This window comes from Lynx rufus, unplaced genomic scaffold, assembly GCF_022079265.1.
Source record: "Lynx rufus isolate CCGP_SWC_20201006 ecotype Redwood Valley unplaced genomic scaffold, mLynRuf1.p SCAF_22, whole genome shotgun sequence".
Classification (NCBI taxonomy): Eukaryota; Metazoa; Chordata; class Mammalia; order Carnivora; family Felidae; genus Lynx; species Lynx rufus.
In genome coordinates, this window is record NW_025814837.1 from 21,355,529 (window position 1) to 21,499,707 (window position 144,179).

Below are 144,179 nucleotides of genomic sequence, written 5' to 3' on the forward strand. Positions count from 1 at the left end.
GGCAAAGAGACTTGTGTTCCTGAAGAGCAAGGTTGGCCCAGTTGTGCAGGGCTTATTGTAATGACTCCATTCTCCACTAGATGGCTCTGCTTAGTTTACTGGTTTGGATTGTTGTGGCACTTGTAGGTGTGTATGCACATGTGCAGGAGTAGGGAAAATGGCATCACCCAGGTACCCAGTCTCTAGTATCGGAACTCTATTCTCTCCCATCAGCAATTGCACACCTGTCCTTTGTCTTCAACTTCTGTCTACTCCCCGCTTTTACACGGTCTGTGACCAAGCCCCAGTCAGTACCTCCCTCCTGAACTTTGTCCCAGATGCGGCTGTTTTTCCTGACCCCTTACTTCTGAGGGACTGCTGCTTTGACCTGTTCTGCCCCTCTGCAGGAGTGTCTCACTGAGCAATGGCCAGGTGCCAGCCACACCCAGGAATGTTTACAGGACCATGCTTCTGCCAGTGCCCAGAGATTGCAGCCGGGTGCCAGCCCACCCCAGGAAAAGTACGTGAGATCGTATAGCCGCAGTGTTTCAGGGATTATGGAAAATCACAAACACATCTGGTACCAGGTTCACCCTTAATGACCTTGTTCCAGCACCAGCAAATGTGGTTGTTCTCCCAGGTCCACTGTAGCCTTGCCTTTGGGAGGGAGTCACACAACCTCTACCAGGTGCCCTCCCAGCAGGGGTATCACCTCTCCTGTGTGGTCTGAAGAATCCTGGACCCCACTCCGCTCCTGAGGATTCACCCCTCTCACCAGAGCACCGCCAGGTCAGACTCTGCGCTCCCCCTGTTTATAGTCTTAATGGAATTTAAACCCTCTCCTTTCTCCTTTCTCCCTTTTTAGTTCCGTTCATGTGGCTGTTTCCACTTTTTCACTTTCTCTCCAGCTGCTTTTGGGGGGGTGCGTTTCCTGTGTTCACCCTCCCCCAGCGTCTCCATCCTTTCTCTGCAAGCAAAAGCGGCTTTCTCCTCTCCACGGCATCTTTCTCCCCAAGTTCACCTTTCTGTGCCATGTACCTGCTGGATTCTATGGTTTAGGTTGTGAAGATTGTTGTGTTAATCCTCAGATCAGTTTTCTAGGTGTGCAGGATGGTTTAGTGTTGGTCTGGCTGTATTTCCTGGATGCGAGACACACAAAAAACTCATGCTGTTCTGCCATCTTGGCTCCCTCTCACGTTGTCTATTTCAACTGTTATTTAATATCATGGCTTCATTTCTGTTGCTAGAATATAGTTTTAGGTAATGCAAAAAAAATCAACCATTCAATCAACGTGTTCAGACATCTTTCATTTATCAGCCAAAGTGTTGTTTATACCAAGTTGGTAGCTTATTCAACTCCAGGTCATCATCGCAGGGGCAGCAGTTTCTTCATTGTCTATTATACATTTTAGTAATGTGATTAGATTATTTAAGACAACATCAAGGTGACAGTGACTTTCATGAAACTATTTGGTTCTCCTCTTTTCTTACAACAATACACCAGTCCTGAATTAGCCTCTAAAATGTTTAATAATTTGGAATTCTTGTTTTGGAGGTGCACAGAAAATTTAGTGGCTTAGCAACAGGATTAGTATACTTTTGCAAGTTTGTTAACCTTACAGAATGGCGTAAAGCAAATTGTAACTGAGTTTTTTTATATATATATCCCTTGTTCTTAAAAAATAGTGGTTCATGCTTTCTGTGTTATCCCTATTTCATGTTTCTGATAATGGTACAGATTTAGATATTAATGCCTAGTTATAATGAGTCTATTATTTTTGACATAAATGTATTCTCTTTTCAATATTAGTAGTAAGAATGAAACACTTCCTGAAATTCTCAAATAGTCAAATACTATTCACAGACTTATTTTTTGTTAGAGAAGCTCTATCATTTTTATTTATGAAAAGTCAGTTATTTTAATATCAATATTTAAATATCCGGATAAATTGATACATTAATTTATAGTATCCATATTTTAAAGATACAGCTTTACTTGGGTCTGAATCAGTCATACTTTAAAATTTTATATTCTTGATCTTTCTTTCACTTAAGTGTGTATGATTCAGAAGTGCCTGGAATGTACTGGATTACAGCTAGGGTTAGTGTGTTTTGTGGAATTTATTCATGGAGGTTTTCCATCATTCAAGGGCAGTGGAAAGCGCCATTTTGTTGACACCTGCACACATGTGTCTAGATCCCTTTTTTTTGGAGCTGGGCACATCAGTACCACATTGTTTTCTTGGGTTTTTTTCTTTTCCTCTGCTAGGGATTCATGGTCTCTGGTTTTTACCTTTTTTGTAAGAACTGCTTCTTTGTACTGTATCAAAGGCTTTAGTAAATTTATATGATTTTCTAGACACTCTCTCTGCTACTACTGACTCTGCATTTATAGATGATGTAAAATGCCTATGGACACTGAATTCTTCTTTGTTAGCTGGGCCTGGAGTTCCTGGGTCCTGGGAAGTATTTTACGGGCACTGTGTATTCAGTAGTTGAGTTTTTAAAAAGCTGCAATTTTACTCAACTCACCTACTCCCTTTTTGCAGCCCTGGATTGACCTGTTGATGCGTCAGTGCAGTTGTCGTTCACCCTAAATATATGTGAAACTGACTTTGCAATGTTGATTTAACCCCACTTCCCAGTCTAGGGAAAATATTTCTTACTACTTGTACTGTTTTTCGTTTGCAACAAGTCAATACAAACAGGCTATGGATCTTAAGAAAAATGTATATTCACTTTTCATTCTCCATACAAACTTCTTGAGTACCTATTAAATTCAAAGCATAATGCTAGGTTCCATGACTATTGCCAAGAAATCTGAAATATAATAGAAAGTGTTAGATACTTTATTGTCCATATTATAGCAGTTAGCCATGGAGATTGATCACCTCCCTTTTGCTGCTCCTCTCCCACTGAATTCTGGAGTATATTCATATAGAGTCATTGTCATTTTAATTATAGGGCCATTCACTCTTGGGTCTGGAATTCCTCTGATAGAGCAAAAGTTATAGAAAAAGCACAAAGATAAGTATCACATTTGGATATAAAAGTGTTTAATCTGTGCCTTAAAAAAATAAGAACATAGTGATGTTGGTATTTTTTAAAATGCAAATTAAATCTGTATCAGGGTAGTAGTTCTTAAAATAAATTATACTACCAGTTTTATTTAATGGCACCAAATACTAAACAGGAATTGGTGTGCTTTTATAGCTGAGTAATAACACAAGAATTTTCCATCTCTATTGCCTTTTTAAAAATTGGCAACAAGTTTTTGTGAAGAGATTGTAATGCTTTATAATATATATAGCCACAGTTATTAGAACAAGAATTTACACTCTACTGAAATGTAACACTGTTGAGACTGAACCAGTGAGGCAATAATTTAGATCATGTGTACAGTGTTTGAGAGCATGGACCCTGTACTCATCCACTCCACCACTTACTAGCTGGATTACTTTGGCATATTTACTTAGCCATTCTAAACATCAGTTTCCCTATTTGTAAAAAGGGATCTGAATTGTACTTGTTTCATATGGTTTTTATTAAGTTTAAATGAAACAATATACAAAAAGCATCTGGGCCTTAGTAAGAATTCAATAATAAACAATCATTATTTTTACTATCTCTTAGAGATTTCTGTCCAATAGGGACCATACCCTGAATAGGTGTGAATTGAATGAATATTATTCTTCATCAGAAAGTTTATGTCTAGTAAGGAAAGAAACAGCAGTATGAAATAGTTGTAGAGGAACGGAATTGCAATAGCATAGCAGTCACTAGACCAGGAAGAATGTCAGTAGAGTTACTGCTATCATTACTGTAGTTACTGGGACACAGAATGAGAGCCCCATTCTCTAGGTGGCCTGAGTGTATTACCAGTGAATCAATATTCTCTGTTACTGTGCTCCCAATAAATACTCATAACTGAAAGCATTTTTGTGTGACGCTATGATATTTTTGGTATAGGCTCCCAACATATTTTGTTAGATTTATTCCTGTGTCTTATATTTTTTGCCTTTTTGAATGATGTCATTTTCATTGAAGTTTTTAATTTCTGTCTGGCATACAAGAACATACTGGGTTTTTTTTAAGTGTATTTATTTATTTTTCTTGTTTAATGTTTATTTATTTTTGAGAGGGCATAAGCAGGGGAGGGGCAGAGAGAGGGGGACAAAGGATCTGAAGTGGGCTCTGAGCTGACAAGCTGACAGTAGTGAGTCTGATGTGGGGCTCGATCTCATCAACCATGAAATCATGACCTGAGCTGAAGTGAGGCTTTCAATCAACTGAGCCACCCAGGTGCCTCTTATATATTTATTTTTAAGAGAGATTGTGCAAGTGAGGGAGGGGCATAGAGAGAAAGGGAGAGAGAGAATACCAAGCCGGCTCCACTCTGTCAGCAGAGCCCAGCACAGGGCTGGAACTCACAAACCCTGATCATGACCTGAGGTGAAATTAAGAATCAGTAGCTCAACCAACTGAGCCACCAGGCACCCCTCTAGTAACTTTTTTTTTTTGGATATTTTGTTTGATATGAATATAATCACTCAAGATTTCTTGTGGTTTTTATTTGCATTGTCTATCTCTTCTATCCCATTATATTAAATCTATTGTATCTTTTAATCTTCCTATAAAGAACATACAGTTGTGTCTTGTTTTATAATCTAGTCTGGTAATTTTTGCCTTTTGATTAGACTGTTTCATCTATTTACATTAAAAGTACTTACTGGTGGGGCACCTGGGTGGCTCAGTCAGTTGAGCATCTCACTTCGGCTCAGGTCACATTCTCACAGTTCATGCGTTTGAACCCTGCATGGGGCTCTATGCTGACTGCTCAGAGCTTGGAGCTTTCTTCACATTCTGTGTCTCCCTCTCACTCTGCCCCTCCCCTGCTCGCATTCTGTCTCTCTCTCCCTCAAAAATAAGTAAACATTAAAAAAAAAAGAAGTACTTTCTGGTAATGTGGCATTTGCATCTGTTGTTTTAGTTGTTTTACATATATATATATATATATATATATATATATATATATATATCTTATGTGGTTTCTGGTTCTATATCCCCCCTTTTTCAAAAGATATTTTTAGATTTTTTTTCTTTAGTGGTTGCTCTGGGTATTAAAATAAATTTTTAGTTTAAAATAATCTAGATTGGATTAATACCAGTTTCATTTCAATAGCATACAAAAGTTTTCTTCTAATATAGTTCTGTTTCCTTCTCCTCCTTTGTAATATTATGGTCATATAAATTACAGACTTGTACTTTATAAACCCATCAGCACAGTTTTTATAATTACTTCATTTCACTGTGTTTCAAAAGAAGAAAGTGTTACAAAAATGATTATGTTGTTATTTACATTTACCTATGTAGGTTCTATTAGCACTGTTCTTCATTTCTTTATGTGGATTTGAACCACTCTCTACTATGCTTTCATAACAGACTAAAGGACTCTTTTTTATTTCTTATAGGGAAAGTATGCTAGTGAAAAGTTCTCTGCTTTTTTTGTTGTTGTTGTTTGTTTGGAATGTCATGTCTTCCGAATTTTTGAAGGATAGTTTTTTCTGGGCATAGAATTCTTGGTTAATAGCTTTGTCTTTCAATGTCTTGAAGATGCCACCCCACTCGGTTCTATGCAGAGTCAGTTGTTCATTTTATTGAGCATCCCTTATATGAGTCTTTTTTCATCTTTCTGCTTTCAAGTATCTCTCTCGATTTTTGAGAATTAGACTCTAACATATCTAATTCAGTATCTCTTTGAGTTTATCCTGTTTGGAATTTGTTGAGCTTCTTGAATGTGTAAATTGATTTTTTATTAAATATAGGAAGTTTAGACCATTATTTCTTCAAATATACTTTCTGTCTTTCTGTCGTCTCCTCTGCGACTCCCTTTATGCATTTATTATTGTCTTGATGGTGTCCCACAGGCTTCTGAAACTATTCATTTTTCTTTTTTCCTTTTTCTTTAATCTCAGAGTTGATGACTTCTACTGATGTATTGTCAAATGTTCTGATTCTTTGTTTTGCCAGCTCAAATCATGGCTAAGTCCCTCTGGTGAATTTTTCATTATTATTATTTTCCTTTTAACTTGGGATTTTCTGTTTTTTAAAAAAGAATATTTATTTATTCTTGAAAGAGAGAGAGAGAGAGAGAGAGGGAGAGGGAGAGAGAGGGAATGAACCCCAAACAGTCTCCATGCTGCCTGAGCAGAGCCTGACATGGGGCTTGAAATCACAAACCATGAGATTATGACCTTAGCCAAAACCAAAAGTCAGACACTTAACCAATTGAGCCATCCAGGTGCCCCATTTGGTTCTTTTTAATAACTTCCCTCTATTGATATTCGTATTTGGTTGGCAATTGTTCTTATGCTTCTCTTTAATATGTTAGATATAATTTTTCATTAGTTAAACATATTTATAATCACTGCTTTAAAATGTTTTTCTAATGAGTACAACTTAGGGGATTCCTTGGGTACTGTTTCTAATGACTGCCTTTTAACCTTTGTGTATAGGCCATGCTTATGTGTTTCTTTCATGTCTCATAATACTTTGAAAACTAGAATTTTCGGGGCGCCTGGGTGGCGCAGTCGGTTAAGCGTCCGACTTCAGCCAGGTCACGATCTCGCGGTCCGTGAGTTCGAGCCCCGCGTCAGGCTCTGGGCTGATGGCTCAGAGCCTGGAGCCTGTTTCCGATTCTGTGTCTCCCTCTCTCTCTGCCCCTCCCCTGTTCATGCTCTGTCTCTCTCTGTCCCAAAAATAAATAAACGTTGAAAAAAAAATTTTAAAAAAAGAAAACTAGAATTTTCTAGTTGAAAACTAGAATTAAAAAAAAATTTTAAGGGGAACCTGGGTGGCTCAGTTGGTTAATCCTCTGACTTCAGCTCGGGTCATGATCTCATGGTCAGTGCGTTCAAGCCTGGCATCGGGCTCTGTGCTGACAGCTCAGAGCCTGGAGCCTGCTTCGGATTCTGTGTCTGCCTCTCTCTCTGCAACCCCCCCCCCCCCCACACACACTTGTTCTCAGTCTCTCAAAAATGAATAAACATTAAAAGTTTTTTTAAAAATATCTATTTATTTTTGGGGTTCCTGGATAGTTCAGTCAGTTAAGTGTCTGACTTCTGCTCAGGTGATGATCTCACCATTCGTGGGTTCAAGCCCCATGTTGGGCTCTGTGCTGACAGCTCAGAGCCTGAAGCTTCCTTCAGATTCTGTCTCCCTCTCTCTCTTCCCCTCTCCTGCTTGTGCTCTGTCTCTCTCTCAAAACTAAACATCAAAAAAAAAAAGAAAGTATGACTTAAAACATAATAAATATTTATTTTTGAGAGAGAAAGCAAGCAAGCAGGAGAGCGGCAGGAAGAGAGAGAGGGAGACAGAGAATCCAAAGCAGATGCCACACTGTCAGGGAAGAGCCTAATGTGGGGCTTGAACTCATGAACCCTGATATCATGACCTGAACCAAAACCAAGAGTCAGACACTTAACCGACTCAGCCACCTAGGCACCCTGAAAACTAGAAGTTTTAAATAATATTATGTAGCAGGTTTTGTTGTTGCTGCTGTTTATGTTGTTGTTGTTTCTATTGCTGTGGTTTGTTTGGTAACTTTCCTGAAGTAATTCTGCAGTCTGTATTCTTTAATCTGTGCAGTTACTGAAGTCATGACTTGATTATCCTTGTGGTCAGCCAATGATTGAGCAGATATTTCACTAAATACTTTGTACCGATGTCTCCCACCCTTTCTGAGGGACTCTGTGTTTATGTTTGGGTGTGCCATTAACATTCTGGTAGTTTAAAGCTTTTTCTGAGGCTTCACTTCATTCTTGTGTAGAGCCTCAGTGTTTCAGTTGAGAGATTAGGGTGTAGGGTTTTTTTGTCTTTTGTTTTTTTGTTTTTTGTTTTTCCTGAACATGGAAACAACTTTGTGTTTGTATGTGAAATTGTAAATGCTCAGGAATATGTTGGAGCTTTTCAAAGTCCTATATGGGCATCTCATTTCCAGATTTTCCTTTTAAGTTTCTTGGCCAGTCTCAGGTTTGCCAAAACTAGTATCACCACTGCAGGAAGCTATCATGTTAAGTAATTGTTGCTGATACTGTTTGATAAATAACCTGGGGATGAGGATTTTCCTAATGAGGAAAATCTGAGTTCAAATAAATATAAGCCCTGGGAATGGAGATTTTTCCAGACAACTGTCAGGCAGGTCTCCATTCTCTGGAATGAGGCTTTTGTGGAGGTCCAATCCTGTTATGGACCCACTAGTGCCTTCAGGCTGCTGATCTTACAGCTACCATGCTTGCAAACCTGATGTTTTTTTAAGGCTACTGTGGAGTGGGGAGAAGAGGAAGGGAACAGAACAAGTTGAAATGCTGCAAAGCTGTGTTGTTATTAAGTGATTTTTCTTGTATGAACACACCTCAGATTGTTGCAAGCCTTTGCTTAATTTCCGGAAATAGAAAAAAGTTTATTTTGACAATTGTTCATTGCTTTCATAAAGGAATGGATTTTGGGGGTATCCTTTATCTACCATTCTCCTGGTGGGAAGCATTAATATATTTTTTTAACAAGTGTGTTTCTCTGAAAAAGTTCTGTATCAGAACACAATTTGGCAGGTGTTCCAGAGAACATATTCTTGTAGGAGTATTTTCTATATTATTTTCTTGGCACACATTCAGTCCAAATAAGTAATTTAAATGTGAAGTCCAAATTCAAGTGATGTATCTTATATTTACAAATTTTTAATGGAAATAGTTTCCATTTAGAGCCTAGTCTAAGGCAAATTTGAATCTTTGTTGTTTTCACATGCTAGTTTTTTACGAAATCACCCTTTCAGTGAGTATGGCCACAGACTCAAATGGCCTCCATTATAGAAAACTGGGTTGCATCACACACTATTCTCTTTCCTCTCCAAATATCACATGATCACAGTTCTTAAGACAATCTGTACTTTCAAGGATTTGTTTTTTTTATATGAAATTTATTGTCAAATTGGGTTCCATACAACACCCAGTGCTCATCCCAACAGGTGCCCTCCTCAATACCCATCACCCACCCACCCCTCCCTCCCACCCCCCCCCCCCCCAGTAAACCCTCAGTTTGTTCTCAATTTTTAGGAGTCTCTTATGTTTTGGCTCCCTCCCTCTCTAACCATTGTTTTTTCCTTCCCCTCCCCCGTGTTCTTCGGTTAAATTTCTTAGGATCCACATAGGAGTGAAAACATATGGAATCTGTCCTTCTCTGTATGACTTATTTCACTTAGCATAACACTCTCCAGTTCCATCCACATTGCTACAAAGGGCCATATTTCATTCTTTCTCATTGCCACATAGTATTCCATTGTGTACATAAACCATAATTTCTTCATCCATTCGTCAGTTGATGGCCATTTAGACTCTTTCCATAATTTAACTATTGTTGAGAGTGCTGCTATAAACATTGGAGTACAAGTGCCCCTATGCATCAGTACTCCTGTATCCCTTGGGTAAATTCCTAGCAGTGCTACTGCTGGGTCATAGGGTAAGTCTATTTTTAATTTTTTGAGGCACCTCCACACTGTTTTCCGGAGCGGCTGCACCAGTTTGCATTCCCTCCAACCGTGCAAGAGGGTTCCCATTTCTCCACATCCTCGCCAGCATCTATAGTCTCCTGATTTGTTCATTTTGGCCACTCTGACTGGCGTGAGGTGATATCTGAGTGTGGTTTTGATTTGTATTTCCCTGATGAGGAGCGACGTTGAGCATCTTTTCATGTGCCTGTTGGCCATCCGGATGTCTTCTTTAGAGAAGTGTCTATTCATGTTTTCTGCCCATTTCTTCACTGGATTATTTGTTTTTTGGGTGTGGAGTTTGGTGAGCTCTTTGTAGATTTTGGATACTAGCCCTTTGTCCGATATGTCATTTGCAAATATCTTTTCCCATTCCGTTCATTGCCTTTTAGTTTTGTTGGTTGTTTCCTTTGCTGTGCAGAAGCTTTTTATCTTCATGAGGTCCCAATAGTTCATTTTTGCTTTTAATTCCCTTGCCTTTGGGGATGTGTCAAGTAAAAAATTGCTGTGGCTGAAGTCAGAGAGTTTTTTTTCCTTGCATTCTCTTCTAGGGTTTCGATGGTTTCCTGTCTCACATTCAAGTCCTTTATCCATTTTGAGTTTGTTTTTGTGAATGATGTAAGAAACTGGTCTAGTTTCATCCTTCTGCATGTTGCTGTCCAGTTCTCCCAGCACCATTTGTTAAAGAGACTGTCTTTTTTCCATTGGATGTTCTTTCCTGCTTTGTCAAAGATTAGTTGGCCATACTTTAGTGGGTCTAGTTCTGGGGTTTCTATTCTATTCCATTGGTCTATGTGTCTGTTTTTGTGCCAATACCATGCTGTCTTGATGATGACAGCTTTGTAGTAGAGGCTAAAGTCTGGGATTGTGATGCCTCCTGCTTTGGTCTTCTTCTTCAAAATTACTTTGGCTATTGGGGGCCTTTTGTAGTTTCATACAAATTTTAGGATTGCTTGTTCTAGCTTTGAGAAGAATGCTGGTGTAATTTTGATTGGGATTGAATTGAATGTGTAGATAGCTTTGGGTAGTATTAACATTTTAACAATATTTATTCTTCCAATCCATGAGCACGGAATGTCTTTCCATTTCTTTATATCTTCTTCAATTTCCTTCATAAGCTTTCCGTAGTTTTCAGCATACAGATCTTTTACATCTTTGGTTAGGTTTATTCCTAGGTATTTTATGATTCTTGGTGCAGTTGTGAATAGGATCAGTTTCTTTATTTGTCTTTCTGTTGCTTCATTATTAGTATATAAGAATGCAACTGATTTCTGTAATTGATTTTGTATCCTGCAACTTTGCTGAATTCATGTATCAGTTCTAGCACACTTTTGGTGGAGTCTGTCGGATTTTCCATGTATAATATCATGTCATCTGCAAAAAGTGAAAGCTTGACTTCATCTTTGCCAATTTTGATGCCTTTGATTTCCTTTTGTTGTCTGATTGCCTATGCTAGGACTTCCAACACTATGTTAAACAGCATCAGTGAGAGTGGACATCTCTGTCGTGTTCCTGATCTCAGGGAAAAAGCTCTCAGTTTTTCCCCATTCAGTATGATATTAGCTGTGGGCTTTCATGATGTTTAAGTATGTTCCTTCTATCCCGACTTTCTCGAGGGTTTTTATTAAGAAAGTGTGCCGAATTTTGTCAAATGCTTTTTCTGCATCAATTGACAGGATCATATGGTTCTTTTTTTTTTCTTTTATTAATGTGATGTATCGCGTTGATTGATTTGCGAATGTTGAACCAGCCCTGCATCCCAGGAATGAATCCCACTTGATCATGGTGAATAATTCTTTTTATAAGCTGTTGAATTCGATTTGCTAGTATCTTATTGAGAAATTTTGGATCCGTATTCATTAGGGATATTGGCCTGTAGTTCTCTTTTTTTACTTGGTCTCTGGTTTAGGAATCAAAGTAATGCTGGCTTCATAGAATGAGTCTGGAAGTTTTCCTTCCCTTTATATTTTTTGGAATAGATTGAGAAGGATAGGTATCATCTCTGCTTTAAATGTCTTGTAGAATTCCCCTGGCAAGCCATGTGGTCCTGGACTCGTATTTGTTGGGAGATTTTTGATAAGTGATTCAATTTCTTCACTGGTTATGGGTCTGTTCAAGCTTTCTATTTCTTCCTGTTTGAGTTTTGGAAGCGTGTGGGTGTTTGGGAATTTGTCCATTTCTTCCAGGTTGTCCAGTTTGTTGTCATATAATTTTTCATAGTATTCCCTGATAATTGCTTGTATTTCTGAGGGATTGTTTGTAATAATTCCATTTTCATTCATGATTTTATCTATTTGGGTCATCCCACTTTTCTTTGTGAGAAGCCTGGCAAGAGGTTCATCAATTTCATTTATTTTTTCAAAAAAGCAACTCTTGGTTTTATTGATCTGCTCTATAGTTTTTTTTAGATTCTATATTGTTAATTTCTGCTCTGATCTTTATTATTTCTCTTCTTCTGCTGGGTTTCGGGTGTCTTTGCTGCTCTGATTCTATTTCCTTTAGGTGTGCTGTATTGGGGATTTTTCTTGGTTCTTGAGATAGGCCTGGATTGCAATGTATTTCCCTCTCAGAACTGCCTTCGCTGCATCCCAAAGCGTTTGGATTGTTGTATTTACATTTTCATTTGTTTCCATATATTTCTTAATTTCTTCTCTAATTGCCTGGTTGACCCATTCATTCTTTTGTAGGGTGTTCTTTAACCTTCATGCTTTTGGAGGTTTTCCAGACTTTTTCTTGTGGTCGATTTCAAGCTTTATCACATTGTGGTCTGAAAGTATGCATGGTATCATCTCAATTCTTGTATACTTATGAAGGGCTGTTTTGTGACCCAGTATGTGGTCTATCTTGGAGAAGGTTCCATGTGCACTTGAGAAGAAAGTATATTCTGTTGCTTTGGGATGCAGAGTTCTAAATATATCTGTCAAGTCCATCTGATCCAATGTATCATCCAGGGCCCTTGTTTCTTTATTGACTGTGTGTCTAGATGATCTATCCAATGTTGTAAGTGGGGTATTAAAGTCCCCTACAGTTACCACATTCTTATCAAGAAGGTTGCTTATGTTTGTGCATAATTGTTTTATATATTTGGGGGCTCCCGTATTCGGCGCATAGACGTTTATAATTGTTAGCTCTTCCTGATGGATAGACCCTGTAATTATTATATAATGCCCTTCTTCATCTCTTGTTACAGCCTTTAATTTAAAGTCTAGTTTGTCTGATATAAGTATGGCTACTCCAGTTTTCTTTTGATGTCCAGTAGCATGATAGATAGTTCTCCATCCCCTCACTTTCAATCTGAAGGTGTCCTCAGGTCTAAAGTGAGTCTCTTGTAGACAGCAAAAAGATGGGTCTGGTTTTTGTATCCATTCTGATACCCTATGTCTTTCGGTTGGAGCATTTAATCAATTTACATTCAGTGTTATGATGGAAAGATATGGGTTTAGAGTCATTGTGATGTCTGTAGTTCATGCTTGTAGTGATGTCTCTGGTACTTTGTCTCACAAGGTCCCCCTTAGGTTCTCTTGTAGGGCTGGTTTGGTGGTGATGAATTCCTTTAGTTTTTGTTTGTTTGGGAAGACCTTTATCTCTCCTTCTATTCCAAATGACAGACTTGCTGGATAAAGGATTCTCGGCTGCATATTTTTTTTCTGTTCATCACATTGATGATTTCCTGCCATTCCTTTCTGGCCTGCCAAGTTTCAGTAGACAGATCTGTCACGAGTCTTATCGGTCTCCCTTTATATGTTAGAGCATGTTTATCCCTAGCTGCTTTCAGAATTTTCTCTTTTTCCTTGTATTTTGCCAGTTTCACTATGCTATGTCATGCAGAAGATCGATTCAAGTTACGTCTGAAGGAGGTTCTCTGTGCCTCTTGGATTTCAATGCCTTTTTCCTTCCCCAGTTCAGGGAAGTTCTCAACTATGATTTCTTCAAGTATACCTTCAGCACCTTTCCCTCTTTCTTCCTCCTCTGGAATCCCAATTATGCATATGTTAGTTCATTTAATTATGTCACTTAGTTCTCTAAGTCTCCCCTCATACTCCTGGATTTTTTTTATCTCTCTTTTTCTCAGCTTCTTTTTTCATAATTTTATCTTCTAATTCACCTATTCTCTCCTCTGCCTCTTCAATCCGAGGTGTGGTCGCCTCCATTTTATTTTGCAGCTCAGTTATAGCATTTTTTAGCTCCTCCTGTTTCTTAGTCCCTTGATCTCTGTAGTAATAGAATCTCTGCTGTCCTCTATACTTTTTCAAGCCCAGCGATTAATTTTATGACTATTATTTTAAATTCATTTTCTGCTATATTGCTTAAATCGTTTTTAGCTGTTGCTACTTCCTGGAGTTTCTTTTGAGGAGAATTCTTCCGTTTTGTCATTTTGGATAGTCCCTGGAATGGCGGGGAATTACAGGGCTCTTCCCCTGTGTTGTCTGGAGTAACTTGCGTTGGTGGGCGGGGCCACAGTCAGACCTGATGTGTGCCCCCAGCCCACCACTGGAGCCACAGTCAGACCGGTGTGTAGCTTATCTTCCCCTCTCCCAGGGACAGGACTCACTATGGAGTGATGTGGCCTCTTTCTGGGCTACTTGCACACTGCCAGGCTTGTGGTGCTGCTTCGATGGGGTCTGGCATATTAGCTGGGGTGGATCTGCAAGGTGCACAGGGGCAGGAGGGGCAGGCTCAGCTCGCTTTGCCTTCGGTGGTCTGTTTCGGGAGGGGCCCTGCGGCACCGGGAGGGAGGCAGACCCATCGGAGGGATGGAACCGCAGAAGCACAGCGTTGGGTGTTTGTGCAGGGCAAGCAAGTTCGTGAAGGGAACTGGTTCCCTTTGGGATTTAGGCTGGGGGATGGGGTGAGGGAGATGGCGCTTCCTGTGCCTTTGTTCCCTGCCAAGCTGAGCTCTGTCCTTGGGCTCAATAATTCTCCTTCCCATTGTCCTTTAGCTCTCCTGCTCTCGGAGCAGAGCTGTTGACTTATAACATTGCAGATAATAAGTCCCGCTGGCTGTCAGAACACACTCCATCTGGCCCCTCTGCTTTTGCAAGCCAGACTTGGGGGCTCTGCCCTGCCAGGTGGGCTGGCTGCCCGTCCACCGCACTGGCTCCCTCCCGCCAGTCCATGTAGCACGCACCGCCTCTCCGCCCTTCCTACCCTCTTCCGTGGGCCTCTCATCTACGCTTGGCTCCAGAGAGTCCATTCTGCTAGTCTTCTGGTAGTTTTCTGGGTAAATTAGGCAGATGTGGGTGGAATCTAAGTGATTTGCGGGACGTGGTGAGCCCAGTGTCCTCCTACGCCACCATCTTTCAACCTTAGGTCAAGGATTTGTTCTTTTTAAGGGTAGCCACTATCTGCTTCAATAATGCTGCTTGTTGGTTCCTCACTCCATTCATACTCACATGATCACTGTTATCATAATCAATGCCTCTGCTGACACTCTTGATTCTTACTACACAATCATGTATAAATCCAGAGGTCAGGTTTTTGGGTGGTTTGGTATATGCTTACTCAGTTTTGTTTTTGTTTGTTTGCTTATTTTTCTTTATGCTCTTTATTGGAATTCTCAGAATACTGAATTCTATATAAACTAGAGTAGTCTGTGATTGTTATGCAACACATATGTCCATCTATGACATGGCATAATTGTCTTAAAAACATCATACATCTTGGGCTCACCCAGGAAAAAATGAGGAGAATAAAGTTAATAAATACAACTTTCTATCCTAATCTATATCCTTCTGGCCCTTAAGTGTTCAAGGCTTTGAATTCTCTTTGTATAAAGACTGAACTAATTTTTGGTTCTATTTATCTCCTTAATTGTGTATCTTTTTTTTTTCTTCAATATTGGGACTCCTGCCTCATTCATGATCATATTTCCTGAAGATAATAATAACTAACTTTGGCATTACCTTCAACTTTCATTTGTTTTTTCCAACAACTTTTTGAGAGAGGAACTATTATGAAACCCATTTCATAACTGAAGAAATGCATTTAGTACATTTAAATAACTTGGCTAGGTATATGAACAGCAAACTGTAGAGTCAGCATTCAGAATCTTGTATTTTACTTTAAAATCTCACATGACATTATTTTTCTCTCAGAATACAAAAATAATGGAGGATAAAGCAAATCAAACCAAAAGAGACAATATGTTTATTTAGAGTGGAAAGAAAGTGGTAACACTGTCTTTATTCACAGATGACATGATTATGTAGAAAACCCAAGGAAATTGGGGCGCCTGGGTGGCTCACTCAGTTGGGCGGCTGACTTCAGCTCAGGTCATGATTTTGAGGTCCATGAGTTCAAGCCCTGTGTCAGGCTCTGTGCTGACAGCTCAGAGCCTGGAGCCTGTTTCAGATTCTGTATCTCCCTCTCTCTGACCCTCCCCTATCCATGCTCTGTCTCTCCCTGTCTCAAAAAAAAAAAAAAAAAAAACGAAAACCCAAGGAAATATACCCCCAAAGTCTGGGGTATTAGTGTCTAATAATAATAGGTTTAAATTTTTTTTTTCAACGTTTATTTATTTTTTTGGGACAGAGAGAGACAGAGCATGAACGGGGGAGGGTCAGAGAAAGAGGGAGACACAGAATCGGAAACAGGCTCCAGGCTCTGAGCCATCAGCCCAGAGCCTGACGCGGGGCTCGAACTCACAGACCGCGAGATCGTGACCTGGCTGAAGTCGGACGCTTAACCGACTGCGCCACCCAGGCGCCCCATAATAGGTTTAGCAAGGGGGCAACATACAAACTCAAAATACATTAGTCACTTATATTTTTATACCAGATCATATATAAAAACTTTTAAAGTCCTATTCATAATAGCATCAGACATATGAAATATGTATGACTAAGTCTGACAAAAGGTATTAAAGACCTGCATACGGAAAAATATAAACCACTATTTAAAGAAAGTAAATATCTAAGTAAATGGAGAGGTGTACCATTTACAGATTGGAAGACTCAATATTGTTGAGATGTAAATTCTCCCCAAATTGATGTAAAGATTTAACACAATTCCAATCAAATCCCAACAGGAATCTTTGTGAGACTAGACAAACTAAAATTAATAATTAATAATTAATTTTCAGGCAAACTTAAAATTAATGGGGTAATGCAAATTACCTAAATTAGACAAAATAAATGTGTAAAAAAGAAGGATAAAGTTGAAGAACAAATACTATCTAATGTCAAGACACTATAAAGCTATTTTAACCATACAGTTTTGGTACTGACAAAGATAGATAAATAGGTAAAAGGAACAGGATAGAAAGTCCAGAAACAGATACATGCATATATGAACAAATAGTTTTTGAAAAGGTACAAAGTCAATTTAGTGGAGAAAGAACAGTGTTCATCAAGTGATGCTCAGTTGACTAACCATATGCAAAATAACTCAAATCAAACCGAAACAAACATTGATCCATAATCTACATCATATGTTATAATGAACTCAAAATGAATCATTGGCCTAAATACAAAGTGAAAACTATAAAACTCATAGAAAAAAAAGATAGGAAAACTTTTGTGACTTTGGGTTAGCAAAGAATTCTCATATATGGCAAGACAAACATACACATAAGAGAAAAAAGATATGTTGGATTTCATTAAAAATTAAAAGTTTCTACTTTTCAAAAGATTCTCTTAAGAGAATGAAAAGATAAGCCACAGACTCATAGAAAATATTTGTAAAGCATATATATGATAAAGGACTTGTATTCAGAATCTGTAAAGAACTCTTAAAACTTAATAAGAAATCATACAAGCTTATAAAAAACTGGGTAAAAAAATTGAATAGACACTTTAGTAACCATCAATGGTTGCCTAGGCATGGTGTGGAAATTATACATAGTCAAGAAGAAACTTTTGGGGGTGATAAATATGTTTATTAGCAATTATAATAATGATTTCAAAAGATTTGCATTTATAAAAATTTATTAAATTGCACATTTTAATATATGCAGTTTATTGTATACAAATTAAATCTAAATAAAGCTGTTAAAAAAGAAAATATTTAAATCTATATTGAGGACTTGACCAAAAGAAAAAAATCTTAAATAATTCTAGAATTATTCTAAGAAAATATTCGAATACTTTCTTCATGTAATATTACTTATTTTTTGTGTCTTGGGATGAGTGGGATTTAGTTCCTGACTTGAAAGGTCTATAAAGAGAATTATTATAGCTCTTTTCAGGGAAAGATTACTATATTTTTAGTTCAAAATTACCTCCAGGAAACCAGGAGCCAACCTATCCCAATGACGCCTTATACATTGATAAAGAAGCTGATCTGATAGACGTCAAAAACAGGAGGTAACTTGTTGGATGAAGATTGCTACTAGCATGATATACTTGGGGGAAAAAACAACCCTTCAGCTTCAGTAGTTGCTCGTGTAATTGAGCTCACCTGTGGGAAGAATATAAGTAGTTCGGATAGTTAACATTGATTTATAGATCTCTTCTCTTCCTTTCTCCATGCAGGAAGACAGGTTTCTCTCTACTATAAAAAAATTATAATAATAAAAGAAAAAGAAAAATTATAGCAAACTCAGAGGGTATTTCAGAAGCTAGAATGAATTAAGCAGAATATACTTTCCATTGGTTCCTTATAAGAGGTAAAGACAAAATATTTGCAGCATATATTGGACAGCAACTTTTAGTATCAATACTGCATGAAACAAATGAAAGTCAATTAAAAAAAGAGAACAACCAAACAAGAAACTGATAAAAAAGTATATACATTATATGATTTAGGTGAAAGAAGAAATACAAGTAGCCAGTAAATATGTGACAAAGTTCTACAAGCTCAGGAGTATACTAGTAAACAATTACGTGTTCTTTTCTCCTATCAGTCTGGCAAAAGTTGAACACACACACACACACACACACACACACACACACACACACGAATGTGCATGCACACTGCATTACTAACTTCAATGATGTTTATACTGCTACACAATACACCCATGTGTTTTAGTTCTGTTGCAGAGGTGTTAGCCACTATCATGGGTTGTAGCCACTGTATCCTGAATCATTTTTCATTAGGATTTGGGGAGGCTTCAATCATAAAGAAACCATGTATCAAGGCTGAATTTCTAGCCTCAAAGTCTCCCTCATTCGGAAAGAATCCTTTGTTCCTAAACTGAGGAATATGATCATTCAGAGTTTTCTATTTTTTAGCAGAGGATAGCTGCCAGAAAATAAATGCCAATTATATATAACTATAGTGAAGGCTTAGTCTTTATTGCAAGTATTGCCAGATTTTGGAAAAAGTTGTAAGTGCTTACTGTCTGACCTCTGTGAAATAAGATGAAGAACAGAATAGGATTTTGACATGATCCAAAAATAGCATCAAATATCTTGATTGGTATTATATCTTACTTAACATTGCTGACATGCTGAATTTTAAACATTAATTTTGGCTCATGTGGTAATAAAACATATATTTTACAAGTCAAAATACAATGTCTTTTGTTAAAAAGATGGAAGTTAAGAGTCAGAAAAAAAGAATAAGATCAAATGCTGTTTCTCATTAATCTTGAGGGTAAATTTATAAAGGAGGAAGCAAATAATTTTTTAAATAGCTCAGAAAACCTTTCCATCACCTTGTATATCTGATAATTTCTAAGAGTGCACTTGAGATTCAATGCAAGTGTTATGTTCAGTTAAAAATTAGTCTCTATTATATACTAGTTCTTTCTCATTAACTTTCCATACTGTAGACAATCAGTCCCAGTTATTTTTGTGCTGTTCATTGTACACTAGACCTCAGCTTATAACTCACATTTGATTGTTTATTGCGCACTTTAGACTTACTTGAGTTTTTACCAGTTTCAAACTATTTTTGTAAGTGAAAATTAAGATGAAAACTCCAAACAGTTCTGAAATAAAAACTTAAGTTCCACATTTTTTGAAAAACTAGCTAAAGTAGTATAAAATCTATTTTTGTGAATCTGCTAAGAAAGTTATAATAATTTATTGCCACATGCAAAGATCACTAACATTGAAGTCCATAGTGATTAACCCGTTTCCCATTAATACACGAAGCATGTTAATGTTCTGAAAATCATGGACACATACCAACATTAAGTTGGGGGACGTTGGGCTTGGGAGAGAAGAAAAAAGTAGAAGGGTGGGAGCATTCCAGAGTTAAAATCTGAAATAGCTACTTCCCTATTTGCATCATGTTTATAAATATTCCAAATAGTTACAGACTTTTCTTAAGAATGCAATGAATGTTATCAGAAAAGATTGTGGATAATTGTTAGTTGATTAATAGAGTGGTAAAGGAATGCTTTCAGATGATCAATAAAAGGGTGTTGAAGAGTTTTGAAGAATAGAGACCTTCAAATATTGGCTTTGGAATCCAGATCAGGATGGTGACATCATGGATACTTAGGGGAGTTACAAAAAATAAAGATTTTTCAGACTTACTACAAAATATTCTCATTAAGGAATATTGGAAGGAAGTTGGGCCCCATGGATCTGTAATTTTAAAATGTATCCAGGTTACTATGATCTTTAGAATACTAACCTTGAGAGATGTTAAAACTTTTTCTAAACCATATGGTTGTGCAGACACTTTGCATAATTTTTTCTTACTTGAGTATAAACTTTCTTCTTTAAGCATCTCAAAGAAGTGTTATTTTATGGCACACATTTTGAGAAATGCTTTTCACAGGTTTAAAACTATTTGCTGTGGCTATGAGATTTGGTGAAAATTGGGCAGTTATAAACAGGTTTAAATATAATAGAGATAGGGGAGTGCATATATAAATACTATTCTCTACAGAGTCTAAAGAAAAGAGACCCAGGTGGAACATGAGCAATTAGAATGTAAAATCAAATAAAGGCCAGAATGTGATTTTGTCTGTGAGGATGACAAAATTACAATACGGGCTTAAAATCAGAACTGGTCATTCCTTCTAGAAGCAGTCTCAGGAGGCAACCAATTTAAAGATCCCTCAGCTGTGTAATAGGTTCTGTAGGGATGAGTGGGAATCTGTCCCTGTCTCCTGTGAGTTTGCAGTGGAATCCTAGTGCAAAGGACAGTATTGGCAAATACTGTTGGAATCAAAGGAAGACGAGTCAGCCACTGCCACTTTGCTTGGTTACAAAGTGCTTCAACTAAGACCCAATATCCAATCACGTAAAAACTCCTAAAACTTTTGTGAATATAACATTACCATGAAGAACTAGGAAGGAGAGGGGTTGTAGAGCTACATGTTAGAAATAAGAGTAGTGGCGAGTTGTTTCAGGAGCTTTCCAAGCAAGATGGTCCTTGCCATTTCCCTTCCTTCCCCATTCCTTTGCTTTCTTCCTCCTCTCTTCTTCTCTCCTACCCCTTCTTTTATTTCCTTTTTTACCCCTTTTCTTGTCATGCTTATGTGCCAGGAATATCTCCAGAGTGGCCAGGAGAAAATCCATAGGTTGTTGCCTAGAGGAAAGGATTCCTTGACAATGTTTAACTCCATTTGCTGTGATTGTGCATTCTCTAAACAATTCTGGCCTGACATGTGTTCTCCCAGCTGAGCCTTCCACTATACATACTTCCCCTGTATTCTCACAATACCTTCTGAAACCTCTGTATTTGTATTTACAAATTTGAATTATGATTACAGTATACATGTGTCCCTCAAATAGATTTTTAGTTCCTTTAAAACAGGGGTTGCATTCCTTCACATTTTATTCCCAGTAGTGCTCGGTACATTATATGTACTCAGAAATTATAGTCTCAACTTGGATAAATAAAATAACTAAAAGAGAGAAGTTTGTGAAAACAGTTCATCCAGATTCTTAGACCAGTAATATTTGCCCATAATCAGTTGTCAATCGCTTAGCACATACTTGATAATGATTTACCAGGCAGATACACCAATGTTCTTAGAGTCTCAGGTTATTGAACAAAGGAATGACCTCCTAAAGTATTAGCGACCTTAAAAGTAACCTAATTCAGGTCAAAAGTAAATTCCACAGAACAGGACTGGTAGAAAAGCTGGGTGGCAATGAAAGGAGGGTGTGTGTGTGTGTGCGTGTGTGTGAGAGAGAGAGAGAGAGTGTGTATGTGCGCACATGCACGCACAGTGTGTACAGGTGTATGGATATATATATATATATATATATAACCACAAATTGTTCTACTCAGGGTTATTTATATTATCCTTTGAGTGTAGCTGCCTCTATGTTAGGACTTCATAACTGAAATAAGATGTGGTCTAATCAGAAATCTAGAGGAAATCAGCTGAGTCAATTTGATGTAATAAGTATTTATCAATTTTCTATCATGTGCAAGGAGTATAAGTGAGTGATTAAAAGATTGAGAATAAAGGAAAAGCTAAAGAAACCTGGTTCACTTGACATGAAGCCAAATTGAATTCAGGGTTGGGGAACTGAGTTAACAGATTTCAGGTCTCTGAAGAGATGTCATTTGTAAGCAAACATGTATATTTCCATAAATACAAGTAGAAAGGAGATAAATGCAATGAGAATTTTAGCAGGAAGGGTTTTAGGTTAGAATAACCTTCCAGGAGTCCCTTACTAAATAGGGCTAGGATGGTATTTCTTGAGAGATGCTTGTAAGGTTAAGGTAACTCCTTAGTTTCAATCCTTTTAATAAATGAAAGGCTAGACCCCTGGAGCTCCCTTCTGGCTACGTGGTTCTAGTATATTTTAGTTCCTTTTTTGTCTCTCCTCTAGTGACCTTAATTCCTTTAATAAATTTAAAGTTTAAAGCATTTATAGGAAAATGTATCTGTTTTCAAGGATGAGAAACTGCAAACTTTTCCAGGCAAATCTATTTTAGTGAAAACCCCCTCTTTTAAGAGACTTTGTGAGTTTCTTCAGGATAAACACAATTAAAAGATGCAGTTAACACAGGGTTTAACTTTGAAGGAGATAATATGAAACACAGAAACAGACGTCTCTTTATAGTGTATACAAGCATTGTCTTTCTTTAAAAATAAAAAAAAAAAACATTGGCGATGACATACATGCTTCAGAAGCAAAAATAGTTCAAACTTCTCAAGTGTTACCACTGAACTCAGATTAAAACCTCTCATCACCTTTATACTTAGACACAATAAGATCATCTTAAACAATAAGACACAATAAGATCACCTTAAACATCTTAAACACTGAGAATGACTGTCAGTAGCATGGCCTTGATTCTTTCTCCTTTCTATTGAGGGTTTCTATAGCATTTCATACTCTCATATGCAACCAATGTCCAGCTTCTTTTGGAAAATTTGCACATACCGTACCTGCTAAATTTACATTCACATACTCTCTCCTGCCTCTGCCACACACGTTTCCGATGATGGCCCAAAACACACCAGGCAGTAAGCATATTGCACTCATGCTGTGCCTTGTGATAATGTGTACTTACCAACAGCATATTTGTGGATGGTGGCTACCCAGGCTATGGAGTGTACGTAGTGGCTCCCAGAGTGGTAGAAAGAGGAACACTTGAGGAATCTTTGCTATTTTCCATTAAGCATGTTCAATAAACACAAAACAAGGCCATTCAATTGAATTTGGCAACTTTCCATAGTAATTTATTAGGTCCAAATTGTTAATTCTATTATATTTCTATAATTTACACAGATTTTTCAAATATATAATCCAATAATTCTCAAACAATTCAATAAGTAAAATAGAGCAGGATATCATTGCTTTAAAAACTCCCGGTCTTCATCCCGTGCCAAGATTTTGTAGATAGTGGGTTGTGGTTTATGCCTTTCTTCTTTGATCTTTTGTTCATAAACATAGCTGTGCAACCAAATCTTACACAAAAACTCACTTATGTGCACCCACACCCACATTCACATACACCCAGAAATTGTCAACATCCATATTCAGAAACTGTGATGTACTATGTCTGGGACAGGGCATCTCTTGGGTGGTTCTGACATTTTGCCAACTTTAGAATATACTGTTCTTGGTCAGTGCTTCTGAACTCTATTTGTGCATTAGAATTACCTGTGGAGCTTTAAATATATATTTTTTAGCTTTTTATTTATTTGTTTTGAGAGAGAGAGAGAGAGAGAGAGACAGACAGAGGAAGTGAGGGAGGGAGGGGCAAGAGAGAGGGAGAGAGAATCCCAAGCAGGCTCTGTCAGTGCAAAGCCTGATGGGGGGCTCAAAATCACAAACCGTGAGGTCATGACCTGAACCAAAAACAAGAGTCGGACACGTAACCAACTGAGCCACCCAGGCACCCCACCTGTGGAACTTTAAACGTATGAATATGTTCTGACCCCAGGAAAAAAGTAAACAAATCAGAGTCCGTGGGGTGGGGAGAGCATGAGTGGGTTTTTTTGGAGTGCTACAGATGATTCCAGGGTATAGCCAAGGTTTAGGATCACTGGCTTAAAGGAGTACCATTCAAACTTGAATGTGAGGGAAGCACCTGGGAATCTTTTGTTAACATGTAAATTCTGACTCAGTAGGTCTGGGGTAGGGCCTGAGATTGTGTAATTCTGTGTTTCTACATTTCTAACCAGTTTTCCAATAATGCTGGAAGACCACACTCTGAGTAGCTTTACATACAGAAGACATGACCACCAGTTTCTGTTGGTTAGAAGGATTAATTGTATACTTTACCACTAAAAGGGCATTGACATTTAAGGCTCCGGCTCCAGTAATATGTCCTGCCACTGAACCACAGGGAGTCTGTGTTATCCTTACTAGAACTGTCACACTTCAAGACAGCAAATCCTTCTTTGTCTAATAGTCTTCTCTTTCACCCCATTGGAAAGTTGCTTATTGTTTTTGAACCTGTTCTCAGGTAAGCTGAGTTACCTGCTCTGTTCCCAGGGCTCCTTGGGCCTTCTACTTCCTTGTGAGCTACTTGAACACAGGGGTTGTACCTGGATCACCTTTGTCTTCCTAACGTCTTTTATATTGCCTAGTGTATAATAATTCTTTAATAAATGTATGTATGTTGAATGAATAAACACGGTTCTTAGAACATGTAGTCAGTTTTCTGTCTATTCCAAATATCTGTGAGTTCTTTGAAAGCAAGACCTAAGTCTTATATGACATATATAATGAAAGAATTAATGTCTTAGTACTTACAAAGACTATCACTGTGCTATAGATGATGCAATGATTAATGTTAAGCAAGACCCTTACATTGTTAAGAGAATATTAACTTGTATTTATCTTACTCTGGGGGAAAAACACTGGTGTATGTGTACATATATATGTACATGTAATCAGAGTCTAATTACTATCTTGAGATATTTTTTCATTAAAAAGAATTTGCATCATTTTGTAATTAAAAGAATCAATTCCCCTTATCCCTGCCCACCCACTCCCACTCATGTATTTGGATCAAAATCCATCCCTGCCCACCCCAGATATGCGTATGTATGAGGTGTCACCTTCATCACTGTATCTGATGTAGGCACCATGACAGTGCTTTGGAGTAACTATGAAATTATTCATTTTGATTCTTTTCCAAGCAGTCTGTGTAATCATTTGTGCAGACTGCGTTGACACTGTTAGCAGTGCCAGTCTAATGTCAGCACAGGAAATCAGGGCACAAACGAATCTCCTCAAGAGCCCTATTTACAGCTCTTGCAGATTATTATGCAGTTTTTACTTTAAGCACATAGACTTTTCCATTTTCAAAGCTTCAGTGAATTACATAATTGGGTCTGCATTGTTTCCCGACACAGATAACAGTAGATTATCGGTCTCTTCTCTTCTTAACTCGTTTGCAGGAGATTTTATTAGGCGGAAGACTCCATGGTGAGCTGCTTCAGGAGAAATTGCACCAGAGTAGTGGGCAGAGTAGTTGAGAGTATAGGTGATGGAGTTAAAAATAGGTGTTTTCAAATCTGCTTTTGCCACGTACTAATAGACATTGGACAAGTCACAGTCTTCATCTGTGCTTTTCTCTCTTCATCTGCAAAATGGACATAAAAATGATATTCACTTCATGGCATTCTGAGGTTTAGAATTAACTCATGCTTAATAAAGTGACTGGCATATAAAAAGTACAAAACAAATGTTTATTATTGTTTTAATTATTTCTATTCTTCTGAAAATTTCAAGGTTTACATGGTAGATATTTTTATCAGTAGAGAAATAGAATAATTAGTATACTTAGCTAGCTCACATGATATCAAACAATTAATTAACCAGTGTATTAACGTTGATCATATGTTTTGGTTGATTTCAGAAAAAAGAAAATCACATTCAGGAAAAATGACCTAATCTGTGATTCAATTGATGCCAAATGACTGGATTGACTCCTTTTTTTTCTTTTTTATACAGCAAGTTATTAAGACTTTGGGTACTATAGGTTAGTCATATGAGACAAAGTCAGGATGTAATGTGGCTATAACAGGAGAAATCAGGAATTAAGGGAGAGAAGTTGGAGTATTGGATGATAGACCATGCAGGGTTTGTTCTAGCACAATTGGAAAGTTAACCATATATTTGCGTCTTGCAGATTGTCTTTCCTATTGACATGTCTTCCCGATGCTGGGGGTACACTTGAAAATTCATCTTAAAGCTTAGGACTACAACTTTTTCCATCTTATAGTAACACTTAATGGATATTTTCTCTAGTCTTTTTTTTCTTAACTACAAACACCTAGTCCACATATAAGTTCATTCGTGAGAGTTTTTGTTTATTTGTTAGCTTGGACTAACCTTTGGAAAAATCTCTTTGTTCCTGAAAATAACAAACATGAGTAATCTTCCTGTCAGTTTCTATAATGGATTCCAAGGTCTTAAAAATAAAAATTAAAATGTTTTTCCTTGAGCCTCTATTTTGGAAAGTGAATTGTTTGATGAGAGTGTATTTCTTAAAGCAAATAAATGATGTAAGAATGCTAATTATCTCTCTATTTTTTCCTTAGTGCATGTACATCAATTTGCCCACTGCATATATAAAATATAGAGTAAATTCTGTTTTGTTTTTACAAAATTTGATTTTAATGGCTTTTTTGGGTTTACAATATTCCCTTATGCCAAATTTTAATCAATAGTATCAATCTGGATCCCACTAAACTGCTTTAAACAAAATTTGAATAAAATTCAAAAATCCATAATTGAGCATGTGGTATCTCCTGGTTTCTAAATTTAATCAAAACTGATAGTTTGAGAAAGAAAAATACCATATGATTTCATTTATATGTGGAATTTATAAAACAAAACAAATGGATAAACAAATCAGAATCAGACCTATGAATAGAGAATAAACTGATGGTTGCAAGAGGGCAGAGGTGGGCAAAATGGGTGAAGGGGAGTGGGAGGCATAGGCTCCAGTTATGGAGTGAATAAATAATAGGAATAAAAGGCACAGCATAGGGATTATAGTCAATGATGTAATAGCACTGTATGGCGACAGATGGTAGCTACACTTGTGGTGAGTTTGAGCCCTGCATCCAGCTCTGTGCTGACAGCTCGGAGCCTGGAGCCTGCTTCAGATTCTGTATCTTCCTCTCTCTGCCCCTCCCCTGCTCATGTTCTGTCTGTCTCTCTTTCTCAAAAATAAATAAACGTTAAAAGAAATAAATGGGATACTGTCATGTCCATTTTCTATTACAGTTCCATGTATTGTCCATTAAAAATTCCTGAAGCCAAAGTTAGTTCCAGCTAATTCATCCCCATTTGATTACATTGATTTTTTCAAATTATATATTAAAGTGAAACAAGCACTTCCTGGAACTACACAAAACCTAAATTTTTATTCAGTTAATTGTGTATAAAACCATGGAATCTTCAACATTTGGACTGAAATGCCCACTATCATTTCATAAAATAGTTCTAATCAAATAATCTCCTTTGGGGGAAGATTTCCTTCTATCTCAGTTTTGCTTTGTATTTAATTAAGAAGTTTGTCAGTATTCTCCAAATATTTTCTCCTATGAAAGGGTGAAAATAAAAGAATTACTCTTTCGATCTTTAATATATATAAGTGGCAAAATATCTGATATAAAGCCAACATGAGACAATAAATAATTCATGCACTCTGTTGGTAATTGGCAATGGGATATGGCAACCACATAAATGAAATGTATCTCTTTGCTATCATTTGCCCAATGTAATATATTTTATAGACACTAATGATACACAAACGGTAAAGTTTAATGATGTTTTGAATGCTGATTATACCTAAAAGATGCTTCAAGTCGTACAAATATTCCAGAAGTGATCATGCAGTGAGCTATTTGTTGAAATAAACATTACAGGATGCTTAAGGTCAATTCAATTAAATATATATGGAGAACTTTTTGTAGTTGCATGAATCTCACTATTGCTCAGTCATTTAAATCTGTTTACTTCTCAAATGAGTCAGTTCTAGAAAAACAGTAAAATAGAGTGTGTCACCAATTAGTGCAACTGTCCCTCAAACTTGATTAACCTTTGGTTCAATGGAAGGACACACCTGCAAGTTTCCATTTATTTTTTTTATGGGGGAATGGTGCTCCTATTTCCCAATGACTCTCTTAGGATGCACGATCTTCTAAGGAGGTGCTTAGACCAAGTACAACATCTCTTAAGTCAGAGAGATGGCAATTCATTAGACTAAAGGTAGATAAAATGGATTAATTAACGAAGCTCCCCTGGAAAAAGTGTCACTTTTTCTTTAAAAACCCAATTGTATTTTAGAGCACTTTCACACTGTATTAAGCATTTAGGAAGAGTTTTTGTTACCACCCAAATTGTCACTATTATTAAGTGGAAGGGTAAATGGTGAATAACTAAGATAGACTAAGTTTTAGAAAGGGCAAGTTGATTATGCCTTGTCCATACCCAGACTGTTTTTATTTATCCAGCTTCTCTATGATCCATCATAACTTTGTGAAATAAGGATTGTTAGATTTCCATTAGCGTAGAAGAAAATATCATTTTTAATCAGCAAAACTGAATGAGGTGGCTTCCCTCAACTGATCGGGGCGGGTTGCTTGTAATACTCAGGGTATTGTCATCCAGCTGCAGTTACAGTGACAATCTGAATAAGAAGTGGGATTCTCAAAAGCCTTTCACCAGATGGGAGATTTTATTTATTCCTAGCAACCAGATGCCACCGACTTCTCTTTCTGACGAGACTGTTTACTTATTTTACATGGAGAGGCAGTGGTTGCTCTTGGGCATGTTTATTGAGAATTTCCACTCCCAATTGAACAAAATAATCCTCACTTAATAACAGCTAATTAACACAAAACCAACATTCTTTTGTGATTTAAGAGAACTGTTCAACTGACTCTTTTCTCTGTATCATTAACAAACTTCTCTATCTATGGCTCTTCACTGCTGATGGCAAATGTGCAGAAATGAAGGAGGCAACCTCACCTGGTCTCACCTGCTTAACCTGGAGTCAACGTAGCGGCAGCCCAGAATGTCTCTCGGCATAGTGTAGAGCTGGAAGGGGACCTGTTAGCCCACAGCAGCCCCAATCTAGAATCCCTGAGCCATGGTATAGAGTCCTTACCAGAAGTCCTGAAATACAGTTAAATTGTAGAATTGACAACATGATTAGTTTGAAAGTAGACTCCCCTAGGGCTGGCTCTGGAATCTCAGGTTTCCTATATTTTCTCAGAACTCTACATGAGCCATCCCAAAACTTGTACTTTCCTCCTTCCTCCACCTACCAAAGAAATCCTATGCAAAACCCCATGTAAAACTGATCAGAGAAGTGTAGCTCAGAAGGTTCTTGAAGCTTCAGCTCTTTAGTATTCCCCCTCATATCCTTGGGCCTATTGCTCCAGATGTTCCAGCACTAAGCCAAAACTGCTTCAGAAATTTGTTAGCTGTGTTCTGTCCTAACACACCTTACAATGAAACATCAGGACACCATGTGTATCATCAAACCACATAATCTGTGTTCCTTGACCCAAGCGAAGACGAAGGCCATCTAACCTCTCTACACCTTGGTGTCCACCTATGAGATCAATTCCTTTTTTTTTTTTAATTTTTTTAACGTTTATTTATTTTTGAGACACAGAGAGACAGAGCATGAACAGGGGAGGAGCAGAGAGAGACAGGGAGACACAGAAGCTGAAACAGGCTTCAGGCTCTGAGCTGTCAGCACAGAGCCTGACACGGGGCTCGAACTCACGGACCGTGAGCTCATGACCTGAGCCGAAGTCGGATGCTTAACCGACCAAGCCACCCAGGCGCCCCAAGATCAATTCCTTTTTAAAATGTATCCTGTTATCACACAGATCCACATGTTTTATATATAATCATGGAAAATAAGAGCCTGTTTCAATAAGTTAGGACACAGAGCATGTGCTGGATTCTTAACATTGTTTTTCTCACTGCATATGTGCATTCAAATTCTATGAATGATCCCACAGGGAACGTAGAGCTTAATTACCTGTAACAAAGTTACCACATTTATATGAAAATGACTCTAAAAAGCCATATAGAAGAATGGCATCATAGCCTTGCCACATTTAGGGTAGCAACAGTGGCTCTTGCAGTCACTACCACAAGAAGGCTGTGGAGTCAAGCAGATCTCAATTTGTTTTGGGGTTCTGTTACTCATTGGGAAGTTACTAAATCTCTTTAAGCTTTGGCTCCTCATGTATGGAGTGGAATATGTGAATAGTGCCTACACGGAGGGCTGTTATGAGGATTGCATGTAAAGCCCTCAGCATAGTTTCTAACACATAGAACATATTTATAAATGTCTGCTATTTTAATTATTAATAAAATTATTTTTATTGACAATCCAATTCTACTTTATTAGTTTATAGACTAGATTACTGTGTTAATTTCCTAGTACTACTATAACAAATTACCTCAAATCACCTTATAACAACACAGATTGTCTTCTTTTACTGTTCTGGAGCTCAAAAGTCCAAATTCAGTCTGACTGGTCTCAAGTCAAGGTGTCATCAGGGCTGGTTTCTTCTTTAGGCTCTAGGGGAGAAACAGTTTCCTTGCCTTTTCTACCTTCTGGAGGGCAATTGCATTTCTTGATTGGCGGTCTCTTCCTCCATCTTCAAAGTCAGAAGTGTAGCATCTTTCAATCTTAATCTTTGTCTTTGTCTCTGTTTCTGTCTCTCTCTCTGTCTTTGATCTTCCTGCTTCCTCTTGTAAATATTGTGATTATATCCAGCCTACAGAATAATATTCCCATCTCAAGATCTGCAAAATCCCTTTTGAACACAAGGGAACATATTTACATGTTCCCAGGATGAGAGCCTTGACCTGTTTAGGTGGCCATTATTCAGCTTACCACAATAACTGAGACCCATGAGTTTATCTGGCCAGTTATGTGAACCATGTCTCAAGACTCCTAGGTAAGATTTTACTCTAATTTAATACTCTATCTCTTGTTGCATACCTAGTCTTATTTTAATTTGAAAACAGGTTCATAGATTTTTATTTGTTAATATTTTTAAATTAACACAAGTAATACATGTGTATAATTTTATTATAGAGAAAAATGTGAAAGTTCCTTTTCTCCATTCTTTCCCCAGTTGTAACCACACCAGTGGATTCATGGCCAACCTTCTTGTGTTGTTCTGTGTATTTACATAATTATTATGTTTTATACAAATGTACATAAATGCCTACTTATCTTTTTTGGTCTTTATTTTTTACATAAATTGGATATTACTATAAGGATTATTCTGTGCCTGTTTTTCCCCACTTATCAATCATGTCATTTTTAATTCAGAATATAGGATTCCACTGAGTATGTATCATATTTTCAACTATTGTTTTTCAGATAGACATTTCTATTCTAGCTTTGTGCTATCACCTCAGCACTGTGATGAATAGATGTCTTTGTGCACATGTGAATGAATTTATAATGATGGATATTTAGAAGTGGCAATGTTTGTGTTTGTGTGTGTGTGTGTGTATTTACATGTGTGTTTTAATTCTGAAGTCTGAAGTTTTGAAGGCTTAATGAATATACAATCCAACTTAGTGTGTATAAGACTGTATGAGTATAGGAGAGTGATCATATCACTATGTCTTCAATTTCAATTGTTATTCTCAATTTTTGTCCCAATGTGATAGGAGTAAAGTCACACTTTATTATAACTTTAATATGTGTTTCTTGAATTAGTAACATTGAAGTTTTTCTAATGCTTCTTTAGAAGGATGATTCAAATATGGATGAGCAAGGGATTCAATGATACCCTTTTTAACTTACCAATAATAAGCCACTGGCCAATAAGTCTTCACATATATTTCACAGCATTTTCCTATGGCCTGACTCCACATTATATAGCTTATATAGAGTTCTTCTGCAATTAATACCTCAGTCAATGAAACATTTATTATTATATTGTGTCTAACTACTGTTCTTTATGTATTGTTATTTTGTTTGCCATCCTCCCTTAAACCACTCTTGTTTGTTGAACAGGCTTAGGATAGCCAAATTCACTGTTACTTCACTGTTACATAATTGCTATCATTGTAGTTCTTATTTTCCCAATATTCTCATATTAGTTTGGGTTTCTCACTGATCAGTTAAAAGTAATTAAGCTAGTCTACTACACCATGCTCAATCTATGATGCCTAAGGTTTTACACATTAGTCTGTTTATATGTAAAATAACTTCAGGCTGAAACTAATTTACCAATCTACCATGGCTCTTCAGGTGATCAATGATCACTCTTAACACAACTGGAACCAAGCTGCTCAAAAGAATGACAAAAAAAGACATCTAATTTGCACTTGCTTAATGTTGGCAGAAGTGCAGTGGAACCTGGTGTACTTTTCCGTCAATATCTCTTCAATGAGATCGTCTGGAAGCTCAGCCACATCGATTAGGTGAACTTGCGTATATTCTTTGATTACAATCATGTCAAGATTCAATTATGCTTCACTGGTAAAACAAAAAATGGCAATTATAACCTGAACTATTTTAGAACTGGAATTTTCAACTATTTGAGCAAGTTTCTGTTTCTATTATGTTGTGGATGAAAGTTTATACTATAAGCCAGTAACTGAACTTCAAATTATGTATGTAAAAAGCAAATGATGACCCTGATGTTGTACTGATAAACTCAGGATTCCATACTGAAGAAATTGAGGTGGTCAGGGAATAGTCTCCAAGGAAGTTGATATTTGAATTGTTATCTGAATGGTGAGAACAAAGCAGTCATGTTAGAGTTTGGGTCAGAGTATTCCTAGCAGAGAGATAGCAAGGGCAAACATTCTAAGGCTGGAATGAGCATAATTGTTAAAAAACAGAAAGAAGTTAAGATGTGGCCAGAGCACAGTGAGCACAGAATAAGGTCAACTAAGATGAGGGTGGTGAGCTTGGGTGAACAAAGTTGTAAGCACAACAGAATGCCATTAGAGGGCTTTTTAAAGGAGGTGCCATATCAATCTATCTGCATTTTGGAAGGGTCACTTTGACTATCATGCAGAGAAGGGACCACAAGAAGCTGTGGGGAGTTGTATGTGAAAAAGATGATTATAATTGGATTAGAGTGAATGCAGTGGAGACCAGCTAACATCGAAAACCTAGATAAATGTTAAAGGCAAAGTAGACAGCACTTGATTATTTGTAGAGAGTAAGGAATGAAATCAATTGAAAAATGATTCCTGGAGTTTTGGCTTAAACAAAAATTTGGGAAGACAGTGTGGTCATTTACAGAAATAAGGAGGATTCATGAAGACACAGATTCATCTTTTGTTTTGAACATGTTAATTTTGAGAAACCTGTCAGTTGCAGATATCAACTAAGTAGTAGTTAAAACCAACACTTCATGGGGAGGTCTAGGCTGGAGTTACAGAGTTTTAATTGTCAGCATACAGATAACATTGAAAGTCACAGTGAAAAGTGAAATTAAAATTCTAAAGGTAAATTGAAGGAGACATTGGAAAGAAATGGAGGCACAGTGTAATTCCTGAAAGAGTCTGACCCTTACAGTTCTAGTAATAAGGGAGAAGCAGAATTAAAAAAATAGGTAGAAAAAGTGAAATGTAGCAGGTGAAAAATGAGAAAAGAAAGTCTCACAGAATACAAGAGTTAGGGGGAAGTATGAGAGACCAAACAAGAGTTTTTAAGACGATGACTACTGGAAAGCACTCATTTGAATTAGTAATAGAGTGGTAGATGTGATATTGACCAGAGGAACTTTAATTGCTTGGTGAGGACTAACTTTTCATTGGTGTGTATGGGAGAGTAACTGGGCTGTAAGGCAGTAGAAAAATCATTTGTAGAAAGTTATTCCAAAACTTCAGGAAGAAAAGTAGAGAAATGGTGAAGTAGGTGGAAAATGATACGGAGGCAAGGAAGCTGTATTTAAACATGGGCAATTCTAGAGTAGGTTTCTACACTTATTGCAATTGTCCAATAGAGACAGAGTGGTAATGCAGGAGAGGAGATAACCAGGAGGGTAAAGCCCTCAAAAAGGTGAGCTAGAGTATGATAGAGGGAACATGTGAAGGCATCAACCTTTGCCAGGGCATTTCTCCTTTGAAAGAAGAGGAGGTAGAAGATGGGAGCAAATTTAGGTTGTGTTTATAGATTTGGCCATGAGAATATATAGCGTATTTCTTTATGAGGCCTTTAATATTTCAGTTGAATATGATGCAACTAAAAATGGAAAAAGGACTATAAACGGCAGGAGATTAGGAAGGAAGGAAGAGGTGGAACTATATTTTTGCTGACAGTAGGATAATACCCTTACTTGAAGAAACAGCATAGGTTTTCCAGTATTGAGAACCAACTTGCAATTCAAGATCATGAATTTGTAGAAAACCCAATCTGGCCAGTTTCAAGATTTTTCTTGCAAAACTTTACTGCAGGAGTCTATACACAAGGAAGATAAATGTTTAAATTGCAGCTCGTGGAATTTCTGGATGAGTGTAATAGAAGAATAAAAGGTTTGCAAGTAGATGCAATGGGTGCTTACATTGATTGATCTTTAAATTAAAGCTGGAGTAAGAAGATGTGAGGTCTAGAGTAACTGGTAGAGCCACTGGTTTGAGGGTTTAAAAGAGGTTGAAGCATTGTTTCCATGAGACTATTAGACAAAACAAGCAGTAACAATAGGACATTTGTGTTTTGAGTTAAGATGGTTTCTGGAGGGAGTGAAACCAAGGATGTAACTATGGCTGATGTGCAGTGAAGGAAATGGATACTTTAATATTACAATGAAAGTCCTGTTATTCATTCATTCAAAAAATATGTTTTCAGTGCTTCCTGTGTGTCATGTACTGTTTTATGCTACAGGTTTATAGCAGTAAACAAGACAGACAAAAACTCCCTGCACCAGTAGAGTTTACATTCTAGTGGATAAAAGAGATGACAAACCAAAACATATATATAATGAAGTGCAAGTGTGACAAATGACAGGGATTGAAGAAGGAGAGAAGTCTAGAGGCCTGTTCAGATAGAAGACCTCATCAGTCATAATGAAAGGTTTGATTTTTTTCCTTAGTGTGGTGGGTTATCACTGGCAGATTTTGAGAGGCTTGTGTATGTGTTGTGTCAGGGTCGGGAAGACATGATCAGATTTACATTTGTAAATAGATCACTAGGGCTACTATCTGGAAAGTAGACCTTTTGTGGTCAAAGGAAGAGACCTGCTCAGAAGCTTCTGTACTACACAGGCAAGAGTTAAAGGTTCTACCCTATGTGAGAGTATAGCTATGGCAGAGGTAAGCAAAAGAGGTTGTATTCAGGGAATATTTAGGAAGTAGAATGTCAAATTGTTAGGTTCTTGAGCAATAATGTTTGAGTGGTGGTTTTTTGTGATCTCAGCTCATTCAAACCCAAGAGACCACTTCTGTACCAGTAGCCTTACATGGTCAAAATTTGAATTTGTCAACTCTCTTCAAATTTATAATTACATTTAATTATGATAACAGTTCTATGAGGTAGGTTTCATTACCAATCTTGCAAGTTACTATGCATCATAGACCATGCAGGTTGCTTGAGAAAAGGCATTAATTTTATAGATACAAAGAGAATACTGTGCTTATTTTCTATTATATATCTTTATTTGATTTAAAAGCAGCCTTGAATTGAATTCTGTTTTGAGAAATGCACAAGAGAGTGTACACATTTTTGGTTAAAAGCCATAACATTCTGTATAGTTGTATTCCATGAGAATATCAAGAGACAAATATGACTCTATTTAAAACTTCACAAAATGTTTTCTACCCACAGAAAGATACTGCTTCTGTTTCACAGGTCAGAGTTTTTGTGCATTCAGTTCTTGAACTTGCTTCTAGATTGCAAGGTCTATGAAAAACAGAATAGTTGTAGTTCAGCAAAGTAATCTTGATTTGAAGTTACTTTTTTTCTTATGCATTTAACACATGAAATTTTGTCACAAAGCAGTAACTGTCATTGGCTTCCAACCTTGTTTTCCCAAGCTCTAGTCTTTTTACTGGCTGAGGCACAAGAACAATTAAAAGTCTCCTGAGAGATTAATCAAAATGAGGTTGGAGTAAGACCAAGTGCTCAAGGAGCTGAGAAGTCAGGGTTTTAGAGAGCTGCTCTTATAAATATTACAATTAAAATCCTGTCAGGAAAGGTGTGTTGAGAAGATTGTCATCCAGGTCCTCAAAAGACATCAATAAGGAAAGAGAATTGGAAAAGAGGTCAGTGGAAGCCAGTGATGATGGTAGCAAAGTCTCAAATGCTAAGTGCGTCATTAGACCTCAAAGTAGTAAGAGCTTCTGTGAGAGTAAGGAAAGGAAGTAAGGATATGTTAGTGTGTCTGAAAAGGAAGAAACTGCTTACTCCAATATGCAGGTGTGAGTTTAAAGAGTATGTGAAGTATGGTTGCCTGGGTGGCTCAGTTTGTTGAGGGTCTGACTCTTATTTCAGCTCAGGTCGTGATCTCGTGGCTCATGGGATCGAGCCCCACATCCAGCTCTGCACTGACAGAATGGAGCCTGCTTGGGGTTCTCTCTCTCTTCTTCTTTGTGTTCCTCCCCTGTTCCTACTCTCGATTTCTCAAAAAATAAAATAAACATAAAAAAAGAATATGTGAAATAAACACATTCTACTTGATAGCAAGCATTCTCAGGGGATCGCCAGCATTCGGTTGGAGCAAGGTGGCAGAAGGAACTTTCAGAAAAAAAGACTGGGGATATAAAGGAATGTGCTAGTCATGGAGAAGAATTTTAGAGGACACAGGGCAAATTGTTACTATCCTCATTTACCATGTTGAGGTAAGCTGAAGCCCAGAAATGTTCCTTTATTCAGAATCACAGGGCTTTTAGGTGGCAATAGAATTTGGTTACTTATACAGTTTTATGCCTCCAAAACCTATGTTCTTTATAGGCGATATGAAGCTAATGTAGTGTATTGTCAAAGACATGCTGTTATATACCATGCTTGGCCTGCAAAGCATTGCAACACAGACACGTAGCAATGATTTTGATGGTAATATAAAGATGAATTCACTATCCCACTTATAAGAGGTCTCAATGTCTTGATAGATTTGTTGACTGCCTCTTAAGAAATTTATTTACATGTTGGTCAGGACAAACTCTGGGCTTTGATAGTCTTTAGTGCCTGCTTTAGAGTAGGTCTGGAAAAAAGCAAAGAAAAAATAGATTTTCTTGTTGAATAATGTTTGACCAATTCACAGCATAGTTAAGGGCCAGCTGTGCACCCAGCTATGAAAAGACACTGTGCAGAACCATGAAAAATAGAATTTCATATCATTTATATCTTTCCTGTATCAATCTTCATTCTTCAGATTTCTCTTCTTTAACCATAAAATTATGGGAATGCTAATTCTTGCCAGAGTGTAAAATCTAAATTTAACTTAAAAAAAAAGTTTACCTGGTCAAAAGGTGATCAATAGAGTGGGTGGGGTTGCCTTAGCAACTAGCACATACAACAATCAGTAGAAATCCCTATGAACCTTGGGGCAAAGTTTAAATAGCAAAGCAGAGAAAGCTAAATAAGATGTAAGTGCTTCAGAAAGAGATAATATTAAAACCCTGATTTACTCTAGAGGGATTCAGACATGTGATGGGGTTTGAGTCTTGAATCTGAAACTAAAATGAGGGTTGATTATTTACAGTAGAGATGAAACCTTAGATCTCCTCCTCAGCCAAGCAGCCAGTTGACTCTCCTTCCCTGCCCATCCCCAGCAGGTAAGAGATATCTATTTTCTGTAGAAACTGAACTCAAGATGCTTGGGATGTTGGGGTCAGACTTACTGAAGATATAGGGATTAAGTGAAAATCTGCATAGGAATCATGAGACTCACACAATCATTCTTCATTCCTTCCTGCTCCAAGAACTGAGGCCAAAAGGAATATGCCCTTCCTGTCATCAAAGCAAAAAAAATAAAAGATTAGTTTCTGGAGAGACTGCTCTAGAAAAAGAGATGACTCACTTTTGAGATCTTCTGACATTTGGGGTCACCTAAGGAAGAGGTCTCTCTGCTAGATCACTTTACAATGCTCTTTATCCATTAAAAAGTCCTGCCCGCCTTGCACTTGGACCTCCCATAGGACCTTTACTGCCTCACTGGAATGAGAATTTAAAGGCAAGGGTTACAAATACTTCAAAAAAAAACCGTGAAACTTCTAAAATCAAGGTCAAAGCCTAAAATAATCAAGAAAAACTGACTTGGAGCAAGAAGATAACTCAAGATAGACAAAAGCAAACTTTATAAAACTATTATTAATATGCTTACTTTGATAAAAATGAATAGTTGCATCTATGAAATGAGAATAAATGAGAATAGTGGAAATAAAATGTGGAAATCAAAAAAGCACTCATGGAAATTAAAATTATAATAGACAAGGAGTGCTTGGGTGGCTCAGTTAGATAAGTGACCTGACTTCAGCTCAGGTCATGATCTCACAGCTTGCGAATTTGAACCCTGCACTCTGTGCTGACAGCTCAGAGCCTGGAGCCTGTTTCAGATTCTGTGTCTCCCTCCCTCTCTGCTCCTCCCCCGCTTGTGCTCTGTCTCTGTCTCTCAAAAATGAATAAACATTAAAAAAACTTTTTAAAAATTGTGATTGTCAAAATTTAAGTTTTTTTAAAGTTTATTTAATTTGAGACAGAGAGAGAGTGAGTGGGGGGGGGAAGAGAGAGAGAGAGAGAGAGAGAGAGAGAGAGAGAATACCAAGCAGGCTGTGCACTAACAGTGCAGATCATGACCTGAACCCAAATCAAGAGTCAGACACCTAACCAACTGAGCCATGCAGGCAGCCCTGATAGTCTAAATTATCAAAAGATTTTCAAAATAAGTCTCCTGAAATTAGCACAAAAACAAAGAAAGGGATAACAGGAAGAAAAAGATTTTTTTTAAATAAATATTTCTCCAGAATGTCCAGCAGCCTCAAAATAGGAGTTCCATAAGGAGAGAATACAAAAATTGAAGATCATGCAATTTTAAATGAACTGTTTATTTAATAACTAATAAACTGTTCCATAATTGAGGGAGGGAATTATTCAGATTTAAAGGGTTGTTTGCTATAATCAGTGAATGAAAGACATCCATCAAACCACATCATCTTGAGATCTTAGAATAGAGAAGAAAATGAGTAGAATAAATAAAAAATGAGCAGGTCAAAAAAATATTCCAGAAAGAAAAGGTGGCATACAGTTAAACAGATGGAAATATGAACAGCCAATAACAACATTCTGTAGTTAAATCTGGGGAAAAACTGCAAGGATTCAAAACCAACCTCAGTATCTGATCCTGAGCCAAATTCTAAATTCTCTGTGCTCATTTTTACTATCTGTAATATGCAGATAATAATACTACCTTGTTGAGAGAATTAAGTGATATAATGCACAGAGGATGTTCTCAATTAATATTAGCTATTTTCATATTGATAACATTAGTATACTTTTCAACAAACACTTCCGACTAGAAAGAATTGTCTGGGAAACCATAGGTGTGAAAACATCATTTAAATTATTATAAAATGAATAAGGACTTACTAAACATAGGATAATAATAGAGAAATTTTGAAATATTTAACTTAGATATTTGAATATATAAAAATAAAAGCCACACAAAATAGTTGTAAATGTGATAATCAAAAAATATAAATTGGCAAGCTAAATTGTAACAATCATGTCATTAATTTATAAAGAACATTTTTTAGTCAATAAAAATTCTGTTAATAGAAAATGGTCAAAAGATCTGAACAAAAAATCATAGGACAGATTAAAAAAATAAATATGTGAAACTTAATATTAGCTGTAAAAGTAATCAAAGATAAACCACATGAAAAACTAATATTGTTTTGACATTTTGGTCTAGGAATTTGGCAAATGACACTAATAACAACTCATTAACTTCCTAAGTATATCTTCATTATAATTTATTCTTTGTTTAATATGTACCTTTATTTAATAAGTACTTTCACAGGTAGACCTTAGGCTTTGTTAAGGTAGAGGCCTTGAGTGTGTTGTTCAATGTGGCTTTCTCAGCCCCAGCCTCAGCTCTCTCTGGCCTATGTCCTAGGTAGGGAGGTCTATCAACAGGAATTCTCTGGGCCCCTAACCAAGAGAGACTGAGCTGCAGGGAAGGGTAGTGGGAGGCTCCAGTCCAAGGCAGAGGTTCCAGGCAACAAGAGTGATGGTGGCTGAAGGCTATTTGGGGGGTTCCAGGCCACTCCAGATGGTGAACCAACACACAGACAGACATCAAAGCTAGGTGAGTAGGGGCACCTGGGTGGCAGTTTGTCGGGTGTCCAACTCTTGATCCCAGCTCAAGTCATGATCTCTCAGTTCACAAGTTCAAGCCCCACATTGGGTTCTGTGCTGATGGCGTGGATCCTTCCTGGAATTCTGTGTCTCTCTCTGCACTTTCCCTATTTGCGCTTTCTCTCTCCCCTCTCTCTCTCTCTCTCTCTCTCAAATAAACTTAAAATGTTTTTAAACACGCTAGGCAAGTATTTGATGACTGAGCAAATGCTATTTAGGGTGCAGAGCAGTTATACAAGTAATGTGTATTTGTGTGTGTGTGTGTGTGTGTGTGTGTATTATTTTTAAATCATTTTGGAAATCTGTAAATTTATATATCAAGAGCCAGTCATAATCTTTGACACACAATTTTTTTTCTTTGCTGGAATGTATCCTAAGAAAATCATACAACTATTTATTTGTAAGTATGTTCACTTCAAGTTTTAATAATAATGAAAACATGGAAATTACTTATGTGACTAATAACAGGGGAGATGTTTTGCTAGGATGGAATATTATGTAGCCATTAAAACCAACAATTTCAAAAACTACTGAATGATCTGGGAAAGTGCTAATGATATGTTAAATGAAATTTGCAAAGTGTGAAATTATACAGTGTAAGGCAAATGTTTAAAAGAACTTACATTTAATAAGGAACTGCACTAAATTTGTTGGTAGTAATTGTCCCTGGGTGTGGAATTATGGTACATTTAATTTCTATATTTTCTAAAACATTTTTTTAAAAAAATCTTGAGCTGTATAATAAGCATTATTAAATCAGTAGGAGGCAGATAAAGACAGTAAGTTGTAAACATGTTTTGCCGAGTATATGATTATTCCCTATGGGGATCATTGCCTTAGGTTTTAATTTGTTTTTGCCAGAAATAAGAAACAAAAGTTTCCATAAAGAGATGGTAACTTGCCTGTCAGCAGCCCTTTGCTTGGGTACCTCCAGTTGAATATCTTTAGCAGAGAGAAGAAAGTGGCTAATTTTCCACTCAGATAAGCCAGCTCCTGGGACTGCTTACTGCCAGAGCAAAACCATCCTCTTTTATGGCACACAGGTACCTCTGGAGCCAAGAAGGACATCTGCCCACCATTCCAAAGCACAACAGGTTTGTGCACAGCATAGATGAAGTAGTACAAGGTAGTTCAAAGACAAACTTATATTCCAACAACTAAATAATTCCTTGAACCACCAGAGCCAGTTCTGTGGTTAATTTGTTGTATAGGCTGTTGAGTCTTCAAATGTTATTAAATAGTTATAAAAAAAATGTGATGTTTGGATAAGTTTGGTAAACAGTGTATTTCATTACTCCAGCACTTCTAGGAGCCTTTCGTATACTAAAGGGCCTTGTAAATCTCAGTATAGATTATGATTTGCAGATTTTCTAAACCTTAATGGACTCTTGGGCCCATATTTTACAATATACTTCTTCTCTTGCACCAAAGCTATTTAGGAAATGATGGCCTTGGTATTCCCTGTAGAACTCTAACCCTAGATCTCCATCAGGAAAAGAGTTTATGCTAAAATTTTTCTATCAGCCTTTTTTTGCTTTTAATTTTTTTAATGTTTATTTTTGAGAGAGAGACAGAACATGAGTGGGGGGGGCAGAGAGAGAGATGGAGACACAGAGTCTGAAGCAGGCTTCAGCTCTGTCTGAGCTATCAGCACAGAGCCCCACGCGGGGCTCGAACTCACAAACCATGAGGTCATGACCTGAGCTGAAGTTGGACACTCAACCGACTATCAGGTGCCCCACTATCAGCCTTTTTTTGAAGACAGGTGTGAATTCGTGTAGCTGAAGTAGTACCAGGGTTTTGTAGGGTAAAACTTGGAGAGTAGGAGAAGACTGAGGTTTGTGGGCTTAGTGTCAAAAAGGTAGCAGTGCTATTAGAAAGTGGATTTGGATTAGTTGTAAATGTATATTACAAAGTCTATGGCAACAACTAAAAGAAGTAAAATAAGGAGTATAACTGACAGGCTAAGAAACAAGAGAAAATGCAATTGTGTAAAATGCTCAGTAAAACCACTTAAAAGGCAGAAAAGGAGTGGAAGACAAAAATAGGGACAAAACAATAGCAGCAAATAGAAAATAGCAATATACATGGTAAACATTAATCCAACCATATATCAGTCAACACTTTGAATGTCAGTGGTCTAAATGTAACAACCAAAAGGTAGCAGTGGCTGGCTTTCAAGAAGTCTGTAGACTTTAGTAAGGAAGCCAAAGAGGAGAAACTCAGAAGATGCAAGACTAGCATGACGTAAATTGCCAAGTATACATTTCTATGAATTGCCATGAACAAGCCTTTGAAAGATTTAGATACATGATTAACTTTTATTTCCTATGGCATCTAACATTTACAGTCAGATTATGAATTCACCAGTCCTATATCATGTGCCTCTACATTAGTTATTAGGAAAAATAGTTAAATGTTTCAATAAATAATGCTTCCAATTATACTTTTATTTTATGCTGAAAGAATAGTGAGAATACAATCTGGTCTTTGATAACAGCAAATGTTATATTCCTTTCATAATCGGCCTTTGGTTTCTGTCTTGTAACCTGTAATTCCCGTCAATCTGATTTATCTGTGAAGAGTTTTGAGTTTTAACAAAGACATGGCTTCCCATCAAAAATAAAAACTTTGCTTTGACATCTAGTTTCAGGTATTATGTTGTTAAACATTATATTTTCATGCTCTTTCTCTGTAATATACTTCGGCAGGAAAAGAGGGCATTTGCTTCACAGAAGTGCTCCCTCTCTCTAATTAAAACTAAATTGGTTTAGAAACATTGTTTCATAAAGAATACAATATTTTTAAAAATTTTTAATGTTTATTTATTTTTGAGACAGAGAGAGACAGAGCACAAGCAGGGGAAGGGCAGAGAGAGAGGGAGACACAGAATTGAAGCAGGCTCCAGTCTCCGAGCTGTCAGCACAGAGCCTGATGCGGGGCTTGAACCCGCAAACTATGAGATCATGACCTGAGCTGAAGTCAGACGCTTAACTGACTGAGCCACCCAGGCGCCCCAAAGAATACAATATTAATAAATGAATTTGTGTGAGCAGTGAAGAGACAAGGTCTTATTTTGAGATTAGTTATATTTAGTAAGACAGTCAATTATCTTATTCATATGGCCCTACCAAGGAGTTAATTGCGACAGATGTACTTTACCCCTCAAAGAGAGTCAATGACTATACCTAACGATATCATGTTATCAGAAGAGTGCACATAGGCCACATTACTATGCCAATATTTTCCTTCACAATCTACCCAAGCTCTGGCGTATCCATTAAAAAATGTCACTCAGGCAAACAGTAGGGGGGAGGAGGTGATGGAGACTTGGAGCTGAATATAAATAGTAGCTGATGGTAAGTATGGTTTAGAATCCAACATTTCAGACAATTGTATATTGGGGGGCATTTTAAAGAAAAATGGTACTCATATCCAGAAAAGGAGCATATCAATTTATCCAATGGAGATTAGCTCATGCTTTTCCTAGATCTGTAGACTCAGTGCCACCTAGTGGTTAATCACAAGTACAAGGCTGCATGAGAATCTTATTCTGGCCACATTCCCAGCTCCATCAGAAAGAACTACTTCATAACATAGTGCAGTCCATAAAGAACATTTATATCAATTCTTACTTTGAAAGATACTGTTTTGATTCATATAATACATTGCTTCAATCTCTCCTGAATCTACAGCTAGTAATCCCAAACCATATTGCTTATAATATCAGAATCAGCCTTGGCACACCTGTTTCCATCATGCTAGCGGGCATGTTTCATCACAAATTTGTCTTATCTAGTGCCAATATATCCTTAAAATAGACTCTTAGACTCCTAGTTACAGCATAGACTCTTAACATTGCTTAGAAAAGCAAACTTTTCAATTCCTTCACATTCTAATTCCAGCTTTAAAACTGACTCATTATATGGCTTTGAACAAATTATTTAACTTTTTGAGCCTTATTTCTAAATCTTTAAAATAGAGTCCATAACCGTCTCTTAATGCCATTTAGGTATATTTATATAAATAAAATTATCTCTATGTAGAGTCCTAGACATACAGTATGTGTTTGATAAATTGTAGCTATTATTATTTTAAAGTCTTTGAAAAAGGAAAAGATGCATTAGGAAACATTTTATCTCATTAAATATTTTGTAATTTCATACATAAGGAAATCAGATTTTTGACTTTATCCCGCAGTGCTTGAAAAGGTGCCTACACATTAGAAATTCAAGGCATGTATTTTGAGAGGATATAAATAATGTCTCTTTTAAAATGAGATCATCCCTTTTGCTTTCCCTTCCTTGCAGTAGTCCTTAGGGCAATAGTATTCACCTTTTGTGTTCATGGCATTCTTTCAAAAACTGGGATTTTTAGCAGGACATATGAAGAAATTTAATTCCACTCACACTTATTACATTGTTTACTCAGTTGCTTGTAATCACCTTGTTGCTATTTTAGAACTGCCTTGACTACACTGTCTCATAAATTCAGAAAGCAAATTAATCACACATTCTTGCTAAGTGAGATCTTCTCCTGACCCTTTCATCAAAATATTCCATTTGGCACACATCACCTTAAAAAGCATATATTCCTACTGGTAGCCAAAAATAAATAGACAGTGATAGTACTTTGATCAAAACTTGTCAGCAATTGGCTTGGTACTGAAAGCTACTGTCTTCACTTAATTTTCTCTCTTCCTTCAAGTGGCTACCACAGAATTGTGCCTTGGAGTTTTTTCTCACCAACATGAAATATACAAAGATAAGCTTAGCCAGTCAGAAGATGGACTTCTGTCCTGCGTAATGAACGTGACATGTATGTGGGGAGACTAACAAGATTTATGAAAACAATTGATAGCTCTAACTCCTGCTCTTTTATATGAAAAATGGTGATATTTTCAAAATGAGTAGGGAATTATGACCCTTCTCATCACTTACTACCAATACTTGAGACTTTGGAAGAGAAAACTTTACTATACAAAATATAATGATAAGCTGAACTGTGGCCTAAGACTCCAGAAGGATCATCTCTTGCATAGAGATGGATTGTATTTCTCAATGTCAGAAAACAATGTGTTTCCTGGAAGGCTGAGAAACTCTAAGTTGTTGTTGTTGTTGTTGTTGTTGTTATTTTTTAATTTTTTGAACATTTATTTATTTTTGAGAGACAGAGACAGAGTGTGAGCGGGGGAGGGATAGAGAAAGAGAGGGAGACATAGAATCTGAAGCAGGCTCCAGGCTCAGAGCTGTCAGAACAGAGCCTGATGTGGGGCTCAAATTCACGAACCATGAGATCATGACCTGAGCTGAAGTCGGTTGCTCAACTGACTGAGCCACCCAGGCACCTGGAACCTCTAAGTTTTAAACTGGAGATAGGCAGATGAGGGGAAAAAATTCCCAGGGCAGCAAGAATACAGAATAGAGAATAGTGCAGGAGTTAAAATGGGGAGTAACAAGGAGAGGAGACAGAAAATGCCTTGGACACTCAGTTACTGATGAATAGCACAGCAGGAAGAAGAAAAGCACATTCTAGTTTATAATAGAGTTATTAAAATAATAAATGAGGTGCATCTATGGGACTGTGAGGAGAGGGTCAAGACTGGAAGGGAATGTTCTACTTGTAGTGAGTGATGCAAGGGTAAAAGCTCAAAACATATGTATTAGCATCAAAGGGGAGAGAAATAGCAGTTACTGATTGTGGGAGTTCACCACAAATACCTACATGGTGCACCACACAAAGCTAGCATGGGTGGAAAATGTAGCTGTGAGATTCCACTACCCTCAAATGCTTCTCAGTGCCATTCTAATTTTACTCAAAACAGTCCATCTAATGCAATACATCCTGGACCCATCTTACATCCTTACATCCTTATATGTTTAGAAGAGTAGAACGGTAGAAGAAGCAACTAAAAGTGATGCTCCAAATTTTATTTGAGTTGACAGGAATTACAAACTTAGCTTGGAGAAAAGTGAAAAAGTTTGTTTGTGACTTTGCTACATGAACCAGAAACCTAAAGATAACCTTAGATTAAATGAAGATGCTATTTAAATATTTAAATACTTGGAGATTTTATGAGATTTATCTGTGTGGAACATCACAGCACTGGTTCTTTCATTTTAAATACCATTGTATTCAATTGTATTAGAGTGCTATAATTTAGTATTTTACCTCTTGTTTGACATCTGAGTTTTCTCCAAGTTTTTGTTCTTAAAATAATGTTGCTATAAATGTTGAACATGTCTTCGTGTGTACATATGCAAGAGATGCCTTGGACTCTAGCAGTGGCATTGCTGTATCCTGATCTGTGTATGTATTTGGACCTCTAGATATTGTTAGATTGTTGTCCATAGGTGCAAGAATATAACACTCCTATTAGTAAAGTATGAGAAGTTTCATTACTCTGTAGATTCACCAATACATAGTATTGTCTGATCATTTAAATTTGGCTAAACTAATGACTTAATCTTTTATTTTACTGATTCTTAATGATTTGAGCTTTTTTTTAATTTTAGAGAGAGAGAGAGAGAGCACAAGTCAGGGGGAGGGGCATAGGGAGAAAGAGCGAGAATCTTAAGCAGGCTCAACACTCAATGCAGAGCCTGACATGGGCTCGATCCCATGACCCTGGGATCATGACCTGAGCTGAAATCAAGAGTCAGATGCTGAACAGAGTGAGCTACCCAGGAACCTCTGATTTGAACATTTTTATATTTGTTGGTTACTTATGTTCCCTCCTTTGTACATTTCTTCTTGGTATATATTCCTGTATTCTCTTGGGTAGATTTCATTTTTCTTATTGTTTTGTAGAAGTTTTTTATATATTCCAATTATTATTCCATTGTTAGCTATACTGGGTAACAAACATCTTCTTCCAGTATGTAGTCTTTTGGGGTTTTTTATGCAATCTTTTTTATGAACTAAATTTTTAAAGTCAAATTTATCAACAAAGATAATATTTAGATAATCAATCTAATTGTCCAGTACTACATTTGGAAATCATGGACAAGTATTTAGTGAGAGTAAAATGACACACTAAAATAGAACTAGAAATAATGAAATGGTGCTAAAACATTCATCATTTCTTGTTATTGTGCACTCCTTGATTTGTAGCTATGTCATTTAGGTATTAGAAAAATAAACTTACTGGTTTACAACAATGAGCATGCATTGTCACACTTGTAGGTCTGTAGGTCAGCTCTGGTTTTGCTAATCTTACCTGGAGTTGGTCAATAACTGTGTTTCAGTCTATGGTCTGATTGAAGGTTAATGGTTCAGGTCTGCTTCATGTAATTCTGGGATCAGTGGTTACCTGGGACATTATCTCATAGAAATGGCAGATGCCAAGGGATAAACCAAACTCTTCAAGCACATTCTAATATCTCTGCTTATGTCACCTCTTACTCACATTCTTAGTCCAAAACAATTCACATGACTAATTCCAAAGGGGAGTGGGGAATTGAATTCTGGCTCAAAAGAGAAGGTATAAGTGAATATTTATTGAACAATATTCTAGTCTATCACGGTTAACTTATATATTGGAGGGTATGCCCTTTTAGGATGGATTTTTCTGGAGGGACATAAAGATACCATATTTTTAATCAGATTTTGGCATGTATATGTTATAGTAATTACTGTGCTTAATAATTTTCACTTTAGGAGTGTCTGGGTGGCTCATTCAGTCTGACTTTTTATTTTGGCTCAGGTCATGATGTCATGGTTCCTGAAGTAGAGCCCTACATCGGGCTCTGCACTGACAGTGAAATGCTTGCTTGGGATTCTCTCTCTCCCTTGCTCTCTGCTCCTCCCCTGCACTCTTCCTCTCTCCCTCACTCTGGAAATAAATAAACATTAAAGAATAATAATTTCACTTTCTAATTTGTTATAAAGAAAGAAGGAAGGAAAATGAGAGGACAAGGTGCACATAAATCAAAGTTCTCTATTCAAAATAAACATGTAGAATGTAATGATTAAAAAAAGGTTTGGCCATTTTTTTGTTTGCTGTTTTAAGAAGTTCATATTTATTTTGAAGATTTATTCAGAAATGTATCCTTCTTGGTGGTCTTCACTCATTCTTGGATTACCTCGATTTAATTTGAAGTAATATTCCAACATTTTATTATGAAAATATTCAAATATACAGCAAAAAGAAAAAGTATACAGTGAACCATCATATACCTACCATTTAGATTCTGCAATTAACATTTTTACCAAACTTGTCTTATCACATATTTATGTCACTTCCTACCTCTTTGATTATCTATGCATTTTAAAAATTGATATATGTCTAAGTAAGTTACAGCCATCACTATGCTGTTTGCTAAATACCTGAGAATGCACACCATTAACTAGAGTTCAATATTTATTCATAGTTACTTTAGTTTGAGTAAAATGTACCTGCAAAGAAATGCACAAATCTTAAGAGTAGCATTCTACCCAATTAGGTTTTCTGGGTGTCTAGGCCATTACATTTAGATTGGAGCAGCTCTTGCTGAGTATAAAGCCTTTAAGATCCTAAAGTTCTATAAGAGTATGATGAATACAGGAGACAAAGCCATTGACAGTTCTACAAAGGGGCAATAAGAATACCTCTAGGGTTCATGTTTTTCATATCACCTGGTAACCTTGTCATCTAAGTTACAGGGCTTGCAAAGCATCCTCAAGTCAGATGAAAAAGTGTTAAGCACAAGGTGACATATTTACATTCAGTTGATCTAGGCAACCAGGAGTGGCAGCTACTTGTTCTCAAAAACTAAATTTTTCGGGGCGCCTGGGTGGCGCAGTCGGTTAAGCGTCCGACTTCAGCCAGGTCACGATCTCGCGGTCCGTGGGTTCGAGCCCCGCGTCAGGCTCTGGGCTGATGGCTCGGAGCCTGGAGCCTGTTTCCGATTCTGTGTCTCCCTCTCTCTCTGCCCCTCCCCCGTTCATGCTTTGTCTCTCTCTGTCCCAAAAATAAATAAAAAACGTTGAAAAAAAAATTAAAAAAAAAAAAACTAAATTTTTCATATACAACTCTTGAAGGATACTTTAATTATGCTTTACAAAAAACAGAAACAAAAATAAATAAAAAACCCTATAATGATAAATATCCCCAGGTAGCTCAAATAAGCAAATAATATTAAGAAATAAAAATTAATCTATTTCCACACAGTTTTTATCAGAAAGATAATAAAAGCCTCACAGCAAATATACGTTATTTAACTCATCCCTCCCCACTTCTTTTCTCTTAGTTGTATGGTTGATTATGGCAAGCTTTAAAACTAAGTGGAAAATCTCTATTATAGTCCAAATCTTTTCTTTTCTTTTTTTTTTACTTTTAATAGTATTTTGAGGTTCTATGTTATGCTCAGATGTGATTTTTTTTCTGGCCAAAAAATGGAGAAAAAGCAATTGTGATCCCTGCCCATGAAGTGTTAGAGTTATGCAAGGGGCATGCCTAACTTAGAGCTACATTCCTGTATATCAGGGGCTTGGAAGAGATGTTTGTACGGTGTACGCTGGGAACACAGAAAGGGACATAAACCAAGGTAGAAGACAGGGCAGGGAAGAAAGGAGACAACAGGAGACCTCTGAGGAAAGGGAAGCCTGAGCTGGATCTTGAAGAACAACTAAACAAACCAACATGCAGGAGAAAGTCATTCAAAGCAGAAGGACCAAACTAAATGGAGGTACACAGTTGACAGAAAACATGCCATTGTTATCCACTGATTTAACAAAACTGTAATGGGAAGCACTGTGTGTCAAGTGCTAAAATCTTAGTGGGGATCAGAGGTGAAGAAAATAAACAGGGCTTCCAAGAATCTAGAATCTAGTGGGTACTAGACATTGAACACAGAGTAACAATGTGATAAATGATGTAAAGGAAAAATTTTGTAGGAAATAATCTTATAGGAGATAATCTTGTATAAATAGAGTAAGATATGGGAAAAACTTCTCTGATAAAATAATTTTAAGCAGATATCTGTGATAAATAGGAACTAATGAAGTGTGGGATGGGAAAAGGAGGAAGAAATGGAGGGAAGTCAATGCAGCTCTTTAGCCATGAAAGGGGAGAGAGCATCTATAGACCCTGAAGCAGGAGTAAAGCATAAATAAGTAAAGTACGGCTTCAGAGTAGAATGCAAAGGGAAAACAGCAAATTGAGGTTAGAAAGGAAGGCAGAGGCCAGATTTAGGAAGACATTTTTTTTTAAACCATATTCCACAGACAATGGCAAATGTTTGTTTTTCTCTAAAAACAATTGGATGAAAAAAATAGTCTAGAATAGAATAAATATACATACAAAATAAGTGTTATGTATGCGAGGTTCAAGAAAGAAAGAAAGAGAAAGAAAGAAAGAAAGAAAGAAAGAAAGAAAGAAAGAAAGAAAGAAAGAAAGAAAAAAAGAAAGAAAGAAAAGGAAAGAAAAGAGAAAAGAAAGAAGGAAGGAAGGAAGGAAGGAAGAAAGGGAAAGAAGAAAGAAAAGGATGTACCTAGGGAAAATGGGCATGTTCATATTGGTTGGGATGGGGTTAAGTCATTATGGATTCACATAAAAAGTTGCAGAGGATTTGAGTGTTGAAACAAGGTCTTACAGGGGTCAAGCAGTTCATTCCTTGCCATTTCAATTTAACTATTCTCTCACATGCTTGGAGAAAACTTTTCATTTGCTAACCTATTCATCAGCTGCATGCTTCTTTGTAAGTTACTTTGCTACTCATTTGATATTCCTTTTCCCAAAACAATGACACAAAATAATGAGCCCATGTTCAGCAGGAGCTGTCAAATTAGCAACATTGCAAAACAATAATCAGAGAAAATGGATTGTGGTGTTCATGCTCTAGTAATGACTATTCCTCTGTGGAGCTATTAGCAAAACCAAGTGATTTGATCAGTATGCAATTTTAATGAAGTCAGGAGTACACAAATGGAAAATGACATGGGAGGTGTTTTATTTCTTTTGGGGAGGTATACATTTGCCCTTATTTTTCACAAACACTAGACTCTTTATCACTGTAAGTACTTGGAGTCAAGTCACAGAAATCATTAGCACTAGAATTTTTGGGAAGGTGGTATTCACCAGCGATCCCACAGGACAGGTCACCTACAATTGTCATTTATCAACATCCCTGGCTTATTTAATTTAATTAAATTTGTAATTCTAGAATTTGCTGGATAGCTTATGAGGCTTGAATAACTTCATTTTGTTTCAGTTTCCTCACATGTAGAAAGAACTTGATGAATAATTAAAATATATAATTATTTGTTTTATGTTTTTACAACTGCTATACAATACAGATACATTAATACATAAAACCTAAGGAATGCATGTTTATTATTCTTTATTTTTGCTTTTTGTTTGTTTCTTTATTTGTTTTAGTGTGAGATCTTGCATCAATCCTTGAACACTTCTACTAAAGCATCAAACACTTTGGTCATTAAATAAAATTGGAACCAACAATTGACTAGCCTACTGAAGGGCTTTGTAGACATAGATCTGTCAATAAATGTTTATTTGGAGCTAACAAATAACAGGCACTGTTCCAGGCTTTGAAGATGCATTAGTAAATGAAACACACTGATCCTATCTTCATGATATGAGAAAACCAATGAGGAAAACAAAACAAAACAAATAAAATATGAAATGACTCTTAAAAAGGGCAAAAAAAGAGAAATGAGTAAAATAGAAAAAATAAAACAGAAAATAGCAAAGGAAGGCAATGTAATCAAGTTCAAATATAATTACAATAAATGTAAATGGGCTACCTTGACAAGTTAAAGAACAGAGATTTTCAGATTGTATTAAAAAAATAATTCAGCAACATGAAATTTACAAAGGACTCAGCTAAAATACAAGGATACCAAAAAGTTTAAATTAAAAGGATGAAAAAATATACCAGATAAATATAATGTATTTATGAAAGTGTAAGTCACCATATTTGCATCATACAATATAGTCAGTAATAACAAAAAGTATCATTAAAGATAGAGAAGGTAACTTCATATGGATAAATACTTCAGTTCAATAGGAAGCTATAAAAATTCTAAATTAGTACACATATAACAAACTGTTAAATTGTGCTAAGTCAATTGTATAGTCATAAGCAAAAGAATAAACTTGCAGGGAGTCTAGGTGGCTCAGTCAGTTAGGCATCTGACTCTTGATCTCAGATCATGATCTCATGGTCTGTGAGATCAAGCCGCATGTTGGGCTCTGAGATGATATCATGGAGCCTGCTTGGAATTCTCACTCTTCCTCTGTCTGGTACTCATTCTCTCTCTCTCTCAAAATAAGTAAACTTTATAAAAAAAGAATAAACTAGGATCCTTATCTAACACCATATACAAAAAATTAAGTCAGAATGGATAAAGGACCTAGATTCAAGAACAAAACTATGAATCTCTTAGAAAGCATATGAGTAAATATTCATGATCCTGAATTTGGCAGAGGATTCTGAGATATGATATCAAAAGCATGGGTAAGAGAAGAAAAAAATAATAAATTGAACACCATCAGATTAAAAATGTATGCTTCAAAAGATACCATTAAGAAGGTAGAATGATAACCCACAGCCAGGGAAAAGAATACTTTCAAATTCTAGACCTGATAAGGGACTTCTATCAAGAATATATAGAGAACTATTATAATAATAATAGAAGTACAAGTAACCTATGTTTTTAGAAAATGGCTACAGGATATGAATAAATGTTTATCTAAGGAGGAGATAGAAATGGTCAAAAAGCACCATTAGTCATCAGAAAAATACAAGTTAACTACAATGAGATAGTACTTCACGCTCCTTAGAACAGCTAGAATAAAAAAGCCAGATAATAAGTGTTAGAGAAGATACAGAGAAACTGAAAACTTCATGCACCTCTGGTGGAAATATCAAATGCCACATTTGCTTTGGTGTACAGTTGGGTAGTTTCTGAAATGATTAGTTATAAGTTACCATATTATTCACCAATTCCACTCCTAGGTATACGATCAAGATAAAAGAAAACATGTTCACACAATACTTGTACATAAATGTTTATAGCAATGTTATTCATAATAGCCAAAATGTGGAAGGAAAGAACTCAAAGGTCCTTCAGAAGATGAATGGATAAACACAACATGGTATGTCCATACAGTGAGATGTTATTCAGCCATAAAGATGAAGTTTTGATACATGCCACAACATGAATGAACCTTGAAGCACTGTGCTAAATGAAATAATCTAGTCACAAAAGACCCATATTATATGATTCAATTCTTATTAAATGTCCATAATAAGGAAATCCATACAGACAGAAAATAGATTAGTAGTTGCTGAGGGCTAGGGAGTAGGAATAAGGGAAAAGAAGGTGATAGCTAAAGAGTATGGAATTTCTTTTTTTGGGGAGGGGAATTCTTTTTAAGGTGGTAAAATACTCTAAAATTGACTGTGATAAAGGTTTCACATATCTATGAATATACTAAAAGCCACTGAAATATATAATTTAAATGGATGAAATGCATGGTATATAAATTAAATCTCAACAAAGCTGTTTAAAAAAATAACCACAAACTATACAAGGGAAAATTTGATTGACTTGCACAATAATTGTGAAAGATTTCAATGTATCTCCTATAATTTTATATTAAGTTATAGTGGTAAACATTGTATTTAAATATGTACATGTAAGAAACATGAAAAGTATCACATCCAACTATTACTGAATAAAGAATTTCAGGGTTAAATGTTCCACTTAGAAAAACTGAACTATGTTTAAGTGATTAAGTAAATCTCAAGTTTTTCAAAGAATCATGCATACCACATGATTTTTAATTTATGCATTTAAGTAAGAAGTCAATAACAGAAAGATAAATTAAAGCATTTATTGGACTTTAAAAACATAATTCTAAATAATTTATCATAAGAATTCAAAATGAAAAGTAAAACATTGTTAGAATAAAAGATAAATAAAATGCTAAATTTCTGAAATTCTATAATGGAGTAAAAGTACTACATCAAGGAATATTTGTATCTTTAATTGCTATATTAGAGAAGAAAAGTTGCTAAACATGAGCTGTGTCCAAGTTAAAAAGTTTAAAAAAGAGCAAAGCAAACACAAAGTAGAAGCAGAACATAAAAATAGTAGAAATAAGTGAATGAGAAAACAAAAATCTAATAAAGAGGATCAGAAAAGCTACTAGTTTGTTGTTTTAATAGACTTGTAAAATTGATAAACTGGCAATCTGAACAAGATTAAGTTGTTACAAATATGCAACATGAGGTATAAACAAAGAGACATTAGAAATGCATCAGAAATGAAAATATAAAAGGATACATTAACCAAAATTGAGACAGTAAAGAAAATGCTAACATAATGATCAAATTTCTAGAAAAGTAAAATTTACCAAAACATATTTAAGAATAAGTCGAAAGTCTTCACATCCCTATAACAATTTAAGAACTTGAATGTGCTTTATAAAATAATTCTAAAAGGAATACACTAAACCCAAAAGGTTTTTAAAGTGATGGCTAACAATTTTTCAAGGACAAGACCATTACAAATTTACACAAACTTTTCCAGATATATATAAAAAAAGAAACAGCACCCAATTCACTATGTGAAGCCAACCTCACTTAAGAAAAACAATACAAAATTCCTTTAAAATAATAAAATAGAAATCCAGCTATATATAAAAAGGAAAATAACCAAATTATTTTTAATCCAGCATTCAAGGGTGTATTAACATTATAATTCCTCATGTATTCCCCATTTTATGATTAAAAATACAAAAAAAAAGAGAAGAGACCCTATGATCATTCCAATTAACTGGAGAGAGAATTGGAGTCAAGGGAATGTTTGAATGTTGATGGGACTGATCCAGTGGGGAGAGGGAGAAAAGATGAAGTGGGAAAGGAATTAGAGAATTTCTGGAACACTGTCCTTAAGCAGTTAGGACAGAATGAGCTCTAACTGGCAAGTGGGAGACTTGGCTTTGGATAAATATCTGTGCTAAAATGAAGGAAAAGGGAATACAGATAGCAATGTGGAACTGGGAGTGTGTATTACTTTTTTGATAGCTTCATTTTTTCTCCATAAGGAAGTGTGTGTGTGTGTGTGTGTGTGTGTGTGTGTGTGTTTATTAGAACATTCTGTTTATTAGAAAGCTACAGACATTTAAACCATATGCTAAAAAAACAAGACCATTTTCAGAGAATCTGGGTATGAGTGTATTAGACTATCCTCCAAAAAGGTTGATTCTTGAATATAAAACACTGACTTTAGTTGGGTTTTAGATTTGTTTGTAAGTGCTCTCTGGCATCTTTATCATGGAGAAAGTTTCACACCTTCTTTTTAAAGATCAGTGTAGCATGGTATAGGGGTTAAAAGCAAAGACTGAAGTCAGACATTTGATTCCTACAGCCTGTAACTCACTGGCTATAAAAGTTTTGGAATGATGGAGGGGTCCAGTCACTTCTGTTCTCTCATTTATTTTCATTTTTTTTCAATAATTTATTGTCAAGTTAGCTAACATACATTGTGTACAGTGTGCTCTTGGTTTCGGGGATAGACTGCCGCGATTCATCGCTTACATACAACACCCAGTGCTCATCCCCACAAGAGCCCTCCTCAATGCCCATCACCTATTTCTTCCTCTCTCCTGCCCCCATCCCCATCATCCCCCAGTTTGCTCTCTGTATTTAAGAGTCTTTTATGGGTTTGCCTCCCTCTCTATTTGAAAGTATTTTTCCCCTTCTCTTCCCCACTGGTCTTCTGTTAAGTCTCCCAAGTTCCACATATGAGGGAAAACATATGATATCTGTCTTTCTCTGACTGACTTATTTCACTTAGCATAATACCCTCCAGTTCCATCCACGTTGTTGCAAATAGCAGGATTTCATTCTTTCCGTTGTCAAGTAGTATTCCACTGTATATATAAAACACATCCTCTTTATTCTTTCATCATTTGATGGACATTTAGGCTTTTTTCCATGATTTGGCTATTGTTGAAAGCACTGCTATATACATTGGGGTACAAGTGCCCCTATGAATCAGCACTCCTGTATGCTTTGGATAAATTCCTGGTAGTGCTATTATTGCTGGGTTGTAGGGTAGCTCTATTTTTAATTTTTTGAGGAACCTCCACAGTGTTTCACAGAGAAGCTGCACCAGTTTGCATTCCCACCAACAGTGCAAAAGAGATCCTCTTTCTCCACATCCTTGCCAACATCTATTGGTCAGAAATGGTCACTAAATATTAGCTATTATAATGACTTGTATAGCATGGGGTGCATAAGTTGCACGAATTTTATACCTTTTCAAGAAGAGTGTCACATATGACACTAAAACTTAAGTACATCATAGTATTTAATAGTATTTTTTTTGTTTCCTTAAAAATTTATTTTATTTTATTTTTTATACTTAAGGGAATAAAAACCATAGGGCCTTTACAAGTCCTTTTGACTAGTTGTTCCAGTATTCAAAGGTCATGATTTATGAATGAGTACATTGCATCTTCTTATGAGTAAATATTTGTGGACTCTTAGTTGCCTTAAAGAGAGATAGCGAGAAGTTTGTCATGGTTTTTATGTATCAAAAATCAGTTGAGACGAACTCACATGGAGTAAATGTCTACTATGGAAGGTGTAGTTCATCTTAAAGGATGGGACATTCTAGTTAGGATTTTGAAAATTAAATTAAAAAAATAAACTATGAGTATATGCATCCTATATTCATAACTAATCCAGTTTGTAAATTTGTTTTATTTTGGTACTGACAATTGAACACCTGCTCCCTGTACTCTGTATTTTGAAAATGACTCAGTAGGTTGTACCTTGCATAGCAGCTTCTTTCAATGTACAAGCATTTAGGATAAAGGGCAGTAAACACATTCAGCAGGCTCCAAAGTTACACTACATTGGAAACTTTATGATTTTTGAACATTATAAAGCCATCTGAAGAAGTTACTTCCTATGAAGACAACAGCACAAGGTGATTCAGAAGATAACATAAATCCACAATTTTGTAAATAATACATTAATATATCTATGTAATAAAATAATTTGAAATTTTCAAAAATAAAGAGAAAGCCAAATAAAAGAACTATCATTATCTGTTAGGCATGGCTTATTCTTAAAAATTAAGCAATTTTCTGTAGGGAAGTCTTTTTGGTAGCTTCAATTATTATTCAATTATTATTCAACTATTATTCAATTTTTAATACTTCAATTATTGTATTTGCAGCAAGCTAGAACACAAACTATAAATATCTATGTTTTCAGAATTTTTATTCTGTTTAAAGTTCAGTACTGACTTGACTGAAGTGGAACTTGGGATTCAGTTTATTCATATCACTGAGTTTAGAAAAAGAGTCTTATTCAGGAAATTTGAAATGCAAAGAGAATTAAACTGATGCGAATTAAAACCACAATGAGACACTACTTCAGATCATTAGGATGACTATTCTAAAAAACACAGACAATGGCATCTGTTGAGTTATTATAACTGGTGAGGATGTGGAAAACCTGGAAACTTCATCTTTTCTGGTGAGAATATAAATTGGTGCAGCCACTTTGGAAGACGCTTCGGCTGTTCTTCAAAATGCTAAACCTAGAGTTACCATATCAACTAGCAATTACACGCCTTAGGTTTCCCATTCTGGAGAGAATGAAAACATATGTCTACACAAAGCTTGCATATTAATGTTCATAACAGCATTATAACTCATAATATCCAAAAAGTGGAAACAACCCAAACATCCTTCAACAGATTAATGGATAAACAAAATGGTGCTTCCATACAATGGAATACTAATCAACAATATAAAAAGGAAATGGATTACTGACACATATTACAACATGGATGGACCTTGGGAAGATGCTCCGTGAAAGCAGTCAGCTACAAGAGACCACATATTATATGATTCCATCTATATAAGATGTCCAGAATAGGCCATAAAGAAAGTAGATTAGTGGTTGCCAAGGGTTAGGGAGCAGGCGAATGAAGAGTTAAGGTTAATTAGATTCTGGTAATGTTATAGAACTCTGTGAATATAGTAAAATAACTTGAATTGTATACTTTAAATTGCAAATTTTATGATATGTGAATTATACCTCAATAGAGATGTTACAAAGGAACATTAGAGTTTCAAAAAGACAAATCAATTTTTAGACACATTAGGTGAAAATGTTCAACACTATAAATTGTGCTCTAAGAATAGGGATGTAAGTCACAACCTTTATTTCTGTCTTGTACAAAATTAGCTAGTATCCAAGGGTGATTTTCCTCAAAATAAAAAATAGCTATTACCTTACTGCCTAGTCCATCCTATTTATAAGCACTCAATATATTGCTTTTAGCTAACATGAGACTTATTACATTAAAATGTTCATATGTCTACAGCATGGACATTTACTGTTTGGAGAGTTAAGCTTCTTTCCCTAGAAAAGCATAAGTGGATGTAAACCACAAAACCTTGCATGCAGTTTCAGAGTCTTTAGATTAACTCTGCTAATTACATAGTGTGGAACAATTCATCATAATGACCAGTAATGCCAAATCTACAGAACACAACAGGGAATCAAGATAAACATACATATGAGCTCAAAATCTTGGCCTTCTTTTTTAAATTAGCATTGGGTAAATTAAAGGGCCTAGTTCTCACAATAAAAACAAACACACTAAAAAGAAAAGAGAAAACAAATGAGCTCATGTATAAACTGCACAAGGATAGACATCTTAAATTTAACTGTGTCGTATGAAAATTACAGTTTCTAACATAGTGTTTCACATATCAAAAATTCCACAAATGCTTATAAAACAAATGAAGAAATAAATGAATCCTTCTTGTGTGCATAAATTGATATCTTACATATCCATTGACTAGCCTAGGATTGAACATTTCAAACTCTGATTCAAGGAATTGTACTTTTATTTATTATTATTATTTTTTTAATGTTTATTTTTGAGAGAGAGAGAGAAACAGAGCATGAGCAGGGAAGGGGGAGAGAGAGAGGGAGACACAGAATCCAAAGCAGCTCCAGGCTCTGAGTGGTCAGCACAGAGCCCGACATGGGGTTCGAACCCACAAACCGTGAGATCATGACCTAAGCCGAAGTAGGACCCTCAACAGACTGAGCCACCCAGGTGCCCCACAGAGTACTTTTAGAAGTACCACACAGGCCAGGCAGCTATTCTGTGTCATTTCATATCTGCTTTTCTAATGAGTTCACTTTAAAACTGAAAATAAATTATTTAAAATCATAAGTAGAGTATTAGACTGGGAGCAAGAACTAACTCCAGCTTCTGTACCTCCATTTTGGAAATACAAACATTCTCTATAAACTAAACTAGCAATATGGAGCATTTTTTCTTCATCACCTGTTAGTAGTTACATGTTTGGAACAAAAACTGGTTCCTGTTGCTAAAATAACCATCGAGATGACTATCATATATCTAGCGTTATCTTACATACTGGGTTGTTGTGCTGTAATTAAATATTACTATCATGACTTACTATTTTTTGGAATGGAGATCACATTTGAGCATTTGAGAGTTGATGGTCAACAGGGTGCCCTAAATTGACAGAGATGTTGGGAAAAAATCATCAAGGGCCACAGAAGATGACTGCAATGACATGATCGCATTATTTCTGGCTGAATACAAGCATGATCCTCTGTCAATGAATTTAGCATTCTGGAAATTTACCATGTTATAAACAAACACTTGTCATTAAGTGACATAAGCATCTAAAAATCTTAGTGCTTCAGTTTCCTCTCTGGTCCAATAAGGTGTCCTTGATTAGATGATCTCTAGCTCTGAGCTTTTCATAGTATAAAAAAAGTGGACTGCTCATTGCACATCATATAGATACTTCCAAATACATGTCTTTAAGATGAATTTAAAATGTCAGCACTCTGGGATACATGTATTACCAGTCATTGGATTATGTTATGACAATATTAATGTTTGTTAAATCTTCATTAAATTCATGCCCATCATAGTTGCTAGATTCTAGTCCAACCCAGCCATAAAACAAAGTAACACAGTGTACAGTCAGAAGAATTTTGTTCTACCCTCAAGCTTTCTCAGTCAGTTAAGGTATGACAATTACTATGTTAATTAATTAATTCAACAAATATTCAATAAGCACCTACTATGTATCAAGCATGTGTCTTGGTACCAGGGATACAATGGTAAATAAAACTCACTTGGTGTCTCTCCTCATGGGTAATGAGTTAGTGAGTTTTTCTTAATAGGTTTATATTTATTTGGTTTATGATTTGTGTGGTGTATATTAAGAGTCATAGCTTTGGAATTTTATAATTACAATAAACCTTAAAGTTTATGTAGTTCTAGCACTTTTTTTAACAAATGCTGATGTTGAGACCTATGGAAGTAACAGGTTTATTCAAGATAATAAAGCAAGTGAAGATTTAGGAAAAGCAGAGAGAAATTCTGATGACTAGCCAAATCCTCACTGTTTGTTTATAGTAGCTACATTAATAACATGTTGCTCAAGAGCAATAAAACACCTCATATGACTAAATTATTCTCTGGTGCTCAGGATAATCTCAATTTACTTGTTATGTGGCATCTTTGGAAAATGTGAACAAGATCAAACACCAAAATGCCTAAAGCAAAATCTGATTCACTTTTCATAAATGCACTGCTCAAGACTATTTATTTTCTAAAGATGCTACTTTGAAATATAGCTCTCTCAAGAGTATTTCCCCTCATACTTTATATCAATTATTTTGTATTTGTTTTTCTTTGTGAAGATTTCCCATTAATAAATTACTGTCTTATTGAAGATTAGAATTTTTAAGCAAATGTCTTGAAAAAGAGCTTTCTATTTGCTGCCAACAGATAGATCTGAGTATGAGACCTCATTTTTTTTGGCAGAGGTCTTGTGATTAGAGGGTCGTTGGATAGTCTTTACTACCTTCTAGATATACTGCGTGGTGTACTATACCAGTTGAAGTGCCAGAAGGACTGTGATTTAGCCCCAAACCTGTCCGCATGACTTTGACAAGTCACAAAATGTCTCTGTACCCTGATTTTCTAATTTGTAAAATGAGGGAAATTTATAATAATTTTAAGTAACGCACCTTTCAACTCTGAATACTGTGCCATTATGGTTAGAAAAAAATGAAGATAAATTCACTGAACTACAATGGATAATGCTTATTTTGCTAGTCACTAGTGCTGTTCACAGTAAGTCTATCTCCTCCTTCTGAGCACATTGTAGTTTTGTTCTTCCTCATCCCCTTGAAGTTATAGTTGGTATGTAACTTGTTTGGCCAATTAAATGCAAGTAGAAGTTGAGTAGGACATGAGACCCATAACCAGATACAAGTTTTAGGACACCAAATATACTCTGGAGAAAATGCTGCTGGTTGAGGCTTTGCATATATTTTATGTTGATTTATGTGTGTACTATTTGCATGTTTGTTTTTTTGCATCAAAGCTAGAAATGCTCTAGCATCAGGAAGGCAGGTGTTCAGGACCCATAATTAGGTTAAGTGTAGATATCAAATACTCATACACTATACCATCTAGAATCTAGAAATACTAGTATCTATAAAGTTATAGGGGCACCTGAGTGGCTCAGTCAGTTAAGCGTCCAACCCTTGATTTTGGCTCAGGTCATGATCTCATGGTTCCTGAGATTGAGCCCCATGTCAGGCTCTGTGCTGACAGCAGGTAGCCTGCTTGGAATTATCTCTCCCTTTCTTTCTTCCCTCCCCAACTTAGGCTCTCTCTCTTCCTCCAAATAAGTAAACTTTAAAAAATAATCACAATAAAAAAATTTTAAAAGTTATAAAGAGTGCCCAAGGACCCTGCTTTCATTTAAGAGGACTCTGGTTTGTAAAAGATAATTTGTGAACAAACAAGGAAAAATTCCTTACTTTGGGAAATCAAGGATTAGATTTAATCAACAAAGAAAAAGTTTAAAATTTCAAGTGATTTGCTAAAGAATTGATTTCTAGGTTAAGTAGAAGAGCAAATGGTCAACTGGAACTGAGGAAAGAACATAGAATCTTGGGCAGTTTAGCAAATAAACCAGAAAAGACAGAATAGAAAATTTCAAAAAATAAAAATCTATAAATGCAATCAATAAACTCGTGGGTTTCTGAAATATTTTGTGCAATCAATAAACTTGTGGAATTCAAGAAATATGAAACACATGGGAACATTGGATATTAAACTTACGTAAAAATCCATTGTTTAGAACTCAGAATAAGAATTCCTTGCAGGATGTTTTTATAAATAGCCTCCCAAGATACTCTGTCCAACAAACCTATTTAAACACTGGCATCAATAGTACCCATTTGTGAAAATTGTTTCCAGTATGTGAAAGAGTTACAAACATAATACATATAGAAAAGATGGGTTTGTGATATTATTTTACCAAATTATATGGAAATAAATAGAAGAATAAGAAGCAAATAGATGACTTTTAAGGAAAATAAATGTGCATCAGAAAAATTAGAAATCTTAAATCAGTAAGAGAAGTAAGAAGCTGAGAATGTTGTGAATTGATCCTGCTCTGACCCTAGAGCTGAAAAAAATCAAGCCAGGCAGACCTATATTTACAAATCAATTCCTTCTTAAATGCAACAAATAGAAATTTACCAATATCATGCTCAACATAGTGTTAAACTTTAAAAAGAGAAAAATAATACTGATACTAAAACCTAACAAAGAGGGTAATAGTCCAGCCTCACTTCACAATGTTATAAAATATTAAACAAAATATTAATTAATAAAATTTGGCAGTACATTAAAATGAGAAATTAAATTAAAATGAATTTCCACTTCAAAATTCAAGGGTGATTTAAAATTATGAATTAGGTGGTATTTCTTATTAATAGGTCTAGAGAAATGAATATAGATTATCTCAAAAGTGATGAAACAGGAAGATTATTTCTTGACCGTATTTTATGTAGTGCATACTTTAGGTTATCTATCTATCTATCTATCTATTATCTATCTATCATCTATTTATCAACACTGTGTAATCTATTGTATCCTCACATTATTGAGCCATATATTATCCATCTAATTATGTGTTCTATGTCTCAAAGTACCAGTAAAATGTTTAACAATGAAATAATACGATTGTTATAATTAAAGCAATAAAGGTATGATTTAGCATAGTGTTGAATTTTGTCATATGCTTTAATGAATCTACTAAGATGATTATGTTTTGTCCTTTATTCTTTTGATATGGTACACTATATTAATTAATTATCAGATTTTTAGACCAACTTTGCATTCCTGTGATAATAACTAATTAGTCATGAGGTAGAATCCTTTGTATATGTTTCAGGACTTGTTTCGTAAAATTTTTAAAGCATTTTGGTATCTGTTCATGTATGGATCTACAGTTTTCTTGTAGTATGTTTATCTACCTAAATGTTATGGAGTTAACACTGATATATTTTGTTGCTCAAATTGTGTCAGCTTCAACCATTGGGAGCTCCTTCATGTTATATCCTATGTTTTGTTTTGTTTTGTTTTGTTTTGTTTTGTTTTGTTTTGTTTTGTTTTGACAAGCACTCATCATTTCTTTTAGCACTTCCTGACTTTCTGTCACTGCACTGTATTCCAGATTCCTTTTGTGTTTTGCTTGTCCCAGCCTTATAATCAGCCCTCTCTTCAAGGATCCCTGGTGCCATTTGTTGGAAAAGGGTATTAAGTATTAAGAAATCAAGAGCTGCAAGTGGATATGCTCATATCTACTGAGGTATCCCTGCTTCTGGACCCTCTCAGCTAGGAAATGTATACATGTATATACTCATCCAAATATACATACATGTCTACAATTATTTCTATATATTTCTGTCTATATATACTTTGGTATGAATATGGGCTCATACTGATGTTGTCATAATCCAGCACCACAGGATTCATTCTAGTCTTCCCCTTACACTTAGTTGTAACTTTTTTCTGTAACATGGAGAATCTGATTCCTATTATCATTCACTTTTTTCATTTAGCTCTAGTATATATGTAATGTAGTTTCAGAATTACTAGCCCTTAACCAGACGAGAAACATACTTAACCACTAAAGTATAGTATTTATGTAGAATTATTTTTGTATTTAGCATTGCAACATTCAGTCAAAACAGAGTGACTATATTCCATGTCATCTTCAATAAGGTTATGCCATACATTTGTAATACAGTTAGATTCGTTGTCACTGTCTGTATTCCATCCAGTGAATCCCCTAACATCCTGAGTTAAATCTGCATTGCAGTAAAGTTCACTATTCTGATGTACATTATGGATTCTGACAAATGCATAGTATCATGTATTCACTACCCAGAGCCATACAGAACAGTTTTATCCCCTTAAAAGTTTCATTGTGGCCTCTTTTTAGTCAACTATTTCCTTCATCACCAACCCTTGGAATCTTTATTTTCTGTTCATATAGTTTTGATTTTTCATTCATTACCAGCGTGGATGCAAAATAACACAGCCATTCTAAAAGACAGTTAGTTTGGCAGGCATATATTTATAAAGTTCAATGTACATTTTACCATACAACCCATCAATCCAAAACCTACATATTTATAGCCAAGTGAGTTGGAAATTAATATTCACACAAAAGCCTGAGACACGGGCTTCCATGCTGGCAGGGTATTTGAGGAAGTGATCCTAAGGAATAGGTGTGATGAAATGGTGTGAATTGTAAAAGCGAAGCAGAATAAGAAGTCAAGTGTACCTTATAAAACTAGTCACTGCTGTGGGTAAATGAAGCTCAATTCTGCTAGGAAATTTCTGAGAGGCTATTGAAATGATTAATTAATGGAATTATCTGCCTGAAGGACATGAGGGGATAAATTGATCCCTAGTTCCTGTCCTACACTGATCAAAGCTTTTTTGTGGCATGAAAACCCCTTTACACTCCCAGAATTCCAGTCCAGAAAGCAAGACATGTAGCACCTATGAGGTGAGATGTTCTTCTGTAGAGCTGGTGGTCACAACAATAGCTGGAATTAAAGAACTGGTCAATACTTTTTATATTGAGGGTACTCAGTAGTAGCACATTCTTAACTGCTATTGCTCAGACTCACTCTACCCCTTCTTTCTTACTCCCTTCCCCAAACAATGTCTGTTCCCACTAGTATACTGATTTTCTCTTCCTAAGTCAACAATGGCTTCTATGTAAGAAAATTCAAAGATCCCTTTATTTTTCTCATTTACATCTCAAATACATTCAACAGAGTTAACCAAATTGATTACCCTTGTAAAAATATTTCCTTATGTGGCTTCTCTGACATTTTTCTTTTCTGATTTTATCCTCCTTTTCTGGCTTTTTCTTCCAAGTTCCTTTTAGCTCCCTGCTTCTTTCATATCTTTATGCAATGGACATCTCCATGTCCTTGGGCCTTGGTTTTAGTGTAATCTTTTTTTATAATATAAATCTGTCTCTATCAGTTCCTTTAGGACATCAACTTCCTTTCTGCCTCACATATTTTATCCATGCCATTCTCTTTAACTGGCGAACTCTTTCACCTGGCTAGTGATAATCTGGTAAAATGATTGGTTGGTTCATCAACTTGATTTTAGCTGAAGTGACACTACATCAGGGAAGTACTCCCTGCTTTTTCCCATAAGAGTTTGTGTGGTGGTGTTTTTTTTTAAATAATTAACATATTTCTCTTAACTAAGGTATTTTTGTACAATCTTTCTACATTATCTTTTCCACTAGACTCTCAGTTCTTTAAAGATTAAAGTGGTACCTCCCTTACTCATTTCTGTGTCTTGGTTCCACAATAATTTGGTACATGAAAGTCTCCATAAATCAGATTAATGAATTCAAAGAGTCATACCTATGAATAGATATTTGATCACCTCTCTTTAAATGTAGTAACTTGTTTCCCTAATAATTTATTTTCCCAAATGTTCTCCTTCTGCAGAGAGGTGACACATAAGTCATTCTCTTCTTTAATGAATCCATTAACCTGTTATTATTTTATTCGTCTAAAGTAACCAATGGAAATATTTTCTTGGACTGGATATTTGCTCAAAAACTGTTACACTGCTCTAATTTACATTTCAATTTCCCAACCCCATGAAAAATATTTATTTCTAGATATTCAGAAAGAAAGAATATTCTGCCACTTCTTTTATAATTACAGAATAGGAAAATGCTTGGGGCACTATTGATTGACTCAGTGATACGAAAAACTGAGGATGTTATTATGGTCATATTTCTTCATTGCCGCTATTCTTATTGTCAGTTTTAGTTTTATTTAATATTGTCAACATTTATGACAGTTACATTCACTTTTGTAGCCATAATTCCCACTGTGCTAATCTTAATTTGATCTTTGAATGATTCCTTTGCTCAGCACCAAAGTAATTCACCATGGCTTTTACTTTCATTCACTCTTCATTTTGATTTATCTTTTTACTGGATAGAGATCATCTTCAAATATATTTCTTAATAGGTCACGTACATAGATATTTTGGCCTCTAAATTTTTCCATGTTTAAGAATGTCTGACACACACTTGACTAAGTATAATAATCTTGGATTACATTTTTTGTCACAAATGTGTAGATATGTTTCCATTGTGTTATATCTTTGAATGTGGTTGTGGGGAAATTCTGAGGTCTGCCTACACTTTTTCTCTTTGGTCATACAATTGCTTACTGCATGAAGGTATATTTTTTCTTTCAATCCACAAGCATGGAATGTCTTTCCGTTTCTTTGTGTTATCTTCAGTTTCTTCCATCAGTGTTTTATAGTTTTCAGAGTATAGGTCTTTTACCTCATTGGGAAGGTATTGTTTCTGCTGCACTTGTAAATGGGATTGATTCCTTAATTTCTCTTTCTGCTGCTTCATTATTTGTGTATAGAAATGCAACATATTTTAATTTTAATGAAGCCCAACTTGTCAAATTTTTATTTCATGGACTATGTTTTGGTGTTGTATTTAAAAACTAATTGCCAAACCTGAGGTCACACACACTGACTGCTAGGTTATCTTCTCAAAGTTTGAATGAATTTTTGTTGAAGATAAAAGGTGTGTGTCTGGATTCATTTTTTGATATGAACAGTTCAGTTTTTCTTGTCCTATGTGTTGAAAAGACTATTCTTTCTCCATTGTATTTCCTTTGCTCTTTGTCAAAAATCAGGTGACTATATTTATGTGGGTGTGTTTTTCTGGGCTCTTTATTCTGTTTCATTGATCTGTTCTATTCCTTTACCAGTATCATTATCTTGATCATTGTAGCTTTATAAGTCTTAAAGTTGGCTAGTTGAGTCATTGCGCAAAATATGTGAGGATAAAATTCTTTATAATATTCTTTTATTACCATTTGGTCGTCCATGGGACAGTAGTGATGGCTCCTCTTTCATGTCTCATACTAGTAATTGATATCTCTATTTTTTCTTAGTTAGGAAATATACTATAATCCTATTATGAGGCCAGTCTTTTATTGAGTCTTCATATTTAGGCTGTAACATTCACAAATTTTTCTCCATTATTTTCCCCACTTACATGAGACAGGAAGTCTGAATGGGGCTGGAATTTAGTATTTCCCTTCCTTTATATTGGGTTGGTCTGGAAAGTAATTTGCCTAAGTGTCGGCATTTTATGGAGAACGTAACAACCCTGGGGGCATATTGCAAAATGGTTACTTTCCCCCTTGGTATATTCCAAAATGGTTACTTTTCTCTATCTGATGGGACCATGAGGGATCTTTTCTAATCTTCACTGTGAGAACCAGCTGGGGCTCCTGGAGGTAAAACTAAAAGTGTAAAGTCCACCTAATATAGGAAACCAATTTGACCTGGTCCACACTAAGTCTCCAACAATCTGTCAGTTACCGTTTAAGTGTTCCCAATGGTGACTGCTTCCAGAGGTTTGATTCTTTGTATCCTCTTGCCTCTCCAGTTTGGGCAATAGCATTTTGTCCCACAACTTCGGTTCTCTGATGGAGCTAAGGTTTTCATTTTTCAGCTTGTTCAGATTTTTTCTTGTAAGAATGAGAGTGAAGACTTCTGAGCACATTTTGTGTTAGAAAAGATCATCCCTCAGTGAAGATATGGGAAATGAGAAATGCTGGGGTGAGGTTAACTAATATGTACTTTATTTTATATGTGTTATATATCATTATTTTTTAAGTTTGAAAAAAGATGCTGATACTTTAAAGACCATGAGATCTTCTCAGAAAAAGTGCTACATAACACCATAATCTGAGTCACATCTTGGTTAAATTATTGAATTTGAAGGACAAAGAAATAATTCTTAAGAAAAAATATTGTTAAAATTTCTATACTACCCAAAACAATCTATATATTTAATGCAATCTCTATCAAAATACCAATGGCCGTTTTCACAGAGCTCGAACAAACAATGCTAAAATTTCTCTGGAACCACAAAAGATCTCGATCGCCAAAGCAACCTTGAAAAAGAAAAGCAAAGCTGGAGGCACCACAATTCTGGACTTCAAGTTGCATTACAAAGCTATAGTGATCAAAACAGTATGGTGCTGGCACAGAAATAGACATGGAGATCAACGGAACAGAAATGAACCCACAACTGTCAATTGGCAAAACAGGAAAGAATATCCAGTGGGAAAAAGACAGCCTCTTCAGCAAGTGGTGTTGGGAAAATAGGACAGCAACGTGAAAAAGAATGAAACTGGACCACTTTCTTAATCCATACACAAAATACATTCAAAATGGATTAAAGACCTAAATGTAAGACCTGCATCGAAATCCTAGAAAAGAACACAGGCAGTCACCTCTTTGACATTGGCCATAGCAACTTCTTTCTAGATAAGTCTCCTGAGGCAAGGGAAACAAACGGAAAAATAAACTATTAGGGCTTCATCAAAATAAAATTTTATGCACAGCGAAAGAAACAATAAACAAAACTAAAAGACAACCTTTGGAATGGGAGAAGACATTTGCAAATGACATATCAGATAAAAGACTAGTATCCAAAATCTATAAAGAACTTATAAAAGTTAATACCCCTAACAAATAGATAATCCAATTAAAAATGGGCAGAAGACATGAATAGACATTTTTTTTTCAAAGAAGACATCCAGATGGCCGACAGACCCATGAAAAGATGCTCAACATCACTGATAATCAGGGAAATAACAAATCAAAACTACAATGAGATATCACCTCATACCTGTCAGAATGGCTAAAATCAACAACACAGGAAAAAACAGGTGTTGATGAGGATGTGGAGAACGGGAAACCCTCTTACACTGTTGGTGGGAATGAAAACTGGTGCATACACTGAACAGTATGGAGGTTTCTCAAAAAGTTAAAAACTAAAACTACCTGATGATCCAACAATTGCACTATAAAGTATTTACCCAAAGAACACGAAAATACTAATTCAAAGGGATACCTGTACCCTGATATTTATAGCAGCATTAACTATAATAGCCAAATTATGGAAAGAGTGCAAATGTCCATCGACTTGATGAATGGATAAAGAAGATGTGGTATATTATATTGGAATGTTATTGAGCCATAAAAAAGGAATGAATAAGTCAGAGAAAGACGATTACCGTATGATTTCACTCTTGTGTGGAATTTAAGAAACAAAACAAAGGAGCAAAGGGAAAAAGAAAGAGAGAGAGGGAGAACCAAGAAATGTACTCTTACCTATAAAAAACTAATGGTTACCAGAGAGGATGTAGGTGGGGGAACAGATTAAATATATCATGAGAATTAAGGAGTGCACTTGTGATGAGCACTGGGTGATGTATGGAAGTATTCAATCACTATATTGGACACTTGAAACTAATATTATACTGTGTGTTAACTAGCTGGAATTTCAATAAAAACTAAAAGAAAAGCAATAACAACAAATTTAAGTAATCAGAAAAAGAATAGTAAAATATTAAAATGAAAGCTGTGGAAATGATTTTGAAGTAATTAACTAAAAACAGGAAAAATAGAATATAAAATACTAAGCAGGCTCTTGAAAAATGAATAAAACATACCCTCTGTTATAAAAAAAAAACTTATGCTCTGTGAAATGCAGTGTTAAAACAGACTAGCCACATACTGCAACAAAATATTTGTAAAACATATATCTGGTAAAGGACTTGTATGCAAAATATACAAAGAACTGTTAAAATTTGAAAATAAGAAAACAGACAACCCAACCAAAAAGTAAACAAAATATCTGAACAAATTCTTCACCAAAAAAAATCTATCTCTGTATCTTCTATCCTTCCATCCATGTGGTTGCTAAGCATATGAAAAGGTGGTAAATCTCATATGTTATTAGAAAATTATTAATTAAAATAACAATGAGACACAGACTTCCAGTTATGGAGTGAATAAAAGACACAGCATAAGGAATACAGTCAATGATATTATAATAGTGATGTATCAGATAGTAGGTACACTTGTGGTGAATAAAGCACAGTATAAAAACTTGCTCAATCACTATGTTGTACACCTGAAACCTTGAGTGCCAACTATACTCAAATTAAAAAATAATAATAATGATATACCATTACACCCCAATTAGAATGGGTATAATTGTTTTAAAAGCTGATGTTATCAAGTTATGGCAAGGATGTGGAGCAACAGAAACTCTCACGTATAGATGGGGGAGATGCAAAATGGTATGGCAACTTTGGAAGACAGTTTGACAGTTTGTTACAAAACTAGAAAGCAATCTATTAATTGTAAAAGTACATATATATGTGCAGCTTAAGTACACAACCTGTGTAAGGTAGAGTTATGGCTAGATGAAACAGCTGAAAGTCGAGTACTGACATGTGGCTACAATAAAAATGAAATATACGTCAATAAAACTCAGAAACTCCCTGGAAACTGGGATAGCTTGTTCACATTGTTTAGGGCCATGTAGTTCCATGGTTTTACCTGTGCAGTGGTACAGTCTACACTTAATATATACATTTATATATATATATATATATATATATATATATATATACATTCCAGATTTATAAATTTATAAATTCCAGATTTCTATGAAAAGCCTTCATCTTTTCTTGTTTCGTCCCTCTTTTCCTCAATTTTCTTTAACGTAATTAATCATAGTCATTTAAAAGTCCCTGTATGCTAATGTCACAATCTGGTTAGTTGTGAGTCTGCATCTATTATATGCCTTTTCTCTTGATTATTGGTCCTATTTACTTTCATCTTCACATATCTGGTAAAGTTTTACTGAATACTGAACTTTGGGTATAAATGAAGTAGAGGCTGTGAGTAGTGGTTCTACTCTATCAGACATGGTTCTATCAGACATGGTTCTCTTTTCATGTTATGCAGATAGGAAGACAGGGTGATGACTTTAATCAACACCTCAATCAAATAGGAAATTGACATGAGTCAGATTAAATTGCAGTGTCAGTGACACTTGCTCTACTGCACTTAATGGCTGATCCTCAAGGGTGGCTCTACTGCGCATCTGAGAGTAGCCCAGAGGCTTTCTAGCTAACTTCCTGGAAGAATGTGGAAGATCTAGCTCTCTTATACTCCTATCTTCAAAATCTGGTAAGGTCCTTCTTGTCAAACATTCTTTTTCCTAATCATTTCAAGTTCTCTGTGGGAGTTCTCACTCTGCCTTTTAGAAACAGTTGACTTAGTTCCCTAAAGTTGTAGGAGCATCAGGATTCAGCAAATATACAAAGAGGGAAACTAGTTTTATGTTTGAGTCCCCTCACATTTCTTGATTGTCACAAACTATTCATGCACCTCAGTGTATAACTTTAGCACAGGAAATATCACAATGGCTTGTTATTAAATAATTCCTTTATGTCTCTTCATTAAGCTGTGAACTTCTTGAAGGCAGAAACTAGGATTTTTTTTTGCTGCATTTTTAGTATACCAGGCACAAGTTAGGCATTCAATAAATATTTGTTGGTGGATAAAAACAATACATGGTCCTTATAAGAATCTTTTTTTTCTTTTAACAGAGAGAGAGAGAGACAGAGAGAGAGAGCGTGGGACAGAAAGGGAGGGAGAGAGAGAATCCCAAGCAGGTTTTGCACTGTCAGCACAGACCCTGACACAGAACTCAATCCCACAAACTATGAGATGATAACCTGAGCCAAAACCAAGAGTTGAACACTTAACCAACTGAGACACACAGGCACCCCAAATCTTTCATTTTTATATGTTTTGAATCATAACCATTTTATTGGCCATATAAGTATAGCTAATCAATTACATTTGTTAATTATTCCAGGTTTTGTCATGATAGGCAATTCTGTACATTTTAATGTTCATTTACATGGTTACTATTCTTCTCTGTTGAATTTAAGTCCAGCCATATATGTTAGAGTTCAGGCATATACAATACTTTTGCAAAAAAAGATAGTGACAATAGAAGTGTGGTCACAAATACAATATTAGGTATTTGTATTCATAGTTTATTACTCATTTATTAAGTATATAATTGTCTCTTCAGAAAAATGTATTTTCATTTCTTTTAAAGCTATTGATAAATCTCCATGATATTTTCATATTTTTGAAACATGGAATCATATTTGGCTTATTTATTCAACATTTATTTTATTTTATGTGTATTTAATGCAGGTTAAAATCTGAAATATATAATATATGATTACTTTACACAGAAATGGAAGATACACTAGTCTCATGCCCTTTACAGTACCTTCCTAAATTTAAATTATAATGACATTCTTTACATCAAGAAAAAAATGAATGAAACACCCTTAAAAGGATCATTCTACTGACTTAAAAGGAAGAAACGATTCTTTCCAGTTTATATAAATGCCATTGAAAGCATATGACAAAAATGTAGCAGTGGATGATAATTTCCATTACGTACAATGTGCTTTTAATGCTTTTCTTTTACTAGCATTATGGTTTTCATTTGTAGTCCATTTCTACAAATGATTGTGTTTCATTAAGGTGGAAATGAAGAACATTACATTTAAGAGCATATCCAATGAGCACTGCCTTTTCTTTTTAAATTTGCAATATTTTAAGATCCTTTTTGTATTAATAGTACACAGTAGTTTCATATGTGCTGACCAATAAACTAGTCACTAGCCTCACATGACTACTTACATTTAAATAAATTAAAATTAAATAATATTTAAAAATTGGTTCTTCTGTTGCTCTAGCCTCATTTCAAGTCCTTAATAGTCAAATATGGTTAGTGGCTACCATGTTGAGCAGTGCACATATAGAACATTTATATCATCACAGAAAGTTCTTTTGGACACCACTGACTAGAGTTTAAACAGATTGAGATTGAAATTTATACTTTTCATTAAAAAAGAACTAGGTCTGAGTGAAACCAATGAAGATGCTTTTAAGTTATTCATCCTTGTTTCACTTTGAATGTCATATTTTAGAATAGTACATGGGCTCTGAGCTCACTTGGACATTATTTTGTTCAGCCCTTTTACTAATCAGATAAATATAGGACAATCCAAGGAGGGTTATTACATGTTGGAAAATAGGCTAGTAGTTGGTGAATTAATGGTAAAGCTGGAATTGGTATTTAAGTCTCCTAAAGTAAAGTTCATTTCTTTTTTTTTTCAGATGGAGCATTCTTTTTTATTTTATTTTATTTTAAATTTATATCCAAATTAATTAGCATATAGTGCAACAATGATTTCAGGAGTAGATTTCTTAATGCTCCTTACCCATTTAGCCCATCCTCCCCCCACACTCCCTCCAGTAACCCTCTTTGTTCTCCATGTTTATGAGTCTCTTATGCTTTGTCCCCCTCCCTGTTTTTATATTATTTTTGTTTCCCTTCCCTTATGTTCATCTGTTTTGTATCTTAAGGTCCTCACATGAGTGAAGCTATATGATATTTGTCTTTCTCTGACTTACTAATTTCGCTTAGCATAATACCCTCTAGTTCCATCCATGTAGTTGCAAATGGTAAGATTTCATTCTTTTTGATTGCCAAGTAATACTCCATTGTGTGTGTGTGTGTGTGTGTGTGTGTGTGTGTGTGTGTGTGCGCGCGCGTGCGCTTCTCTTCTTTATCCATTCATCCATTGATCGACATTTGGGCTCTTTCCATACTTTGGCTATTGTTGATAGTGCTGCTATAAACATTGGGGTACATATGCCCCTTCGGAACAGCATACCTGTATCCCTTGGGTAAATACCTAGTAGTACAATTCTGAGTCATAGGGTAGTTCTATTTTTAATTTTTTGAGGAACCTCCATACTGTTTTCCAGAGTGGCTGCACCAGCTTGCATTCCCAAGTTCATTTTTTAATCTACTATCCACATTATCTCATTTAAAATTATTTCACTCTTGATACTTTACTACTACCAGAGAAACAAAAGGGTAAATGACCAAGTTGGCAATACATCAGTGTGAAATCATCAGTTACTAATTACCTTACCAGACATTATTTCCATTATATTTTCAGACCCAAACTGAGCACTATATTTACTGCAGTTACCATTTTCCAAATATTTTTTTTTGCATCCTGCTTATTAATCTCCCTAATGGAGCTGAAAAATTAACATGAACTCATTATAAACTTATAAACTTGTTAGAGAAAAGTGACCTCATTCATCCCTGTAACCTGTGCTTACTATAACCATGGCAAACACACAATATGTTGGATTCATTTATGTGTCTCCCAGAAATAATCCAAACTTCTTTAAGTTACTGTATCACCTGGAATTTTTGTGGTTCATGGTTGATGTTTATTTATAATGAATATGAATAAATTTTAAAATGGATGAATAAATCTATGATACCACTTAGAAATACTTAGCTTCTGTATTATCTGCCATTTCCCTATCTTTGGATCATGTGGGCTCTAAAAATACAATGCAATGTATACAATACAACTTCTACTTTTCGTTACCCGGAAAGCAACTTGCTGATCTATGTGAAAATTACGTTTCACTGGTTTTTAGGGATCCTTCTGAAACCAGGTGTTTTAGCCTCATAAGCCTATGGGAGAAATTGTTACCTTCAAAAACAAAAACTAATCTTATATACCCTCTGTATTAAAAACTTGGACAGATAATAATAGCATTTGTATTTCTGTTAAGCTAAAACTACTGTAACAAATGGTCTTAAGTGACAATCTTACTAGTAAAGTAAGAGTCATTATAACTTTCTTATAATTGTGCTCACATGTTCCTTAGGAAAAGAGTCAGATGGTTAAAAGGGTAATGACAGGGGATGTGAAATGAATCTATTTTATAACATAACAACCTAGTATGTTATAAATATTTTCCATAAAATTAATTAACCTCATGAGAAAAATTAGGGTATTGGAATAGGAAGAATAAATACATCCAGAAAAAAATAAAGATAAGAGAACACCCAAATTAATTTCAAAAGATAACCAATTTGAAGAATAAACAAAGTATATTTCTTGGTGGTGATAACAGAATTGCAGATATAGGAGGAAATTTATTAAACTGTGTATTTAATCTTATGCTGAAATACTTCCCATGACATTTACCCAACAAGTGTTTTTGGGGAATCTTTTATGGGACAGTGTATTTTAGGCTTGGGAATAGAGTTGTCAGTAAAATAAATCATGCAATTTATATTTCATTGATGAGATTCAGATGCTAAACAAAGAAAAGTATAACAAACTAGGTGAAACTGTGAAGAAAAAGGAAATAGAGGTAATGAGTATTGGGTATAGTATGTTATAAGGAAGCTTCAGGGAAGGTCTTTTTGATCAGCTGATATTTGAGTAGAGCTTTAATTGAAATGTAGATAATTGGGAAAAACATTCCAAAAAGGAACTGTAATGAGGACAAAGACTCTGTGCCAAGAATGTGGTCTGAGTTTGGAACAGATTGAAAGAGAAGAGTGGTAGAAGGTGAAGTTAGAGAATTACCCAGACATGCAATAGCATGTGGGTCTATTTTGAAGACATTGTAAGAATTTGGGGTTTTATTCTAGGTGACATGTATGTTATTAGGGGAGGTTGAACAAAGGAATGGCATGATCAGATAAATTTTTTAAAGATTTCCTTGGCTACTCTGAAGAGAATTGGCTTCAGAGGTCACACGTACATCTTTTTTTTAAATGTCTATTTATTTTTGAGAGAGAAGAGAGCACGATAGTGGAAGGGCAGAGAGACACAGAGAGAGGACAGAAGATCCAAAGCAGGCTCTGTGCTGATAGCCGAGAGCTCAATGTGGGGTTCAAACTCACAAACTGTGAGATCATGACCTGAGCTGAAATTGGACCTTCAACCAATTGCGCCACCAAGGTGCCCCAGCAGGTCTATCTTTAGGAATCTGTCACAACAACCCAAGCGAGCGATGATAGTACAGGCATGGAGTTACATTGGTGAAAGTGATGAGAACTGGAGAGAAGCGGTGATATAGTCTGTATTTAACGTGCATGTAAAGCTCTAGGTTTTGCTGTTGCATTGGATGTGAAAGATGAGAAAAAGAAGAGATGTGAATAAATCTTCAATTTTCAGCCCGAGCAATTACCATTGAGATTAGAAAGGTAGGAAGAAGGGCAGATTGGGAATATTTAGAGCCTCTTTGGGGCATGTTAAATTTGAGGTGCCTATTAGACAATCAAGAAGGGATGCTGGTATACAGTGGATACATAAAGATAGTTGTCTTGCTTAAACACTTATAGAGATTTCACTACTTTTGAGTTAGTCTAATCCCCTGCAGCCAATCCCAATTACTAGAAAATCTTATTAAGCCAAAAGTATCACACTTTTAGCTTACACTTAATGATCATTATTCCATTTTCTGGAAATAAACATAAGTAAACATAATCTCTCTTTCATTACAGCCTTATGCAAATTTGCAAACAGATCATTTGACCTGATTGATATTCTCTTGTCCAGGCTAAGCATTCCACTCTTACCATTCCTCATCTCAAATGGTTTTCTAGTCATGGTTGTTCCTAGATGAGTCGCTTCTATTGCCTCACCAGATCAGCAATGAACATGAATACCAAAAGAACTGACTAGAGTTTGTTTGTGCATCTTTCTTGGAAATAAATTTAATTGTTCTTTCTTTCTCTTTCTTGTGACATTGTTGAGCTCATTAGGTTTTATAGGCTACACATTATTTAATTCTCTGAACCATAGCATTCAAAACTCATTTGTATAATTGTGAGTTTTTTCTTTTCTGGTTAGCATTTATTTCTAACTTTACATATGCCTAGGAAGGTCACTAAGCTTTTTTAAGAACACTATTCCTGTGCAGTGGATTTTTAAAAGAGAAGTATTAGCATGGTTGCCTAGAAACCATAAAGGCATTCAAAATAATGGAAGAACAGGGGACATAAATGAAAATATCATCTATGATGACATTTGATTTAGGTGAGAAAACAGCTGTAGAAGTTTGTGCAGCCTTGATTTGATGAAACAATGTTTTTCATCAAAGAATATTCTTTGCAAATGTGAACTTCCTTGAAGATTAGTCACTGTATTGCTCTAATAGTTGTTTATCTTCATCATCATGACAATATGCCTTTTAAGTTATTTTAGCTAGCAGTTCTTTTTTTCTTCATTATAAAAGGTCAATGTTCATTTCTTCATGTTTTCTTTGATATCTGTTTGTGTATTAAAATCTATTCCTAGATTTTAATGTTTTTTTAATAGCCAATATTGACTACTATATTAAATCAACAGTTACCTAATTTGGGAAGAGAAAGAATTTGAATACAGTATGGGCAACAGAATAGGCCTGTGATTGAACACCCTTCCTTTCTTTATACACTTTAAAATTCTATAATCCAGTGGGGCGCCTGGGTGGCTCAGTCGGTTAAGCGTCCGACATCAGCTCAGGTCAGGATTTCACAGTCTGTGAGTTCAAGCCCCGCGTCGGGCTCTGGGCTGATGGCTCAGAGCCTGGATCCTGCTTCCGATTCTGTGTCTCCCTCTCTCTCTGCCCCTCCCCCGTTCATGCTCTGTCTCTGTCTCAAAAATAAATAAACGTTAAAAAAAAATTAAAATTCCATAATCCAGTGAATTTGCAACATTTAGTGTTAAAAATCAGGGATAGAATAAATGGATTTGCTTCACTGAGTTTAAAACAAAATAAGATACATTCAGAGTTCCTCTTATTATTTTGAGACAGTAAGAGAGAGCAGGGAAGCGGCAGAGAGAAGAGAGAGAAAATCCCAAGCAGGCTCCACGTGGAGCTTGATGCAGGGCTCGATCCCAAGAACCCGTGAAATCATATGACCTGATCCAAAATCAAGAGTTGGATACTTAACCAAATGAGCCACCCAGGTGCCCCCACATGTCCATCTTTTAAAGCTGCTTTGTGTCTCTGAAATCACTTAACCATCCTTTCAACTTTAAATTTCTGTTGAAAAGCAAAGTTATTAAATTTAAAGTTAAACTGTATATAACAGCAAAAGGCCAAAAAGAACTTTTAGCCCTACAACTTAATTTATGGATTTTCAAGAAACTGTTCTTTACATCATTCTTGGCTTTTTGGGGGGGTCTAATCTCTTTTATTCTTAAATTTCATAAGTTGTTGCTTCATTCATCTGATTCTGTTTTGTTTTATAAACTGTTAAAAGATTTTAAAAGCTGAAATATTTCCATTATTCATTTCTAACTAGAAAAGGTCAGTAAGGAAATACCCAAAACATTTTGATAAGACAGAGCTGGGTAGTGCAAATAAAAGTCCTATTAGAGTGCTTTAAAGAGAATAAAGATTACAGGTAAGTAAACGTAAGGGATTCTTCTAATTATTTTTTTATTAAATCACTAGATAAAGTAATGATTATATGATGTCATAGGATTATGAAACTGCAAAAGTTTTAAATACAATTTAAATTGATAAATTTCAGAGAAAATAGGCAGTCCATTCACTCACAGCCTCTTTTTCTGTCAGACAGTCATTCCTAAAGCCATTGATGCTTGGGCAAAATGATGCATGATCCCAACTACAACTGTGGATTGGGGGTGGGGAGTGGAAGCACAATCATTTTCATTCAAGAATTACAAGTATGAGGCCAAATGGTAGTAAGTTAAGGATGGCTTGTTGAGCTGAGAAGTCATATATAGTCGGGGCTGGGGTTGATAACATGGCTATCTATTTATATAAAATAGCCATCTTCATCAATACCTGAAGGGAAATTTTGTAAAAAGCATGAAAGGGATTAATTGGGAGTAACTGAATCTCCTCTATGGAATGATTCATATAAAGTTATTAAATGATTACTTTAGGTAAATAGATTTACAACAAACTACAGCCAGATTGTAGACTCTGTGAAGACCTAATCCTTGATCAGAGCTCTTTCTGCAAAGTCCACCAAAAATAATTGTACGTAACAGGTACTAAGTTAATGTGGCTCTGATACTAGCCTTCTTCCCTTCCTTCTCCTTTCTAATAATTCATTGAATCCTTTCACGGAAGATAAGTAGTCACTGGTGGGTACAGATCTTTGTCTTTACCCTCTTAGCCTTTCTTTTCATTTTCTTACACTTTATCATTCTTGGACCCCCTTCTGAGTCTCTGGCTGTTTTACATGCAAATTCAAGCTGAATCAGAATGGGTACTTTTTACTAGTAACAGAGGTCTCGTCCTGATTCTTTAGTTCTCACAACATGGACCTTAGCCTTTGATTTAAACATATATCCACAAAATATCTTTGTGAGTACTCTCAAAAAGGCTACTCAAGGTTGGTCATGAGGAAAAAACTTTAAAACAATAAACTTTATGAAAAATTACACCATGCTGGGCAAAAGACATCAGTCCTTCTCTGACACTCTCACACATTTCTCTTGCCTGTAACTACTGCTTGACTTTTATTACCCATCTCTGTCTAGGCTCCATTGACATTCTGTATTGCTATACTCAAATAATGACTCATGGGAACTAAATTAGGCAACTGCTAATTATTACATATTTACTATGCATCAGGTACTGTGTTAGGTACCACACATACTAGGAACTCAATAAATATCTATTGAACAAAGGAAAGAATGCCAGAGTACATACAGACCTAGAGTCATTGGCAGTAATATAGGTAAAATCATCAAGGTTCATAGAATGATAATAAATGAGAAGAAGCACAATGTAAAGGTTACGTAGAGAATTTAGACAACAAGATTTTCCATGAAGCATCTCTGATTTATGTGTGGGAAGAGTCATGAATGAATAAAAACGGACACTGATGACTGGGAAATTCTTTCTACCTTCCTGATTTGGGGGAAGTAATCATCTCTCTGAGCATCAGTTTCCTCATCTGCTGAACAGGACAAATACACCTTCCTTTCACCTCCCAAGGGTTACTGTGAGGATTAAAGAAAATATACACAAAGCACAGAGCCTGTTTCTTAATAATCATAAACAAAAGGTTTATTTCTTTACTTATTTCCTAAGTGAATATTTATTGTCTACTGTGTGAGATGCAGTCTGGTAGATACTAAACTATAAAGTGAGTAAGAAAAACAATGACTCACTGCCTCAGAGTTTAGATTTCCATGACAGAAGTTAATAAAAAACGTCACTGAAATAAATTAAAAATAATAATTACCTTTATCATTAATACTAATGATTTTATTTTTAATTCTAAGGATGCTTCCATAAAGAAACAAAGTAAATGAATTTAAGAATCTTATAAAGGGAAGAGCGCCTGGGTGGCTCAGTCAGTTGGACTTCCTACTTCGGCTCAGGTCATGATCTCATGGTTCATGGGTTCAATCCTCATGTCAGGCTCTGTGCTGACATCTCAGAGCCTTAGAGCCTCCTTTGGATTCTGTGTCACCCTCTCTCTCTGCCCTCCCCCTGATCATGCTCTGTCTCTCTCTCTGTCTCAAAGATAAATAAACATTAAAAATATTAAAAATAATTCTATAAAGGGAATGCTTGCTCACTTTTGCTATTGGATATTTTAGGTGTGACACTTTAAATAAATTATACAATTAACCATGTTACATGTGAAGCTTTTAGAAACATTCATACTTCTTCAAAGGACTATCAATTCTATGACCACACTCCCAAGTAGTTTTTCTTTATATTAATTTTAAAATACAATGACTAAAATATTAATGTTGAATAGTAAGATGGAAATTTTGAATCATATAAATTTTATACTAAATGACACAATGATTTCCCTTCATTATTAATAGAAATATGTGTAGCACATGAGGAACTGACCTTGATAGATGTTTTAATTCTCAAATTCACTGAAAACCTTTAGAACAAAAGATGACAGACCAGAAATGAATATGACAGAATAAGATTAGAAAAATAGCATTGATAAACAAAAAAGTGTCCTCAATTTACTCTTTTTTTCCAAAAGGAGAAAAAGTGTATATATAATAAAGTAAGCACAAAAAATGAGACATCTAGGACTTAACTTGTATTTATCTTATTTTAACAGAAATAATACTTGACAATACAATAATTGACCACCACCTCCCTTTCATCTCAAATATACACAGAAACATTGGGAACAAAATATTTGTTGTAGGAAATATATTTTATTTTATTTATTTTTTTAATGTTTATTTACTATTGAGAGACAGAGACACAGAGCATGAGCAGGGAAGGGGCAGAGAGTGGGGGAGACAAAGGATCTGAAGTAGGCTCCAGGCTCTGAGGTGTCAGCACAGAGCCTGACGCTGGGCTCGAACTCACAAACTGTGAGATCATGACCTGAGCTGAAGTTGGTCGCCTAACCAACTGAGTCACCCAGGTGCCCCTGTTGTAGGATATATATTTTAATGTTGGGTAAACATACTGATCTTTGTAGTAGCATTTAGTGAGAGAAATTTGCCAAACTTTTGGTTCCACACACACATGTCTAGAGACAAATACCTGCATGTATACATGTGTGTGTGTATACATATAGATGGAGAGAAAGCAAGAAAGAGAAAGATTTATCATAGAAATTAGTTTACATGATTACAGATGCTAGGAAGTCCCATGACCTGCTGTCTGCAAGCTGGAAACCCAGGAAAAGCTGGTGGCATTTCCAGTCTCAGTCCAAAGGACTGAGAACCAGGAAAACCAATGGTGTGAGTTCCAGACCAAATCTCAAGGCCTGAGAACCAGAGGGTGGATAGTGTAAGTCCCAGTCTCAGGGCAGGAGAAGACGAATGTCCCACCTCAACAGTCAGGCAGACTCTGCATATTTTGTAGTACAGTAGCTACTTTCATTACCAGTTGGCAATATAAATATTTAAGATAATTTAAGTCTTTAAGAGTGTTTTCTAAAGAGGACATCCATATGGCCGACATATGAAAAAATGCTCAACCTCACTCATCATCAGGGAAATACAGATCAAAACCACAATGAGATACCACCTCACACCTGTCAGAATGGCTAACATGAACAACTTAGGCAACAACAGATGTTGGCGAGGATGCAGAGAAAAAGAATCTCTTTTGCACTTCTGGTGGGAATGAAAACTGGTGCAGCCACTCTGGAAAACAGTATGGAAGACCTCAAAAAATTAAAAATAGAACTACCCTATGACCCAGCAATTGCACTACTAGGTATTTATCCAAGGGATACAGCTATGCTGTTTGGAAGGGACACGTGCACCCCCATGTTTATAGCAGCACTATCAACAATAGTCAAAGTATGGAAAGAGCCCAAATGTCCTTCGATGGATAAATGGATAAAGAAGATGTGGTATTAATGTACCATGGAGTATTACTTGGCAGACAAAAAGAATGAAATTTTGCCATTTGCAACTACATGGATGGAACTAGAGTGTATTATGCTAAGCAAAATTAGTCAGGAAAAGACAAATACCATATGACTTCACTCATATGTGGGATTTAAGATACAAAAGAGATAAACATAAAGGAAGGGAAGCAAAAACAATATGAAAACAGGGAGGGGGACAAAACATAAGAGACTCTTAAATTTGGAGAACAAACACAGGGTTACTGAAGGGGGTGTGAGAGGGGGGATGGGCTAAATGGGTAATGGGCACTAAGGACTCTACTCCTGAAATCATCGTTGCACTATATGCTAACTAATTTGGATGTAAATTTATTTATTTATTTTTTTTTTTTTATGAAGTTTATTGACAAATTGGTTTCCATACAACACCCAGTGCTCATCCCAAAAGGTGCCCTCCTCAATACCCATCACCCACCCGCCCCTCCCTCCCACCCCCCATCAACCCTCAGTTTGTTCTCAGTTTTTAACAGTCTCTTATGCTTTGGCTCTCTCCCACTCTAACGTCTTTTTTTTTTTCTCCCTTCCCCTCCCCCATGGGTTCCTGTTGAGTTTCTCAGGATCCACATAAGAGTGAAACCATATGGTATCTGTCTTTCTCTGTATGGCTTATTTCACTTAGCATCACACTCTCCAGTTCCATCCACGTTGCTACAAAAGGCCATATTTCATTTTTTCTCATTGCCACGTAGTATTCCATTGTGTATATAAACCACAATTTCTTTATCCATTCATCAGTTGATGGACATTTAGGCTCTTTCCATAATTTGGCTATTGTTGAGAGTGCTGCTATGAACATTGGGGTACAAGTGCCCCTATGCATCAGTACTCCTGTATCCCTTGGGTAGATTCCTAGCAGTGCTATTGCTGGGTCATAGGGTAGGTCTATTTTTAATTTTCTGAGGAACCTCCACACTGTTTTCCAGAGCGGCTGCACCAATTTGCATTCCCACCAACAGTGCAAGAGGGTTCCCGTTTCTCCACATCCTCTCCAGCATCTATAGTCTCCTGATTTGTTCATTTTGGCCACTCTGACTGGCGTGAGGTGATACCTGAGTGTGGTTTTGATTTGTATTTCCCTGATAAGGAGCGACGCTGAACATCTTTTCATGTGCCTGTTGGCCATCTGGATGTCTTCTTTAGAGAAGTGTCTATTCATGTTTTCTGCCCATTTCTTCACTGGGTTATTTGTTTTTCGGGTGTGGAGTTTGGTGAGCTCTTTATAGATTTTAGATACTAGCCCTTTGTCCGATATGTCATTTGCAAATATCTTTTCCCATTCCGTTGGTTGTCTTTTAGTTTTGTTGGTTGTTTCCTTTGCTGTGCAGAAGCTTTTTATCTTCATAAGGTCCCAGTAATTCACTTTTGCTTTTAATTCCCTTGCCTTTGGGGATGTGTCGAGTAAGAGATTGCTACGGCTGAGGTCAGAGAGGTCTTTTCCTGCTTTCTCCTCTAAGGTTCTGATGGTTTCCTGTCTCACATTTAGGTCCTTTATCCATTTTGAGTTTATTTTTGTAAATGGTGTGAGAAAGTGGTCTAGTTTCAACCTTCTGCATGTTGCTGTCCAGTTCTCCCAGCACCATTTGTTAAAGAGGCTGTCTTTTTTCCATTGGATGTTCTTTCCTGCTTTGTCAAAGATGAGTTGGCCATATGTTTGTGGGTCTAGTTCTGGGGTTTCTATTCTATTCCATTGGTCTGTGTGTCTGTTTTTGTGCCAATACCATGCTGTCTTGATGATGACAGCTTTGTAGTAGAGGCTGAAGTCTGGGATTGTGATGCCTCCTGCTTTGGTCTTCTTCTTCAAAATTCCTTTGGCTATTCGGGGCCTTTTGTGGTTCCATATGAATTTTAGGATTGCTTGTTCTAGTTTCGAGAAGAATGCTGGTGCAATTTTGATTGGGATTGCATTGAATGTGTAGATAGCTTTGGGTAGTATTGACATTTTGACAATATTTATTTTTCCAATCCATGAGCAGGGAATGTCTTTCCATTTCTTTAAATCTTCTTCAATTACCTTCATAAGCTTTCTATAATTTTCAGCATACAGATCCTTTACATCTTTGGTTAGATTTATTCCTAGGTATTTTATGCTTTTTGGTGCAATTGTGAATGGGATCAGTTTCTTTATTTGTCTTTCTGTTGCTTCATTGTTAGTGTATAAGAATGCAACTGATTTCTGTACATTGATTTTGTATCCTGCAACTTTGCTGAATTCATGTATCAGTTCTAGCAGACTTTTGGTGGAGTTGGATGTAAATTTAAAAAGTAAATTAAATTAAAAAGAGTGTTTTCTTAAGTGACTTGTATCATACATTTTATAATAGAAATACTTCATTATTAAATATTTTCATATTCTAAAATTTACTTGTTTGCGATAGTAGAGACACAAAATTGAGTTAATCGTGGAAAAATATGCATTTTTTTAAGTAAAAATGTTTTGGAAGACTGATTTTCCATTTCTTTGCAGGGTGTGGTTAGAAATTTCTTTCAATGGTCATAGAAAGCTATACTGATAGTCAATAAGAATGACCTAGTAATAAAAAAAAAACAACAAAAAAGAATGACCTAGTAATAATTCCATACAGTTGTGTGACACTTATAGTTTATGAACTGCCTCTGTGTATTACAGTTGCCCCCACTTAATCTGCAAGGGTTATATTCTGAGACCTCCAGTGGATGCCTGAAGACACAGATAGTACAGAACCCTATGTATACCCTTTTTTCTATACATACACATTTACAATAAAGTTTTATTTGTAAATTAGACACAGTAAGAAATTAACAACAATAACTACTAATAAAATAGAACAATTAGGATAATATACTGGAATAAGTTATATGAATATAGTCTGTGTGTGTGTCAAAATATCGTACTATACTCACCCTTCTTCTTGTGATGATGTGAGATGATAAAATTCCTGTATGATAAGATGAAGTGAACATAAGCAATGTGATGTAAAGTTAGACTACTATTCATCTCCAGATGATTCATCAGAAAGGGGATCATCCACTTCTGGGGAACTGAAACTGCAGAAAGTGAAACCACAGATAGAGGGACTACTGTATTTTATTTGATTGTATCCCAAGCCTGAGATTTATAGTTTCTTTTCTCCTGAAGAGAAAGCTGAGTTAAAGCGATTTGTCAACGGGGACTCAACCATCTAGAGCAGAATAGTGGTTGTAACCCAGGCCCCTGACCTCCATTCGGGAGCAAAGAGGTGACAAATGTGGCAAACAGATAGACCACCTTGGGCCACCTCCAAGAGACATTGCAAGAAGTTGAGCGGCATATAAAATAAGGTTACCTGCTTCCATCAGGGCCCATTTAGCTGAAAATGTTATTGAAGTGCAGAATATTCATCATTCTCCAATACGAAGATAAATTTTTCAAATGAAAGTCACCAGGAGCATTTAATTTTAATAAGATGAAACAATGTTCCTAAAATTTCTTGGGGAAATGTATTTCTAAAGAGCAAAAGTACAAGATTCAATTTAGAATTTGTAATTGTTTAAGGCTAACTTAAACCTCATATGCTGAATATTCCAAGTTACATTTGCTTAGGGAAAAAAAGTTCATTTTTCTGCATAGGAGAAAGAAACAGGAGAGCAGAAAGTAAAGAAGGCAAGGATGGAGAATAAATGATAGATGGATGTATATGTATGGGTATTTAAAGAGATCCCTTCAAATCACTTATTTAGAAGTTTAAAAAGCTACAAAATCCATGTCTTGGTATCAAACTAGAGTAGTCAAAACACGTGTGTTCCTCTTGCATCAATTTCAGTTTCTGTTCCATCAGTTGTGCATATTGCTACTTAATTTCCTCCTAGAAGTTGGCAGCTGAAATTCTCATTGCAGCCCAGAAACTTTTCCAGCTTGTTTTAAATAAAACCTCTTGCTAATAAAACAGCAGGACTCCTTCATTCAGACACAACTATCTGGATTAACCTCAATTATCATGTTTTCTGTAGAAACCAGTAAAATCAACTAAAACTCCTATCTGAGATGCTCAGATTATTTAAATTAAGGTATTTGGAGAAAGAGATACAAATGATGTCCCAGATCTTTTACAAGGAACCTGTATCTTTGTGAGAGGCTAATAAGTGTAAAAGGGTTAAGTTGGATATTTAAGACACTGAAAATCTGAATCTACCTTGAAAATTGTAGTATCAAACCACATTTGGCTGCTCCAGCTGTCTAGGTGAAAGTTAGATACACACAAAATCAATGAAGTTGTCGCATCCTCCCTCTTCACTGGCAAATAGAATAGTTGTGGGAGGGAATGGGAAACTGGGACTTTGGGCTTTCTGAAATGGACAGAATATTCACAGTTGGAAACAACTTCTCCAACTTTTCTCTGTGACATTTATGGAAAAGTCATTAGAGAGGAAATATAACTATCTAACAACTCCAAATACAGAGATGCTCCTTCATTGCCATAACTGGGGATTTCTCTTAAATCCAGAATTAGCATTAAATTGTTGGAAGAATGAGATTTCACCAGTAGCTTCAAAATTAATCACATTTATTTTACTGTAATAAAACAAGTTCTGGAGAAGGAAATACTTTCTGATGACTTTTGCTAAGTTGATGAAAAACCACAATATGTGTAAGTGCATATATGCATGTTTGTAGATGTAGATGTTAGATTGCAGTAGATCAGTGAGGTCACCAAGGAATTATCAGTTATTAATTGGTAATTTCTAAAATAAAGAGCAAAGCTGAGTCAGAATTCAAATTTGGTGACAAAAAAACAGAATAATCTTGTATTAATCTAAAATTCACTTTTAAGGTATCAAAATACAGAATAAGAACAGATTTAACTTAATTTTTAGCACTGTTTTGTAAACACATAGCCCCTATTATCTTTGTAAACAGAATAATGGTCAACTCAGTGCTTTGCATGCTGAAAATCACATCAGCAACTTCTTCACTCAAAAGTTTGCATTGTTTCATTGAAACATTTCCTGCACTTTAGCTCTTAGTTTATTTTTTTTAATGTTTATTTATTTATTTTGAGAGAAGGAGAGCATGAGTGGGGGATGGGCAGAGAGAGAGAGAGGGACAGAGAGAATTCCAAGCAGGCTCCACACTGTCAGCACAGAGCCCGACACTGGGCTTGATTCCATGAACCTTGAGATCATGACATGAACCAAAATTAAGAGTTGGATGCTTAGTGGACTGAATGGCCCAGGCACTCCTAGCTCTTATTTTAAGTAAGAACTAATTAATATATTAGACACATAATAATCTTTTTTGCCTTAGATATATAGATATAGAGATATAGATGATATAGATAGATATAGATATAGATATAGATATAGATATAGATATAGATATAGATATAGATAGATATATAGATATATTTACGTTCAAGTTAACATACAGTGTAGTATTGGTTTCAGGAGTAGAATTTAGTTGATTCATCAGTTACATATAATATCCAGTGCTCATTCCAACAAGTGCCCTCCTTAATGCTTATCACCTATTTGGCCGATCATCCCATTCACCTCCCCTCCAGCAACCCTCACTTTTTTCTCGGTATTTAAGTGTCTCCTATGGTTTGCCTCCCTCTTTGTTTTTACCTTATTTTTCCTTCTCTTCCACATGTTCATCTGTTTTGTTTCTTAAATTCCACATATGGGTGAAATCATATATTTGTCTTTCTATGACTGACTTATTCCACTTAGCATAATACACTGTAGTTCCATCCATGTTTTTGCAAATGGCAAGCTTCCATTCTTTTTGATTGCCAAGTAATATTCTATTATATATATATATATATATATATATATATATATATATATATAAAAACACAAAATCTTCTTTATCCATTCATCAGTCAATGGACATTTGGGCTCTTTCCATACTTTGGCTATTGTTGATAGTGCTTCTATAAGCATTGGGGTGCATGTGCCCCTTCAAATCAGCATTTTTGTATCCTTTGGATAAATACCTAGTAGTTTAATTGCTGGGTCATAGGATAGTTCTATTTTTAATTTTTTGAGGAACCTCATTACTGTTTTTCAGTTTGCATTTCCACTGAAAATAAAAGATAAGAACCACATGATCCTCCCAATAGATGCAGAACAAGCATTTGACCAAAATACAGCATTCTTTCTTGATAAAAACCCTCAAGAAAGATGATCGTACATCAAGATCATAAAGGCCATATACGAAAGACCCACAGCTAATCCTCCTCAATGGGAACAACAGAGTGCTTTCCCCCTGAGATCAGGAACACAGCAGGGATGTCCACTCTCACCACTGTTGTTCAACATAGTGTTGGAAGTCCTAGCCTCAGCAATCAGATGACAAAAATAAATAAAAGGCATAGAAATTGGCAAGGAAGAAGTCAAATGTTCACTCTTCAGAGACATAATAATTTGACTCTATATACTTAATAGTGGAACCGTAAGAAAATTCCTATTGGGGTGCCTGGGTGGCTTAGTTGGTTAAGCATCAGACTTTGGCTCAGGTCATGATCTTGCAGTCCATGAATTTGAGCCCTGCGTTGGGCTCTGTGCTGATAGCTCAGAACCTGGAGCCTGCTTCAGATTCTGTGTCTTCCTCTCTCTGCCCTTTCCCCGCTTGCTCTCTCTCTCTCTCAAAAATAAATAAACATTAAAAAATATTTAAAAAAATTTTAGTCCTCCATAATTTTTTTGACTATTCATTAGTTTTTTTTATTGATATTTACAATGAGATAATTGTCTGAGTTGTGTGAAAGCAGTTTTTAGTCCCAAAGCAGGCATTTTATGTGTAGTACTTACACTGGCCTTTACAGCAATCTTATGAAAAAGGAATTATTATCAATCACATATACAGATGAAGAAATTGAAGCACCGGTCATTTAAGTAGTTTTCTACATTAACAATTATTCAATTTGGTATAGAGTTTTGTGTCTGAGTCTTTTATTTGTCTTCCAGAATGTTTTGGTGTTGTTTTGTCTTCTCTCATTTCCTGTAGCCCGAGGCATGCTTTATTCTCTTTCCCTTTGCAGGTAACCTGATTGTTTCCCCCGTATGATCCATAAAATTAAAAACTAAACTAGAATATACCCAGATTTTTAAAAATCAGTTTTGACTGGTACCTGTTCAGTGATTAACATACACAAAATAGGTCACCCTTTAGGAGACATTTTTTCTATTATAACTTTATTGCTTCAATTTCATTTTGTGCCACATTAGTTACTTTTATGTTATCCTTTGCTCTTTACACTGTATAATATATACAGTATATTTATGTATGCATGCATATATGCATACGTGTGTGTGTGTGTGTGTTTCTGATACTTTGTCCTTTCTTTGTCTTTTTCCTCTCTATTTTGGAAATGCTTTGGTTGGTTTTCATATCATTTGATATGAAATATTTGATCTTCATTTTTTGTGCAGATATGATACAGTTTGTGGTACATTCTTATAGGTTTTTAAATATTTTTTATTTTTATTTTTTGTTTAAATGTTTTACTTGTTTATTTATTTATTTATTTATTTATTTATTTATTTAGAGACTGTGAGCATGAGCAGGGGAGAGGCAGAGAGAGAGAGGGAGGGAGAGAGAATCCCAATAAGGTTCCATACTGTCAGTGCAGAGCCCAATGTAGGGCTCAAACTCACTGTGAGATCATGACCTGAGCCGAAATCAGGAGTTGGACACTTGAACAACTGAGTCACCCAGGCACCCTGAGTTTTTAAATATTTTGCATTTTTTTTAGTTTACTTTAAATTTTTTATTGGATCCGGCTCTTTTTGCATTTCTACATATCTTTTAGGTGTGTTTCTTTTTCTGTCATGTTTTGTCTTTTTGTCTGTTTTTAATACTTCTTTCATGTTTTAAATTCCTGACTTTTGTTGAATGTACTAAAAAGGTGCAGTGTGACTTAGGGTCCCACTTGGTCACAGAGTTCTAATCAGATGTTTCAACTAATAAATCTTTAAAGGAAGTCCTACCTTCAAAGTGTAGGCATGTAAAATAAACAGTCAAATGTATGTAGTGAAGCACCCAGAAACTAGCATCAGTGAGAAACTAGCATTACTGTCTACTAGCCCTGAAGGACCCAAAGATTAAAATAGTGTTTCTAGAGCCTCTTGTGAGTTGGAGCCTTTCAGAAGGGGCTCAACATGACAGATTATATAGTCATACAGGGATGTAGCCAAGCCATAGCCAGAAGTGCAGTGCCACTGCAGGAAAGGGGAGAATATCCAGAAATCCTGCTTAATCTCAGTTTCCAATCTCTTGCCTGTGCTTCCCATAGGTCTGGATGATTGGATGTCAGAATGCTTGGATGATGCAATCAATAAGGGCCAAGACAGGTCTCAGGGCAAAGGGCAATGAACTAAGAAATGGACCAAGGGAGCAAAATGAGAAATACTTCTATGTATACCTTCTAAAACAAAATTCAGTTTCCAATGGCAAGTCATTTTCAAATTATGCTCTTATTCTTCTTTTTTTGTGCTGCTAAATTTTTCAATTTCTTAATTTCATTTATTCATCCTCATTCATGAGCCTATTAAGTCCTATTAATTTAATATATTGACAGAAACTTAGGGCTTTTCTATCTTTTCTTCCAATATTCACCTGATTCTTAAGCAAAATATGTTATATGTACTGAATTTCTTAATATCTTTCTCATGTTTTATTTCATGTGCATTTTCTAGACTGAAGAAGAATTTCCTGGTTCTACTATGGTTTTCTCACTATGAATTTTTATTCTTATACATAATCTGAAGCAGTCATTTCACTCTTTTTCCTTGCAAAAAAAATCACAATTTCTATAATACATCAACTTTTGAACTATTCCAAGTTAACTCCCTCCAAACTCCATTATCCAATATAAAGTGTCACCTATATTTCACTTTCTTCTCACTCCTTTTTGTTTCTTATAGGATCTAAAAACCCCTGAGTCACTCTAATAAAAAGAGGGATTAATGGAGGAAATTGGACCAAGAAACAGCTATCTATCATAGCAAATGGTGTGTGTGTGTGTGAGTGATGCACACTTTAGTCTTTATCCTCTGGATGGTGAAAATTTTATGTCTGTACAGTATGTTAATGCAACAAAGTAGGTTGCCATTTTATAAGGGTAGTTAATATCTTCCTGGCTTCATGTAGATGTGGTGAGTGGAAATCCTCCAGCTGTTTGATGGCTCATTGATTAGCAGGTCTGCTTTCAGAAGCATTTCAAGAGAAAGGAAGGAGGGATAAAGAGATTGCATTGGGTACTACTGGCTTTGCATTATCATTATTCACTGTTTCTTTCAATTAGTTATTACTTAGATATCCCTGCATAGATAAGAAAATTCTCCTTCATACTTTCTTGCTTACAAGACATTTCGTGGAACCTATTCCAATTTCTTCAAGAAGTTAGGGTCAAGAAAAATTTCTTTATTGACAACAGTAAATGAAAAGCTACTTAATTTCCTTAACCAGTCCTTTTATTTTTTGGATTTAAACTTAAAAATTTTTTTTTATTTCTTTTGAGAGACATAAAGAGAGCAAATGGGGAAGAGGCAGAGAGAGAGGGAGAGAGAGAATCCCAAGCAGGATCTACATTGTCAGCACAGAGCCCAATGCAGGGCTCAGTCCCACGAACTATGAGATCATGACCTGAGCCGAGATCAAGAGCTGGACACTTAACCAATTGAGCCACCCAGGCACCCCCCAGCAAGTATCTTTCAGATGAGAACCAAATACGGGTGCCTGGGTGGCTCAGTCAGTTAAGCATCAGGCTTTTGATTTCGACTCAGGTCATGATTTCACCATGAGATCCACCCCAAGATCCACCCCAGTGTGGAGACTGCTTAACATTCTCTCTCCCTCCCCCCCATCTCTCTCTCTCTCTCTCTCTCTCTCTCTCTCAATCTCTCCCTCTGCCCCTCCCCCCCATTGCTCTCTCCCTTTCTCTCTCTCTCTCAAAGAAAGATGAGACCAAATAAAGATCATATATTAATATCATTATCTTGTTTTCATTTGAATTGTGAAGATTGTGTTATACCTGCTGAAAACCTAGATAATAGATTTTTCTTCAGGTGGACTTGGAATCACATAGTTTATTGTTTGAGAGAATGGTTTGGGGAATTAGAAAATAGTGTCTCTTATGTGGCCAGGATTAGCTTTCTTTCCTTGACTAAGTAGTACTGTTTTGAAAGTAAATTTACTCCTCATTGCTCTGTATGACTAACCTGTGAAAGCATATTTGTAATCACATCAACATTGTCTTTGAAGTAATTTATTGCATCTTTTCTTTTTCTTGTTATTTTTTTCAATATCTAGAGATCTCTTGCTTTCTCTAGTCCTCCTAACTTCCCCCCAAATTCTACATGCTCACACATTTTAAACATTTTTTTAAATCATCAAACACAGAAAGCAACAAAACTAATTAATTACTCTCATTTTTAGGGTAGAATTATATCAGTCAATAACTCTTAACTGCATACCTTCTGTTGGTATTTACTCTGATGGCTTACTTTTAAGGACAGATTTTTTTTTTAATTTTTTTTTCAACGTTTATTTATTTTTGGGACAGAGAGAGACAGAGCATGAACGGGGGAGGGGCAGAGAGAGAGGGAGACACAGAATCGGAAACAGGCTCCAGGTTCTGAGCCATCAGCCCAGAGCCTGACGCAGGGCTCGAACTCATGGACCGCGAGATCGTGACCTGAGCTGAAGTCGGATGCTTAACCGACTGAGCCACCCAGGCACCCCAAGGACAGATTTTTAAAAGATAAGTGCAACCTTTCTGTAAGTAGCTGTTGATAAAACCCAGGAATCTGTAATAATACATATGCAACTTCACAGGGAGAAATTCAATGACATTACACTGAATGGTGAACACAATTATAAAGAGAGAAAGCATATTTTGCAATTTCAACCAATGGAATAACTGACAGGGGAAAATAAGCTAGCATCTTTCCATCTTTATAAATTGCTGATCAATAAATCACACTTTAAAGGGAGCTGAGTAATTACTATATGAGGCTTGAAGCAATAGAATCCTCATTTACATATTAACAGACACTTACAGAAATAATTTCTGTCGTGGGCTTGTATATGTTTAACATGATAAATTACACCAATAATCCAGATTGGTTTTTCTAATGAATAATAATAAGGCATTGCGATGTCTGAAAATACATTGTCAAAAGTTCAGAAATAACAGAAGTAAAACCAGTGAATTACTGAAGCAGAAATTAGTAAAAGTTTATTGTGCACACACCAAAAAGACAGTTTGCTAACCGAAAGCACTCAACCAATACATGAAATCAGGCTCAGAGGCATATTGTTATAAAGCAGGTTAAAGCAGGTTATATAGTGAAAAAGTTGTGACTGTTTATTCTTCATAGTGATTGGTTATAATATTAGAATTTTTTTTAATGGTGGGAATTGGTGAGTGATTACCTGATATCACCCTTGGGAAACAGTTTAAGTTTTGCTTATGATTTCGAGAGGCATCAGCAAGAAAGGACCCAAGTCAAGTTAGTCTTGCAAAGTAAGCTGAATTAAGCTTTGTTTTTGTCACTAAACTGGTTTTGTCTGTTCAGGTAATTTTCAACACTGGTCTCCATGGGTTTATTATTATTGTTATTATTAGTATTTTATTTTAACAACATATTTACTTCTAGAAAAATACAGCATTAATTAAAGATTAAAATTAATTTAGAAATACATGTAGTCATTCTTAAAACATCTTCAACTTTTCAGAGGGGAAAGATGGAGGATGATGGTAGATTCCTAGGTTTTAGGAATGCTACACTTTATTAAAGGCAAAGATATCATTAAATTTTCTTAATATCAGTTGGATTGTAGATTTTTCAACAGATGGGAGGACAGTGGCATTAATATTTGTGTCCAAATACTTTCAGAAAATTGAGGTCATAGTGCATACTGCGTCCTAGAATTCTAGAGGGAAGGAGAATACAGAGAATCAGAGCCAAGATCAACTTAGCTACACAAGACATGAGAGCCATAACCTAGAGAAACACCAGAATGTTAATTTTTAAAATACTTATTTATCTTGGGCAGAGTGCAAGTGGGGGAGGAGCAGAAAGAGGGGGACAGAGAATTGAAGTAGGTTCTGCGATGACAGGCTGACAGCAGAGAGCCCAATGTGGGGCTTAAACTCATGAGCCATGAGATCATGACCTGAGCTGAAGTCCATCACTCAACCAACATTGTGTTGTTGTTGTTGTTTTGTCTTGTTTTTTAAATGTTTATTTTGAGGGGGGACAGAGAGAGAGGGGGACACAGAATCTGAAGCAGGCTCCAGGCTCCAAGCTGTCAGCACAGAGCCCTACATGGGACTCGAACTCATGAACTGCGAGATCATGACCTGAGCCAAAGTCAGATACTTAATTGACTTAGCCACCCAGGCACCCCTATTTCTTCACTTCCTATTACCTAATACATCATAACACATTTTCAGCAAACTTAACCAGGCGTGCTAAAGGCCCTGTCACCCCCAGAAGAAACTCCATACCCATTAGCTGTCATTCCCCAGTCCTTCTTCCTTGTAACCCCTATCAGACACAAATTATAATTGAAGACTCTTGTAATAGTATATTTTCATATCCCTTAGCCTACTTATTATTGACAAAATATATTTTGAGGTTTATAATATATATGTAGAAATAAAATGTGTGATAGTAGTACAATGGCTAGGATGGGAATGATAAAAAATATTCCAAAATTAGGGAGTGATGAGATTGCAGAACTTTGTGAATATGCCAAATACTGAAGTATTTAAATGTGTGATTTAAATGGTGAAGTTTAGAATATATAAACTATAACTCAATAAAGCTGTTTTTAACTCACAAATATATTTTATGTCTCTACAAATTTCCCTACTCTGGGCTTTTCAAATAAATGAAGTCATACAAGATGCTGTATTTTGTGACTGCCTTCTTTTACTTAGCATAATATTTTCAAAATTCATCCATTTCTGAAAAAAATATATAATCTATTTACATTTAATGGAGTTACTGATAATATTTTCTTCTGCCATTTTGCTATTTGGGCTTTTTTTAATGTCTTTTGCCTATTTATTCCTCTACTCATATATTACTGCCTTCTTTTATATAAAATAGATATTTTTCTGGTGTTCTATTTTACAAAATACATTAGAAGAACACTTCAAATTGCCAAAGATGTTTTTATTAGGAAACGAAAGAATTAACCAAACAAATAGCTGAATTGTACTTTATCAAAATTAAAACTTTTTGCGGTTTAGAACTATGCTGAGGGAATGAAAAGGCAAAGCATAAACTGGAGAAAATACTCAAAATGTTTATATTTGACAGGGAATTGTATCCATATTATATACTCTTAAAATTTAATAAGGAGGGGCGCCTGGGTGACTCAGTCGGTTAAGTGTCTGACTTTAGCTCAGGTCACGATCTTGTGGTTCGTAGGTCTGAGCCCTGCCTCAGACTCTGTGCTGACAGCTCAGAGCCTGGAGTCTGCTTTGGATTCTGTGTCTTCCTCTCTCTCTGCCCCTTCCCTGCTCGCTCTGTGTCTCTCTCAAAAAATGAATATATGTTAAAAATTTTTTTAACTTAATAATAATGAAACAAATACTAAAAATGGCAAAACACACTTTACAAGAGAAGACACATGAATGACCAATAAACAGATAAAAAGATGTTCTACATCATTAGTCACCAGAGAAATACAACATATAACTATAATGAGATACTACTTCATACACACCAGAAAGCTTAAAATAAAATAAAAAAATCTCTGTACTGCCAAATGTTAGTGAATATGTGGAGTAATTGGATATTTTAAATATGCTAGTGTAAAATGAAATAACCATCCTGAAAAATTATATTTCCATTTCTTATAGAGTTAAACATATAATTGCCATATAACCTGATAATCTTGGTATTTAACCAAGAGGAATGAAAATATATGTACACACAAGGAATTTTATAGAAATATTTATAGACTCTTTATTCATAACAATTGAATCAATAAACAAATTGAGTTATATTCTTACATAAATTACTACTCAAAATAAAAGGAAATAGTTGCTATATGCACCAAGTTGGATGAATTTTTTTAATTTTTATTTATTTATTTAATTTTTTAAATTTAAATCCAGATTAGTTAGCATATAGTGCAACAATGATTTCAGGAGTAGATTCCTTAATGCCTCTTACCCATTTAGCCCATCCCCCCTCTCATAACCCCTCCAGTAACCCTCAGTTTGTTCTCCATATTTAAGAGTCTCTTATGTTTTGTCCCCCTCCCTGTTTTTATATTATTTTTGCTTCCCTTCCCTTATGTTAATCTGTTATGTGTCTTAAAGTCCTCATATGAGTGAAGTCATATATTTGTCTTTCTTTGACTGACTAATTTCACTTAGCATAATATCCTCCAGTTCCATCCACGTAGTTGCAAATGGCAAGATTTTGTTCTTTTTGTTTGCCAAGTAATATTCCATTGTATATATATACCACATCTTCTTTATCCATTCATTCATCAATGGGCATTTGGGCTCTTTCCATACTGTCGCTATTGTTGGTAGTGCTGCTATAAACATTAGGGTGCATGTGTCCCTTTGAAACAGCATACCTGTATCTCTTGGATAAATACCTAGTAGTACAATTGCTGGGTCATAGGGTAGTTCTATTTTTAATTTTTTGAGGAACCTCCATATTATTTTCCAGAGTGGCTGCACCAGCTTGCATTCCCACCAGCAATGTAAAAGAGACCCCCTCTACCTCGCCAACATCTGTTGTTGCCTGAGTTGCTAATGTTAGCCATTCTGACAGGTGTGAAGTGGTATCTCACTGTGGTTTTGATTTGTATTTCCCTGATGATGAGTGATGTGGAGCATTTTTTCATGTGTTGGTTGGTCATCTGGATGTCTTCTTTGGAGAAGTGTCTATACATGTCTTTTTCTCATTTCTTCACTGGATTATTTGTTTTTTGGGTGTTGAGTTTGATAAGTTCTTTATAGATTTTGGATAGTAACCCTTTATCTGATATGTCATTTGCAAATATCTTCTCCCATTCTGTCGGTTGCCTTTTAGTGTTGCTGATTGTTTCCTTCGCCGTGCAGAAGCTTTTTATTTTGATGACATCCCAATAGTTCATTTTTGCTCTTGTTTCCCTTGCCTCCAGATACGTGTTAAGAAGTTGTTGCGACCAAGATCAAAGAGGTTTTTGCCCGCTTTCTCCTCAAGGATTTTGATGGTTTCCTGTCTTATGTTTAGGTCTTTGATCCATTTTGAGTTTATTTTTGTGTATGGTGTAAGAAAGTGGTCCAGGTTCATTCTCCTGCTTGTCACTGTCCAGTTTTCCCAGCACCACTTGCTGAAGAGACTGTCTTTATTCCATTGGATATTCTTTCCTGCTTTGTCAAAGATTAGTTGGCCATACGTTTGTGGGTCCATTTCTGGGTTCTCTATTCTGTTCCATTGATCTGAGTGTCTGTTTTTGTGCTATAACTTGGGTGAATTTTAAAACATTATGCTGACCAAGAGAAGCCAGACACAAAATTGTACATAAAGTATAATTCTTTATATTGAAATCCTAGAAGAGGCAAAAATAATCGATTTGGCAATAAACAAATAATTGACTGCCTGGAACCAAGGGTGGGGAACACAGGAAGTTAGTGTCTACTTTAGCATGCAAGATATTACAGTATAGTTTTTAAAATTCTCTTTCCATTGAATGATGCCCTCCTTCGTAATGACAACAATAATGGTTGATAGTGATGATACTGGATATTAGGCACTTTATATACACACACTGCCAGATTCTTCTACTGCCTGTTTGGTTAAGATGGGTGAGTGCCTTTCCTTGTACAGGTCCAGGTTTGTGCTGTCCAAAAAAAAAAAAAAACAGAGAAATCAAGTAGAGCCATCACTCTCTGATGGTCTTTTTGATCAAACGCAGAGGTTAGTGGAAGTTTCCAGCTTTCTTTTCTTGCCCAACTTTTCATCTAAGTCGTCTATCTGCTAACCAATAGTCAAGTCCACCACCCAATTCTTGACGGTGAACCTAGAGAAGCACTAATTGCATAGTGGCAAGAGCTTCCCCTAGATCTCTGAGAGCTTCCCTGTCATGGTCCCATGTAGGCAGCTGGACTTGGTTATTCCAGTTTCTATGTGAGCAATAATTTTTCTGTAAACATCCAGTTACCCATTCTTATCATTCATTTTCCTCGTTCCTTTGACAACTGTGTATGTTAAATTCCAATAATGAACCCCTTACCCCATATTGCTTGTAGTACTGTTATACTGATTGAACCCTGGGGTGTGCATGCACTCTCTGTCTCTCTCTCTCTCTTTCATTGACACACACACACACACACACACACACACACAAATACTCATATTTTCACAATCAGATACAGAATTTTCAAGAAAACACATTTTCCTGGTTTGTGGGGGAAGGGAACAGGATTTTGCCTTCTTGAAAAAAAGAACACACAAATATCAATGATATGAATGAAGTTAAGAAATGACTCAGGTAATGATAATTGAATACATTAAGTGTTGCTCAAAAGCCTATTTCCTTCATCACCTTATGACTCTGACTCTGACTTTCTAACTTACATGCAATAGGGTTCCAGAATTTTTCCAGAAATCAATTACTGCTTAAAGTGCCCTGGAACCTTCAGGGCCAGCCTCCCATCCTCTCTTCTGTTTTACTTTCCCGGTTCATTCACTTACTCATTCAAGAAATGAGTAACACTTATTTCAAGAACATTTATTTTCTTCTGGAAATTATTTTTAAAATATCCTCAAGGACTTCACAACAGAGATGCAGTCATATCATGGAAAAAGGAGCTTATAAAAATCATGTGCAGGGCGCCTGGGTGGCTCAGTCAGTTAAGTGTCTGACTTTGGCTCAGGTCATGATCTCCCAGTTCATGGGTTCAAGCCCCGCATTGGGCTCTGTGCTGACAGTTCAGAGCCTGGAGCCTGCTTCCAATTCTGTGTCTCCCTCTCTCTTTTCCCCTCTCCCACTCATACTCTGTCTCTCTCCATCTCTCAAAAATTAATAAATGTTTAAAAAAATAAAAAAAAAGAATCATGTGTGAGATGATATGGATTCACTAACAAGAGAATGACTATTTTATAAAGAATGAGTTTTTCAAAGCAGGGTTCACAGAGGATTAAATGTGTCATGTACACTGGATATTTCTTCTGCTTTTTGTTCTTCCATCTATTGGACTGCTCTTTGCCCAAGTTGGGCAGATTGGTGACCTCATTTTTGCTAAATTCAACTTAATGAAAAATACCTAAAGGAAATTTGTGTGAGGTTTACTTTTTATATCACATATGTTAATTTTTCTTTTCATATAAGTAAAAGTTATTCTTGATAGCTTGATTGATTTTTGATTCCTTGATAGAAAACTTAGGAAGTACAGCAATTCATGTAACATAAAATTCTGCCCATACTTCAAGTGTACAAATATATGTTTTATAATTACTTAGTTATTAGTTGTTTAATGCTCTGGTCATTTGTTCATTTTTATTTTAAGATATACATCTTTAATTTTCATAATACTTTTTAAGAACCCTATAATATGGCACCTATAAAATTGGCATAAAGTCTTATTCTAGGGGCACCTGTGTGGCTCAGTTGGTTAAGGATTCGACTCTCGGTTTTGGTTCAGGTTATGATCTCATGGTTCATGAGTTAGAACCCATGTCAGGCTCTGTGCCGACAGTGCAGAACCTGCTTGGGATTCTCTCTCTCTGTCTCTCTGCACCCCCAATTCCCTGCTCATGCTCTCTCTCTCTCTCTCTCTCTTTGTCTCTCTCAAAATAAATAAACTTTAAAAACAAACAAACAAACAAACAAACCTCTTCTTCTATAAGACAGGTTGTATTTTCTTTCCAAGTTTGTCACTTGCTATTTTGGTTGTGATGTTTCAGTCCAGTCCACTGCAGAAAACAGATGGTGAACCCAAAGGGTTTAATTTAAAGAGTTTACAAAGATATGGGCATGGTTTGGGGACCAAACAAGGGATAATGAAACACCCAAGGATTAGCAACCGTAGGGAGCTGTTGTGCCCCCTAGGCTTGAGCATCAATGGGAAGGAATGATGTTACCAGAGTCCAAATGAATTGGAACCACAAAAGAGGATGTTTCTGGTCTCTTGTGGGTACCACCCATAGGCCAATATAAACCAGAAGCCAGAAGGCAGTGGGAGCCCAATGTTGTAGTCAATAGGAGTCAGTCTCTGGTAACACAAAGCAAGATAGAGAAGAGCAAAGATTTGATCCACAAAAGTTCTTTGATTTATAGATATTTCTATTTTTCATAAGTCAAAAGTAATAGTCTTTTTTAAATTAGTTTCCAACTGCATTTTAAAAATAACTTCCTTAACCAAAGATAATTTTTACTATGTTTTAGGTTTTTGTTTTTAATATATATATTTTCCATTTGAACTTCTTCCAGTTCTCAGATGAGTCATTGCTCTTCTTTCCTGAGACCTTCACTCTTGCTTTTCCTTCTCTCTGGACAGGTATCCTGTCTATGCCGACAGTTGTCTTCCAGTTATAAGCTTAACCAAACCAAAGCCACCTTTCAGATCTCTAACAGGTCAGAGATCTTATTTTTGTTCAAAAATAAGCAAAGTGCCATGCAAATGGTGAAAGCTATTTTGGTCTCAGGGTCAAATAATCACTCTATACTGACAGTGTTAAATTGTACCTGAATGCTCCTGGAAAACATCAACAGGTAATAAATCTCCCCACTTTTTTGTGTTTCAGGAGATGGTTTAATGCAAACAACTACTGTTTCCCATGTAAGTTAAAGAAGATACTCAGATGCTCCTCTTTCTTTCTTTTTAAATTTCTTTTAATGTTTATTTTTGAGAGAGAGTGAGAGAGAGGCAAGGCATAAGCAGGGTAGGGACAGAAAGAGAGGGAGGCACAGAATCCGAAGCAGGCTCCAGGCTCTGAGCTGTCAGCACCTCATGGACCCATGAGATCCTGACCTGAGCCGAAATCAAGAGTCAGACGCTTAACCAACTAAGCCACCCAGGAGTCCCAAGATGTTTCCCTTTCTTAAATATGGTTCCCCTTTCTTAAACAAAGATACTCTGAATTTCCTCTTTGCCTTAAAAATGATTAGCTGAATTGTTTTACCCACTGAGCAATCTAGATAAAATAACTTTTAACTTGACTTGACCAAACTTTAGTTAAATTTCTCTCCTCTCCCTAGGCCTTTGTTTCACCCTCCCTTGAACAAGCATCAGAAACTCGGAACAGCCATCCCTGTACAACCCCTCCTGATGTGCTGATCTCAGGGAAAAGATTCAGTGGTTAGATCAGACCATTGCTCATCCCACTATCTCACGTCTGAATCTTCCTTGCCTTGTTTAATCCTTCCTATTAAAGAAAACTTTTTTTTTCTGCCTGATATTTGATCACTTATAGATCTTATGGTCCTTATGATCAGAGCATAATGGCCCTCTCCTTAGTCTTTCTCCCTCTTGCAAAGATGCCTCACCTTATTGTTAGAGTCTCCTTCCCCATCACAATATTGCTTTTGAGTAAGTCTGTCTTTTCTCAAGTTTAGATTCATTTTTTGTTTATTTGTTTTGCTTTTTTTGACAACAATTTGTGCCTGCGCACCTCTAGAGCTGCTAGAATCTGGAAAAGGAGAGCTCATTCATTCAACAAACACTTATGGAATAGCAGGTCTATGCCAGGTACTTTGCTAGATGCTGGGGTTTTTGTGACGAGAAAAGCATAGTTCGTTCCCTTAGGGAACATGCAATATTTTAAAAAACACAGTGCAAAAAGTGCTATCAAAAACAACAACAACAAAAACAAAAACAAAAAAAAACAAAATGACTGTGTACTCTGAGACTATAGAGGATGGACATTTACCCCTGAGGGAAATAAATCAGAAAATGTTTTCATAAATTGGTAGAATTTGACATGATCAAAATATGTCATAAAACATAATTCAGAAATGTGTATTGTGGACAGAAATTTCCAACTGTTTAAATGTCAGAGATGAGTATGGCTGAGATTATCAGCTAAGGCTTTGTGCATAGATAAGCGAGGTGAGCCTTGAAGAATAGTGAGGACTTAAATAGCATAGAAAAGAGAAGTCGATGTTTCAGCAAAGTTTTATGATCACAGAGAGATGGAGCAGAGGCGTGTGTTGGGGAGAAATGAAGATGTAAAGGACAAACTCAGTACTTCCCTCTTCTATATAGAGAAAACCCCACTCTTCCTCCTGTGTGTCTCCTTTACTATTCACATGAAAACTTCACTTCTGGTCACCAAACGTGTGGTTTTTCCCCACACCAAGCAATTCTCTGCAGCACCAGCTGGGTGTCGTATAATCTAACTCAATTCTGACGCCATCTACCTAGAGATAGCCTCAGAACCCATGGCGTAAGGGCTTAGCCCCATAAACTGTCTCTCCACACCCCAAACGCACGTACTTCAGATGCCTGTCGCAAGCCCCACTCATAGCTCATCTTTCTGATCAACTGGCTATAGATGGGAAGTTACAAAGACCCCCTCCTTCAGTTTTAGTAATTTGTTAGAGCAGCTCACAGAACTCAAGGAAACACTTGCTTATGTTTACCAGCTTATTAAAGGGTATGATAAAGGATACAAAAGAGCAGCCATATGAAGAGGCACGAAGGGCAAGGTCTGAGAGGGTTCCCAGCGCAGGAGCTTCTGTCCCTGTGGAGCTGGGGTGCATCACCCTCCCAGTATGGATGTGTTTGCCAGCCTGAAAGCTAGCTGAATCCCCTACTATTGAGATTTTGTTGAGGCTTGCTCATGTAGGTATGATCAATGATAAACTCCATTTCTAGCCCCTTTTCCTTCTCTGAAGGATGAGGGGCAGGGCTGAAAATTTAAGCTTGTAATTATTGTTTGGTATTTCTGGTGATCAGCCCCCATCTGGGGGGCATTCAACAAGCCCACCAGGAGTCTCCTCATTGGAACAAAAGATGCTTCAACTGCTCTTATCACTTAGGAATTTATACAGGTTTCCAAGCCTTATGGCAGAGATGGATCAGAGACCAAATATTGGAACAAGAGACTCTCCTAGTGCTCCTCTCACTTAGGATTTATAAGGGTTTTAGCAGCAGTGTGTTGGGAACGGGGGGGGGGCAGAGACTGAGATACATATAGAAATAGATATAGATACAGATATAGATGATATAGATCTTACGAATTCACAGAAGGATAAGAGCCTTCATCAATCTTTCCAATTCTGCACTCTTTCAGCATCCATTGGAACCCACACCTGTGTTTAGTTTTTATCGTATCATAAAATCAGGTCTTGTTTATTTGCTCTGCTAACACTTTATTTTCATTTAGACATTAGGTTGTAGATCTAAGCGCACAAGGGAGCACAGTCATTGCACGCATTTTTCCCCAAAGCAGGACTCAGATGACGGATGACTCTATTTTCATGGTGACATCAAGTACTTTTGGCTCTTGCTCCAACTTGACACCAAACAATTTTAAGCATCACTATAGAAAGGACTTAACAATTGTATTAAGTCCATATGCTGAAGTAAACATACTCGGGCTGAAGTAGATTGACTGTTATCCTGAGGATGGTGCACATTTGTCAGAGTTTATTTTCTGCTTATGACAGATCTGCAGTGATGGTCCAGCTGACTCAGACCTTATGGTTAATTTCTCGCATTATAATGCAATTTCTACCTTGGTAATCCAACAGATGGTTTCTCTCTTCCTGTCTTGGATATTATGAGAAAGTGGATCAAATTCAGAGTCTGGTAAAGCCACTGTGAAATTCTGACACAGACCACAAGCACCTGCACATATGTGTGCAAAAAATGGGGTGTTTCTAGCCCTCCCTGCCAACTTATTAGGATTAATTGCTGTGGCCCCACACCTCCAGTTTGGCATCTTGCCAAAGAACAGAAAAATATTCCAGGGCACAGACAGCCATTTCACTTACATCCCATCCAGTGTTGTTTAGTACACTTTGCTAGGCCTTGTTAGGAAGTTTTCTATTTTCTTCCAAAGCAGAAGGTACATTCCTTTTTTTTTCCTCCCTCCACATTCCCAGCCACTGTGCAGTCCAGACTCTCACATATGAGGTGTTCAACATGAAGAACTGTGGTTTTGAAAATAGATGTACTTTTAGGATGAGAGTAATTTTGACTGAGTGAAAAATTCACATTTTAGCTGGACAGATTATATAAGTGTTATTTGGTTTTATGAAAGTTCTACTAGGAAATTGCATTTTAACCACCAATAAATGCATTTCAGTATATATAAGTTGCAAATGCCTGCCTTATTTTTCATTACCCTTCATGTTTCATAGTCACCCTCTGCTGTAGGACCCTTACAGTTACTTTATAAAGCATGCATTGTTTCAACATTTAGTGGAAACATTTAAATACTTAAATATCATTTAAAAAGGCACTCTTTTTGGTATTTTATATTGAGTTCACTGAATATCTTATGAGAAAAGAACATTTTGATCCTCTGTCATAAGTTTAATTCTAAATATTTCAAAACATATTTCCAATTTACAACATAAATCCAGTGTGAAAATTGATTTGGTATTAATAGATATACCATGCAGACATTTTATCAGCAAGTTTTAATTATGGAGTTTATGATAGTATTGAGTGAGGAAGAATAAATTATAAATCCTTATGCGTCTATAACTCATAGAAAAGTTCACAGCATTTATGATGACAAGAATATGGCTTTCTAAAATAAAATTTATACTTTTGTATTGTTAGAAGTAAATAACCTTGGATGGAAGTTTAAATATTATCTAGAGATCTGTGGGTTAACCTGAATAGTTTTTATTTTCAAAATGGAAAGTGGGTGTCACCCTTAGCACCTGTAGATATTCCACCTAAAAGTTGTTTTTTTTTTTCCTACAGTGTGTCTTCACTAAATTGTGGAGACCAGACTGCTAGCCAAATGTCTAACTGGATTTTAAATCTAGAACTATCCTAAATGTATGACATGATATTCAAAGTGTCTACCACAGTGCCTGGCACTTCAACTTGATCTCCTTGTCTCCTTGGAAATAATGGGAAACATGTTTTAAGTTCAAATTTCCTTTTTACTACCTTCATCTGTTAATACCACAAAATCTATTCAATAACAGTGATTAGATCAATTGTCTGGCACTATGGCTCTACCCACCCTTCCAGCCACTGTGTTATTACTTGCATAAAAAAAACCCCAGTAAATTATCTAGTTCCTTTAGATTTGGCTTTCTCCCACTACTCTAGTTTCATATTTCAGTACATTACTCCACACGGCATGTGCTCTAGTTATCTCTCACTTCTGGCTTTTCACTTTCCTGACTCTGTCATTTTGTTTGTTCTGCTCCTTGTTGGTAAAACACCATCCTATACCTGCTGCCTAAAAGTCCTATTCATCATTGTGATCTCAGCTGCATCATGACCTGACCCGAGTCTCCTCCACAGTCATAACTAATCCTTCCTTTCACTGGTTGCCCAGATGATTTTTCCGTACTTGAGTCATAGCCATCACATTATCCTGTCCTTTATTTTAGTATTTCTATGCTAAATATCCTCGCAGTAACATCCTTAATGATAGGTAGGAACTGTTTTGCCTGTACTCTTCACAATGCTTCATCCACTCGAGCTTGTTATAAAGCACTAATGATCATTTAAGGTAGAATGAAAAACCAAATGCACTGGAGTAAAAGAACTGATGAAGAGGTATATATACAAATTTTATAAATATAAGTTTAAAGACATACATATTTGTTACAGTTTTCTATTTGTTTAGATCTTACTGAGGGCTAAAACACACTGCTTCATTTGATTTTACTTTTTATTGTGGTAAGATATACTTCATGTAAAATTTTTATTATAAAAATATTTTGGGGCACCTGGGTGGCTCAGTCAGTTAAGCATCTGACTTGGGCTCAGGTCATGATCTCATGGTTTGTGGGTTTGAGCCCTACATTGGACTCTGTGCTGACAGCTCCGAGCCTGGAGCCTGCTTCAGATTTTGTGTCTCCCTCTCTCTGCCCCCTCCCCACTCATGCTGTCTCTCTCCCCCACTCCCTCCCTCTCTCTCTCTTGAAAATAAGCATTATTTTTTTTTCCATTTTAACCATTTGTAAGTGAGCAATTGAGTACTAATACATTCACATTGCTGTGCAAAATCCCCACCATCCTCTCCAGAACTTTTTGACCATTCCAAACAGAGACTATGTAGCCACTAACCACCCACACTATTTTATAACAGCTATTGAAACATATACTCTACATAAGCATTTTTAAAACATTCACGTGCATTTCAATTTTTAACATTATGGGATAGTTATATCAGGAGATGCACTCCGATATTTAAAATAGTCTCTGTGGAAATATGAGTCATGTAAAACTTATATGATTGAGGAAGAAACTGAGACTGTATGCCGACGTTTGAAAGAAGCAAATTAGAATAAATTATGATGAAATATGTATGCCTTTATGTGAAGCAAAATTATATTAATCAAGTCACATATATCTAAAATGTTTCAATAGACACACCCCATGATTACTGCTTTTACTTATGAACATGTTCTGTGAATAGATCTAAGTGTCTGATGCCAGTTTATGAATTGATTTTATAACGTAGGATTTAAATTCCTTGGAAGAGCCAACAGTATATTTAGAACTCAAACATATTTGTTAGGGAAAGACATGGCATATATTTCTAAGCATAGAGCTATAGGAATTGCTCCTAAATAGGCTTCAATCACAAACAATATTCCAAAATGGAAACAATAAAAAATTATATTTGGCTTTGAGGTTTTAAAATATCAATACACCAATGGATGGGTGATCACATTTTATTACCTGAAAACCAGTTGGCACAAGCTGAAAACTCTGTAAATAATATTCTCAAAAATCTTTCTTTGTCAATGGAGAGAATTTGAAATATGACCCTGAAATGATGCGTTACAAATGATCACATCTTTTTAATTTTACAGATTTATTTTGAGTGTAAGAGGCAAAGGAGACATTATGATAAAATGTCACAGTAAATTTTATAAATTATTTCCTTCTTAAAATTGTGATGACTAATACTTGTAAATCCATCACCATTCTCATATAAAGAGTTCTGTCTTAGGAATACGGAAAACTTCCAGTCTACTTGGAGATGTCAGAGAAGTCCTACAAAGCATGGTGACAAATGAGCCAGGTATTAAAAAAAAAGGATATGAGCAGCTAAGACAGGCTGGGGAGTAGATATTGAAAATAATAGAAAAAGATGTAGGGTCAGGAAATAGAAATGCACAGCCAAAGAAGTGCAAAGAAAAAAATTATTTTTCCAGATAATTATGCTCATTCTTGAATCATGGAACATCACCATGTGGAAAGTAATCTTTTTACATGCCTTTCTCTCCCACAAAACTGAAAATACATTGAAAGAATAGACTGTGTTGTTATTATAATATCTTCCAGGGATCTCATTGTGTTTAGAATATTGTCTGTAATCAATAAATGTTTCTATATGAATTAAGGCAAAAAGGCCTCTAAGCATAGAAAAGATAAGTATCTGAAAGTCGCCCCCACCCTGTACCCTATGGCAAGGGTTAAGAAATCCAGGAAAGCATTGTAAGAATGATTCAACAACATAGGGAAATAAAAATGCAAGGAAGGATTACAATTATGATCATATGCATTGTATTTTCAACAAGGCAATCCATCTGTGAGATAAAATTTACCTTGTAAAATTCTGTTCCATGTCCCTAAATTATATTGTAATAATAATGTTAATAACATCTAATATTTACTGAGTATGACCATATGTCTTTCATTGTACTAACACTTTACACATATCCAGTTAAATCTCACATTTATATATGTATATGTATATGTATATAAGTACTATCATTATCCCCATATTACAGATATGAGGATTATAGCACAGATAATTTAACCAACCTATCCAAAGTCTTGCAGACATTAATTTGTAGAGTCAACTTTTGAACACAATCATTCTGCTCCAGAGTCAATACTTTTAATCCTCTTATACTGCCCATTATGGTGTTAACAATGAAATTATCCCTTTGCTTGTATTACTGTTCTTACCTCAACTGACTTTTTGACGAAAAGTTGTAAGACTGCGAAAGACCCACAGAATCCTAACCGAAGACTAACTTGACATCTCTTGACTCACTAGATCCTGCTATCCCTGGCACGTGGAAATTATGTGGAATGCCAAAAGTAACACAATGAGTGTTAGGTTAAAATACATACATGCATACATATACAAATAAATATCTTACTTCTTCTCCATATTTATTAGCATTAGAAATACCATGACACACTGTATGTACTTTGGTAGGTAGATGAATTCATATTAATATGCAAATAGAATTTTCCTACCAAATAAGTTAAGGTGATCAGTTCAGTTTATGATAGGAAATGTGAGCTGATGTAAAGATAGAGCTGTCATACATGTGCATATATATACGCTGGCATATCCATACATATATATGTCATACATGGCTATGAAAAAACACTATTAGTTTCTTAGTTTTACAAATTATAAAATTATATTTACATACAGTGTTTGCCCAAATTCATAGTGCATGTTGGAGATTGTATGCCAGAGAAGCCCAAGTCATCAGTTACCTCCAGCCGCCCAGTCTTCACAGCTGAGCTGCAAATAATATGGAACAAAGGAAAGCCATTCCTTATACTGCTTTGCTGAATTCCTGACCCCCAAGCCCATAAGCTTAATAAAATCACAGTTTTAAATCTGTTAAATTTCAGGGTGACTTGTTACACAGCAATAGAAACTAGAACAACATACAAAGAAAATAAAATTGTTGCCTACTCACATTTAATAGCTATATGGAATTATAGACTCTTGACATGCTCTGAAACAGAACTTGATAACCTCACATAATTTCTCAGCATGATATTCATCCTTCCAAAATTTGCATTATTGTAAGAGATACAATTACTAGAGGTTTTTCTCTTCATATTTTTCTTCATAAGTTTGGATGTCTCTCTGTTCACTGAAATTTAAATCAATTTCTGTAATAACTGGAATGCTTAAATCTTTGTATTTTAAAATAGAGTCGCCCTAAATAATTCTTTGCATTACATTTTCATTTTTTAAAGTATAATTCTAGCTCTTAAAATGCAAATTGCAATATTTTCCTTTGTGAAATAGAGAAATGTAGAAATAATCGTACCGTATAAAAACTATTAACATTTTACACATCCTGGTTTAGTTGAATAGTTAAATACTTTCAGATGTCTACAATTATTTAAATGTACTAATCATTGTGTGCTTTCTCACATATTTCCTAAGTATTAAATGATACATTCTTTTTAACTGAATTGTTATGAAACATCAGAATTAATTTTAAATGGTGAAACGTAATCATGTTCCTATTTATAATGAATGTATTGTCAGTTTCCTGTTTTATATATACATAGGATATGGTATGGTAAGTACACATAGTATTATTTTTTAAGTCCATAAAAATTACTTTATCCATTAAGAATTTTCAGAAATTGTATAACTTTTAAAGTTTTAGTTCACAGATGCGTCATTCACCATATTGAAAACAAATTTCCTTTCTTTTCAGCACTTTCATTCCAATATTGCTGAGGTGGGTCTGAGAGCTTGTTTGCTTTTGTTTTTTTTTTTTCTTTTTCTTTTTTGGATAAAGCATCCTGGGGAAGAGGCCAGAGAAAGTATCATGAGAGCTGGAAGATTCACACAAAGTTCATTTACCCTTTTCATGTTTCTCTGAGCCTGAAATGTGCCCTTTGTTCTTCTACCTGATGGTTCCCAAGCTGTTGAGCAAACAGTAATCTGGTGTTTATATAAAGGCGAAACTGCACTCTGGCAGGCAAATGAATGAAGGTGAATGTCAAACTCTGATTAAAAAATTGCCTACGTTTCTGCAGAAGAGTTTGCAGAACTTTTTTATATCTTCTTGCCAAATGCAAAGTTTACACAGTTGGTGAGGAAATAAAACCATAGAATGTGCAGTACTATTCACTCTAGAATTTTCATAACTATTTTTATAATTCTCCTCCAGAAGATGGTTCTTCCAAGTAATCTCAGTTATTTCTTCCTTTTTTTTAATTTTTATTTTTTTATTAAAAATTTTTTAGCATTTATTTTTGAGAGACAGAGTGAGACAGAGCATGAGTGGGGGAGGGGTAGAGAGAGGGAGACACAGAATATGAAGCAGGCTCCAGGCTCTGAGCTGTCAGCACAGAGCCCCATGCGGGGCTTGAACCCACCAACTGCGAGATCATAACCTGAGCCAAAGTCAGACACTCAAGCGACTAAGCCATCCAGGCATCCCTCAGTTGTTTCTTTATTCTTATCTTGTGTGTGTGTGTTTTTAAATTGTGGATCTTTAAAGACATAAGTTTGTTTAGACTTAATTATTTAATTTGGTTCCATTTATAGAGTCTCTACTACATGTGAGGTACTACACTAAGCACTTTACACATATTAACCCATTTAACTTTTATTATTACTCTCTGAGACAGGACCCTATTATCTTCTTTATTTTATAACCAAGGGAATAAAAGCACATAGAGGTTTCTTAAACTGACAAACATCATGTACCATTTAAGTAGCAACGCCAAAAAAAAAAAAAAAAAAAAAAAGTAGCAATGCCAGTCACTTATATGCAGATAATCTAACTGATAAATTTACTCTAAGTGAACTTCAAACATCCTCCATTTTGGGCCAATTATTTATCTAAAATGTAAATGTGACCATATCATCTCCAAACATGAAAACATCAATAACTGTTCTTTACTACTGTGGGGAATTTTAACAGCTCAGCATGCAGTTCAGGATTTGAATTTATCAGGTCCTGCCAGTCTCTCTGATCCCATTTCCAATACCCCCTACTCTGATACTCCAGTTATTCCAGACTTTGTGTTTTCTTTTCTTTTTAAAAAAAATTTTTAATGTTTGTTTATTTTGAGAGAGAGAGAGAGCCAGCAAGGGAGGGATGGGTGAGAGGGACAGAGAGGATCCAAAGTAGGCTCTCTGCTGACAGCAGAGAGCCCAATGAGGGGCCTGAACTCACAAACTGTGAGATCATGACCTGAGCCGAAGTCAGACACTTAACCAACTGAGCCACCAGCCACCCCATAGACTTTGTGCTTTTCCAAATGCTCCATTTAATTTCATACTCCCATGACACTTTTTATATCATTCTATCCTGGAATGTTCTCCCTGTCCTCCCTGGTCACACTGCAAACATCTATTCATTCTTTAAAATTTAGCTCACATGTCATCTTTCCCAAGAAGTTATCCTTAAATTCTACTACTACTGCCAGATGATAAATCAATGCTTCTGCTATTTCTGTAGATTGGGCATTATTCAACTATTTATGTACCATTGCATTAAAATAATTTATCTGCACATTTTATGTCTACAACACAAGGGTTTCTTTTCAAAGAGGTCCTCCTATGTTATTCATTTTTGGGCTCCTTGTATCTGGAAGTGTATCAGATATATAATATCAGATATATAATAATAATTGTTGAATAAATGAATGTGAATATTAGGGCTTAACTACTGAACTCTAGAAAACTTGTCAAACTCCACCAACTAAATGTAAGTTTAATGTACGACATCAACAAGTCATTAACTCATTTTGTCCAGAAAGTGGACAAATTCCACTTGTTTATTTCTTAAACAAATTCTGTCCAGTTTCCCTATGTGATGTCATATTTCCTGAGGCAATTAAACCTCATGTTTTCCTTTGTCTAATTCGGAAAGGTCGTAGGAGTAAATAAATATTTCCTCCTTATAATAATAAGGAGAAGCATGTTAATACCAATGACACTTATTGTTTACAACATAGCTGCCACTATACTCAAAACCACCTTATGTGACAGTACATTCATTATCTCCATTTTACAGATGAGTTATGGAAGGTGTAGAGAAGGTAACTAAGTTATAAGTGTTACCAGCTGAACTGAAAGCAGTCCAGGTCTGACACGAGTGACAAAAACGTCTGAAAGAAGAGCAAGAAGTCTGCAATACGCTGCCGTCATGAATCTCTGTGAAGACCTACAGGCAGGGAGTTGTGAGGCTTTATCACTCTCCTACCACAAAGTGCAATGCCGTGTCCTCCAAAAGGCGAGCCTTCCTTCAGAATGGTACTCTTGGTGTCAGCAGTCTCTCTGCTTAGTTCTCCGTATCTGGGAACCTCCAGTATCTAAATAGCCCATGGCCTTTTGCACTACCTGGTAATGTGTTGTTTCCTAAACTTGAGCTAGATAAAGATGACATCATTGTAGGCACTCTTGACTAATCATCTGCTTTCTTTTTCTCACAAAAGCAATATACACTCATTGCAGAAAATAGAAACTCACACGGAAGACAAATGTCATTCATAATTCCACAATCCAAATCTATACTGATAAAATTTTAATGAATATAGAAGAGAGAGGGAGAGAGAGACAGACAGAGAAGGACACAGAGAAAGAGGCCATATTTTTAAAATATGAAATGAAGAGCAATCCTGAAGATACTATTTTGAAACTTGATGATTCATTTACTATGTCCATGAATATTTGCTCATGCTATCAAATAAATTTTGAATTCTTGCAATGTATTAATCATTAGCTAATATTTCTCAGGAAATTTTTAGCTGCTTGGCATTTCACTAAGTGCATTTTAATAGTACCTCTCATACATCAATCTATAAGGTAAATATATTATCATTACTAAAATTTAGAGAATAAAAGTAAGCTGTGCAAGTCTATATAGTAAACATCCAATATTTGTATTATGCTTTGTCTGATCCAGAAGAACAGTGTTCCATATGGTGCTTGGATGCAGTTCAATTTATTTAAACCATTTCCCACTGGGGGCTTTTAGCCTATTTTACAACTTCTTTTTTATTTTTTTTTTAAATTTTTTTTTTCAACGTTTATTTATTTTTGGGACAGAGAGAGACAGAGCATGAACGGGGGAGGGGCAGAGAGAGAGGGAGACACAGAATCGGAAACAGGCTCTGAGCCATCAGCCCAGAGCCCGACGCGGGGCTCGAACTCACAGACCGCGAGATCGTGACCTGGCTGAAATCGGACGCTTAACCGACTGCGCCACCCAGGCGCCCCACAACTTCTTTTTTAAAAATAACTTGGTACTGAGCTTCATTGTATTGGAAATTATTTTATCTATAAAACTTTTTTTAGAGCAGTTTTAGTTTTATAGCAAAGGTGAGAGGAAGGTACAGAGATTTTACCTATCTCCCCCATTACCAACATCCCCACCAGATACATTTGTTACTATTGACAGACCTACATTGGCACATCATAACACCCAGAGTCCCTAGTATACATCTGTGTTCACTCTGGTGTTGGATGATATAGTCTACAGATGCCAATGATATCCAGTTAATTGATGGTATTGTTGAGTTTATCTATGCCTTTACTGCCTGTTATCTCGTCCTTATCTGCCTTAGGTAGCTACATATGCATGAGTTTATTTCTAGGTTCTGGATTCTGTTCCATGTATATATATGCACACACATTATACTATATACTATATCATATATATATATATATATATATATACACACACACTATATATATGTGTGTGTGTGTGTGTGTATATATATATATACACACACACATATATCTACAGTACTATATGCACACACATACTATATACTATATCATATATATATATATACACACATACACACTGTATATATATATGTGTGTGTGTATATATATATATATATATATACACACATATATCTACAGTACTATACACACACACTCTACATATAGCTTTTAATATAGTTTGAAATCAGGAAATGTGATGTCTCCAGCTTTGTTATTCTTTTCAACATTGTTTCAGCTATTCAGACTTTTTTTTAAGTTCTATATAAATTTTAGGACTTTTTTTTTCTATTTGTGTAGAAAACACCAATGGAATTTTGGTGTTTGATAAGGACTGCACCAAATCTAGAGATGGCTTTTCGATAGTATGGTCATTTGAACAATACTAATTCTTCCAAATCATGAACATCAGGTATCTTTTTTTTAAATTTTTTTAACGTTTATTTATTTTTGAGAGAGACAGAGAGAGACAGACTGTGAGTGGAGCAGTGGCGGAGAGAGAGGGAGACACAGAATTGGAAGCAGGCTCCAGGCTCTGAGCTGACAGCACAGAGCCTGACATGGGGCTCGAACCCAAGAACCATGAGATCATGACCTGAGTGAAGTTGGACACTTAACCAACTGAGCCACCCAGGCACCCAGGTATCTTTCCATTTTTCATTTTTTGGTGTGTTCTTCAATGGCTTTCACATCATATAGTTACAATTTATTTTACTTCCTCGGTTAAATTTCTTCGTAAGTATTTTATTTTTTCAATAGTATTTTAAATAGAATTATTTTATTTCTTTTTTGGATAATTCATTGTCAGTGTATAGAAACACAACTGATTTTTGCATATTGATTTTGTATCTTGCAATTTCACTCAGTTAATTAGTTCTAACAATATTTGAGGAAGTCTTCAGGATTTTCTACATGTAAAATCGAGTCATTTGCAAACAGAGACAATTTTACTTCTTCCTTTCCAATTTGGATGCCCTTATTTTCTCTTCTTGCCTGATTGCTCTGTCTAGGACTTCCAATTTCATGTTGAACAGCAGTAATGTTGCTGACAAGACACTCACATTAGCTTAAAGGACACAGACTGGGAATGAAAGAGTGGAAAAAGACATTTCAAGCAATTGAAAGAGTTACTTAGATTTATATCAGACCAAATAGACTTTAAGCTAAAAATGGTTAAAAGGGACAAAGAAGATAATAATGTAATGACTGGATAATTTCACATGACTTGTCTTTTAGACACTGATTCCTTCTGCTGAAGAATTGTGTTTGCTGTTGACACTATTGAATTTTTTAGTTCATTCAATTGTATTCTTCAGCTTTAAGATTTCTGTTTTTGTTTTTATGGTTTCTGTTTCTTTATTGAACTTCTCATTTTATTCATGCATTTTCTTCCTAATTTTGTTTAGTTGTCTATTTGGATATTTTTTGTAGTTCATTAAACTTCTTTAAGAGGAGTATTCCGAATTCTTTGTCATGTAGTTCATAGATCTCCCTTTCTTTTGGGTTAGTTATTAGAGTGTTTTTAGTTTCTTTGGGTGGTGTCATGCTTACCTGATACTTCCTGATCCTTATATCCTTCTTTGGTATCTGTACATTTGAGTAAATCTCCTCTTCCAGACTTTACAGATTTACTTCAGCAGGACCAGAATTTCACCAGTCAGCTCAGCTTGGGGTTCTGGATGGGTCAGTTGATAGCATTCAAAGGTAGACAGGGATTAATTCTGGGGTCTCTGTTTGGACAAGGCCACTCCCCATGCTCTGGCAGGGCTGGGCTCCACCGTTGAGTGGGCCTGCTGGCTGAACTTCACATTCGAGTGGGGCTTTTGAGTGGGCTCCCTAATTGGGGAAAGGAGGGTGCTGGCTGTGTTCCCTGGCAGGGTGGTACCACTGGTTGGACTCCAAAATAGGATAGGGGTAACAAAGTGGGCTCTGCAATCACACCTGATTAGATGGGGTTTCAGGCTCTGCTCTCCAACTAGATGGTGCTGCTGGCTGGTCTCCGTTTTCAGACAGAGCCACAGGAAGGACTCTGTGGTTGATAAAGGTCTCAGATATTGCTGTGCAATCATGCTGTCAGAGTCATTGCTTGGGCTCTCAGGTTATGTGGGCCAGAGCCTATATTAACACTTGTACAATACTGCTGACCTGGCTCCCTGCTCTCACAGCTGTAATATGGACTCCATGGCTGCCTGTGTTCTCTGGTCAGGCTTCCTGGCCTAGTAGGACCGGAGGATATACTCAGCAATTGGGCAGTACTGGGAATTTGCTTCCTTGCTGAGTGGGGGCATAGAATAGTCTCCATAGTCATTGTGGCTTGTTGGCTGGGGACTCAAATAAAGTAGAATTGCCCACTGAGCTCCCTGGCCAGATGGGGTCACTGGCACAGCTCTGCAGATGGGCAGAGTCACTGGCTGGGTTCTTTGCTTGGGTAATGCTCCAAGTGCAGCAAAAAGATGAGCTACATAGTTGCCTGGGCTCTCTTCCTGCCATGTTTTCTTTAATGCTTGTTCTATCTCTTCAAATTGTGGGAGGTTTTTTGTTTAGTTGGTTGCTTTTGTTTGTTTGGTTTTGCCTTTTGGCATGCCTGTAATTTTTTCTTGGTAGCTGATGTTTTGGGTAAAAGGAATTGCTATAAGTAAGGCTTGTTTACTGGGGGTAACATGTGTATGTGGGGGAAGCACTCTGTCATCTTATGACTTGGTTTCAGTCTGTTTGTAAGCCTATGCCTCTGGAATATGAACTTCCCAAGTGTTTCTCGGTCATTTTTCCCTGCTTAGCTGAAACAGGATGGATAGACTAGGCTAGCGTTGGAAAGTTGGAGGAGACTGCAGTTTGGGTAATCCCCTGTCATTAGTTCAGTTACACTCTGATAATATCCCAGCAACCTAGGTTCTCCTTAACTATATTCTCATAAGGGCATGCCTTGTTAAGAAGAAGAATGCTCTAGTGTATTTCAAAATTGCTCCCTCTACCCTCTTCCTGCCAGTAGCATGAAGGGATTTTCCTGTGATATTCATTGTAAGAACCTGGCTGAGCTCCTGGAGGTAAAACTCACAAATATATGGATACACCTATGGCTGGATCCCTCTGGAGTTTTTAACTCTCAGACTATTTCACACTGAGCCTCTAGCAATTCATCAATTACACTTCAGGTTTTCCTACTCCAGTGCCGGTTCCCACAGTGGTTTCTACTTGTGAGTTTGATCCAGTAAGTCATAACTTCCTGTATTTGCCTGTATGTCTCCCATCTTAGAGGTAGTGGCTTGCCTTGTGTCTTCCCCATTTTTATGGATCCAGGAAATGTTGTTGGTTTTTCAGTCTGTTCTTATTGTTAGGATGGAGTAGAGACTTCCAAGCTTCTTATATGCTAAATCGGAAACTGAAAGTGCTGTGATATCTCTTAAATTCCTAAAAGTGAAATTACTGGATCAAACATTGTGTGTATTATTAAAATCTATGTGTGTATTTTCAAAGTATTTTCCAGAAAACTTGGACCAGTTGCCCTTCTAGCGAGTGTATGAAAATACCCATTTCCATGCACTATTAACAAAAAAATGGATCCTTAATAAAAACAGTACCACAGAGTCTAAAGTGGTGTCTATTTGTTATTCAACTTTTTATTTCTTGAAATAGTAGTGGGATTAAGCATTTTGCATTTTTGGACCATTTATGGGTCTGTTTATTTTTATGTATTCCAGTGCATGCCTTTGCTTATGTTTCTATTGGGATGATAATTTTTTTATGTATTTATGAAGGGCCATTAGACATTAAGAATATTAGCATCATTTCCTTTTGCAAATATTTGTCCTCTGTGTTTTCAGTGATTTCACTCACTGTAACATGCTGCAATTCAGACCAAATTGTTGCCAAAAATATTGCAGGGAGATTGCTCAACCTCCACACTTTCACATATTTCTTTTTTTTTTTATTTCTTTTAATGTTTATTTATTTTTGAGAAACAGAGACAGCGTGAGCAGGGGAGGGGCAGAGAAAGAGGGAAACACAGAATCTGAAACAGCTTCCAGGCTCTGAGCTGTCAGCAGAGAGCCCGACGCAGGGCTCGAACTCAGGAACTGTGAGATCATGACCTGAGCCGAAGCCAGACGATTAACCAACTGAGCCACCCTGGCGCCCCGCCACTTTCACATATTTCTATGCCTCTGGTTATTCCAAGTAAGTTTGATGCTGTTGTTCTAGGAGACAGAAGTCAGCTACAAGGTACTGTTGTTGTTCTAGGAGACAGAAGTCAGCTAAAAGGTATGAGGATCTTAGAAAAACTATTTCTGGTGAAGCATAGTATTTATTTGTCCATTAATTTAATGAGTTGTATGCTTATTTGATTCCAGATACCCTTTAGTCAGTAGTTCTCAATATGAGTGTGCATTAGAATCATCTAGGTTGCTTCCTAAAACAATAGACACACGTTGACTTTCATCCTCTAATTTTAAAAGTGGGTCCAGAAATCTGCATTTTTAATAAGCTCCCTGGGTAATTCTGATGAATGTGGCCTCTAACCAAATTCTTAAAGGCAAAATAGTTTGGAAAATAAATGAAATTAAAATAGACAACTGGAATATAATGGGAACTATATGTGTGGAATGATATAGGAAAAATATCTACTATGATTTCTGCTGGTGAAGGACAGGTGAGTGGTTTAAGTTGGGACCCAAAGAATGAGTGCAATTATTATAATAAGACTGAACAGAATCTAGCATGATTAATGCATTGCACAAAGTGTACAACTGATAACAGACAAAACTAGAGAACTAGCAAGACTTAGATCATGAAGAGTTTTATAAGATGTATGAAGAATCTAGATTTAGTCCTGAAGTCATGGGAAGTCTTCAAAATATTGTATAAAAAATTTATAAGGTTCACATTTTATGATACACTATCAATAAGAGAGTAAATGACCCCACAGAAGAATACTTAAGGATACTTGTTGTGTTAATCCAGGAATCCATGCCTCTAAACTGGTGGGACAAAAGTAGTAAGTGGGACAACTGGACATCGCCAGTGAAAAGGGTAAGTGATAGCAATTGCCCTAAGGAGTAAATGTTGCTATCCATGAAGAAATAAGACTCCAAATCACTCTTATTATTCCTATAAGGCATTGTTGGACAGTATCCACTTTCATCCTTATTCTTGATTCTTCTATCTTTTTAGTCCCCAAAATAGTTTACTAGAAATACTTTCAAGAGGGCTAAGTATACCTTAAAAACATTTTCTCTTTTCAGAAAATGACCAAAATGTCAACACTTTTTCCTGAGATTATGAGCCCTATACTTACTTTAGCTGCATTCATTACCAAAAGGTTATGTTCAAAGGTTACCTGACTAATGCTCTGCTTTTGAATAATTTGCTGTAGTTATTATCAAAATAGAGACCATTTGCTGAGTGCCAAATGTATGTCAGGTTCAATGAGATAAGATGCATTACCAGTTTGAAGATGGTGAATTCGAGGCTCAGTTTTCACTTAAATACCCAAGATCCTACACTCATAAGCAATGTAACAGGGATTCAAAGCCAGGTTGTTAATACTGTCTTTGTTTAATCTGAAAGCCCGTGCTCTTTCCAGTATTTGAGGCTGCCTAAAAGATTTTAAGACCATTACTAGTATGAAATATCTATAAAGAAAAATGATGGGGGAGGCTACCAATAGTCAAGAGCCTATTGTTTCTAATTAGGTGTTTCGTAAGGGAGTCAGCAATAGATTCTTCCCTGACTGTGTGAGCAGATAAGTGACAAGTCCACCACCCATATGCTTGCTACAGGACTTGAGATGATTGGAAGAAAGTTCACCCATAGTTCTTTTTCTTCCAGTCTCTTTACCTCAAGAAAGTTCTGAACCAAGAAGGAAAGAGATTCGAACTTTGATTCACCATCATCCAAAGATTTCCGTACACTGACAAGGACCTGAGCAAAGTCATTATGTCAGAATTGACTAGCTGTTCACCAAAGTCATATTTCACTTTCCAGAAGATGCTAAGTGACAAACTGCTCAGCAAGGGGCTACATTTCCTAATCCTATTTGGAACCAAGAATGGTCATATGACTGGTTTTCCTTTGAAATGGGACTGGAAGAGACAGGTTTCAACTTAGAGTTTGTAAGAATCAGTTGGGGCACTTAAATTCTAATGTTTTCCTCCTCTAGGTTGGATGAAGAGGACTTTGTGTTCCTAGCAGCTGACAGGTCCACAAGGTGACAGAAGCCTGAATCCCTAAATTACTATGAGGAGGAAGTCCATCTACTGACTAGGAACTTCCACCTAGCACTGTAAACTTGAACTAAATATAAACCTTTTAAAGTATCAATCACTGCTGGTTATGGCAGTTGATGTTACCCTGATACATAAAATCAACAAAAATAATTAAATATCAATAATTACAATAAGGAGTAAACAAACTGGGAGAATAAAATGTCTGCTATATGTATATGTAAGTGAACACTTAGCTGAATCACAGGAGCATGTGATGGTGACGTACTTCCAGGTTGAGTTAACAAATTTGCACAACTGAGGACATAGACATGGGCTCAGTCTAATCCTAGCTCAACACAGACCGAAGGTTAGGCTTCTGCTAAACGTTTGACTTTTTTAGTGTGCTCAGCATGTGCAGTTGTCTCTGTGGGTCTGAAGACATCCAACATGCGAAAGAACAAGTCTCACCACATGTGTTTCACCTACTATGTTCTAGATAATGTGCTGGAAACACAACATGAAGAGAAAGAAATTTGGTTTAACATCTAACCACCCTGAGAAGCCATCTATAAAAAATAGCAGCCTAATCAGAATGCCATTGCGCTGCATCCCATGTGACCCACTTATATTTTGGATGTTTCTTTCCAGAGTTGGCAGTCTACAAATTAAGGCAAAGGTTAAGAGCAATTTCCAGACCCAACATGACTTGATAGTTCCAACTATCCATTGTCCCTTATTGATTTAGTTGGCAGAACCACCATGTGCTCTTTAAACACATTTGTCCCCATGAAATCTCTGTGCACTCATTCTCTGCCCTGGAGGTATGGGATGATATCCGTCTGATGAGACCCATCTGTCAACTCCCAGCAAAGAAAGAACTCTAATCCCATTTCAGGGACTGAAGCTTGCCATCTGCTAAGGCTTCAACTGTGCCTTTTTAGATACTTTACTAAACTAATAAGGAATGTGAAGACATTATCTCAAATTTGGTGAGTTGCTATGAAGTCATAAATTAAATTAAGCATAAGGCTGATGTTCTCACTATGAGACAGTAAGTTTCTTGTCTGGGTATTTGTTGGCTGAGCAATTCTTCTGGGAAGAGAATAAAAAATGTTTTATTGATAGGGCTCTCTTTTCATCACTTGTTGTACAAGACTAAGAACTTGGCATGATCTTAGGTGGAAAATTTGGCACTTAACATCAGATGTGTGGTTTATTTTCCACATTTTATAATTGTACAGTTCTTCCAGCTGCTCAATCCATTCCAGTCCAATGAGTCTGAATAATGCAAATTCTAGTGTGAGAGGGACTTATGGCTGTTAGAAAAAAATTAGAATCACAGAAAAGTGAAAATTGAACAAAACGCCTTAATCCTACTTTTAACCATTTTCTGTTTTTCCATTTGGGCTTTTCCTGTACATATCTGTACATGAGTGACGAACTGTGCACAAATATATGCCCTATTCTTTTCACTACATTTTTAAAAACAGTTTCTCATTTTGCTTTATTATTACAAACTTTTTATGCTTACTATCTTCAACTGTGTCAGGCATGCAGGCAACTTACTAGCAATTTCTTCTGCCTGTAATTATATACTTTTTTCACTTGAATTAGTTTAGATTTTCATTCATATGTCATTTTCTCAATGCCACATCCCCTCCTTTATTTTTATCCCCGGCATTTATCAGTATCCAGTTTATTATTTATTTTACACATTTATTGTCTTTATTATCAGTCTTCTCTCCTAGAAGTTTGGCTTTAAGAATGGAATGCTTTTCATTAGTTTTAAATAGAGCTGCACCCCCTTATCTACAGGAGATATGTTCCAAGACCCTCAGTGGATGCCTGAAACTGCAGATAGTACCAAACCTTATACATACTATGTTTTTTCCTATACATACATTCCAATGATAAAGTTTAATTTATAAATTAGGCACAACAGGAGGTTACCAATAATAAGTAACAATAAAATAGAAGAATCATAAAAATATACTATAATAAAAGTTATGTGAATGTGGTTTCTCTCTTGTGTGCACAAAATAACTTGTTATACTGTACTCACCCTTCTTCTTGTTGTGATGCTGTGAAATTATAAGATGCTTGCGTGATGAAGTGAGGTGAGGTAAGTGATGTAGGCTTTAGCCTACTTTAGTACTGACCTTCTAATGTGAGAAGGAGAATCGTTTGCTTCCAAGACCACAGCTGACCGTGAGTAACTGAAACCACAGAAAGTGAAACTGGGTATAAGGGGAGGGGTGTGGGGACCAACGCACTGCTTTGTTATACCCAGTGCCTTAGAATAGTGCTTAGTTCATAGTGAACATGCAATAAATATAATTTTAAAAACTAATGAGTTTATAGTGGATAAAATAATATTACATTATTTTATATATCGTATTTTTAGTCCAGTCTGGATTTTTTTTGCTTATATTATACTATATTTTATTATAAAAATTTGTTGCAAATATTTAACCTAAACTAGGAAAAATGATGGATTTTTTAAGTATAAAAATCAATGGAATAAGCCATAAAACCTACATATTTGATTAAGTAAAAATTTTTAAATTTCATGTTTTAAAAATATCAAAATAAAAGAAATGAACAAATGCTACAGAAGTGGCTATATTCATTTGAATACGGAGAAAAAAATAGTTTGGAAGTCTACGGTAGCCATCTTTTCTTCTGATGGCTCTATCAGTAAAAATTTTTTTTCTTAATGTTTTTATTTTTATTTTTGGGAGAGACAGAGCATGAGCAGGTAAGGGGCAGAAAGAGAGAGGGAGACACAGAATCCAAAGCAGGCTCCAGGCTCCAAGCTATCAGCACAGAGCCAGATGCAGGACTTGAACTCACAAACTGCAAGATCATGACCTGAGCCAAAGTCAGACGCCCAACCAACTGAGCCACTCAGGTACCCCTATCAATTTTAAGTTCAAAATAGTTCTCCCTTCAGAATTTAACAAATATTAATGCTTATTTTATTTTGTATTCTTTATGATTTTATTTTCCAGTTACTCTTTAATTGTATTAGTAAATTTAATTATCTGTTGTCTTGTGTTCACCCTTAAATAACTAACTCTTGCACACATCTGATTTTCTTTCTGTCCCAAAGTCAATCTCCTCTTCCTCTGTTAACAACATCCTGATTTTTCTCTGTGAAACCACCCTTTCCTGGCTAGTAACATAAGGGACTTCACATGTATGCAATAGACTTGGATGAATAGGTATTTACAAATTATTATTATAAAGACTATTATTATTATTCACAAATCAGTGTGTGGAACAGTCCAGTGAAAGTCAACCAGGTAATTTCTCAACCCAATGGGGAATAAGTTCCCCTTTCTGCTGGGGTTGCTCTACTAGTCACATGCCTGCCTGAGGCTTTCTGTCATCATAGTTGTGCTCATAGGGGTTTGGGGAAACCAGAGAATAAAGTCATCACAAAGAAAAGGAGAGTCAATAAATTGGGAATTGACAGTGTCTTGATGGTCTAATTTAAACTCTTTGATTCAGTCATGCTTATAGTGAGCCCTGCATCTTCTGTTGTATAAACCAGTTCCTATTTTTCTTTTGAATTTAGTTTTGACACTTGCAAACTATAAAGATTCTAGTGCACTAAATGATTTTCATAATAGGATTTATAGAATATTCTATCCCTTGTCCAACAAACCGTGCTATTGCTTGCTTTTATCATAAAATAATTTTTACATAAAAAGTGTCTTTTCTTTTTTTAATTTAAATACAAATTAGTTAACATATAGTGTAAAATGATTTCAGGAATAGAATTTAATGATTCGTAACTACATATAACACCTAGTGCTCATCCCAACAAGTGCCCTCCTTGATGTCTATCACCCATTTAGCCCATCCCCCCACCAAACACCCTGCTAGTAACCTTCACTTTATCCTCTGTATTTAAGAGTCTCTTATGGTTTTTCTCCCTCTCAGTTTTTATATTATTTTTGCTTCCCTTCCCCTTATGTTCTATTGTGTTTGTTAAATTCCACCTGTAAGTGAAATCATATTATATTTGTCTTTCTCTGACTTATTTCGCTTAGCATAAGCCATGTTGTTGCAAATGGCAAGATTACATTTTTTTTTGACCACCAAGTAATAATTCCATTGAGTATATATACTACATCTTCTTATCCATTCATCAGTCAATAGACATTTGGGCTCTTTATGTAATTTGGCTATTATTGATAGTGCTGTATAAACATTGGGGTGCACGTGCCCTTTTGAATCAGTTTTTTTGTATCCTTTGGATAAATACCAAGTAGTGCAATTGCTGGGTCATAGGGTAGTTCTTTTTTAAAATTTTTGAGAACCAGAGTGGCTGCACCAGTTTCATTCCCACCAGCAATGCAAGTGTTCCTCTTTCTCCACATCTTTGCCAACATCTGTCATTTCCTGATTTAATTTTAGCCATTGTGACAGGTGTGAGGTGGTATCTCATTGTGGTTTTGATTTTATTTCCCTGATTATGAGTGAAGTTGAGCATTTTTTCATGTTTATTAGCCAGCTGGTTGTCTTCTTTGGAAAAATATCTATTCATGGCTTTTTCCCATTTCTTCACTGGATTATTTGTTTTTGGGTATTGAAATTGATAAATTCTTTATAGATTTTGGATACTAACCCTTTATGTGATATAGCATTTGCAAATATCTTCTCCCATTCCATTTGTTGCCTTTTAGTTTTGTTGATTGTTTATTGTGCAGAAGATTTTTTTTTAACTTTTTTTTTCAACGTTTATTTATTTTTGGGACAGAGAGAGACAGAGCATGAACGGGGGAGGGGCAGAGAGAGAGGGAGACACAGAATCGGAAACAGGCTCCAGGCTCTGAGCCATCAGCCCAGAGCCTGACGCGGGGCTCGAACTCCCGGACCGCGAGATCGTGACCTGGCTGAAGTCGGACGTTTAACCGACTGCGCCACCCAGGCGCCCCTGTGCAGAAGATTTTAATGAGGTCCCAAAAGTTCATTTTTGCTTGTGTTTCCCTTCCTTCTGGAGACATGTCAAGTAAGAAGTTGCTGTGGCTCACAGAGTTTGTTGCCTGTTTTCTCCTCAAGGATTTTGATGGCTTCCTGTCTTACATTTAGGTCTTTCATCCATTTTGAGTTTATTTTTGTGTATGGTGTAAGAAAGTGGTCCGAGTTAATTCCTCTGCATGTCTCTGTCCAGTTCTCCCAGCACCATTTGTTAAAGAGACTGTCTTTTTTCCATTGGATATTCTGTCCTGCTTTGTCAAAGATCATTTGGCCATACATTTGTGGGTCCATTTCTGGGTTCTCTATTCTGTTCCATTGATCTATGGGTCTGTTTTTGTGCCAGTACCATACTGTCTTGATGATTATAGCTTTGTAATACACCTTGAAGTCTGGAATTGTGATGCCTCCGGTTTTGGTTTTCTTTTTCAGGATTGCTTTGACTATTCAGGGTGTTTTCTGGTTCCATACAAATTTTAGGATTGTTTGTTTTGGCTCTGTAAAGAATGTTTTTGTTATTTTGATAAGGATTTCATGACTCTGTAGATTGCTTTGGGTAGTATCGGCATTTTAACAATATTTGTTCTTCCAATCCATGAGAATGGGATGTTTTTTCTTTTTTTTTTTTATCTAATCCTCAATTTCTTTCATCAGCTTTCTATAGTTTTCAGTGAATAGATTTTCACCTCTTTGGTAAGATTTATTCCTAGGTATTTTATGGGTTTTGGTGCAATTGTAAAATGGGATTGATTGCTTGACTTATCTTTCTGCTGCTTCATTTTTGGTGCATAGAAATGCAACTGATTTCTGTACCATTGATTTTATATCCTGTGACTTTGCTGAATTCATGTATCAGCTCTAGCAGGTTTTTTTTGGTGGAGTCTTGTGGGTTATCCACATAGAGTATCTGGTCATCTGTGAAGTGTGAAAGTTTGACTTCCTCCTTGCCAATTTGGATGCATTTTATTTCTTTTTGTTGTCTGATTGCTGAAGCTAAGACTTCCAACACTATGTTGAATAAAAGTGGTGAGAGTGGACATCCTTGTCATGTTCCTGACCTTAGGAGGAAAGCTTTCAGTTCTTTCCCACTGAGGATTATATTAGCAGTGAGTCTTTCATATATAGCTTTTATGATCTTGAGGTATAATCCTTCTGTCCCTACTTTCTTGAGGGTTTTTATCAACAAAGGATACTGTATTTTGTCAAATGCTTTTTCTGCATTTATTGAGAGGATCATGTGGTTCTTATCCTTTTATTAATGTGATGTATCACATCAATTTATTTGTGGATATTGAACTAGCCCTGCATTCCAGGAATAAATCCCACTTGATCCTGGTTAATAATATTTTTAATGTATTGCTGGATCCAGTTTGGTAGTATCTTGTTGAGGATTTTTTCATCCCATGTTCATCAGGGAAATTTCTCTTTTTTAATGGGGTCTCTGTCTGGTTTCAGAATAAAGGTATTGCTAACTTTGTAGACTGATTTTGGAAGTTTTCCTTCCATTTCTATTTTTTGGAGCAGCTTCAAAAGAATAAGTATTCTTATTTAAATGTTTGGTAGAATTCCCCTGGAAATCCATCTGGTCCTGGCTTTTGTTTTTTGGGGACATTTTTTGTTACTGGTTCAATTTCTTTACTGGTTATGGGTCTGCTCAAGTTTCTATTTCTTCCTGTTTCAGTTTTGGTAGTTTATATGTTTCTAGGAATTTGTCCATTTCTTCCGGATTGCTCAATTTGTTGGCATATAATTGCTCATAATATTCTCTTATTATTGTTTGTATTTCTGCAATGTTGGTTGTGATCTTTTTCATTCGTGATTTTATTTATTTGAGTCTTTTTCTTTTTGATCAGTCTGGCGAGGGGTTTATTGATTCTGTTAATTCTTTCAAAGAAACAGCTCCTGGTTTCAATAATCTGTTCTACTGTTTTGTTTTGTTTTTCAATATCATGGATTTCTGCTCTAATCTTTATTTCCCCCTTCTTCTGCTGGCTTTGGGCTTTATTTACTGTTATTTTACTAGCTCTTTTAGGTGGAAGGTTAGGTTGGGTTTTTGAGAACTTTCTTACTTCTTGGCAAAGGTCTGGATAGCTATATACTTCCATCTTAAGATGGCCTTTGCTGCATCCCAGAGGTTTTGGGCTGTCGTGTTTTCTTTTTCATTGACTTCCATGTATTTTTAATTTCCTCTTTAATTTCTTGGTTAACCTATTCATTATTTAGTAGGGTGTTCTTTAAACTCCAAGTATTCATGGTCTTTCCAAAATTTTTCTTGTGGTTGATTTCAAGTTTCATAGCATTGTGGTGTGAAAAAATGCAAGGTATGATCTTGATCTTTTTGTACTTGTTGAAGGCTTATTTGTGACCAAGTATGTGATCTATTCTGGATAATATTCCATGTGCACTTGAGAAGACTGTGTATTCCACTGCTTTAGGATGAAATGCTCTGAATATATCTTTTAACTCCATCCAGTCCAGTGTGTCATTCAAAGCTATTGTTTCCTTGTTGATTTTCTGTTTAGATGATCTGTCCATTGCTGTAAGTTGGGTGTTGAAGTCCTGTAATATTATAGTATTATTATCAATGAGTTTCTTTACATTTGTGATTAATTGGTTTATATGTTTGGGTTCTTCCACATTTGGGGGCATAAATGTTTACAGTTGTTAGATCTTCTTGGTGGATAGACCCCTTAATTAAGGTATAATGCCCTTATTCATCTCTTGTTACAGTGTTTGTTTTAAAACCTAGTTTGCCTGATATAAGTATGACTATTCTAGCTTTCTTTTTAAGACCATTAGCATGATTGTTCTCTGTCCCCTTACTTTCAATCTGCAGGTGTCTTTAGGTCTAAAATGAGTCTCTTGTAAGTAGCATATAGATGTGTTTTGTTTTCTTATCCATTCTCATACCCTATGGCTTTTGTTGGAGCACTTAGTCCATTGAAATTTAATTTTTTTAATGTTTATTTAGAGAGAGATAGACCAAGCGCAAGCAGAGGACAGGACAGAGAGAGAGGGAGGCACAGAATCCAAAGCAGGCCCCAGGCTCTGAGCTGTCAGCACAGAGCGTGTCATGGGGCTCAAATCCACAAGTCGCTAGATCATGACCCAAGCTGAAGTCAGACCCTCAACCTACTGAGCCACCCGTGTACCCTAGTCCATTGACATTTAGAGCAAGTACTGAAAGATAGGAATTTAATGCCATTGTGTTGCCTGTAGAGTTGGTGTTTGTGGTGATGTTCTCTGGTCTTTTCTAGTCCTCGTTACTTTTGGTCTTTTCATTTTATTTTGTCTTTTCTTCAAAGAGTACCCCTTAAAATTTCTTGCTGGGCTGGTTTAGTGGTAATGAACTCCTTTAGTTGTTGTTTATCTGGGAAACTCTTTACCTCTTCTGCTATTTTGAATGACAGTGTTGCTGGATAAAGATTCTTGGCTGCATAATTTTTCTGATGCAACACATTGAATATATCCTGTCTCTCCTTTCTGGCCTTCTCAGTTTCTATGGGGAGGTCTGCTGCAAACCTGATCTGTCTTCCCTTATAGGTTAAGGACTATTTTTACCCTTGCTGCTTTCATAATTCTTTCCTTATCTGTATATTTTGTGAATTTGACTATGATATGCCTTGCTGGTGGTTGGTTTTGTTGACTCTAATGGGAGTTCTCTGTGCTTATTGGATTTTAATGTCTGTGTCCTTCCCCAGATTAGTTTTGATGTCTGTGTCCTTCCCCAGTTTTCTTCTATAATTTGCTCACATAAACTTTCTGCCCCTTTTCTCTCTCTTCATCTGGGACTTTTAAGATTTGGATATTTTTCCCTTCTAATTAGGTCACTGAGTTCTCTAAGTCTTGTAAGATCCTTTGCCTTTGTTTCCCTCTTTTTTTCTGCTTCATTTATTCTCCATAACTTTATCTTCTATATTACTGAGTCACTGCTCTCCTTCATCCATCATTGCTGTTGTGGCATCCATTCAAGTTTGCATGTCAGTTATCGCATTTTTAATTTCATATTGATTAGATTTTACTTCTTTTATCTCCACAGAAAGGGGTTCTATGAGTTTTTCAACTCCACCTAGTATTCTTATTATTGTGGTTCTAAATTCCAGTTCAGATGTCTTGCTTATATACTGTTGATTAAACCCCTGGCTGCCATTTCTTCCTATTCTTTCTTTTGGGGTCAATTCCTTAATTTTGTCTTTTTGGAGGAAGAAAAAAAATCAATAAAGTACAAAATAAAAATTTAAAAACTAAAAACAAAACAAAAAATCAAATAAATGAAGCTAGATCCTAGGTGTGTTTTGGTCTGCTTGTTGAAAGATGCTTGAGGGGCGCCTGGGTGGCTGATCAGTTAAGCGTCCTACTTCGGCTCAGGTCATGATCTCGCCATCTGTGAGTTTGAGCCCTGCGTTGGGCTCTGTGCTGACAGCTCAGAGCCTGGAGCTTGCTTCGGATTCTGTGTCTCCCTCTCTCTCTGCCCCTCCCCCGCTCATGCTCTGTCTCTCTCTCTGTCAAAAATAAACATTAAGAAAGATGCTTGATAGAATAGAGGAAAAAAGGAAAAACAAGAAAAATAAAGGTAAGAAAAAATACAAAAGAGTTTTTAAAATTATATAAGATAGAATAAAATGAGATAAAGAAAATGAAATAGAATAAAATATCAAAAAATAAACAACAAAAAGAAAAAAATTAAAAACTGAAGAAAATGAACAAATAAATGAACCAGCAAACAGAATGAAACCTGAGTGAAGTTACATCCAGTTTACCCTAGAACTGAACCTATGAAGACCTCTCTAGTCCACATACTAAGCAAGTGGAATGAGTTGTTCTGGTTATCTAGGGGATGTGTTTGGAAGGTGCAGGTGGGTAGGGCTTGGTGTAATGGCTGTGTTCTCCATTAGGTGGCCCTGATTAGTTTACTGGGGTGTATCAGTGTGGCTCACACATGTGCATGTTGGAGAGAAGTGAAAATGGATTCACCCAGCTCCCTAGTGTCTGACACAGGAACTTCATGCTCTCATGGACTGGTGATCAACCAACCCTCCTTGTCTCAGGCTTCTGTCCATTCCCTGCATCTACCCTGTGTCCAAGCTTTCTGCCTGCCAGGTGGCACCCCCCTCCAGAGTTTTATCTCAGACAGGGTTGTGTTTCAACCCCACATTTCAGAGACCCCTGCAGCTTGGACCTGTGCCAACTCTTTGAAGGTTTTGCTGAGCAGTGGCCAAATGTCAGCTTGCCCCTGAAAATATTCATATGATTGCACAGCTGCAGAGGTTCAGAGATCATGATAAATCACAACACACAGCCGGCACCAGGTTTCCCCACACATTGTAAATCTTTGTTCCAATACCAGCAAACCTGTGGCTGTTCTCCAGGATCCCTTGGGACCTTTGCCTGTGATAAGGCCATAAGACTTCTACCAAATACACTTTATTCAGGGTAACCGCTTCTCCCCATGTGGCACACAGACCCCTCAGACCCCGCTGCCTGCTCCTAGGGATTTGCCCTACTTCCTCACCAGAGCACTGCCAGGCACTGAGCTCTGAAACTTCAGACTCTGTGTTCCACTGTTTATAGAATCCAGGTGGTTTTGGAACCATCTCCTCTCTTTCTGCCAATGGTTTTGGGGATCAGATTTCTTGTTTAGTTCCCTATGAGTGTTTTCACTCTTCTCTCTCTTTCTCTCCAGCTAGTTTCAGGAGAATGCTTTTCTTACATGATCCTGATGTGCCACACTCTCCCCCTTTCTCTGTCCTCTGCAAAAACAGCTCTCTATCCTTCATGGCTTTTCTCTCCCCCAGTTCACCTCTCCACATAGTATACTTGCCAAATTCTGTGACTCAAGGTATGCAGACTGTTTCATTAGTTTTCAGATCAGTTTCCTAGGTGTTCAAAATGGCCTGGTGCTGATCTAGTTGCATTTCAGGGAGATGACAAGCTCAGGGTCCCTAAGCTGCTCTAGAATCTTCTGTTTACAAAAGAAGTGTCTTTTCCTAAAATACAATTTAGTTATATTTTTCTATACAGATTTAAATGTATTTTATAGAATTATTAAAAATTTAGAAATTTGGGGCCAATCTCAGGTTTTGTTTATATAATTTTTCATTACAGTAACTTGGTAATTCTTCCAAATAAATGTAAGAATTATAGTATAAATTACTCATCCTAAATTGACTTCAAGTGTATTAAATTTGCAATTTAGTGTGAGAATTTGCATTTTGGTCTTTCTTCTCAATAATCACTATTCATCATTTATAGATGGCTGTGAAATATTACGGGTTTCTTTAAAGAAGATATAATTTTTTTAGAGAGGGCATGAGTGAGAGGCAGAGAGAGAGAGAGAGAGAGAGAGAGAGAATCCCAGGAGGGGCAGAGAGAAAGAGAGAGGGAGAGAGAAGCAGGGCTCACCCAAAGCAGGGCACAAGATCATCCAAAGTGAGGTATGAGCTCACCTGATGTGGGACTCAAACTCATGAACATTGAGATCATGACCTGAGCCAAAGTCAGATGCTTAATGACTGAGCCACCCAAGCACCCCAAGATATAAATTTAATTTAAAATATTCCTAGGTATTTTATCAGTTTTCACTTCCTTATTTTAACTATTGACTGATTGTTCCTGTACTTTAACTGGTTATTGTTATTTTATGGGAAAAAAATGCTAATATAAATATGTTATGTTTATTCATTTTATTTATTTTAATTTTTTTAACGTTTATTTATTATTGAAAGAGAGTCAGAGCATGAGCAGGGGAGGGGCAAAGGGAGAGGGAGACTCAGAATTGGAAGCAGGCTCCAGGCTCTGAGCTCTCAGGACAGAGCCCAACACAGGGCTGGAACTCACAAACCGCAAGATCATGACCTAAGCCAAAGTCGGACACTTAACCGACTGAGCCACCCAGGCACCCCATGTTTAGTCATTTTATTAAGATCTTAAATTAGTGCAAGAACAGCCCTTAACTTATTTTATAATTGTAGCAGTATGGCACTAAGAGGAGGCATCTGTTCATCCCAGCATCTTCAGATGTGATTATTATCTAATGTTGTCTTTGGGCTGGTCACCAGCCTTGTGCTGGCACCAATGGAGAAATAGGACCCAAGCTATTGCTGAACTATGTTCATTTTTTCATGCTAGCATACTTAAAAAAATTAATAAACATTTTTAAAATAGATATTTTAAAACATGTTAAAAGCACCTGCATATCCTATGTTCTCAATAACATCATTGAACTTGAATACAATCCAAACACTTTACACAACAGATATAGAAGTTCTCCAAAGATGTTCAATTATTTCTCAAGGTCAAATCATGATTTATCCTTCATGTTTAGAATATTCATTATAATTGAGGGGCGCCTGGGTGGCTCGGTTGGGCGGCGGACTACAGCTCAGGTCATGATCTCGCGGTCCGTGAGTTCAAGCCCGTGTTGGGTTCTATCCTGAGAGCTCAGAGTCTGGAGCCTGCTTCCGATTCTGTGTTTCCCTCTCTCTCTCCCCTTCCCTGCTTGCTCTCAGTCTCTCTCTCTCTCTCAGAAATAATAAACAATAAAACAATTAAAAAATAGAATAGTAATTATAATTGTAATGTCATTTAAAATGTGTGATACCCCGTATTTAATGATTTCGTACTGGTGATAAATTATCACCAGAGCCTTTGCTTTTGATGCCCTCAACACTTTTTAGAAATAGTGTGTTCTGTATTTCTCAGCATATTTCTGTGCACCCATGTTGCCTTGTGGCTTTGATAACAATGTTTTCATAGTGTTTTGAGGACATTGGGCTGCAGGCTTCTCTCTGGCAGGGATAAAGCTTCCTTGCTTTTCTTATTTCTGAAGCATTTGCCATTTGCTAGGTTCCAGCGACTTTTCCAAAATCTACTCCTAAAAACATTAAAATATTATTTAAGAAAATATATTTTAAAACAAGTTACCTTTAATTACTTATTATATTGACTATTCTGAAATCACAATGTTTCCTACAGGCTCAAATATCCCTTGAAAGGGACATTTGACATCCAACTATAATAGAAGAAGAGATTTTAACTAGGAGTAATGACAGTGGTTACTTGTAAGTGTGTGCAGCTCTAGCCCCTTGTGCAATCTCCATCAGACACCCCATTAGCACCTGAAACATACCATGAGGTAAGTGTGTTTTTCACTCAACTAACTGGCACAGCAATTCTCCTACCCAAACTTTCCCACCCAGCTGTTCACCTCAAGCGTGGATTTCATGCCAATTCTGGAGCTGCCTCTGGGTTTGCAGATGTTCCAAACTGCTGTTGCCAACTAAGACTTCTTGAAGTGCCTATATCATCAGTCTACCTCAGTGTGTGTGTGTAATGGGACATTTCTAGATACAAATAAAGCTACTGTGAAATCTTAAGAGGCAAGGCAATAGATGGTTTTCCTAGGAATTGAGAAACTAGGAAAACAGCTTAGTAAATTACAAGAGGAAAAAGACTTGCAGATCAAAAAGATAAATTATTTTGTTTATTGGTGTCATTTTTGTTGAATTTTATTTTAGTGGTTTCCTCTTCTATGGCTAGCAAGGAACTTGCTAACCATATCTTATAATAACTTGATATTATAAGAAAATGAATTTAGGGAATTCATAAATCTGGCGGTTATCCTTCTTAAGAGGACAACTCTCTTTCATAATTAGTATTTGGGTGACACTCTCAAAGTGATCCACAAAAGGGATAAAAAACCCAAAACCCCTAAGCAGATCAGTAATAGTTACCTCATTCTCATTATTACAATATAAGATTGTCTCATTGTCTAGAATATTTATTATTCATTGCTCATTAGACCTATCTTTGTTGCTTTTTTAGAAATATTCACTGCCCAAATGTAATTTCATTCTTTCAAGAAGCAAAGATCTCTCACACATTTTCTTATAAGTCCATACTTATACCAAGTCACATAACCTTCCTGGAGAACCATTCCATCTGAGTGGTTGCCATGGCAATTGGTATGATCAGTTACAGAAAAATAAATTGTATACATTAATGATAATATGAAAACATATCTCAGGGTTCTGGGTTCACCAGTGTTCTAGGCACACCAGCTGAGGACCACTGCAATGATGCAGTGATACAGTATTAGCCAATACATTACTCAAGTTCCTTGTGTTATTTATGCAACACTCAATGTCATGCTCGCTGTACAAAAGGCTGGCATAATTCCACATGGTTTATCACTGTGCATGCCATGCTCCTCTGTGCTTAGTTTTATATAATATAGATAGAATATCATGTCCCATATTTGTATGGGACATGATACATATTAAATGTTCAGTAAGTGATAGATGACGTTTCATCAGGAAAGCAATCTTATCTGTTTGATTTTTTTTAAGTTTATTTATTTTGAGAGAGATGGAGACAGCACGAGTGGGGGGAAGGGGCAGAGAGAGAGGGAGAATCCTAAGCAGGCGCTCATGATCAGCACAGAGCCCGACATGAGGCTCAAACTCATGAAACTCAAATCATGACCTGAGCGCAAATCAGGAGTTGGAGGCCTAACCAACTGAACCATTCAGGTACGCTCTTGTCTGTCATGAACTCACGGTTTGTGAGGTCCAGTCACACATCGGGCTCTGTGCTGACAGCTGTGGACCCTGCTTGGGATTGATTCTCTGTTTCTCTATCTCTCTGCCCCTCCCCTGCTCTCTCTCTCCCTCTCTCTCTCTTTCTCATTCTCTCTCAAGATAAATAAATAAACATTAAAAAATAATAAAAATTAAATTTGTGAAACTAATGTTTTCTTTCCTAAACTTCCTATAACAAACTTCTAGGATTTAAACCCATATTTCATTTCAACACAATATTATACAATTTTTTTTGCTTTAATTTTAATTTTATTATTTTTTATATACATCCAAATTAGCATATAGTGCAACAATGATTTCAGGAGTAGATTCCTTAGTGCCACTTACCAATTTAGCCCATCCCCCCTCCCTCACCCCTTCCAGTAACCCTCTGTTTGTTCTCCATATTTATGAGTCTCTTATGTTTTGTTCCCCTCCCTGTTTTTATATTATTTTTGTTTCTCTTCCCTTATGTTCATCTGTTTTGTCTCTTAAAGTCCTCATATGAGTGAAGTCATATGATATGTGACTTTCTCTGACTAATTTCGCTTAGCATAATACCCTCCAGTTCCATCCACGTAGTTGCAAATGGCAAGATTTTGTTCTTTTTGTTTGCCAAGTAATACTCCATGGTACATTAATACCACATCTTCTTTATCCATTCATCTCTCAATGGACATTTGGGCTCTTTCCATACTTTGGCTATTGTTCATAGTGCTGCTATAAACATGGGGGTGCATGTGTCCCTTTGAAACAGCATACCTGTATCCTTGGATAAATGCCTACTAGTGCAATTGCTGGGTCATAGGGTACTTCTTTTTTTAGTTTTTTGAGGAACCTCCACACTGTTTTCCAGAGTGGCTGCACCAGCTTGCATTGCCACCAACAATGCAAAAGAGATCCTCCTTCTCCACATCCTCGCCAACATCTGTTGTTACCTGACTTGTTACTGTTAGCCATTCTACAGGTGTGAGGTGGTATCACATTATGGTTTTGATTTGTATTTCCCTGGTGATGAGTGAAGTTGAGCATTTTTTCATGTGTTGGTTGGCCATCTGGATGTCTTCTTTGGAGAAGTGTCTATTTATGTCTTTTGCCCATTTCTTCACTGGATTATTTGTTTTTTTGGGTGTTGAGTTTGAAAAGTGCTTTATAGATTTTGGATAGTAACACTTTATCGGATATGTCATTTGCAAATATATTCTCCCATTCTGTTGGTTGCCTTTTAGTTTTGTTGTTTCCTTCACTGTGCAGAAGTTTTTTTTTATTTGATGAGGTCCCAGTAGTTCATTTTTGCTCTTGTTTCCCTTGCCTCCAGAGATGTATTGAGTAAGATGTTGCTGTGGCCAAGATCAAGGAGGTTTTTGCCTGCTTTCTCCTTGAGGATTTTGATGGCTTTCTTTCTTACATTTAGGTCTTTCATACATTTTTAGTTTATTTTTGTGTATGGTATAAGAAAGTGGTACAGGTTCATTCTTCTGCATATTGCTGTCCAGTTTTCCCAGCACCATTTGCTGAAGTGACTGTCTTTATTCCACTGGATATTCTTCCCTGCTTTGTCAAAGATTAGTTGGCCATACACTTGTGGGTCCATTTCTGGGTTCTCTATTCTGTTCTACTGATCTGAGTATTTGTTCTTGTGCCCATACCATACTCTCTTGATGATTACAGCTTTGTAGTATAGCTTGAAGTCCGGGATTGTGATGCCTCCTGCTTTGGTTTTCTTTTTCAAGATTGCTTTGGCTATTTGGGGTCTTTTGTGGTTCTATACAAATTTTAGGATTATTTGTTCTAGCTCTGTGAAGAATGCTGGTGTTGTTTTGATAGTGATTACATTGAATATGTAGATTGCTTTGGGTAGTATTGACATTTTAACAATATTTGTTCTTCTTATCCAGGAGTATGGAATCTTTTTCCATTTTTTTGTGTCGTCTTCAATTTCTTTCATAAGCTTTCTATAGTTTTCAGTGTATAGATTTTTCACCTCTTTGGTTAGATTTATTCCTGGGTATTTTATGGTTTTTGGTGCAACTGTAAATGGGATTGATTCCTTGATTTCTCTTTGTCACTTCATTGTTGATGTATAGGAATGCAACCAATTTCTGTGCATTGATTTTATATCCTGCAACTTTGCTGAATTCATGACTCAGTTCTAGCAGTTTTTAGGTGGAATCTTTTGGGTTTTCCATATAGAGTATCATGTCATCTGTGAAGAGCGAAAGTTTAACCTCCTCCTGGCCAGTTTGGATGTCTTTTATTTCTTTGTGTTGTCTGATTGCCGAGGCTAAGACTTTCAATCCTATGTTCAATGCTATGTTGAATAACAGTGGTGAGAGTGGACATCCCTGTCTTCTTCCTGACCTTAGGGGGAAAGCTCTCAGTTTTTCCCCATTGAGGTTGATATTAGCATTGGGTCATTCATATATGGCTTTTATGATCTGGAGGTATGCTCCTTCTGTCCCTACTTTCTTGAGGGATTTTATCAAGAAAAGATGCTGTATTTTGTCAAATGCTTTCTCTGCATCCATTGAGAGGATCATATGGTTCTTGTCCTTTCTTTTATTTAAAAAAATTTTTTAATGTTTATTTTTGAGAGAGAGAGAGTGTGAGCCGGGGAGGGGCAGAGAGGGAGGCACAAAATCTGAACCATCTCCAGGCTCTGAGCTGTCAGCACAGAGCCTGATGCAAGGCTCAAACTCACGAACTGTGAGATCACGACCTGAGCTGAAGTTGGATGCTTAACTGACTGAGCCACCCAGGCGCCCCATCTTGTCCTTTCTTTTACTGATGTAATGAATCACATTAATTGTTTTGCAGATATTGAACCAGTCCTGCATCCCAGTTATAAATCCCACTTGGTCGTGGTGAATAAGGTTTTTAATGTATTGTTGGATCCAGTTGGCTAATATCTTGTTGAGTATTTTCGCATCCATGTTGATGAAGGAAATTGGTCTATAGTTCTCCTTTTTAGTGGGGTCTCTGTCTGGTTTGGAATCAAGGTAATGCCGGCTTCATAGAATGAGTTTGGAAGTTTTCCTTCCATTTCTATTTTTTGGAACAGCTTCAAGAGAATAGGTGTTAACTCTTCCTTAAATGTTTGCTAGAATTCCCCTGGAAAGCCATCTGGCCCTGGACTCTTGTTTTGTGGGAGATATTTGGTTACTATTTCGATTTCCTTCCTGGTTATGGGTAGGTTCAAATTTTCTATTTCTTCCTGTTTGAATTTGGTAACATATATGTTTCTAGGAATTTGTCCATTTTTTCCAGATTGCCCATTTTATTGGCATATAATTGCTCATAATATTCTCTTATTATTGTTTTTATTTCTGCTGTATTGGTTGTGATATTTCCTCGTTTATTCTTGATTTTATTTTTTTGGGTCCTTTCATTTTTCCTTTTGATCAAACTGGCTAGTGGTTTGTCAATTTTGTTAATTCTTTAAAGGAACCAGCTTCTGGTTTCATTCATCTGTTCTACTGTTTTTGTGGTTTCAATAGCATTAATTTCTACTCTAATCTTGAGTATTTCCTGTCTTCTGCTGGTTTTGGGTTTTATTTGCTGTTGTTTTTCCAGATCTTTAAGGCAGAAGGTTAGGTTGTATATCTGAGATCTTTCTTCCTTCTTTAGGAAGGCGCAGATTGCTATATACTTTCCTCTTATGACCGCCTTTGCTGCATCCCAGAGGTTTTCGGTTGTGGTGTTATCATTTTCATTGGCTTCCATATACTTTTCAATTTCCTCTTTAACTTCTTGGTTAGCCCATTCATTCTTTTGTAGGATGTTCTTTAGTCTCCACGTATTTGTCACCTTTCCAAATTTTTTCTTGTGGTTGATTTCAAGTTTCATAGCATTGTGGTCTGAAAATATGCACAGTATGATCTCGATCTTTTTGTACTTGCTGAGGGCTGATTTGTGTCCCAGTATGGAGTCTATTCTGGAGAACGTTCCATGTGCACTGGAGAAGAATGCATATTGTGCTGTTTTAGGATGAAATGTTTTGAATATCTGTTAAGTCCCCCTGATCCAGTGTGTCATTCAAAGCCATTGTTTCCTTGTTGATTTTTTGATTAGATGGCCTGTCCATTGCTGTGAGTAGGGTGTTGAAGTCTCCTACTATTATGGTATTACTATCGATGAGTTTCTTTATGTTTGTGATTAATGGATTTATATATTTGGGTGCTTTCACTTTTGGTGTATAAATGTTTACAATCATTAGGTCTTCTTGGTGGATAGATCCCTTAATTATGATATAATGCCGTTCCTCATCTCTTGATACAGTCTTTATTTTGAAGTCTAGATTGTCTGATATAAGTATGGCTACGCTGACTGTCTTTTGTTGACCATTAGCATGATAGATGGTTCTCCATCCCCTCACTTTCAATCTGATGGTGTCTTTCGGTCTAAAGTGGGTCTCTTGTAAACAGCATATAGACGGATCTTGTTTTCTTATCCATTCTGTCATCCTATGTGTTGTGTTTGGATCATTTAGTCCATTGACATTTATTTATTTATTTATTTATTTATTTATTTAATTTTCTTAATGTTTATTTTTAAGGGAGAGAGAGAGAGCGAGTGAGACAGAGCATGAGTGGGGGAGGGGCAGAGTAAGAGAGGGAGACACAGAATCTGAAATGGGCTCCAGACTCCCAGCTGTCAGCACAGAGCCTGACGCGGGGCTTGAGCCCATGAACTGTGAGATCATGACCTGAGCTGAAGTTGAACACCCAACCAACTGAGCCACCCAGGTACCCCATCCATTGACGTTTAGAGTGAATACTTAAAGATATGAAACTCTTGCCATTATAATGCTTGTAGAGTTGGAGTTTCTGGTGGTGTTCTTTGGTCCTTTCTAATCTTTGTTGCTTTGTGTGTGTGCATATCTATATCTATCTATCTATATATAGGTATATATATATATATATATATATATATATATATATTCATTCATCTTTTCTCCCCTCACAGAGTTCCCCTTTAAAATTTTTTGTGGGGCTGGTTTAGTGGTCACAAACTCCTTTCATTTTTATCTGTCTGGGAAACTTTTTATCTCTCCTATTTTGAATGATAGCCTTGCTGGATAATTCTTGGCTGCATATTTTTCTGATTCAACACAGTGAATATATCCTGCCACTCCTTTCTGGCCTGCCAAGTTTCTTTGGATAGGTCTGCTACAAACCTGATCTGTCTTCCCTTGTAGGTTAGGGACTTTTTTTCTCTTGCTGCTTTCATGATTCTCTCCTTGCCTGAGAATTTTGTGAATTTGACTAGGATATGCTTTGCTGATGGTCAGTTTTTGTTGAATCTAATGGGAGTCCTCTGTGTTTCCTGGATTTTGAGGTCTGTGTCTTTCCCCAGGTTAGGAAAGTTTTCTTCTATGATTTGCTCACATAACCCTTCTACCCCTATTCTCTCTCTTCCTCTTCTGGGACCCCTATGATTCTGATGATGTTCCTTTTTAATGAGTCACTGATTTCTCTAATTCTTAAATCATGCTCTTTTGCCTTAATGTCTCTCTCTCTCTTTTTTTTTTCCTGCTTCATTATTCTACATAAATTTGTCCTCTATATCGCTGATTCTATGTTCTGCCTCATTCCTCCTTGCCACGGTGACATCTATCCATGATTGCAGCTCAGTTATAGCATTTTTAATTTCATTCTGTTTTACTTCTTTTATCTCTGCAGAAAGGGATTCTAATCTATTTTTGACTCCAGCTAGTATTCTTATTATCGTGATTCTAAATTCTGGTTCAGATGTCTTGCTTGTATCTGTGTTGGTTAAATCCCTGGCTGTCATTTCTTCCTGCTCTTTCTTTTGGGTCAATTCCGGATCTTTGAAGGGAGAAAAGGAATTACTGCTTAATTATGTGGTTCAGGTTGTGCTAATTGTTGTGTTAATACTCTCATCAGTTTTCCAGGTGTGCAGGATGGTTTAGTGTGGGTCTTGCTGTATTTCATGGATGCAAGACACACACACACAAACAACTTCCATGATGTTCCGCCATCTTGGCTCCCCCCCAATATTGTACAATTTTTAAAGAAACTAAAAGCATATGGTATATTATTATCTTAAACTCACTCTCACATAATGCTTTATATTTTATCTGATTTATTTTTATTCATACATATATCATCTGGTTTACATATAATTGGGATCTTTAATATCACAAATTACATTAAGTATTTTATGAAAAAAATTATTTTTAATGAAAACAATTGTTTTTTTAAAAAATTCTTATCAGATACATCTACATAATTGTCCCTATTATTTAATGTTGGCATAATATTACACTATATTAATTCTCTGTATTATTCCTCTGTTGTTGGACATTGAGAAGGATAACACTATGTATTCACCATTGATAACACTGTAACAAACCCATCTGTATACATAGATTTTCTTCTGCATTATATAATTACAAAAATCACAGGTATTATATGTTCATATATATTTTGTTTAAATTCATTGAATTTGTAAGAGCAAAGTATACATTTTTCTCAGTATTTTCTCTCCTCCAATTCTTATCTCATAGACCACCATTCTAAATGCTTTAATGTGTTTCCTTTGCAATGTACTTATTTTTAATTTAGAGAAAATTAATTAAGTTTCTCATAATAATCAACTAAAATCTTGATTAGGATTTCATAACAAGTTTTTACTGTTGTAGCTGTGCTGCACAAACGCTGATCTGTAGTGTTTTCTATTAAATATTTAAATATATTTAATATTTAAATTTTCTTAATTTTTCTAATGTGAACTTTTTTAACACATGGTTATTTATGAAGACATTTTCCAGTTTACAAACATATGAGACAGTTTAGTTATTCTTATGTTTTAGAGTTTTGTTGTTGCTGTTGTCCTTTTGTGCCTTCTTTGTAAATTTTATGTAATTTTTAAAATTTAGACTTTACATCTTTTGAGTGGTTTTAGGTTCACTGCAAAATTGATAGGAAGGGGGGCCACCTGGGTACTCAGTCATTTAAGCATCTGAATCTTAGTTTTGGCTCAGATTATGATCTCACAATTCATGAATTCAAACCCTGCATTGGGCTTCAAGCTCATAGCATGGACCTTGCTTGGGATTCTCTCTCTCTCTCTCTCTCTCTCTCTCTCAAAATAAATAAATAAACTAAAAACAAAAACAAAACAAAATTTATAGGAAGGGACAGAGATTTTCCACATACTCTCTGCCCCACACATAATCCTCCCATTACCAGCATCCCCCACCAGAGTGGTACATTTTTTATAGTTGATGAACCTATACTGACACCATAATCACCCCAATCCCTAGTTTACCTTAGGGTTCACTCTTGGTGTTGAATATCCTGTGGGTTTGGAAAATGTATAATGACCTGTATCGACCATTATAGCACTATACAGAGTGTTTTCACTGCCCTAAGCATCCTCTGTGCTCCATCTGTTCATCTCCTCACCCCGTCCCTCTACTCCTGGCAACCACGGATCTTTATGCTGTCTCATATAACTTTGAGTTTTCTAGAATGTCACATAGTTGGAATCATACAGTAAGTAGTCTTTTCAGATTGTCTTCTTTCACTTAGCAATATGCATTTTAGTTTCCTCCATGTCTTTTCATGCCCTGACAACTCATTTCCTTTTATTAGTAAGCAATATTTCATTGTCTGTATGTACCACCATTTATTTATCCATTCACCTGCTGAAGGGCATCTTGGTTGCTTCCAAGTTTTGACACTTATGAATAAAGCTGCCATAAATACCCATGTGAGGTGTTTTTGTGGACATAGTTTGAGTCAATACCAAGGAGACTGACCCCTGAATCATATTGTAAGAGTGTGATTAGTTTTGTAAGAACTGACAAATAAAGTGGCTGAACTGTTTTGCATTCCCACCAGCAATGAATGAGAGTTCCTGTTCCACATTTTCACCAGCATATGGTATTGTTAATATTTTGGATTTTGGTCATTCAGATAGGCTTATAGTGGTATCTCATTGTTTAAATTTGCATTTCCCTTACAACATATGATGTGGAATATCTTTTCATATGCTCACTTGCACTCATTTTCAATGCTGTGAGTTGGCTGCTCAATTTTTTATTTCTGGAATCTATATTTTCCTTTTGTTTCTCCAGTTTTTCTAAGATCAAAATTTGTGGAAGAACAAATACAATAGTGTTTAATTGATGTTTGTTTTTCAGCACAAAATTAACTAGCACTTTCCTAAGGTAAGGTAAAAAAGATTTTAATGACCTTTGATATACCAAAATGTTTTCCAAAATGACCATATAAATGTACTATTTTACAAATGATACAGCAGTACTCTGGATTTAATGTACTATTCACTAGCTTTTAGAATCATGTTGCATTTTCAAGTATATGCCTTATATATTATACCTCATCTTTGTTTTAGCTTGCATTCATTTTAGTACTAACAAAAGCCAGTAATGTGTAGCATGTGTTTATTGTTTGCATGTCCTCCTGAGTCATTTTACTGTTCATGTTCCTTGCATATACATTTACTAGAATCATGATGCTCTTATGATTTGGAAGAAACGTTTTACATTTCTCAGATATTATATTTCTTTGATAGTCATAGGGAAAATAAAAACATTTTGAAATGTTATGAACTCAAATGGAAGATTAAGGAAACCAGACCTTCTGTCTGTCAAGAAGCAGGGAGTGAGGAATGTGATATTTTAATCATTGAAATCACATATGTTTCTGCATCCACAAGGTGCAAACATTATATATAGTTTATTCAGTTCAGAGCCTAGTTTCTGGGTTAATGGTGTTTTTGTTCAGAATAGAAGCTCAAACACTGGGAGTTTCTACTTTCTTGTAGTCTCACTTTACGTGGTGTGAAGTTGGCACTGGTGCATCTGTCAAGTACAACAGATGTTGTCGGGAACAGAAACTTCTCTGCAACCAAGTTTCAATCTGCCTTTTGCACATGATTTTGAGCACATAGGCTGCAGTTTCATTTCAACAGAAGAAAGACAATTTATTTCACCTGCAAGTGTATTCCCTCTTCAGGTCCTAGAGAAAGGATGAGGGTTGATTTTCCTATTGCTATGCAAGGAAATGTAAAGAGAACTGTTTCCACAA